This window comes from Catharus ustulatus, chromosome 13 (assembly GCF_009819885.2).
Source record: "Catharus ustulatus isolate bCatUst1 chromosome 13, bCatUst1.pri.v2, whole genome shotgun sequence".
NCBI lineage: Eukaryota > Metazoa > Chordata > Aves > Passeriformes > Turdidae > Catharus > Catharus ustulatus.
This window is the reverse complement of record NC_046233.1, coordinates 6,138,963-6,283,141: the sequence shown is the minus strand read 5'-3', so window position 1 is coordinate 6,283,141 and position 144,179 is coordinate 6,138,963. Positions and strand designations below refer to the sequence as shown.

The 144,179-nt window shown below is 43.9% G+C and overlaps 1 protein-coding gene across 1 annotated transcript; it reads left to right on the top strand.

The window, feature by feature from the left end:
* The first annotated feature begins 59,727 nt into the window (after positions 1-59,727).
* SLC25A26 (solute carrier family 25 member 26) lies at positions 59,728-140,248 on the top strand. Its single transcript, XM_033071211.2, has 10 exons — positions 59,728-59,869; positions 63,111-63,267; positions 64,815-64,924; positions 77,158-77,262; positions 78,448-78,495; positions 115,125-115,169; positions 125,764-125,833; positions 133,735-133,799; positions 135,171-135,244; positions 139,814-140,248. Exons 1-10 carry the CDS (start codon positions 59,837-59,839, stop codon positions 139,908-139,910), a joined length of 804 nt encoding a protein of 267 aa, XP_032927102.1. The 5' UTR covers positions 59,728-59,836; the 3' UTR covers positions 139,911-140,248.
* The last annotated feature ends 3,931 nt before the right edge of the window (positions 140,249-144,179 follow it).

The window sequence follows — 144,179 nt, the reverse complement described above, 5'->3', positions numbered from 1 at the left end:
CTCTGTTGCACTGCAGATCTGCAAATGGAGATGCCACATCCACTGAGGCCATGTGGGCAAGGGAAGGGAATAGAGGGGCTGAGCTGTGAGAGGCAGGAACTGGGCTGGAACACAAATGTAAAATGACCCAGAGATGAGAAGGCACCAAAAAGGACTTTTTACCTTTGGGGCCACATGAAACGTTGAACACTGTCATCCCTTTTCATCCAGGAACCTCAAGTGGAGACAGAGAGCTCTCACTGTGATGAGTTTCTGGGACTGACCTGCAGAGTGTCAGACAGCTCTGTGCTCTTGGATTTGCACCCTGGTGACCTGGGCATGGGATGAGGAGAGAGGTCAGTGCAAGGGACCATCTGAGCTCTCTCTCCTAAAGAATTAGCTCTCTGGTGTCCCAGGTGTTATTCCTCAGTGCCCCACTCCTCCTTTTGTCTGGGACATGCACTTACACAGCCAAAGAAAGGAATTGCTCACTCTGCCAACCTGTCTGAGCAATCTGCTCTTTAATTTTGATAACATTATCTTACCTTCAGTATCTAATGCAGGGTGATTTCATATTTTAAAAGATTTTATAAAAAAGTGTGTGTGCACTTACGACAATTGTAATAAAACAATAGCTCTAATGGGAAGAAGAGCCAACACATTTGCAATTCCCTTTCCCGTAATACGCAGTAATTCAGCAATCCTGTCATGAGATAAGAATTACTTTGACAAGAATTTTCTTTTAATAGCTCTGTCTGCAACAGAGTAAATTCCTCTCCTTGTCATTACAGCTTCTGACCTGCAGTAAATGCCTGCAGACTGAGTAAAACTGTAAAGGCAGCAGCCTGCCATCACCCACATAAACAATGCACACACCACCATCGCTTCAGAGGGTTTGAAAAGCATTTAAACAGCCAAGAATCCTTGACTGTTTAAATAAAGGCATTGAAAGACTTGGAAGCTTTAGAGCTCTCGAAGAATCCTTAATTAATTTGGCTGATTTATGCCTCACACTAAGCATGGGAGCATGGGGCTGAAGCAAAGGGTACACAGTGAGAGCGAGATCAAAACCATTCACTGTAGGAGGCAGTGGACAAAAAATAACATGGACAGGCAATAAAGCTAAGGAGCTATGGCTGTTGGGCCTGAAGGGTCAGGCTGGGAACCTGGTGGGATATCTGATGCATTTCTTACTGTGAATTAATGGATCATGAACAGTTCCACCAAAGCCAATCCCATGCCAGTACTGCAGGGTCTGCAGTAACAAACCTCTGCTGATGGGAGGAGTGGCTGAAGCACCCACCAGGGCTCTAACAGGCAGAGGTGTGAAATCTGGCTCCTGAACAAGATGTAGGATCTCACTGGCTTTGTTTGACCTTGGAGCTTCTTCAGCTTGTTGTTGATGCACCTGCCATAGTGGAAACTTCCTTTCTCCAAGTGCCTACAGCTCCTCAGCTCTTTGCAGCCCAGACATTGCTTTGGGAACCTCTACCAAGTTGCTGGGAGCAAGTTTGACTCTGCAGGTTTTTCAAAATCCAGTTGTTTAGTCCTTATCTCATTCTGTGGCTCCATGTCCTTGCTGTGGCCACCCAGCCTTCCTTCATGAATTTCTCATGGCATCCTTGGCACTGGGTACCCAACACCTCACACCCTTGTCCCTTACCCTTTTCTCAGGAATGGAACTCACATGCAAAGTATGACAACAATTGTAAATCTCTGAAGGTCACTGGCAGTGAAAGTACATTCAATCCAAAGTGCCTAGAAGTGTTTTAACTCCATCAAGTATGATGCATGACCAGAAATTCTGCAATAAGGCACAGAATATGCCCACTGTCAGCTTGGATTTTCTAGCCCTTGTTCTGAAAAGACAAGACTGAAAAATTGAGCAGAAAGCAAGAATTCCCTGTCATACCCCCGAGTCTGAGCAGCTCTGTGGTCATGTACAGGCCCTGGTGCACACCTGGGTATGGGGCTGGTTAAAATGGCATTTTTCACCAGCAAATAATTGTGCTTAATATTTAGCAGAAACAGCACAGCAGTCTCAGCAGATGTCTTATCCAATTGATTCTTAGCAAATTCCTCTCTTTTTTCTCTCCTGAGTGAAAATTGGTTTCATTGCAGCATCTAAATGTGATGGGTATTTTTAGATCTATAATTTATCATATGGAGCTAATGAGGCTGCTTTTATTCTATCAGTGCAACACACGAATAAGAGCACCAAACTTCCCCAGACCCTGCTGGGACGGCAAGCAAGACCACAGGACTCCTTTCCTATGGAACTGCCTGATTTTAGATCAGTTCTTTTTGCTTACTACAAAGATTTACAGCTTTTACTTTGGCATTCAACAGACATACACAATCCAGTTTTCAGCCCTGATCTCCAAATAAAGCAGATTAAAGCCTGAAACTGTTGCTCCCATTTGAAGACAGGAGAACCATCCTCCTGCAGCAAATACTCTTGATCATTATCTCTGAAACACTGAGCAAAAAATACAACTTTATATCCTAGCCAACACACAGTAAACATTTGTAACTGAAAAAATAATGCAATCAACATAGTTTTTTCTAAGTCCACCCAATTTCCTTAGTGTTTGTGATAAAAAGAGAAAAAAAATTGAGAGCACATGAAATTCTCTGAAATTTAGAAGTCTGGGATAGCTAAAGCTCTGCAGGACATTGGTCTGCAGAAGGCACTGGTGTAACCAGCCCTTTTTTAGGGCACTGGGTTTGGAAAAAAATGGAAACAGTGGTTTCTTTACTCCAGGTACTAAAGCAGAATGTCATGTCTTCTATTGTCTTATGAGGAAGAATAAAATGGGTATTTTGGAAGTAAAGCTGATGTCCAAGCTGTCATAAACCAGTTAATTGCCCAGCCTTTAGAAGCAAAAATCCTTACAGGAGACAAAACACCTGCAATGTCCTAAGGCTGGCTGAGACCCAGGAAATGAAGGGTGCTCTCAAGGAAGGTTTTTTGGAGGGACCATAATGCCTTTCCAGTGCCTAAGGCTTCACTCCAGACCAGTCCAAAACATAACTGAGACTACAGTGTGTCAAACCCATAAGCTGCATCTCATCCCAAATGGGCACGAGCTCTGCAGCACTGCTGGACTGGACCAAAGGTCTGCAAAGGGAATGAAGTGTCTCTGACCTGGAGGGAGGCTGGGAACAGCACCTGCAGGAGGAATGGTCACCTTGGGCTCCTGCAGCTGCCTGCAATGCCCACAGCTCATCCAGCCTCTCCTGGGGAGCTGTGACCATCACCCCACAGCCTGACTGCAGCCCCTGCAGCCCCCAGGACCCCCTTACCTCTGCCAGAGCTCAGACTAAGGCTGAGCCAGGAGAAGTGCTGAGAGAGGGTGGCCTAAAACAAGTCTAACCACTCTGCTCAGAGCTGGGCTGAGAGCAGCTGGGTTAGACCAGGGAACTTGACCTGTCATGTTCTACTGTGCAATCCGACATAGGACGAGAAAGCAGCTGCCTCTGCTCCTGCCCAACAGAGAGAGAAAAGACACGTCCTAACCTCTGCAAAACAGAACTCTTTATCTGTGAAAAGCCAGCCTGGCAAACACAGAGCTGCTTGAAATGGCAACAAGGACACACTATGGGAGAGGGAAATAAGAAAATCCCCAAGTTCAGGAGGAGCCAAGCTCAGCTGTGCCCACCAGGGTGACAGAATGGCAAATGCCAAGCTGCAAGGTGGTTGTACTTGTGGTGCAAGCAGCCAAGGGTATTTGTTTGTCTCCCCAATATCCCTAAAATTGTTTCATGCCCACTAGAAAGCATTCCTTGTTTACAGATGTTCATTAACAAACAAAAGCAGCCCAAACATTGTCCTGAATTTAATAGCCATAGAAGTTCCCAAACACTCCTGGGTATGTATTTCATTGATCCAAATGCTTAAGGTAAAAGGAGTTAATTTGCTAATGAGTCAATAAAATGAATCTACACGATATTTCCAAAACCAGAAGAATCTCTTCATTTAAATTAGTCCCATTCATTTTCCTGAAGACCATGGGAAGGATATTTTTTAAGGGCAGAACACCCACAACATCTGTTATCTCTAACCAGGACTGCAGTTACTCAGCAGTCCTACAGACCAGAACATATATTTTTCTGTCTTTAATTGCTGTTTCGTTTTCTACATTATTAATGATCAGAATAAAGTGTCCAAATATGCCTCCAAAGCAGTACTGCCTTTAGCTGAAGGACTGAGAAGTTTGTGTTCATGCAGGCAATGATTTATGCCCACCCAGCAATGTGTTAGATTAGCAACTTCAGTAGCACAGTGTTCAATCTGCTCGATCAGAAAAGTGTTTGTAGCACTTAAAGGCTACCATTGATTATTATCTTAGCTGAAATACACATTTTTATGGCTAAACTTGAGCTGGCATCCTGGTCTAACAAAATTTCCTGACAATCAATAGCAATTAGCAGAACTTGCAGCTGTCACAGCTGATGTAACACAATTGTCTCTTGATCTCTTAACCCTCCTGCATGTCCAAACACCTTTCTCTTTCTCTGCCTGGTGACAGGGTGTGACAGGAGCTGTTCAGCAGCTTTGCTAACACCAAACCTCTTCACCAAATGAGTGCCCCAGCCTGGATTCATGTGGTGCCAACAAAAGGCAGTGCCACTCTGGGTTTTTGCCAGCCCTGCATCCCTGAGCTCCTCCTGCTCCCATATTTCTGTCCTGTCCAGACTCCAGCCCCAGAATTATGGAATCACAGAAAAGCCTGGGTTGGAAGGCATCTTAAAAATCTCTGCCATGGGCAGAGAGGCCACTCTCTAGGTCAGGTTGCTCATGCAGTCTGACCTAGAGCAGTTCCAGGGGTGTGGAATTGTTCAGCCTCCAGAGGGGCTGCTGCACCTCTCCAAACTGCTCTGCAGTAAATCAGTTCCTGAGGCATAGTTCATGAGTATAAACGGGGCCATTGCTTTTCAGACCCCAATTCCTTTTGAAAACCTTCATCTCAGTTTCAGGGCAACACAGTAAACAGCTTTAAGTGCACTAAAGATCCAACCTGTGTTCTGCTTTGCATCTTTGAAGGGGGTCAATGAGCACAGGGCTTACTGGGATCAGTGGCCAAGAGCTGGAGGAGGACACGTGGGAGGCACTGCACAGTCACTCAGCTCTTTGCTGAAGGATTTTTCCTTCTCAGGGAGAACAGAGCCCCTGCAGAGGCAAGCTGCAAGCTCTCCTCTGGGCTCCAGAGGATATTTCATGTGATAGCTGAAGGATATCTAATAAAATGACCAAACTCTGAAACAATGCAAACAAACATCAGCTGCAAATTGATCCGAAAGCTCTGCTCACTCTCTGATCTGTTACTGACACAAACCTTCTTCCTCAGGCAGGGAAGAAGAAATGGAGGTCACTAATTTGCTCCTGACAGAAAGCAGAACCCAGCTTCTTAAAGATTATGGGGAAAAATAAATACAGCAAAATGTTTCTAGATGAAAGATTTGAATTATTTTATGCTCATTAATTGATTTCATATCTAGCACGCACTGTCATTTCCAGAGAAGTGCAGTCAGAGACATATAAAGGGAAGAAAACTTTGCAAGCTCTTTAAACTGCCCTACTTCAGGATAAATAGAAGAGCATTTAGCTCCTTATGGAGCTGGGACAGGAACCAGTGCCCAAAAATCACACATGAGACAGGAAGGCAACAGTGAGCAGAGATCTGCACACAGGTAATATCACAGCTGGGAAAAAATGGAAAGATGGAAGGTTTGGGCAGTGCCTGTGCTACAAAGAGGCTTACAACTACTAGCAGTCAGTGTTTTTTGGTGTTTGAAATGTGGCACTTAAGAGAGGAATAAGTCTGCATTAATTATATATATCTCTATCTATCTATACCTATATCTACATCTTTATCTATATATATCTATATCTATATCTATATCTATATATATATATATATCTCAGCAGGATATTTGGCATGCTTCCTTGTCCACACAGCCTGATGCCCACAGCCTCTGTACTGCCCATGATCAGAAGAGCAGCTCTGGATGAGACCTTCATCCCATTGCTCCCCCTGGAAATGGAGGAGGAGAGGAAAGATAGGATTTGGAGAGGGCTTTATACATGAAATTGTTACTCAGCCCTTGTTCCTGAGGGAGAGAAGTGCCGTACTTGGCATGTAAAGGTAATGGAAACAAGGACTAAAGTCTCTCTAATGAGAAGAAAACACCACACAGTTTATTAATTTAGGCTTCTGGAAATTAGTTTGCTGAACTTAAGGATTAAATACAGGTGTTGAGCCCAGCCATCCCCACACTAAATTACATGCTCTCCCTTACATACATAATCACTGTCTTTTAGGCTTTTCCCCTATTGCCTGCTGTTATGGTATCTAGGCAATGATTCTCATACTAGCAACTTGATACCTATTTTTACAGTCCTGCTAAAGTACTAACTAGTACTGCTGTAGTCTGTCCTGAAATCAATTCCTAATGTCACTGCAGGAGCAAACATAAAACTTGATGTATTTTCCTCCAAAGGTTAATATCATATGTTTCTGATTGAGCAAGGAAAAAAATAATTTCCTTACAGGGTGGATTTTGTTATGTCTCTTGTCTCTTGTACAGGCATGGAGGAGGGGAAAACTGAGGATAAGGATCAGGACCAAGACCCCATGTTACTGTGTAAAACCCAGCTAGGGGAGTTGTTTCAGAAAGCTGCTCTTAAAACTGAGACAATTTGGTGTTGCAGGTGACAGCAGCAGTGAAGAAGTCAGAGCTGGAGATGGTGACAGGTACCAGATCACCCAGAGGGACAGCCTCTCCCAAAGTGCACAACTAAAGCTTTCCTGACTTTTTTCCCCCTTCTGGTTGAACAGAAGATAGATTTGCAGTCTGCCTGCAGGTAGGCAGATATATCCATCAGGAACACTCTTCCAGCTGTGCAGCTGAAGTGCATCTGACTCTGCCCACCCTCACAGGCATTTCACAGGGAAATGTGCTGTGCTCTGATGCTGCTACATGAATCAGCCAGTGCTTCCTTTTGGTGTGCTCCAAATTGCATGATCAAGCATGGCTCTTAATAGCTAAGTGATGATTCATTTATGATGGCACCAGGACAATCCAAGTGAGTTTTTACCTTTTATCCTCAATGTAATTCTCTCTGTGCATTCCAGTTTCAGCAAGGTCTGAGCAAATTCAATAATCAGACCAGTATTCAGCACATTTTATCTAAAAACCCAATTGCTACTAAAATTTTAACGAGACCAGCCTTCTGCATTAACTGTGTAACAAGAAACACAAGGTTGCCTCGGGTTTGGGGTGTTTGTACACTGGATGTGAAGGGTTTTAGTTTCAGGTTATGGAATAACACATCATTCCATGAGCTTTAACAGTGCAGGAGGAGATGGAGGGTCTCCAGTTGGGGCTGGAGATGAGCAAGCTGCAGTGCCCTGCTTGTCCCCAGCTGCTCCATTAAAACAAAACTCAGATGCATTAAGTACATTCCCAATATTGCTTTTCTGTGTAAGGAAATGCAAGAGAGAGAGAGGTTGTGTGAAGGGGAGTAGGACACAAGATAATCTTTTAGCAAAGATGTTGTCTGTGATACAAAAGGAGGTAGGGAATGCTTGAGTTATACAAACATTCCTGAAATAGCAGGAAAACTTTAGCAGATGTTTCCTCCATCTAATTTTCCCCCTTTCTCCTCTTTTTGTGTGTGGCTTTGCAGATCTCTCTGCTTTCTAAAAAATCCTTTTGTATGAAGGGCCTGCATTAAAATGTCAGACTTTATTTTTCCAAAAGACAACTGCCAGAAATGAAACCCTAAATGCTCGTTTCAGAGCCAGGCAAGAATCTCTTGGGAACTGCTGGGAATCCCACCCCTATTTCTGATTAGGTTTTCATCAGCAGAGTAGGAGCCAAATTCTCAGTTGCCTGAAGGCTTTCATCTCAATGAGAATCAGACTCAGAGGAGCTCTAAGGTATCAAATCATATTTACTGTCTCTGTTAGTTATTGGCAAGGCGTCTGGAAATACCCTGGGATTAGTGTTTTGATTAGAATATGATCATAACTTTATAAAACACAGATAAAAATGATCTCATTTTCTGAGCCAAGAACTCAACAGACTTGAGGAAGGAATAACTTTTAGCAACACTTTCTGCAAGGGGCTTTGGAAAGGATCAAAATGCACTGCTGAGCAGAGTGAGGTGATCCCTGACAATTTAGGATTGGAACAAGGACTTTTGTCAGCTAATTACTCAGCACCCTCTAATGCTCTTGGTCACAGCAAGAGCTGGCATAGAATCCACAGAATCTCCTGAGCTGGAAGGGACCCACAAGGATTAGGAAGTCAAGCTCCAGGCCCTGCACAGAGCAACCTCAACAATCACACCATGTGCCTGTGCAAATGCTAATAATCCAGATGGATGGTAGGCAAATCTACACTTTCATGGTGAGCAGGACATGCTTTGCTCCTGTGGATCTCAGAGGCAGCAGTGGGTCAGCCTGACCCTAGAAAGTTCCAGACAGCAGTGACAGCCAGGCTCAGCCTCCCTGTGATGGGTTTGCTCTGCAGGATGCTGTAGAATTCTCCATTTCCCCCCTTTTGATTTTTGTAGTTGCCAGGAGATATCAATGCCTGAGGTTTGCATCCCCTCCATGGCATGTCCTGACACTGCACTGCTTTTAGGGGCACTCAGCCAGCAGCAGAAAGCTTCTGAATTCAATTTATGATTTATCTGATTTCTGTCTGGTTTTAAGAGGTTGGATACTTCAAGCAGGATTTTAAGTTGTATGATTTGCCAGTGGAGTTGGCAGGTATGGACATCTGGGTGGGCAGCAGATACAAATTGAAAAACAATCAAGACACTGGGCTGGGCTTTGGAAAATGTTTCTTTCTGAAATGAGCTGAGACTTTTCAGTGAGGTTTTATACAACAAAACAAGGGGTATTTTAGGGTGGCAGGGCTGAAACACACAGCTCCTCCTTGGCTGCACCCTTGGCTCTTCCCTGTGCTCCCGCCTCTACCTGCTCTACTCACAGCTCCTTCCAGCAAAAGCTGTCTCAGTTTGCTGTTTTATCACAGCAGAAAGAGTTCTTTATGAAAAGATTGATAAATGACTGATGATGGAAACACCCTGGTCACCCAGGGTACTTCCCTCCCCATGTGCAGGGACATTCCAAACGCATTTTTCATGTGCCATCCTTGTGCTCTGGGGGTGTTTCATTAACGTGGGACTCGATGATCTTACAGGTCTTTTCTAACCGGAATTATTCTCTGGTTTTGCTGGGGAAGGAGCAGTGGGAAGCGGGAAGGGTCCATGCCAGCCTGCGGGTGGCTTTGCCCTCTGCTGGATAAAGCCAGACCTGCTGATTTTATCCTGATTGCACGTTATTTTTGCCAGGGAGAACATCTCCTTTAGAAAACAGTTCAGCCCAACGAGTATTTCCAAACCTTCTGCCTTACTCTGTTGAGGCAGCTGCACGTTTGCATTCCAGGTCTGAAAAGGCTGGGAAGGAAGGAGCAGGTCTGTGAGCACTGATGGAGACACAGACACTGCAGGCACAGCACCTAAAAATAAAAAAAAAGGAAGAGAAAAGTGTGTGCTGTCCTGTATTGTGACCGTCCTTGTTTCTTTGCAACCTAATATTCTCACCGATTTCAAGTGAGCTTATCAAGGTGGCAAATCCAAAGTACAGTAATTTCACGAATACAAGCCGCACCAATTTGACCAAAATTTTGGTGGAAACCCGGAAGTGCGGCTAATATTCCGGGGCGGCTAATCTATTAACAAAATTCTAAAAGCTGCCAACACGGAAGTGAGAGCCCGCGGCAGCCCCAAGCCAAGCTGGAGCCCGGCCGGCCCCGGCAGAGGTGGGAAAGCCTGGCAGAGGCGGGGCCAGCAGTGTGGGGGGCGGGCGGCAGAGCCTGAGCCAGCAGGGCGGGGCAGGGAGGGCGGCAGAGCCTGAGCCAGCATGGCGGGGGAGCCGGGGAGAACTGGGGCTAGCAGTGCAGGGGAGCATGGCAGAAGCAGGAAGGCCGGCGGGTGGGGCTGCCTGGCAGCGGGGGAAGCCCAGCAGAATCGGGGCCAGCAGCGTGGGGGAGCCCGGCGGTGCGGGGGCCTGCAGTGCCGGCCAGGGCGAGGAAACACGGCGGTGGTGCAGACGGGAGGGGGCGGCCGGCGAGCCGGGCGGCGGGGCTAGGGAACGCGGCGCGCCGCGGCCGGCGAGCCGGGCGGCGGCAGGCCGCCGGCAGGGCTAGGGAACGCGGCGGCGGCCAGCGAGCCGGGCGGCGGCAGGCCGCCGGCAGGGCTAGGGAACGCGGCGGCGGCCAGCGAGCCGGGCGGCGGCAGGCCGCCGGCAGGGCTAGGGAACGCGGCGGCGGCCAGCGAGCCGGGCGGCGGCAGGCCGCCGGCAGGGCTAGGGAACGCGGCGGCGGGGCGGTGCTGACGGGAGAGGGGGGCCAGCGAGCCCGGCGGCGGCGGCAGCACCACCCGGCCAGCCCCGCCGAGCCGTGGCGCTGAGCTGGGCCACCCGGCCCCGTCGGCAACCATGAGCGGGCCGAGCCTTCCTGGCCCCGCCCCGAGCCAGTAAAGCCCCCTATGCCACGATCCTGTTACTAATTGGCCAATTTGTGAAAGCTGCGCACGAACGAAAGTGCGGCTAATATTCGGGGTGCGGCTTATCTATTGACAAAGACAGCAACATTGTCGAGACACCGGGGGTGCGGCTTATAATCCGTGCGGCTTGTATTCGTGAAACTACTGTATATTTGAGTTATTGATTCAAATAAAGTGACTCAAATACATCTTACTTTGAAACCTATTTGCAGTAACAGGGTGTGCCATCTGCTTCTTGAAATGGTGCAGACCAGAGGCTTCAGTTCCAGAGACATATTGAAAATGTGAAGGGCTTTATTCAATTTTAGATATGGGCCTTCAGGAGCAGAGGCCATCGCCTCCAAAATCTCGAGGGGGATGAGGAGTGGGAGCTCCAGTGACACTGTGACACTGCTCACTGGGTAGCCCTGGCTGGAATCCAGCTGGGGGTGGGCATGGGGGACAGAGTGCCAGGGCTGGGTGGGTTGGACACCACAGACAAGGACAGTGGCCATGCCAGGCTGTCTCAGTGGTTTGGGGATCATTGATGAGCCAGCGCCTGGGACCAGCACTGGGAGTTTGAGAAGTTTTGGGTGGGAAATAACTCGCAGAGGGAGAAGCATTCTCCTCCTTGAACACTTTGATCAAGCTGCCAGGTGCTTTTGGCTGGATTTGCAGGGGATGTTTTTTGTCGTTGCAAACACCTCTGTGTCCATCCCTGAACAGGACCTGGCTGGCTGACATCCTTCTCTACACCCAGGGGAAGGAGAAGGGCACTGACTCACCCCTGGCAGTCTACAGCCCATCATGAGACAGGCTCCTGCTTCAAATAACATCAAGGACTATTCACAACACAGCCATCAACAATTTCACCCATTTCGTTTATGGCTTAAAAGCCCTCCCTTAATTTTGGTTCCAATCCAACAAGTTCCTGAAGGGTAAACAGGGTCTGAGGAGGGTAAATGGTTTGTCAGAGGTCACCCAAAGTGTCACTCACATAGTGACAAATGAAACAAAGTGGTTCAGACCACCCGTGTACCCCCACCAAAAGAAAACTGCAGGGATTTTCTTTTCTTATCGTTCATCAGTTCAAAAAGATACAAGCACAAACACATCCACAGTGTCGTCTCCTTTGACTGATTCCAGCCCAGTGCCATTTCATTTAGCTGCACTGTGAAATCCAGTTATTTCATACTGGCTCTGCTGCACTTGAAAGACAATAACATTAATTTTTATTGTAACAAACAGCCTTAATTAAACTTGCCAAATAAATACATAGTCATGCAGCTTTTATCCATATTGGAGCTTGTCATTAATCTTTATTATTGTTATTAAGTGTTAAGAGATGGGAATATTTTGATGAAAAATAACAGTGCAAACCCAATCAATGCATATTTAAAATATATGTTTACAAAAGGCAGTGGCATGAACATTTGATTTGTGAGCTCTGAGGCTGTTATGGCCAGATAGATAAATGCCAGTAATTCATCCTGTGCTGTGGGGATTAGAGAATTCAGCAAGAATACTTTTCATAGTTGTGTGGCAAGCAGGCAGCAGTGATGTGCCTGGTCCATATCCCAATTTCTGCTCCCATACTTCATCCTCAGAGACATGAGGCCAAGCTCAAAGATAAAGCAAGCCTGAGACTTTGCTCTCTGTTCTTGAGCACTCACAGTAATTGTTTAACAGTAAGTAAAATTGGAAATAAATTTTACATTCTTTTGCCTGATTCTCAAAATAGATGGAATCTTGGAGAGTTTCAGCTTTCTTTATTATTTCAGTGATTTATAATTGGAAAAAATGGGAATTTATACCCATTTAAGTTTGATTTACTGTTAGCAACCAGCCCTGAACTAAAATCAAAGATCTCAAAAATGGAAGTTCAGCCTATACTCTGGACTCAGAACATTCTCCAGTTCATACATCTGGAGGCCCTGAGGTACCACCACTGCCACCCAGATCAGGCTCTCATGCCAAGACCTCTGAAATGTCCCCAGCACTCCACAGATTTAATTCAGGAATTTGTCATTGATGGAGAAAACGTCCAAGAGAAAGAAACCCACCTTAACTCAGAGACTACAGTGAGCACAGAATTTTCCACATCCCTTCATAAGCTATCCCAAGCTTAGTTAACTGTTAATTTACACATCCACTGAAAAGGATTTGAGTGATTGACTAAAAAATCAGACTTATCTTAGGCCAGGCTTAGGTGTAGTTGCTTTGCTCAACACCTTTGTTATCCCTAAGGTCTGATTTCAACCCCCAGCTCTGCCCCAGCCATCCTCTGTCACCTTGGGCAAATAACTCCCTCCCTCTGTTGCCATCTGCACCAACAGCACATCCTTTCTTTGCCTTGTCTGATCCATCACATCTTTCTTTCAGCTGAGGATTTTCCTGCAGATACATGGCACTCACATGCTAGAAATTATCAACCATGACTTCTAGTTGCTGTACAAATATTTAAGAACAATTTAAATGCTGGACTTGATGCTGGACTTAATCTCACCAACAGGCTGGATCAAATCCACCCAGCTGTGAAATAATTCAGATTTGATATGTTAGTTCAGAACTGCTTCTTCATCTTTTACAAACAGAAATAATATATCAATTACAATATGTTTGCATTCAAAATTATTCTCATTTCAGTTAACTAATTCAAGAGCCAGCCCTCTGAGTATTATTGCACATCCTCTGAAAGGGCTGGGAGGTGGCTGCAAGCCCTGTTAGCTCTACAGAAACACTCACTGGCACTTTCCCAGAGGGTGATGGTAAGAGCAGGAGCCATTTGGGCACTTTACATGTGCACACCAGCATGTCTAAACTCCCACACTGCCCGTGGTTTACACCAAAAGTACACAGCCCTGGCATGGGAAAGTAAATAACTCCTCTGCAGCCTCTCTGTGCATTTTCTGTGTGTTCTTGCCTGCACCCTGGACTCTGAGCAGGGCTTCACCCCATGCTGCAGCTGGGCTGTCACACAGCTCCAGGCTCAGAGCACTGTGCCCTGCGGTGAGGGGTGGCACAGAGAGCAGGTGACCTGCAGACCTCCAAACCAGACACCAGACACCACTGCCCAGCTGCTCCTGTGAGTGCAGAGAATTCCCCTTAACTACAAAGGGCTCACTCTGAGTTCAGTGCTTGCAGGACACAGCTGGAGATGAGGAGCAAGACCCCAGACTCGAGGGTCCAGGCTGCACAGATGGCTCTGCCCTCATGCACAACCAGAACCCACTGGCTGCTGAGAACATCCCTTTTTTACAGCTCTCCACCCTTCCTGCTCAGCACTGAACTTTCTCCATGCATGGAGCTGTAAATAGGATAACAAATAGGATAACAAATAGGATGTTATCCCTTCTCCTCTTCCTTCTATTACAGGCATGTTGTCACTCCAACACTTGTGCAGTTGAGTCAGGCTCAGTGTGCTCTCATCAACCCAGGGGAACTCCTCAGCTGCAGCATTGTGGCAGCTGTACCTGCCTGTGCCTTCAGGAGGGATTAAACCCCCTCATAGACAGGAATGTGTGACCTAGCCCTAGCTAAGCGTACTCCTAATGCAGAATGTGTGTCTTGGTGAGAAGCTCCACTGCCTGAAAGCAGAGGTTCACAGTGAAGTTAAAGTCTCTGTGCATTTTATCCTCCCCTGTACCAGTTAATGCCAAGCAGTTACACCAATGGATCTCACCAAGAATCTCCTGTAAATCAGTGCAGCTCTGCTGAAGTGATGGAACTCCCCATATTTATATCAGCTAGCCCTAGAGAAACAGCAGGACTTCAGAAAAGGAAATGTGTTCTAAATGACTGAAGTAGAACAAAACCCCAAAATGGAGAGGATACAGAAAGCAGGAACCAAAAAAACATCTCCCCTTATGGTTCTCATACCTTTTGACACTGTCAGCTCATTTCCATTAATTTATAACAACGACATTTTACGCTCAGAGGAATTTTACCACAGACATCACTGCAGTCAACTCAGCATGATCAAGTCTAAGCAGGAAATAACAAATCCAACTAAATCACACCTACAATTTTCTTATGGGATCTGTGTCTGTATTTTACCCACCACAGGCATCCTCCCTCAGAAATACACAGTTTACATGCCTTTGGTATTTTTCATGGTTCATTACTCAAGGTAATTTATTACAAGTTTATGCTGCTACAGTACATCATTTTGTAATTTTCTGCAATAAAACCATTGCACTGACTAGTCTTGGTTCTTTATTACATTTGAGGTCACTTGAAAGGGTAATTTCATCTACTGAACATTAAATCCTGCCATAATTCAATGCTTTGAAGATATTTGAAAGCAGTGCTCTCCTTCTCTTCTGCAAGAGCATGTGGCCAGGACTGATGGTAGCACGGAGCCATGGCCAGGTATGGCTCAACTTGACCTGGAATAAACTACAGACAGGGCTGTAAAACACCTTGGTGGTCACCTCTGAAATTCCTAATGTGGTTGGAGGACACTGGGTGGATATCTGTCATGTGAATATGCTGAATGCTTAATTCTTTATTGATAGGCATATGTGCACAAGGCCAGCACAGTGGACAGACTCAGATTTTAGAAAGAACTTCAGGATGGATGGAGAAGCCTGTGGATGTGTCTCAACAGGGTTTGCTTCAGTGGGACCTAACCAGGCTCCTGAGCATTTTCTCCACCACTGCTTGCACTGCCAAACCATTGGGACCCCTCGAGATCCTCTAAACTTGATGGATTTGCTGCTAAAATGCTCAAGGAAATGTAGCTGCACAGGAATGGCTAAGTAATAACAACAGAATAGCTTTAATATTGCTCCATATCCTACAGCTTTGCCTCAGGCCCCAGAGGACTCCAGGCTTTGCCCACAGCAGTGAAGAGCAATGCTTTGCATCCAGGGTGGTCGTTGTGGAGTAACAACTGCTGTGGTGAAAGAAGTCGTTCAGGGGATTAGCACACCAATATTTTTTCTCTGCAGAAGCCATAAGCAAGTTTTCCCATCCCTGCCAAGAGATCAGAGCCTTCAACGACATTCTTAAATTGTCTCACCATAAACTTTTAAAAACAATGTTTAAATCATCTGCCTTGGGAGAGCTTGAGAAAGAAGAGAACGGGGGAAAAAAATCAATAACCTCTGAGAGGCCTGAGCTGCAGACAAGTTAAGCAGGAAAAAGAGATGTCCTGAAGAGCTCAGCACCAAGGGCAGTGATTCTGACTGCCAGAACTGCTGTTGAGCTTTTGTGCAGTATTGCTAGACAGGGATTCCCCATCCTTGACTGTGCACATCCCAAATGAGAGCCAGGGAGAGATTCCTGCCCACCTCTGCCTGTTGGCACCCACCACTCTGTGATGAGAATCTGGGCTCCCCTATTTCAGAGTCCAGCCACATCCAGATCAGGAAGGAAAAGGATAATGAGCAGAATGCTGGAATACCTCCAGTGACTTGAAGAAGGTTCTGTAATGCACAGAAATGTGTTGATTGCAGGTGTTGATGCCTGGGACGTGCTGAGGCTGGGAACTGTTCACATCCACCTCCACTTTTTCTACCCTCTAGCATTTTCCACTACTTGCATTTCTCCATCACTTCTTTCTCTACAATCAACACTTTTGTTTTCTCACTAACACCTGTATTTCACTGCTGCTTCTCTCCTGTCTTTCTTCAGCACAGAAGTGGGGAGAGAGGATAGGGTTGTTTGCAGGGAATATTTTGTAGCTCACCTTTGCCATCTCACTCCCTGGCTGCTTAACCACAGAGCTGTTCAGGAGGAGCAGGGGTAATTGCAGGAGTGCTTGGACCAGCAAAGAGGTTGGAATAAACAGGTGACCCAGATGCTCTGGAGAAACAGCTAACATGACCTCTGCTCTTCAGTTGTACCAGCCCAGTGCTTTGCTATTCCACCCCTGCACCTGCCCTAGCTAAGCCTGTGGCTGAAGAAGCTCAGAGTCCCTGCACAGGAGAATGTAGATGCAAGATTTCCTGGGGGATCTTCACTTCTCACCTTCCTCCTCACTTAATGGGGAAAAAGTAGCCTTGGATACTGATTTTTGATTTATGAAAGAAGGAACACAAACACACTCTGCTTGTTTCAGCTGGGTTGTTAGTGATCAAACTAACCTGTGCTCAGTCTCCAGTGATTCCCAGCTTTTGCTGTAACAGCCTGCATTGCTGTTTCCCTCTGAATTTCAATCAGGTTTCATTACTGTGCACTGCCCACATTCTGCTCAGGATAGATGCCTCTCATAAGATACTGGAATTGCTCAATGCAGTGAACTTATTCTCTTTAAGAACCTGAATTACACTAAGTGCTTCACTTACCATCTGCTTTTCTGATTTGCTTACTCTTCTGCTTGCACTGTCTGCAAGAGCCATTTGTTTCCCTGCCTATAAATTGGTGGTCCAGAAGAAACTGCAGCACTGTCAGCAGAGTGTTGAAATATGGTTTGAGCATGGACCTACAAAAGAGGCTGGAAGCAAAACTCAGCACACAGTCAAACTATCTCCAATTGGATTTTGAGGCCAAAACATTCTAATGAACAGAGTGAAAGGAATAAACAGGATCATTTATTTTATTCGATCATTAGCAAAACTCCTTGGTTAGGTGTGATAATTGCTGGGAAAGATTTACATACAGAAATTGTGCCTGAAAATGTTTAAGCCCTTTTCTTTGTAACAGATCCACTACCAGCATACCAATTACATGACATAAAGTGTATTGAGCTTGGAGAAATCCCACAAGGCTTTCAGCAGCATAACCTGCCAGCCTTTCCCTGCTCTGAGCTTGGGATTGCTTCCTGGATGGACTGATTCAAGCAAGGAATACACATTCTCAGCAATCTGTCATGGATGTTTACATAATTATCTCTAGAGAAGCCTATAGGTCAGCCTGAGAATGAGAAGTGACAGAAGATCAAGATCTTCAGTGCTCACTCTGGTACCATACTAATGGATCATAATGGGTGATTTTGTGTAAGCAAGGCACACAGCTACGTCTCCATTAAGAGCCTTTCTTATCAGCCTGTGTGTTTTACAAAAGCAAAGTTTAGAAATTTGCTAGGGTTTACATCCATTAAAATAAAGAATGGATCTCCAGCTTGTTCCCCTGAGAATGTACAATCCTGGGGGCTGATCTGAAGGCTTCTGATAGGAAGAAATTTATTGACTTCAGAACTGCAGTCCAGTGGGTAAAGAGCCAAAATGCAAAAAAGCAGAGGCTTGGAGGGAAGGACACAGCCATACCCATGAGTATATAGAGATTTACCTCAGGAGGAAGAATCTGTAATTGAGAAAGGTGTCTGCTAGCTGGTTTTGTGAGCTGGGTTTTGATATTAAGGCAGCTAGAAATAAGAAAATACATGTACTTTCCATGGCCTTTACCTGTTTCTGGGCTGGCCTGCCTCTCTTTTGAAGAAAAAAAGTCAAAACTTTGGCTCTGCAGCTTTTGCCAAAAAGTCCCTTCCTTTTTGTGTACCCCTGGTCCTCCTGCAGTGCAGGGAAATGGAGCGGCAAGGGGAAGATGGACACGACAGATGTCCAAACTTGAGCCAGTCCTCTCAGGTTTTGCACAGAGTATCTGGGTTACAGAGCACATTGCCCGTGTGCAGCTCTGGATGTCGCTCCAGCTCCCGAGGCAGTTCCCAGTGATCCACAAATGGACTTGTGTTAAGGACACTGGGGCATCTCCTTCCCTCCAGACAGGCGTGGTGGGCATGGCCCCAGCAGCAGCGCTGCAAATGCCAGGGGGGCAGAGACAGGGTGGGCAATGGTGCAGTTTAAGGTGGTGTCCCCTTCCTGGAGCTGCAGATGGCAATACAAGCCATAAACTGCTAAAATTTACATTTCAACAGACAGCAAGGGAGATAGCCAGATGAGCAAATAAAAAGAAAGTCTCACTCAGCTTTCCTAGAGTTTTCTCAGTGAATTCAGTGGACTTGGTGAAAGGAGACAGCAAAATCCAGAAAGAGGAGAGAAGCAAGATCAACAGTCACTGTTGCCAGAGCTGGAGGTGTTTTCATCTCCAGGTCTAAAGGCCCTGAAGAACATGTAGGCTGAATTTGGATCTGATGCTGGAGCTTTTTTCTCAGCCAGGCTTATCTCTAGCTCAGACCTTGTACATTGCAGCAGCATTAATCATTGATACAAAGGCTGTTTTTTCCCTCCAAATACAGAGTAATGATTATTTGATTATCAGACAGCAGCATTATTCCTTCACTGCTGTTTATAAAAGCAGCAGGAGAGAGACAGGGTTACTGCAGTGTGGCTGACAGAATGGGCTGCAAGACCTGGAGAGGGAAGTGAGTCTTTCACTGTTTAGGGTTTTAGAGTCCATACCTTAACTCTTCCTGGACCTCAGCAACAAGACCTAAGATTTTGATATGAGCCTGAAGACTTAAAAACATCCTCTTTGAAAGTTTACAGCCCCCTCATGTATTAGAATCAATATTTAATGCATTTAGAGGAATGACTGGGGAGAAGTGACCTGTGAGAGAAGAGCAGGGTGTCATCAGAAGGTAAAGTGACAGGCTGGTAACAGCAGAATGACATTTGATAATTCAGAGACCCTTTGCTGCAGATTTCCCAGGGAGAGGGAGTGCTGACAGCAGCTGAGGTGTCCTGCTCAGCCTGAGCCCTATCCCAGCCCCTGCCAACAGCCAGCCCTGCTGAACATGCACCTGACCTTTCTGCAGGAGCACGAAAGCACAGCAATGGAACATTTGCTGAGCACAAATAATGTAAGGCAGCTTTTTCTCCTTCACACACATGCCTTTAACACACCAGGCTGGTGTAGCACCCCACTAGAGCTGCTGGCTGAAATTCTTCTTGTGCTCTGCTGCCCTTTCAGGCTGTTCTTTCTCATCTAATGATGCCCTGGAACACAGGGAAGTGAGGAAACCCAGATAACCTTGCTAAAATCAGCAGAGAAAGTCCCTGGTGGAATGAGGGAGGGAAGGACACAATCTGAACTCATACATTCTTCAAACCCTGCCATGAGGCATTTTACAGCCAGGCTAGGTCCTCCAGACCCATGGAGACACAGGCATATCTGCTCAGATGTATTACCCAGGATCTATTTTCAGCATATTTTCATATTTTGGCACAGCCTGGGTTGGTGCCCCACTGTGCTGGATGTGGTACAAGGACCAGAGAGCCAAGACTTGAAGAGATGGACCCAAATGGCAGAGCTACAGGTAACATAACATGGTAGGATGGCTTGGATTTTACCTTCCAGCCAAACTTTGCTTCCTTTCATGCTGCTATCTTTGCTCATTGGAAAGGCACATCTTGTGCCATTTCCCCCCTTCCATTTTAGTCCCAATGCTGACAGTGGAATGAATTAATGGCACACTCTTTTCTAGTCTAGCAGGCTTTGTCACAAAAGTGAGGGAAAGCATGCAGTGAAAATGAAGATCTATCAGCACTGCCATCTGACTGATGGCTCACTCTGAGCTGATGCTGAGATGAGAACAGAAGATGAAAAAAAAAAATGAATCTCTTTCTTATTTTAATATCAAGAACAGTACATAGAACCTGTATCCATCTTTTTGACAAAGGCTGTAATGAAAATGGCAGCATGCTGGAATGTCACTGTACCCCCATGATGGGTCATTCCTCCCCTTCCATGGACACTGCAAGCATTCAGCACTCTATCTGCAGGTATTTGGGGTAAAAATGCCTGTCACTCCCTCCCTGTGCTGCATGTTCCCATCACCTAGATGGTATTTCAAGCTCCTCACATTGCATGAATTTTATCACACATCCTCTTTTCTCAGAGTTAATTGGGCAGAGACACTAAGTGCAGTGTGATTTTTTTTCCTCAGTCAGTAACCAGTCACATTTGATGCATGTATTTTTTTCTATGCAAGAAACAGGTAAAAACCAATGTATTGAAATGAAATTCACTGCACACATCTTCAGCTGTCATGCTGCAGGCATGTTTTTCACTGACCTTTTCCTCTGTTCCAGCTTTTAGGATAACTCAGTCCTCCTTGAACTTTCACAGAAGCAAAAATTAGAGTTCTTGCTTTCTGTATCCCCTGGCAATCTTACTATTTCTGTTTTTCAAGACAAAGGCACAGCTGGATACTACACAGTTAAGATGCTGTTGTCCTAGGAACAACCAAGGAAAAGTTGGTTTAGACTTTAGCTCTGCTGGCACAACTTTTTGTGGTTTTTGAAGACATTGCTTGTGTGATTAATGCTATACAGGAACAAACCCAGTGTGATGCTGGGGTGAAGGACAAAGTGTTCATCTGCTCCCTTCCCTCCAACAAACCAACTTTGCTCATCAGTGGATTGTTGGATTCCCTTGCTGGATTTCAGGACAGTCCTCTGGAGATGAAAACTTTTCCTTTCCATCACTGTGTGGAGGCAAACCATATTCCCTTTCTTTCCAGGGGGATATCAAGGTAGCTTCTTGGACATGGGCCTTGAAAAGGAATTGGATAGAGGCAGCAGCAGCAGAGAAGATGGGGATTGCTCTCCTGACTTCTGAATTCAACAATTTGAGCAAGAGATGAGGCAGGCCCTGGACACCATCTCCTCCAGCTTTGGCAAAGGCAGAATGACCCTTCAAGAGTCTGGTGCTGATGGGCCATGACAGGTATGCAGGACACACTCTTTCCAGTAGGATGGAGCATTTGGCAGCAATTCAGCTCCCTTTGTATTGGATCTGTCCTGTTCCAAAGCCCTGGGTTTACTAATCCTCACTTGTTTCCTGCTTTGAGCAATTTGCATAGTTATTAGGCTCAGCTCTCATTTTCTTCTCTAAAACATGAGGAGGACAGGGCTGAATGAGAGGGGAAATTTGATTGCTTAGTATTTTGTCTGCCTGTTACTATCGGTAGGGAGCAGCTACACAGCCTGGCAACAGCCTGCAGAGAGCCTGAAATGCTCTAAAATTAAAAAGACCCAGATTCACACCTCCTGACTCTTCATTCTCACAGACCAAAAGGAAAAAGGAAAGGGAAAAAGAGAGACAGAAAGGAAAGAGAAGATCATTTGTTTGCAGAATGTTTCTGTATGTGTGTATTTGCAGAAGGTTAATTGGAAAGGGTGTTTCTATGCCAACAGGGGCTGAGAACAGACAGCAGAACCTGGAGGAGCATCCTCCCCAAGGATGTTGGATTCATGGATTGGGGGGCCCAGTGGCTGCACATGGGGCAGGCCAGCAGGAGATGTTTCTGGGCTACAAATCTCCCTTCCAATGAGGCTGGAAGAATTACTTCATCTGTGCCCTACCCTAACTCTGGTGGACTCCAGATCTTTAGACCTCTTTAGATCTCCTCAGGCAGAAGTTGGCAGCACTGGGCTGAACTGGGCACCTGCAGAGGGAAAGGCAGATCCTTCCCATTCCACACAGAGCTGGTATCTCCTTGGGAAGGGTGAGCAGGATGGGAAGAACATGGCACAGCTCAGTTCAGCAGTCTGGAGCTGCTGGAATGGCTGCTCCCCCTCCAGCAAGGGGAAGGCACAAGGGCATGGTCACTCAGCCCTGTGGCTCTCCAGGACTCTGTGATGTTTGCCTTGGACAAAGCTTTGTCTGCAGGATGTGGAAGCAAATGCCATCAAGATACACGGCACTGTGACGTGTTCAGATCAGTTATCTGCTCCAACTCTCCTCCTTTAAACATATTTCAAGTCTGGCAATGAGCACAAACAGTGTTTTACAGGGAAACATTTTTAATAAGTGCATGTCAAGCCTCCAGATAAAATAAAAAGACAATGCTATGAAAATTTGGCTTGAAACTACTCAAAGAAGGCAGATTATGTTGTGGTTCCCAATGACTCATTTTTCACGCAAGAGCCATAATTTAAGATGGCTTTCAGGAGGAAGAGGCTGCTCCTCACACTTCTCCATTCTGAGACATTTGAAGTGCAGATGGGGAAGGAGGCGGCTGAGGCCGCCTCTGGATGAGAAGCTACAAATAGGCTCTAAATGGAAGTGTAAATCATTTATCCTGGCTTCCTGAGGTGAGTTACATAATCAGAGTGCTAGATGGGTCTCCAGGACATTCAGATCCTTCTCCCCTGGCTGAGTTCAGCACCTTTACACCTTTTTCCTTCAGAGGAAAAGACAAAGGGCCCTGCAAGACCAGCTGAGGTCTTGCACCTGGGCTGATCAACACCCCTTGGGCCAACCACAGTTTTGGCCCTTGGTTAAAAAGTAATTTCCATCTTAGCTTGTGGCTGCAGTGATTGCATCAAATTTTGCTTTCCCCAAGATAATATCAAAAGAACCAACGCCACTTCAATAATTTATTTAAATCAGCCTTGGAAGTAATTACCAAGAGACAGCACAACTACAAGTCTGTACCCTGCTGAATGACTGAGCCACTTTCCATATGGGACAAGGCAGCACTCTGCTGCCTGCCACGGCCACTAATGAAACCAGTGAACAGCTCTGCTGCTCCCTTTGATCTGCAGCATCTGCTGAGGTACCTGCCTGCCTCAGGGTCAGTGCACTGCACTGCTTCAACACTTGCCAGAGGAGTTAGTCAGGTCCCAGCATTCATCACAAAAATACCTTTCTAGTGAGTGTTGTGTGCTCCTGTATCTGCTCTTAATCAACACATAGATCCTGTCTGCACTGGGAAGCTTTGCCAAGGTAACACTGAAATGATGGCTTAGTTTATTCAAAGAAATGACATAAGCTACAGCAAGAAATACACTGACTCTAGTTACACTCACAAATTATCTCCCAGACTGAGTTATAGATAAAAGTTCCACCAGCACAGCAATGCTCCTTAGGGATACCATTTTTTCATCAAAGCCAGCACAAGTCATGTGAAGGCAGCTATGCCAGCATAAAACTTCTTTTGCCAGCAAAGAAGTGTTGGCCAAAAAATTTAAATTCTTAACTCTTATTGCTTTCCCAGGAGAAGTTTCTAGCACAGACTCAGCTGTAATTTGAGCACTGGGGACAGAGTAAACTACTACATTCGAAATCACTTCTCTCAGCAAGGTAGGCAAGGCACCTCCCAGAGCTTTCATTCTGTGCTAGACTCTGCTATTTGCAGTGCCCTAACATCATGTAATTTTCTTCTTGGTTTATACAGCCAGAGCATCTCTGCATCAAAGAAAATGTTCCAAGCAAATAATTTAGGAGATGAACCACTTCATTTGTGCCTGAGGAGAAATCTTGTTGGAGAGCTGTGAGGCAGGCAGTGGCCTCAGCATCAGCAGGCACGTTCCTCACAGGGCAGTGCTTGGTGCAGGTCCATCCACAGCACCCCATGCCCAAACTCTGCAGCAGCTGCAGCTGGTTCTGCTACAGCAGAGAGGAATGAGAGACACCCTCCCCTACTGCCATAACCTGCACCCTCAGCAAGTGCCAAAGAACTTCCAAAAAGCACCTAAACCAGGGGATAACAGCACCTAATTCTGCTGGTTCTTCCTAACTGCTTGATGTGTGCTTTGAGCTCTGCCAGGCAGGTCCTGCTCACAAAATCCATCAGATCTAGAGCAGCCAACCAGAGAGGGAGGGAGGAGGCAGAGATCATGGTCTGCTTGAAATTCCTGGGGAACACACTCAGATGTGGTGTCTGTGCTTTTGGCCATGCTATCTGGATTGTAGTGTTTGTGTTTCTGCTATTCTCTAGGTGCAGGGTTATAAAATTAGCATTTACATCCAGATTTATAACCCAGTAAAGGCAAGTTCCCTCTAATAAAAACAAGCTCATTTATGAGAGCAGATTTCAGGCATGACTTGCAAGAGGGAAAACAACATCCTGTGTGATTCTAATGGCTCACACCTCAGTGGGCAGACACAGAAGACATTTCTCTGCAGCTCTGCTTCTGCTCTCAGCCTTCCTTCATCTGTGGGGTCATTTGTGAAGTCCTCTGATGCTGCTCTGAGCTGCAGACGTGGCACTGACCCTCTGCAGTCATCCCAGGTCTCTGTGCATACACCCTGGGGGAATGGGAACAGCTTCAAACCCTTCCTCGGCTTCCCATCCCACTCTGATCAACATCCTGGGCCAGGTTTCCTGCTGAGGTGCCAAACGGTGGCCACAGAGGCTGGGCAGGGACAAAAGCCCACATGCTGCTGCAGTGCTGTCAGTGCCCTCATGGCCATTTAACACAGGGAGGCTGCACTCCTGGCACACTTGCTGTGCTAATTTGTGCCTGGGTCCATCCCCACACAGACAGGTGTCCTTCTGCCACCCATCCCAAAGCAGGAGCTCTGGGATCGAGGGGGTGGGAGGCACCTAAGGATGGTTTTGGGCTGGCCAGGTTGGGGGAGCAAGGGGAGCACCTCAGAGCATACACCCAGATAGACACAAAGGGTTGTGAATCACAGGGCAGGAAAGCACAAGCAATCAAAGACTAAAAGCCACAATTTCTCTCTCTGTATTTACTATACCAATAAAATACCTTCATAGCAGCTGGCTGCAATGTAAATCTTCTTTAAGAACGAATGGCTGTGCAGGGGACCATTAAAAAAGCAGCTCCATCATTAAGGCTTTGGTTGGACACTCTTTGTGGGGTTGCTCTGCAGGGAGGGCAGCTCTGCAAGGCTGCATGGAGCTGCTCTGGGCTCCACTGCAAACTGGATGGATTCAAGCAGCAATGGCTGGATTTCAGGGGGGATTTTCTCTCTCCAAATCAACAATCCACTAGAAAACAGCAAATTCATCTCTGCCTTCCTGCAGGCAGCTGCCATGGGCTGTGGTCAGAAGCTGCCTGCTGGCCAGACAGCTGGTGGGCTGCCACTGAGTGTGACCCCATCACAGCCAGGAAAAGGCCAGGGCACACAGAGGGGTCTGAGCACTGCTCTGAGCTCAAGCCCTTCCTGTGACCCAGCACAGGACAGTGCACTGCCCTGCTGCACTTCTGTGCAGTGGTAGAGGTGCTCCATCCACCAGCAAACCCCACTTGTGCAGCCTTTCCTTCTGCCAGCTTGCATGTATTTTCAGGGCCTTTTGAATGCAACACTTTCATGAGTACATGGAAAAAAAATTAAAATCAGCCTTCACCTGAAAAACATTTAATTAGTTGCAGAATCAGCTCCTTTTGAAGTAGTAATATAATCACTCTCCTGTCTCTTTGTTCCTGGAGCATCTGCCTTTAATCTAACATCCTGCAGGCATTCCAAACAGTGCCTGGCTCTGTGGTGCTGAGCTGCCAGGATGCTGCACTCAGAGGATGCTCTGCCACACCAACAGAAACTACCCCTGTCCATCTGATCACATCTGGGGGTCAGACTTGACTTCTTGGTGCCATTTGTCTGGAATGCTGTGAAGGAGCCAGGGCAGGCTGAGGAGCAGGACAGAAATGATCAGAGCAGAGAGCCAAACCATGATGCTGCCCTGCTTGACAGCCCCAATCCAGTTTTGCCTGTGTAGGAGGGTATTGGGAGAAACAAGGATGAAATCAAAGCACTCTGCAGGGATGAGAGCCTGGGGCATCACACTGATCAAACAGCAACTGCTTCTCTCTTTCTACAAGCACAACATCTTTGCTGCTCCTCCGTGCAGAGTTTTGGGATCACCTTGTTCTACACTGGGCATATTGGCACAAGCCTCACCCCAGAGTACATCAGGACCACTACAGCCTCTGCCCAGCAGCCTGGAAACCTTCAGTTCCCTCATCTTCCAAATCTCCTGACCTCCCCTGGCCCAGGCTGGAGCAGCCACAGCAGCTGTGACTCCTGCCTGGCCAGCAGCCTGCACTTGCTCGTTGTGCCCAAGCCAAATGAAGCAGATAATTGCTGACCTCCTGCTGTGGTGGCTCCTGCAGGAATAATCTGGGTCTCTGTGCTCAGCCTGAGACCCACATTCTGCATCACCACTGAGGGCTCCTCACTGCTCCTCAGCTTGGCTGATGCTGTCCAGAGGAGGGACAGACAGTAAATAATCCCCTCAATCTTGATTTCTGCCTTGACCAGCTGGAGATGAGGCTCCCACACTAAGTTATGACTGCTGTGGAGCCTTTGCAATACCACAGGCTCCACTAGCAGCAGTCTCTTATTTCTCAGGTGATGGAGCAGATGCTGAGCCCAGCATGCCAAGTCCAGCACCCCACGACTGCAGCCTCTTCCAGCAGCTGCAGCCAAACCCCAAGAAATGGGCTGACTCTATCACAGATTCAGATTTATGCTTTGCAATGTGCTCTCAAGCAGAGAAGCTGGCACAAGGAGCACGCTCTTGCAGGGTTCTGGCTGGCAGCTGCCTGGCAGCATTTAATCAGTTATGTTCATGAAATCTGACCCAACCTGCACCTGCTGACCTTGGCCCCAAGACTTGCAACAAGTCAAATGAACTCAGGCTCACAGACCCATCACTATCTTTTTCTAACTGGTAATCCATCCATCATTGCATCTTGATGCTCTTCATGGAATCAGCAAATAAATTCCCACTTGCATGTATCAGATATTCACAGAAAAAGTGTTCTGTGTAAAATGAGGAGAAAACATCATCCATGCATGAGGCAAATGAAAAATATCTGCATCTTCTCACAAAAGATCTCCTCCTGGCCATGTATTTGGGTAATTACTGCAGAGTTTGGGTCTCTCTGACTCCTTTCTCTGAGGTCTGAGAGGCCTCACTCCTCCATGGCCAAATCGACTCCATGGTCACTTCAAAAGAAGAAACCATAATGATGAACTCACCCTCAGTGAGCAACAATTTCTGTTAAAAAAAAAGGCATTTTCCTCAAATTTGGCACAAAAGTGACAAGGAAAATACCCTGCAGGAGGAAAAATAAAGAAAGCATTGCCTTTGGAGATTTTTTAAATTGGTGCACCAAGGTAACCATCAAAAAGCTTTCGTTGAATTTTAATTAGATGAGGATTTTCATGGTTCATATTATTCTGTTATTGAGATATTTGAGATAAATAAAATGAGCAGGCAAGCAAAGGGTGGGTGATCACATAAAAGACAGTCTCCAAATGGAAGTTCATTTACTGATCACATAGCAGAGAGCACGTGGCACAATCCAGAGATCTGTGGGGTCACTTGGAGGAGGATGATTTTCCCACTGACCTCCACTACAGAGCCCTGCTTTGTGTATCCACCACTATCAGTGTGTCCTGGCTGAATGTCCCACCTTGGCCATCAGCTGCTCAGGTTTGTGCATGGTAGGACTGAAGCTGGTGATGATTCCAGAGCAGATTATATCCTGTTGACTGTGCTGGAAGCATTAACTGCAGGGAGAGTGGAAGTTGTAACTCTATTTTTACAGCCTGCTGAAGTTTTCACCTTGATCATTAGAAACCACAGTGCACAACAGATGGCTGATTGACGCCATGTAATTTGGCTTTATCACAACCTCTCTCTGACTTTCCTTTTTTTGGGGGTCTGTGTGTGAATCTTTTAGCATTTCAAATATAAACTTCGTTATAAATCATGTCGTAATTTCGCGTCTGAAAAGCTACAACCGTATCATCAGAAGCTGACCTTGGAATTAAATGTTTTTCTCTGAAGTTCTGACTTGATAAAATGTTCCTGCATTTCCATGCTTGGTGAAACTCATCATGTGAGTAGGCAGCCGTGAGATTTTCTGGGTCTGCTTTCCAAGCTTGGCTAATCACACAAATTTAATAGCAATAAACCACTATTTCAACAAAGGGCTGTCTCTTCAGCAGAGATGTGCAACTTTTACTCACAAAGGTATGAATTTATCATGTTTATTAATAGACATGCTCCACTGCTTCGTCTTGCTTTGTGTACTGCAAGCAGTGACTCAGCCCTGTGCCAGGGGCATGCAAATATTATTAATAAAACCTTATTCTGCCACATTTAGACAGATTATGGACAAATGATAAGGAGGGATTTGCATATAAGCAGCCCCATCAGAAGTATATGAGAGAAGATCATCATTTCTGGTAAATTAGATATGCAATTTCCTCTGGGGAAAAAAAATCTAAAATTCAGGTGGTCTATCAGAAAGTGTGTTAAAGCCACAAATGTGGTAAATACTCTGCTGTGATATATCATCTTGTCCATAGGTGAGACATGTCAGGATAGTTCCAGAGGAGGATTTGCAGAGCTGAGGGAGCTCTGCCTGTGCTGGGGATGGGGTGGGTCACAGCTGGGCCATCTGCCTGTCCCTGCAGGAGCTCCATCTCCTCCCAGCACATGCTGCAGAATCAAGAAAGCAGGGATGCAACTGCAGCTGTTAATTACAGACAGCAGATTACCCTTTGGGATTTAGCTGCAATCATTCATGGGTATCCCACAACCTCCTGAGGTCTTTCCTGGAGTCCCAGTTCTGCCCTGCTCTTCCCAGGGTGCTGCTGTATGGGTGGCAGTGGGGATGGTTCAGTGCACAGTGAAGTGTTTCACTTGGAGGCTTTCATCCTACATGGCACAGGGCATCCCTGACCAACCCCCAAATCTTTTCTTTGAGGCTTTCAGCTGTTCTTCATGGCATGAGGACACCCCTGATCACCCCCCAAATCTCGCTGCCAGCATGGGAACCCTGTGTGAAGACATCTGGCTCCACTGATATGTCACTGCTGCAAAAGGGAAACCAGCCAGCACTGCTGATGGTTGTCAGGGCCCCAAAAAATCTCCTTATTGAGGTGCTCTGAGTACCCACCTCTTATCATACCTGATAAGCACCACCAGCATAAGAAAACCTACAAAATATTAGTAAACAAGGCTTCCCAGGAGGGAGATAGACTCTCCTCCTTTTTCCCTCTCACTCTCTGTCTGTGTGTGCAGGCAAATTTAGCAGTGAGCCAAGATTTACAGCTTTAATTATGAACTTTAGCCCAAGCAGTCATTCTGGAAATATCCTCATGGGGGAAATGGGGAATGGGAGCTGGCGTGCACAGCGAGGTGTACAGCTGTGCCTCTGCTTAATTGTCCTGGTTCTGGTCCCTCACTAAAATGATTTCATGTGAAGGGATTTTATCTCCCCCCACTGCTTACCAGTGGTGACAAGGAAAAGAAAATGGGAAAAAAAGGAGCCTCAATCTGTCTTTTACTGTATTATCTAATAAACCAGCAAAAATTAGCCTCAGCAGCAAAGATTAGCCTCTTTCAAGCTCACACACCTTAATTAAACATGCTGAGCTCTGGCTGGCAGCAAGTACAAAATGTTTTACACTGCTAAAAGCTGTTCATTTGTTTTACTGTTCAGACATCATATTTTTTTACACCCAAAGCAAATCAGGACTCCTGGATGGTGAGCCACAGCACAGAAATCTCCTTGCTAGTTTGAGAGAGAAGGCTGCAGGTAAGAAGGCAGGGAGATTTCTGTAACCATGTCACTTGTGAGCCACTTTGCTGAGAAGGACCACAGACCCTGCCACCATGGCTGGGGCTCTTGGTGTTGAAATAGAACCTGGTTTGAGTCAGATCTCCAATAAACAGCCCAGCTAATGGAGTTCAGTCATAATCTGGGTCTGACCTCATATGGAAAGTGTGGCTACATCATGATGTGCTATAACCCAGTCCTAATCAGGCTGTGCTGAGACTGTGGCTCTGCTGAGGAACCAAAGAGGAACCAAAGCCATGCAGAAGGGTTTTGTGTCTTTGCTTACATCGTGTTTTTAGTGAAATAAGTTTCTGTGTAAGACTGGTGTGATTGTTCCCTGTGAGGGAGGTGAGACCCTGGCACAGGGTGCCCAGAGAAGCTGTGGACGTCCCTGGATCCCTGGGAGTGTTCAAGGACAGATTAAAAAGGGCTCTGAGCAATCTGGCCTAGTGGGAGCTATCCCTGCCCATGGCAGAAGGGCTGGAATTAGGTGGTCTTTAACACCCATTGCAACCCAAACATTCTATGATTCCATCATTCCCAAAAGGCTTCATGGTATCAGGAGCTCTGTATGAACTCACACAAGCTAACAGCAAGAATCTGTAATTTCCTTTTGCAAAAGGTTTGAGATATTTCAAAAAGCCCAAGTACAGGGGACAAGAAGCAGCTTAGAGGCACAGAATTCAGCACCTGTGTGAGGCAGGGAGCATCAGGGGACACGGGGCTGGCAGTGGGACCAGCAGGTGACACAGCTGAAGCTGGCCCTGGGCTGGCCACCCTGAGTGCACAGCATTGCTGCCATCGCATTTGGAAACAGCTTTTCACAACATTATTCATTAGACATAACAGGTGGGAGCCTGCAGCTCCCTGGGGAGTGGAGATTGGCCAACACCATCTCAGAACACAATTCCTGACCCCATCCCCTCTGGGCACAGCATTCCCTGGCACAGGCAGGGAGCAGCATTATGGCTGCTAAAAGATGACATGCTGGGAGCTTTCATTGTGCCACACTGACCTTCCCAGCTTCCCTAATAGGTTGTTCTTGTCATCAGGGCCTAACAAAATGCATTACCTTGCTGGCATTTGCTGCTCAGCAGCAAGTACAAATCTCAGCTCCACAAACTTCATTTGGAGGTACAGCACACTGATTTAGAAAGTAGCTTCAGAGGCTAAAAAGCTTAATTTTTTCTTCCTCTGCAAAGATTAAATTTTAAATCTCTTTGTAAGAAGACATTTGCAGCTGAGCAGTCCTTTTAAACTACATTTCTTCCTTGATAAGAAAGAAATTGAAGTACGTTAGAAAACGTTTCACCAAATCAGTATTCTTAAACACCAGTGTGCAGAATACAGAAAAAGTGCCTTTTCTTTCCCATGAGGTCCAAGAAAAGCCCTCCAAGCACTTTTGAAGACCTTGCTCTGCACTTATTGAGTGCTTCTGTATCCCAAATGCCCTCTTCATGATTATTTGAAAGCTCTCAGTTTTATGGTTTAATTTTCAATTCCATACCATAGCTAGCTCCTAGCTGGTGTTTGTGGCCTGTCTTGCCAAAGTTCAGTACCAACCAAAAAAGGTCATTTCTTCAACTATATACTTTAGGCATTATATCACTTCCTGATGCACCTCTGATCAAAGTTTATTACACTGAAGATAGCTGTGAATAAAGCTCCTAATCTTGAATTAATTCTGTTTTCTGAAGGTCACACAATCCTGTCCTTCTCTCATCCTCTCCTAAACTCTGTTAGAAATAAGATCCTCCTCCTGGTTTCACTCTCTGCTGGTTAAATTTCAGAAAAGAACCCATGAGCACCACTATCCCTGGCACGGATGGAGAATTATCTTCAGTCCAGTTCTTCAGCCATGGTCCTTAATCCGCTGATCCTTGACCACATGCAAACAGAGGTTGCAGAATTCCTCTAAAAGCTCTGAAAATATTAATCTTCACTTCCATTGTAGAGAAATATGTGCCTATACTTTCATTCTCAGCCCCCTTTTCTGGACCTGCCTGAAACTGCATAAAATGCTGTGTTCCTTTACTAGAAAAATTATCTGGAAGAAATATTGCATCAGCTGGAGTTCACTAATGCACAGCCAAAAGCTGTCATTAAGTGATTGATCATGCATTAAAGATAAAGTTATAAGCTTTAAAACAGATCTGGTAAAGGAAAATTTGACTTACTTTTAATTACCTATAGAAATAACTCACCTAAATACTGGCTTAATTCATTATGATTGGTGCCATTATAATAAATATCAAATATATTCATAATTGCAAGGCATTTATCTTCAGTTAATGACCTGTAGGAAGGTTATTAAATAGGTTTCATCCTTTGGTTACTGTAAATGGGGGCATTCACCGAGTTGGTTTGCAATCTCACTGCTCCTCCTGAAGAACAATTACTGCTGGGCCCTCCTGCAGCACAACAAAGGTGTTGGCCAGCCAGTGGCTCTGTGAACATTTGCTTTTACATAAAGCCATTTAATCTGGTGCTCCTCACTGCTGCTGCTTGTACTGGAAGCAGCTGCACTGCCAAGTCCTAGAAGGGAAAGGTGAATTTATCTCCTAGAAGGGAAAGGTGAATTTATCTCACAGGTTTGGGAATTGTGGTCCAAGAAGGTGCTTGGCCAAATGCTGTGTGAGAGAGCTGATCTTCCACGGCTCTGTTCCCTTAATTGTCAGTGTCCTTGGTTTCCCTAAGCCTCATCAAAGCAGTGGGTGGCCAGGCAGGCTGAAAGACCTTTTGTAACTATTAATTCACCTCCAGGTCTTTTGGCTCTCCTGGGATCTCAGGCCAAGGATGGTTCCTATCATCTCTGTTCCCCTTAATCCAACCCTTCCTGCCTCTAACCACAGTCAGTGCCTGCAGTGCAGAGAGAGGAGCTGCCTGTCCTGGCAATTAATGGCTTTTCCTTGGCTAGTGTTTTATCTATCAGTCTTTCCTCTCTGGACTAATTTTAGAAGCTGCATTCAGTGCCAGCTTCACAGATGATCTTTTCATTTTGTAAAGGTGTTTGGCTTTGCTCACTAATAACTTAATTAGAGGTACTCTCCAGATTCCCTGTCTGCTTATGCAGCCCTCGCCCTTTCTCTTTTCCCTGTGTTCTTTTTCTGTCAGACCGGTACCTCAGAGCTCAGAGGACCTGGGGTGATGAAAGTGGGAACACTGATGAGTCTGTAGGAGGATCAAGGGCTGCAGCACCTGAGAAATGGTTTGTCAAAAGCTCCTTTCAATTGCAGCCACATTAAAATGTCCCCCCCTTGATGAAAAATGGAAGCTGGCAAGCTTAAGGGATGAGAGGGGACAGACATTTCACAGTCCACACAAAACTGGGAGGACTGGTGGTGTGCCAGATGGTTGTGCTGTCCTTCAGAGGGACCTTGGCAGGCTGGAGAAATGGGCTAACAAATGCAAAGTCCTGTGCCTGGGGAGGAACAAGCTGTGAAGCAGGACAGGCTGGTGCTGGAGAGCAGCTCTGGGCGAAGATCTGAGCATCCTGATGGACACTGAGCTGTCCATGAGGCAGCAGTGTGACCAAAGACAGCAAGGCCACGGGGCTCCTGGACTGTCACCAGGTCACAGGAGGTGCTCCTGCCTCCCAGTGCACACTGGTGAGACACATCTGGAAGGCTGGGGCCAGCCCTGGGCTCCCCAGGGCAGGAGAGCCATGGAGACAATGAAGGGGCTGGAGCAGCTCAGGGATGGGGAGAGGCTCAGAGAGCTGGGACTGCTCAGCCTGGAGCAGAGGAGGTTGGAATCCTGTCAGTGTATGCAAATCACTGAAGGAGGAAGTAAAAAAGACACAACCAGACTCTTCTCTGTGGTGCCCAGTGGAGAACAATGAAATACACTGAAAGACAGGAAATTCTACTTAAGCATAACAAACTTCTTTCTTACTGTGAGCAAGGCTGAACACTCAAATTGGTTGTCCAGAGAGGCTGTGCTTTCTCCTTCCTTGCAGGTGTTCAAAGCCCCGTGGGACTCATTCCTGGGCAACCTGCTGTAGGTGACCCTGCTCTGAGCAGGGAGCAGGCAATCTCCAGAGCTGCCTCCAGCCTCAACCACTTGCTGATTCTGTGATTTTTGCTATCTCTAAGGCAAATCACTTCCATCCCTTTCAGCAGGGTAAATTTTGTCTGCAAATGTTTCTGACATTTTCTGAATTTCTACCAGAAACTCGTGTTCACTCTTTCCTTTCAGGAGCAATAACCATCTGTCCCAACTCCCTGAGTGAAAGCTTTTACCCCTTATCAGTAGGTATGGTGGGAAAGAAACAGCAAAGACTGAAAACAGCTCATTGTTTATTAATGTTTGACTGAGTTTATATCCTTTCTGAAAGTCTGCAGCCTTGTGTATGCTAACCATTCTCCTGGATATCCTTCCTATGGGTATAAATATCTCTTTTTTTAAGCTCTTTAATAAATTCTTGGCCTCAGTCAGAATTCCTGGGGGCAAGAAATCCCTAAAAATGTGTTATACTAATACAAAATATATTACTTACAAAAAAGCCTGAGTCCAGGTGTGATTGATTGTGCAAAGCCTTGCTTGGATTTTTCCAAAAATGTGACCTGAGGCGTAGGGCTGGAGGAGGGATGTGATTTGATGGTTACCTGACCCCTGGCAGAAGAGTGTGAGACTGACAGCAGCAGCCTCTTGTTCCAGCATTGCTGTTTTTCTGGTTTTATTTAAATTGGAAAGGGGAAAGGGCTTGGGAAGCTGCCAGTGTTAAAGCTTTAGTCCCTGACAAAGTAAAATGTACTCAAAAATACAGACAGCTCTCCTTTCACAGCCACATTCACTTTAAAGTTGGAGCTAAACCTCTGCTCTGAGCAGGTACAGGGAGTGTGGATTGCACTGAGTCCTGGCCCTGAGAGCTTGGGAAGGGATTTGGGGTCTAACACCAGCCCAGCCCTGCTGCAGGAGGGGATGGTGAAGGGATTGACTGCTTTGCATTGTTTAATTGCCCTCAGCACTGCGATCTGCAGCACTTTGCTAAATTATGGCTAATGTTCAGCTTTATTTCTTTGTGAGAAACAGCAGCCAGTAATGAAGTGCAGCATTTAGTCAATGGTGATAAATAATTTCTTTCTTAACCAGAAAAGCAGTGGGGAAAAGAAGAGCAATCAGGTTCTTCTTCTTTTCTCTCAGATAACATCACCAACAAGAAAACAGGAGCTTGAAGAAGTCCATGTCCACCCTGGAGTTTATTGCTGCACCAGAGCAGGTTTTTCTAGACTTGACTCTGCCATCTCATGTTTAAACCTCAAGCCCATTCTCTCTCAGGCATGCATTACAAAAGAGATTTCAGCTCTCTGCCCACATAACACTTTCTTCCCTCTTGCTTGAGCCTCCTGCTCTTGGCAGGAGCAGAGTCTCCTACAGGAACAGATGTTTCCCTCTTGCTGTCAAGGACACACTGCTCTTGGGTGAGGCTTTCTGCTTGCTGGTACTCCCAAGCCTGACAGGTGAGCCCTGCTCCCCTCTGGGGCTCCCTTCTTTCCCCCAGGAAAGCCCTGAGCAGCCCTGGGAGAAGGGACTGAAGTGAACACAGTTTCCCAGAGCTTTTGCTCAGGGGTGTCCTGGGATGTGTTAATCCCCCATCTCAGGGACTGATTTGGCTCCCTGTAAATGCTTTGGCTGTTTGCACTGTCATTAGGATTTCCACAAACAAAGGGACCTGCTGGCATCCCCTGGCAGGGCCAAGGAAAGAGTCTCAAGAAAATGATAGAGCCTGACTGCAGAAACTTGCTCATGGCCCCACCAGCAGCTTTCTTTGTGACTGGGGACCCTCAAGGTCCAGCCTTTGTTCAGAAAACCTTAAATTTTATGTACAAATTAAAGCAGGTGACTGAGATACCCTGTAAGCTCTTGCTGGCTGTACAGCAGCAATTTTTAGGTTCTGTTAAGAACAGACCAAATGTCTAGGGATGCTGCTGGCTCTGCCTGGATCCTGGGTGTTTACTCATTAGTTCTTTGTGTGCTCTTCCCTGCAAGGTACTGCTATCAGTGTTTGGAAAGAGGGTGCACAGCAGTTACTGCACTTGGCTGCCTCTGTTCTGTGCCTCATTAGTTGTAGCTCTTGGCATGTTGATAAAGTGTTATCTCCCAGATAAGCTGAACACACTGCCTGGTTGTCTTGACTTGTGCAGTAACACTTGGCCTCTGCCTCTGTGGGAAACAGTGGAGAGGGTACAAACATGATTAAATTACCTCCTTGGAGGTATTGCCCCTGCACCACCACCACAAGCTCTGGTGTCTGAGAGGGGATTTGAAGATGAGCACCTGAGAGGTGTCCAGGTGTCCCCTTCCCTGCTGGGGAGCAAATGTAGAGTGTGCTGGACTGGGAAAGCAAACAGCAACTGGGGAGGGTCATGCTGCAGTGGGCACAAAGCAAGGACTCCTCTGTACCTGATATTCTTGTGGCTTGGGGGAATTTGGTGCTCTGCCTTTCTTCAACCTTGCCGCTGCATTTGGGCTTGTCCAATATCCAAGGAATGGGAGCACCTGGGGTTTTGGGGTGCTCCAGAGCACATCATGAGGGCAGCTGAGGCTCACCAAGGTTTAAAAGCACATTCTTGGTACGTGTGTGCCAGTGAAGCAGCACAAATCATTGCCTATGAGCCCTCCATGTGCTCTCTCTGCTGTTCCTGCACTGGTTTCCAGTGCAAACACAAAACATGTGAGATCTTTTCTGCAAGCCTCTCAGAGATGCATGGCTGTCAGCATTAATACAGCAGAAGCTGCACAACCATCTGCAGCACTGACAGGAGCCAGGCTTGATCCATGAGAGCACTGCATGTTTTCAGCAAGGATCACAAAACCAGCTTACCAAGGAGTAAAACAGAAGAGCTCATCATTTAAGACCCTCATCTTTCCACTCCTTCCCAGGATATGTACCTGGATGCTGTAAGGTTCTAGCTTTTATTTTATTCAGCTGTCTAGAGGATGAAACGGCCGAGATGCCCACTGCAATGAGATAAATGTGGCTAATTCACAGGTAAAACCACTGCAAAGGCCCAACCCTTTGGCCTCCAAGAAATCTGTGTTTGGTGATCTCTGCAGATGGCTGAAGTGGCTCATCTCTCCCTGGCAGAATGTTTTATGTTCTCCATAGGGGAAAAAGGGGGAGAATAACTGCATAAATTACCACTGGAAGCAATCTCTTCCCTGACAGTCTTCCCTGTCTGCTCAGCTCCTAAAGGACCAGTATATACTGACTCTAATCAGGCTTGTCTGCTCGTGTCGGGAATTTCAACAAGAAGGAGAGGAGATACTCAGCCTTCCAAGCAGCAGAAAGCCTCCTGCAGCAGAGATAGCTCCCAGGAGGCTCAGGCCCTTTCCCTGCATTGATCAGAGGAAAATGTCACTGCCAGGCATTACCCACTCACTTTGTGTTCAGCAGTAACAAGAGCCCACCTCCCTCTCACTCAGTGTCCAGCTTTATTTTAACAAGGCTGATTCCCAGATGCCTGGTGCTGCCTGGGTGTTGTCCTTCTCCCCTTGCCCAGGCTGGGTGTGCCATCCTCATGGAACACCAGCCACTGTGACCACAGCCAAGTGGCACAGCTCCACTCTGTTCTCAGTGGAGGATGATGAAAATGCTCTTTGCAGGTTTCCTGTCCTAATCCAGAGAGAAATCGCTCCCATTGTTCGCCAAAGTTACGGAATTGCAGGGGTTTGTACTTTCCTTTAAAGAGCTTGCAAGCCCTGCAGAGGCAGTGCCTGTGTTCTGTGTTTTAGCACCTGCAAAAACCACTCAGATCAGCAACTTGCCAGAGCTACAGCATACATAAACCTGGTATTTTTGCATCTGTTTAGTATGGGCTGTTAGTGGGAACCAGCTGAGTAGGTTCATGTCGTTTTTGCAGGAGAAAGCAGATGACACAAAATCCCTCTCCTTGTATTTTTAAAAGGAGGCCAAGAGAAGGCACTCCTCTCTCCTGCATAAAACATTCAACAGTGCCCAACTCACTATTTAGCACATTTTTTGTATAAATCTCTAGAAGTAATGAGTGCATCTGGGAGAAACTGCAGCCTAGCACTGTCCTCTGCCACAGCTGCAACTGCAGTGGGACCAAGCAACCCCTTCAGCCTGGGTGTGCATTTAGACCTGCCTTCCTTGCTATCAGCTGGCCCTTCCCAAGCCTTGAAGATCTGGGAGGTGTCTGGGGAGATGGGATGAAGCAGAAAAGAAGAAAACACCAATATTGAGTTGTTAAATGTTGTCTGAACGGATGGATCATGGCTCCAAAGTGAAACACCACTCACAACCTCACTTGGAGTGAGAATATGATATTAAATTGTGAGAATACTGTATTAAATTGTCTCCTTTTTCTACTTTGGCACCACCTGCTGGCATGTAATTAAATTAGCACCATCAGCCAGATATTAAACTCTGCAGTCCCTGAGAGTATGCCAGGTTTTTTCCAGATTATTAAGCAAGGCAGAGAGGAGAATTTTTTAATCACCTTATGGACTCCCTGTACTGGCACTTAGTTACTGCAAATGTAACTCCTTGTACATCCCTCCTCTTTAAATTTGTGGTGGAGAGTTCCTATTGCTGTGGGCACTGCTTGCTGTTGGCAGCAGGGAAAGCCAGGCATGTGCATGGCACAGGCACAGTGCTCATCTCAGCTCTCAGTGCTTCTCATCCCACCTGCAGAGCACCCCTGGAGCTGCCAAAACACAGACAGGACCAGCGTGGGACTGGAAGGACAATCATAGAATGGGTTGGGCTGGAAATGACCTTAAAGTCCATCCTGTCCCACCCCCTGCATGGGCAGGGACACCTCCCACTGTCCCAGGCTGCTCCAAGCCCCATCCAGCCTGGCCTTGGACAATTCCAGGGATGCAGGGGCAGCCACAGCTGCTCTGGGCACCCTGTGCCAGGACCTGACATTCCTGGGAGCCAAGGCTGTGTAACTTACTCTAACCCCAAACATGAAATCATGGGACTAGGAAATGCCAGCACATCTTCCTCAGGTATCCCAGAGAGAGCCACAGGACGAGCAGATCCCAGCAGGGCAGATCTGCAAGAGGAATGCCAGCAGAGAGTGGTCATTCCTGGGAGCTGCAAATAGGTTTCTGGGAGTTCTGACTTCATGCCTGACACAGATTCCTCTTTCTTTGCAATGTTTCATGCAGGAACAGGAACAATCCTCATGCTCAGCAGTGTAAGCCCATTCAAACTATCCTGGCAGCACGAGTTTATCTGCAGCCTTTAGCCATGGTTTGCATGAGCTGTTCCTCTGCCCTTGTAAAACATTCCCTGCAACCAGGGCTGGTTTTGCACAGGTATGAGTGGCTTCCTACCAGCTGCACAATGGTGAGAGTGCAGGCAGGGCAAAGGAGAACACAGAGAGTGAAAACAGAGACATATTCTCAACATGGGGATCAGCAAATCTTCCTCTTCAGGAAGTCATGCATGCTGCTGTCCCTTGCAAGAAGGAACAGACACTGACTCTTCCCAGGAGTGCAAAAAAGGGAAAGGGAAGCCAACAGAGCCAACTTCTTCTCCCTAGGCACCCAAAGTCCTGTTGTGGTGCATTAATTGGTGGTGGGGAAGGGATGACACGTAGTACCCAGTGCTCATCTTGAGATGCTTCCTACTCAGCTTTTGGCTGAGAGCTTCACAGCTGGTTCCCAACATGCTGCTCTGTTTCTCCACACTGAGGGGAAAAAGGATAACCAGGACTTGGATCCGGAAGGCTGAGGGGAAATGAGAAGTGACATCCAAATTCCTCATTGCTTGCAAGATGTGTGTGCACCACAGGAGGAAACAAGCCAAGAAGAAATCAAATTAAAAACTGTGCTTGTGAGAAATTATGCTGAGAGTGAAAAAGCTCCAAACTATCATTTTTGCTGCAATCTGCTGTTGAAGGCTTGTGGTCTCCCAGGACCCCTGGAGCTGTGGGAGAGCAGTGTCAGGTGGCTCTGCAAAGGGGTAGGGAAAGCCCTGTGAGACATATGGGAGCATTTACACATTATCTGCCTTTAGCTGGCTGCAGCAAAGTGTGATTTTTATAAACAAGGGGCTTTTGGGAACCTCAGCCTTGCTGCAGGGCAGATGTTTGTCCATTTTTCTTGGCTATGAGCTCAGGGAGACAAGAACAGCTCAGTGAAGCCAAGGTGTGTGAAGCTCCCCTGGACCTAAGGGACAGGTTCCCACTGGGATAAGGAATCTCAAAACCTTATCCCAGTGTAAAATCCAGCTTGCCTGAGCAGCCAGCACCCATTTCCTCTGCATGGGATGCACACAGAGCACAAAACCAATAATGCTGAGTGATGTGTGCATGGCCAAGCACACCCCTGCCATGTGCCAGCCCCATCTGGGGGGCCCCTGGATGAAATGCAGCCCTTTCCCCAAGGAGGAGAAGCCCCTGGGAGAACAAGAGTGAGTGGAAAAGCAGCTTTTGGGACATGAGTTGCTGGTGTTGGATGTTCCTGGAGAAAAAGGCCATCCTGGACTTGACCTGAACTTTTCAATCCTGATACCCTGTCCTGCCTGCTAAGGACACAGGGCTCTCAGCAGGGCTCACAGTGCTTTCTCCATTAGCTCATTTACTCATTAACTCATTGACACAGAGCCTGAGCCAAAGCCCTGCTTTCAGACAGCAACATGGTGCTGCTGAGCCTCTGCAGAGGAGAGAGACCCATGGCAGTGAAGCCTCCCAAATACAGAGCTGTCACCTGGGGGCTGCCCAGGGATGTGACCTGCTCCCAGGGAAAGCTCCTCCTCCTACAAGGGACTGGGAGATCGAGTCTAGTGAGAAATGATGAGAAAGGAGAGTAACAGGACACAGCAGAGTCACTGTGTTTCCCTGGCCTGAAGTGTCTGCTGGCACAGGGATCATTACACAAATCTGGGTAAGGAAACGTGCAGCTGAATATCATTCCCAGTCTAAAAATGGCAAAAGGAGGCACACACCCTCATAAAAATTATTTCTCCAGCTTTCTTGTAGCCTCCTTTATGTACTGGAAGGTGAAAATCCTATAAGTGGAAGGAAAGGGAGACTGAAGCAATCTCTGATATATTTTAAGATGTGTTGGGTTGCTTCAGTGGAGCAAAAATCCATTCATACAATAATATGTTGGCCCCATAATATGTAACTTACACTAGAAGTTAAAATTTGGTATTCAGAATAAACTCACACTTCCAAACTGTCTTTCAGGAAAAACAACAATAAGATTTACAAAATTTTCTTGCTTAGCAGTTAAGCTCTGTTCTCATTTTCTGTACAAAAAGAAATGATGACATGGATGAGTGACCTAACTCACAGATAGCAAGACTAGCCATGAAAGACTGGATGACAAAAGGCTATTTTTGGAGGCAGAGTTATTGTATTCAGCAGTTGATGAGCTGTTCCAAGGAAGTCATCCTCATGTTCAGTTCAACAAGACATTAAGGGCAAGAAACAAGGCATCTTGCAAGGTGTGGATCATTCACTTTCTTTGTAATCTTGCACTTTCCTCCATTAGGAAAAGAATGGCTCTTGAAACCTGTGGATATAAATAGAGTGTTAAAAACCTTTCTTAAACTTGGCTGTGGATAAATTTCACTTTTGCATTTACTGTATTACCCACAAAGATGCATTTTTTTTTTCCTGTAAACCAAACACCTCTTTTTTACTTATTATTTTTAATTTATTTCATTTTTTAACAGTGTGTTACATCTACCACCCCTTCACAGCCCCTGTGTGTTACCTTTATCAGCAGCAACTTTCTTAGGAGCTTTTTGAGAAGGCAAAGAACATGGTCCAAAGCCTCTAGATAAGAAATAAGGATACCCTGTTTACATTTACCTTCTGAGTGAATTTTATTCTTTAATGACAGAAATTAACTTTGAAAAAAAAAAATAATTTCCTGGAGAATTTGTTGCAAGAAATAGAAGCTTAAGGCAATCAAAGTAGAAATGTTTCCTCCTTTATCAGGCAAGGGAACAGAAATCCAGGCATTTAAAGCAACTTCTGGGAAAGACCCTGCAACATGTGGGATGTGTGGAGCTGCAGGTGGGATTGATGCAGAAGGGCCAGAGGAATGAAGCTGATGACAGGATTTTCTGTCAGTCATGCATCTCTGCTTTTACTTGGCAGCCCTGTGCCTGCTCTGTGACGTTCAGAGCTGTTTCAGGTCCTCACATGGTTTGGAGAAAAGTTCTCAAAATGGCCAGAGAAGGGGATTTTTTCAATTTAAACCCTGTCAGATCTCCTAGATTCCTTCAGCATGAAGAAATGCATATCTCCATGTCCTCTCTGCAGTAACAACAGTCCTCCAGCTCTTAGAGAGACACAGCCAGCTTCCCAAAATTGTATTTAGGATGAAAGAACTTCCATCTGGAAGAACTTGGCCTTTCCCTGGTCACTGTTATTTCCTGTGATCTGAAGGAGATGGTTAAAGAAGTGCAGGTGGAAGCACTGAGATGCTGTGCTGGGTAGAGCTGCAATTTCTCTGCTTTGTTTGCCCAAGGGGGAGGGATGCAGCTCCTGGTGGCCCTTGGAGGGGAACAAACCCTCTGCCCCCTGCAAGCCTGCCTTGCTTTGCCCATAATGGTTAGCACAGGCAGGAGCTGGACATGGCTCCAAGGCAGCACATGAGAGAAAAAATAACCAGCCAACAGTGAAAAGGACTTTGAGTATGGTTTGTAAGCAATAAGACTTTCCATATAGGCTCAGTCAAAATTTCTTCCCATATAAATTTCAGTGAGGGTTTTACCCTAGTGAAAATACAGTGGAAGGCTCTCTTTTATATGTTTTTTTTAAAGTCTGCCCAACCAAAAAGCTCTTTGATGCTCCAGGAACTGGAGACATTGTCTAAAAACATCTGCTTCTCCTTTTCTGCTGAACTTTTCCTCAATGTAAAATGAAACCACTCAGGCTCTTGTTATGGAGAGAAGGCAGGATGGCCCTGTGCTGACAGCCAGGGTTATGGACTGGGGCTGGCTCTGCTGGGAGGGCTTGGTGGCACCTGCACAGACCCTAAAGGGTTTCCTAAAGCCAGGCTCAGCTTCCCCTGCTGTGATCTGTGGGATTTGATCCAGCGTGGCTGCAGTTCCTTCTCCAGTTACCTGCTGTGCCCAGGATGGAGCTCAGCTCCCCAGCCTCTCCTCCAGGCCTGGATGGGGAATTCTTTCTGGATGGCTGATGCTGGAGGACACATGTGCCTGCTGCTTCCCAAAGCTGTCTCAGGGAGGTTTTCATTTGGTTCAGCCCCATCTGTGATGGCAATGTGGCTTTAGAGAGCCCAAGGAGCTGCCCACACCATCCCCATGCCCCCAGCAAAGGAAGAACAGGCTGGCTAGCCCACAGCCATCACATAGATCACTTTGAGTTTATTGTGTTCAAGCAAGCTGGAGAGAACAGCTGTGGATTTGTCATTTAAAAGCATTTTAATGGGAGGAAGCTCATTTTTCAGTGCAAAAGCAGAAGCTCAAGGAAATATTACAAACTGTGAGCATTACTTTCTGCTTCCTTCACAGCAGGTCTGAGCCATCTCATCTGGTACATTATGAAAAAAAATATTTCAGACTTTCTAAAAAAAAAACAACCCAGGAATGATAGTGCAGCTACCTTGCTGCTTCTCCCAGGAGGTAATTGCTTAATAGGAATATCTCACTGCATTAAAGAGAAATAGAATAACCAGGCCCTTTAGGTCTTCTCCCCAGCTGTTACCTACAAGTACCCACAGCTGCTGCCAGTAATTTCTAGCACCCTGGCTCCTTATATACCACAATACAAGAATATCATCACCATAAGCAGCCTCATTGTGTAAGAAAACAGTATACACTAAGCTGGAGCAGACTCCACAGTGACAGCCAGAGTTGCATGTTCTGTGTTCCAGGAGAATCACTGATCCCATCTCAGTGGCAGCCAGGGCTGGCACCCACCTGGAGGTGATGGGTTCCTTTTGTGCAGGAGCCTTTGTGCTGAAAGCCCAGTAGGCACAGCCAGAAGGGATCAAACATGCAAGGGGAAAGAGCTCAGGGTTCCTCAGGGGTTGTTTTTCCACCTGAACCCCTGGGCTGAGCAGCAGGGGAAGCGGAAGGAATGAGCATCCAGACTAAAATCACATCTTCAAGAGGAAGCACATTTAAGCAGAAGATTAATTGGAACATTTTGTAATTCTGGAAAACCTGCTCAGAGGCAGTGCTAGGGCAGGTGAGGGGGTCTCTCACTGTGCCTCCATGCTCTCACAATCACCCAGGGCAAAGCTGGTTTTTCACATTCAGTTTTTCCCCAGCACCTCTACCCTGCCCCCTGTGTGGCTCCCAAGCTGAGAACTGTTGGAAGGGCAGGGACAGCCACAGTGTCACTCACTCCTTTGCTTCCCCTTTTATCTTTCTGATGTCCATCCCCAGCTTTCAGTGATTCTGATTTTTGCAATGGCATCCTCAAGACAACTTCAAACAGCTCTTAATCAGATCTCTAACTGCTGCAGCTGCTGGCTGCAGGCTCCCTGCTTCTGCCAGGGACTTGCTCTCATCCTGCTGTGTCAGCCAGGGTGGGCACTAAAAGCAGAACACAGCTCCCAGTCCATCCCCTGGTGTGCTCCTGCTCTGTGCTGAGCTTTCCCTCCCACTGGAGGTGGGAGCTGGAGACTCCTCACCCTGGGTGTCTGGTGACTGAGAGGCAGCATTGATGTGCAACATCTGCAGCGTAAAAATGACTTTTGAAAATGAGATGGCAGGAGGTGGGAGGCCCAGGGTAAAATTCTGTGCTCAGCTTGAGGCTGAAAATCAGTGTGTTCTCTATTAACTCACCTGATTTCTTCCCTCCCCATTATCCTGAGAGGGCCATCAAAGCAGTGCAGCTGAAGAGATTTCTGTGTGGAGATGTGAGGAGGGAGGATTTGGCATTCAAAATGGGTACAATAGATGCAGCAAGCAAGAAGTTTGGAGAAAAGAGACTTAGAAATAAAACAGGAAGATTTTAGGATAAAGATTCACCCTCCTCAAACCCCACACACCCAGAAATACAAGGGGAATAATTTTTAATGTCAAAAAACTAGAATGATGTAAAGCAAACTGCAATGCAGCGTGAGCTGCATCTAGCGGCCAAGGAGAGGAGTGCTTGGCTTTGGAGCAGCAGTCCAGCCTGGCAGAAAATCTAACAGCCAGATCCAGGAGGGGAACTAATGCTTCTCTCCTGGCTGCTCACAGTGGGACAGCAATCATCCTGCCCGAGGAAAAGCAGCAGCTCACGCTGAATGACATCTCAGCATTTTATACTACACCTGTTCTGGAGGTGCCTCAGGTGCCTCCTGACCCAGGTTTGAGCAGCCCTCAGAACCTGGAGGGGACCCTGTGGGATCAGCTGCAATGAAACCAGGCTGGTGCTGCTATCCCACTCCAAACAGGGCAGTGTGGGCTGCAGATTCGGGCAGAAAGGCAGGAAATTCAGAGCAGGTGTTACTGAGGACACCCAAGAGCTGCCAGCACAGGCTAAGCCAGTCCCTGCAGCTTCACATTCTGCTCAGGGCTGTGCAATCCCTGGCTGCACCTTATTAGGATCCTCTGCATTTCCTCCTCTAAATTTTGACAGAACACTGATAACTCAATTTGAAAGCCAAGGTGTTTCCTTGACACAGGACTTCCTCTAAAGGAGGCAGAGCACATCAACCCACGGCACGATTCATTACCCTCAACTCAGAATGTATAACATGTCAGGGATAAAGCCATGAAGTCTTGATTTGTACAGGCTAATCAAGCAGAAAGCTATTAACTGAGGGGCAATGGATTATTAAATAAAATGACAGGAGAAACGCTGTCAAAACACCTAGTTCTGACTCTTGGAACATATTATTGCTCTTCTTATCTGTCCAAAGTCTTAGCTATGGAAGTTAAAGCAATCTCTCCAGCTCAGATACAATTTTAAACACATTGAAGTCTGGATCCAGCGTCTATTTAAACATTTAGAGCATGGCAAGTAATTTGAAACTCTGAATAATATCACTGAAGGGCTTTCTCAGAGTACTCAGTGAGTTCAAAAACCAAGACCTGGACATTATCTGCTGCAAAACTTTCAGTAAATTGTCCTTGACTGACAGCAGGGTCAGTTTTGGGGGGCACAGCCTGGAGGGATGTGGCACAGCACATGACAGAGTACAAGAACAATATCTATGGTCTTAAATATCATAGTCCTACCTGAGCAGGCTGCTAACCAAGAAGAGATTGGTTTATATCCTATAGAATTTCTCAAATAAGTGAAATTTGACCATAAAGCAAAAAAACCTCCCGCAATTTAAGTTCTGGCTTCTGTTTTGTTGTTTTGTTTCCTAATTTTCATGGATGCCTAAACACAAAGACAAACACAAAGACTGATCCTAGTGACTTTGGAGGTACCCTGAACATTGGGTATGTTAGACTTTCTGCAAGGTGTTCAAGACTCTGAAAAAACCCACCCAGCACATTTTCCTATGTCCAGGGAAGTGTTTCCCCTTAATACAGTGAATGCATTCTTGCCCCCTTTGTTTCACAGAGGGTTCTGCTGTCACAGATGGTTAGTGCTCTATCTCTCCCCTTTGCATCAATTTTCTTGATCAATCAGCCTGAGAACTCCTGTTGGTTTTAAGCCCTGAAATAACCTCCTGGTATGCCTAACCTGAGTAGCTGTGTGGCTTCTGGGGACCTTGGGAACCACAGAAGGGGGGTTTGTTTGTGTCTGTGTAATTAATAAGAGCACAAACAGATGGCAGGAGAGAAAGGACATGGTGAAGTCTACTGATATCAGCCCCATGCTGGTGGAAACAGTCTGTGAATGGTCACTCATCTTCTGCTTGTTGGATGTCTGTGGCAAGGGAGAATGTTGGTGGCAAATCTCTCAAATAAGGTTTCCTCCTAAATCAATAAAACTACTTTCCTTTGAAAGTGATTCCTTGGCTGCTGCCACACAGCTGGCATGAGAGAGAAAAGAGCCATCAGGTTTAGATGTCAGCAGTGTCATTTTAATGTTAGGGGGAATGACTTGCCTTCATGTCAGTCCTGATGACGTTTCTGGCAAGCTCAGAGAGAGAGGCGCCATTGATTGTGTCCCTCTTTGCTGGGGAAAGTCTCCTCAGTGCTGGCTGATGGGAGAGTTTTGCTGCTCTCTTGTAAGAACTGGATGGAGAGATGGAGATTCAGACAGCTCTCAAGATGCTGTTTGTTGCACAGACAAGGTTCCAGTAGTTGTGGGTCGTGGGTGAGCCCATAGCTGATGGCTACAGGCAAGCCTTGTGTCCTGAAGCTCTGTTCTATTCGTTTACAAAGCATTGTATTTCTGTCTTTGCTGTGCATCTTTTTACATAACAACCAATCAACACCTTTACTATTACCTATAGCCTATCCTAACTGCTAACATTACCATATTCATTTACTATTTTCCAATCACCAAAAGTTAGTATGGCAAAGTTACAGTTTAGGCTAAAAGTCATTTTTCAGTTTTCTTGCCATGGAAAATTCTAAGATCTTTTTTCTACTTGCAACACTGGTTTTCTTCTTTGTGAAAATCTTTTTGCTTGGTAAAAACATCTTTTGTTTGAGGTGATTTATTCTTTGCTCAAAGTCATAAAAGCCCCTTCCAACTCACTTGCTCTTTGCCTTCTTAGCTACCCAGTGAAACTGGCTCAGCAATTATTTTCTTCTATATCAAAACTTGTTATTATTTCTATTCCTTCTTCAGATTCTACATTCAAAGACCTTTGTTATACATCCATATCTGTGAGACCTTCCTGTTAAATCCTTATCCTTCCCAACACTCTCTGACACTGTCTCAGGCTGGAATTGGCACCCTCAGCCTGTGGGGAGACAGAGCTCTGCCCCAGTTTCCTGCCTAAATGTCCCTCCCAGGCTCCAGTACAGGGGATTTCTACTGGGATGGAATTTCTCCATCCTGTCCTTGCTGCAGAGGGCTCTGCAATCCAGCAACCAGTCCCTTTGCTCTACCCCTACATCCCCAGAGCAGGAACAATGGAACTTTCATCCTGGAGCACCAAAATTCACTTTGGCCCAAATAACTGACTAGTTTTAATTCTCAAATGGCTTTATCAGAGAAGGATGATTAGATGTGCTGGGGATTACAGCTGGGATGTCTGCAGAAGTTTGAGATTTCTTCACAGAGCATGTTTTAAGTGTGCTGAAAATGAAAGGCTAGTGCTCTAAAAAGGATTCAAAAACATTGATACCTTCAGCCTGAAGATGTCCAGACAACATTGTGAAATGGTGTCAATAATTTGGAGAAATAAGGTGCCATTATGGCTCCAATATCAAAAGCAATGTAACAGCTCTTCTTTGCAATCAGCAGGTTAAAGGCTTTCTCTGAACTGCAGTGTTTCAGTGGAAAATGTGTATAATGAGCCTGGCATGGTGCAGTCTGTCACAGCTCATTCAGTGTCTGCAATAAAGCAGAGCTGCCTCAGCAGTCCCCAATGCAGTATTTTCCTGGTTGAAAATACTGTTACAGCACATTGAAACTGTAAGTGAGGGAATGAGAGGATTGTAAAGCATGGGAGTTTTCATAGGTCAAAGGGGGAACTCCTTGAAATTGTTTTGGAAAGTGTAATAAAAGTCAAAAGCTGGAAAAAGCTTTTCTTTAAGAAAAAAGCATGCAGGGTTTTGTGGCTTCTGCAGCATTTTCCAGTCTCCCTGGCCAGAACAGAGTCCTCTCCCCCTTCAGACAGTTTTGTAGGGTTTGTAATTCACTTGACTGCTCTTTGGACTTGCTTTTTTAGAGTGGCACAGCAGAAAAGACTGTAGCTTAATTCAGATATTGCTGAAGTCATCTGCCCCTTGCTGAAGGAGACAGGAGAGACAACCAGTGGGGCTGGGGCTCCAAAGAAGCTTTTGGTGTGGGAAACCTATTTTAGAAGAAAGATCCCTCTTCTGGCATCCTGGAGAGGTTCTAAATATGCTCATTAGCCCCACCAGGAAATGTGAAGTGTCCTCAAGTGTGGCTGGTCCAGCAGAGCTCACATGAGCCTCTCCCAGGAGAGATAAAGATGTCCCAAGGCAGTAAGAGATGTCCTGTGAGGCTCCACACTTCATCTGTGCCAGTTTTTCTGAATATCCCAGGTATGCTACAAAAGCATTAATGTGTTTTTCAATTTTTTTGGGTCTTTGGGAGAAAAGTATGGAAATCAAACACATCACTTAGGCTTCTTGTGAGAGCTGTTACTAAATCAGCTCACAGTTTTTTTCCCCAGGATTGTGTGCCTAGCTGGCTTTTCTATTACAATTCAAGAGGAAAAGGAAGCTGGCATTGTGTAGTCTTCAGTCTCTCTTCTATTTGTACATGTGTCTCAGGAGATGAATTATTTATGATAATGTAATTATAGAAGTGAACAAACCAGTGCATTGTGTGTTTCCCCCCCCAGAGAAGCTGCAGTCTGTGATCGTGACACTAGATGGTAGTGTCAGTCCAGAAACATTTCAGTGACACTAAATCACGGCAGTTTCAGTGGGGTTTGCTCCCTGTAACACGAAATTTGAGATGAATAAGCTGTGATGAGGTAACGTTATTCAAATCCAAACTTTTTGCAGCTTGGTTCAAAAGCTATTAACAATTTCTAACTGTTTTCCAGAAAAGATCTTTAGTGTGATAATTTTGCAGTTAACTATCACTGCTCTACCTGAAAACCAGTGACATTTCTATTTCTGGTGGTGTGAGCACAAATTCTGATTTTAAAAAAAAAAAAACATTCCCTTGATATCTCAATCAAGACACCAGTGATTTTGAGGAAGATTCACAGCCATGTTCCTGCTTGCTTTGCTCAGTTATGTTTTAGTGTGAGGTTAATAAAAAGTGCATGTGAGATGTGGAAATCACAATTTTTAATTATTAGATATTGTAGACTGACTGAGAAATTAATCCAATTCTGACTGGAAATAGAATGCAAGGATAAATCAGGCATATGTTACTCCTAATGTGACCATTTCAGTTTCAACAAATAGCACACCAGTATTGATTTCTATACATAAACTATGAACAAAAAAGAATTACAGAACTTCTCAGCAGCCTGAAAAGTCAATATCAACCAAACTAGAATGGCATTTCGGAGAGGGATGTTCTGCTGATGAAAATAAATAGCAATAAAATGGCTTCTCACTTGTAATTTTTATCTAATATCGTATCAGGTCTGTAATCCTTTGCAAGTGTCATCCAGTGCAGCACTGGTGACTGCAGAAATTGTGCAGAATTAATAAAGAAGGTGCCTGGATGTGGAATAGCTCCAGCCTTCCTGAAAGGTTTCAGTGTGATGGATGATATTCCACTGATGAAAGTATAAAACCTATTAATTCACAAAGTGAGTCTTATTCTGGAGTTCTAGCAAAAGAAGCCCTTTACTCGAGGCCCCAGTTTCATACCATGAATTTATCTTTATCCCAACATGCATCTTCAGCTGTGAAACTGTGTGGTTGTGTCACAGCACTTCTAACAGCAATGGCTGTGGAGCTGCAAACGTGTGGATTAGGAGAAAATCTGCTTTAATAGTTTGCTTTAAACAACCTTTAAACACCTGAAGGAGAGGAAGGGAGCAGTGGGTGTGAATTGGCTGGCTGCACATAAAGGCAACTCCAGTGGGAAGGGGACTATGGATAGGGATGACTGGTGTGCTGTGAAATAAATGGGCAAAAAGGCAAAATATAACAAATATTCCCCAGAAGATATGGGATTAGTTTTTCTGGAGATCCTTTGTGTTCTGTTGTCCTGCTCCTCAGATGTTACTGTCCCAGCTTATGATAAGAATTCATAATTTTTAAGGAAAGTGGAAGGAGAAAGGGTTTCTCAGTAACACAGCCCAGTCATCATTCTGCACTGAACAATTTCCCTTTCCTATGCTTTGGTTTCTCCTCTGGTTTGGAGCAGGGGATGGAATGGGTGGATGGGAGAGCCCATGGGGATGGACACCATGTGGGATCCATCCATAAAAACACAACTTTCACTCATCCCAGTGCCACCTGTGGAGCAGGTGTTTGGTCTCTGAACACATCTGCTCAACTCTTCTGATTGAAACTGGGAGCTCTGATCCCTCTGCCCTTGACAGGTCCTGTGTCACTCCCAGGTTCAGCAGGGTGTCCCTTGCCTTCCTGGAGAACTCCTCAAAGTGCTGGGCTCTCTTTTATCAAAGGAATTTTGAGCAATCTGTAGCTCCTTCAGTAACCTACTCTGCTGACCTGAGAAATTCCTGCCAGGCAAGTGCCACTGTAATTTTGGGGCTCAAACCCAGTTTGTTGTACTGGTTCTGCATGGATGTGGGCTCTTGCTCAGGATGGGAGGATGTTTCATTCAGAGGAGGGTATTTCAAGTTCAACACAGACTTTGTCAGCCTGAAGCTCAAATTTTTATCTGCTTGTGCCCAATTGTAAGCAAGAGCAACTCTGTCTCTTCTGTGAGAAATATTACTGTTTGACTGGTATCACAGTTTGAAAATAAACAAAATTGAGAAGCAGGTGCTGCATATGACCAGACAAAGAAAAAGTTCAGCAAAACTTTCTGTATCTTCAGATCAAGATGAACTTAGATAAACTTGGGTTATTAAAAACACAAGCAACGTTTATCTTCCTCTTTTGACTTGCAAATTGACCTAAACTCACATAACCAAGTCTGATGGGAGTTTATTTTCAACCGTAGAGTTCACCACAGATTTAAAATACTAAACCCAGAATCATAATTGTATATTGTGGACTGCTTCTGCTGCAAAAGCCTACTTTAGTGAAAGGGGGTTGTAAACTGAAAGAACAGTTAGAAATGCAGGATTGGATGTTGCTCATTCAAATGCAGTAAGGATTTTGATTTGGATCCTTTCTCCTTCCCTTTGAAATGCTATTTACCTACATCAGAGTTTAATAAGGTTAATGTGTTAGATGTTCCCCCAGTGTAAATTCTATCAGTAGGAAGAATACTGCCTGAATAAAGTCCTCCAGCTCTATTCATTTGCTTTCAATGTGTCAAATTAATTTTGCCACATGGGTAATAAAAGCTGTGCTTCTGTGTATTTCTGTAAACATTGTACGATTTAGAAAGTGTTTATGATTTCTTTCAACAATGAAACTTAAACTGTGCGCAGTCCAATACTGGTGAGTAATTTCAGAAGTGACTGAGGCATGTAATTGAGTTTGTCAGTGTAATTGTATTTTGGAATAGATAGTGGTGTGGTTTTTTCAGTTGTTAGCGAGTCTCGTATTTAGTGTGCTGATTAATTCTATTAGAGGAGTTAATTAGACTGAGAAGGTGGGGGTGAGGATGGATACAAATCACTTCCAAGCACTGCATTTAACTCAGAGTTGATTATTCCATGCACAGAGAAATGCCTCCTCTCCCTGTTTTGGGCTCACGTGTGTGATTAGAGCTCATCAGCGCAGCCCCACGCCTGTGACAAGGACAGACAATGAGTATGGATGCAATTCTCTCTCCTTTCAAGTGTGAACTTCCAAATTAAGGCACTGCAGGGTACAGGGGTGACCAGACTTAAAAATAATAAGTTCCTGTGCATACTCTGGAATAATAAAAATAATAATTACAGTAACTCTATTTCTGGCACAGCCTCCCCATATTGTTTCCTGTAAAGAATAAAAGGCAGTAAGGAATAAACAAGCAGCACTTAAGGGCACTCTCTGACTTTGCAGACTTCAGAAGAGCTTGGGCTCCAGTCTTGACATGGGAGATTCAGAAAGGGGGGATGGAGAATTGAAACAGCCTCCTCCAGAGCCAAAATATGCAAAATAAATAACACACAATAGATTTTTAAGCAGCAGTTGGTGTGTAATTTTTTAATTACCTGGAATATTTCCAATCAGACAAACACAAGACACTGTCAGAAGAGCATTAAAACAGGCTTTGAGGCATCAACTGAGCTGCAGAAAAAGTCAAGGCCCTTTATAAACAAAATGTACACGTTGGAAGACGGAGTAATTTTTTGGAAAAGAGTCTCAGTCTGAACAGGCATGAAGGAAGGATACTGTCAAATGAAACAGTGGTTTCAGGACCACACAAAATCCAACATTTGGCACATTTGCAAGGAATTGTGATGCTGTGTCAGGGAACTGCCCCTGGGCTGCCTGGCCAGGCCATTACAGGCTGTCAATAAAAACACCTCTTATCTCCCAACTCCCTCCACGCAGATAAAGCAGCTGTGCTCAGGGCATTTTAGTAAGATTCAGAGTGGTAACATCTGGCAAATTCACTTGTCATGTGCTGTTCCTTGCCCATGTCCAGAGCCCCTGTTCCCAGGGCTTTTTGTTTCCTTTAGATAAAGTTTTTCTGCAGCAGGATCCGAGCGAGAGGTTATCGGCAGGGAATGGCAACACCTCCCACAATGGAACCAGAGCAAGGGACCATCAGAAACCTTCAGGAGGGGAAACTTCACAGGGGGAGCCAGCTCTGATAATCCTGCTGAGAGGAGAACTGGCAAGTCTCTCTCTGCAAAACAAAAGGAAAAGGGCTCTGGAAAGTCACAGGGAAGTGAATAAAAAGTTCTTGTCACCAGCCTCCTTCCGCGGGTCCTGGGAAGGAGCTCTCAGCTGCCTCTCACCAAAGGGCCGTGCTCCACAAGGTCAGAGAGAGCAAGCAGGGGGGTCAGAGCTTTCCTTCTGAGATCTCAGCTTGCTGAGTCTTCTGCAAAGAGTCAGAGGAGCTGTGAAAGACACTCACCTGCACCAATGAAGCTGTTTAGTTTGGGTTTGGTGGTGGTGTATGGACAGCCTGACAGATGCAGCTGGGTGTGCACAAAGATCCATTCCCTGATGGTCTGGAGCTGCTGTTTCACATCTCTCCAGGGGCTTTGCTTTGGGTTTGACTTGCAGTTAATAGGAAATGGAAAAGGAAGACTGAAGTTTGACAACCTTCCTCCCCACTGCTGAGCTCCTCTTTAGGAGCAGTCATCCCCAGCCAGCCCTCTCCTGTCCCCAGCTCTTTAGAAGGGAACATGGAGCAGAGTTTAGTGTGGTCTTACAGGACACAGGCAGCAGAGTGGAGTGATGTAAAAAAGGGATGTGCAGTTCTGAGACAGTCTACATGTGCTCCCTCCAGCCCTCTGCTCCTTGTCCCCATCCTGTCACCCATGTCCTTTGGTTTCTTTGTCCTTCTCTGAGTACCCTCAGCAGATTAAGAAACTTTTTTCTTTGAATTAGACCACATTAAAAATTAATTATATCAGGTACAGAGTGTCAAACACCCAGCTCATTTTTCTTAAAGCAAACTGTATTATTTTTACAGTGTATGTTAAAAGGATAGCTGTGGTTTGCATGCCAAAGTTCAGCTGTTCAAATAAACCCCTTAGCTCCTTTTTTCAGTGACATATCCCAATAGGTGGATTTTTCATCCATGGCTGTTCTATTGTCACTCCAAGCATTTTCCATCCACTCCCTGGGAGCTGGGATTCAGCTGATAAAAACTCAGCTGAGCAAACAGCTGGCAATGAACTAATTTTTAAAAATACTGCTCCTTTTCTGTCCAGAAACAATTGCAGTTTATTTCTGCCAGGAGGCTGATGGAGCTGAGCAGTGGACGTGAGGGTCACCCTTGCCACAAACCCCTCCCAGGAGTCAGGGCCACCATCTCTGCAAAGCACTGCTGGGCCACATCACTGGGATGGAGGACTCATCCAAAACCATGGAACAGAGAGGAGTCCAGCTCTACAGAACCATGAAAGTCAAGAAAATCCTCTTCTATATGAGGTTTTTTTCTTGCAAAGGTCCATCAAAACAGCCCAAAGGGTCATGCTGAGCCTGTACCAGGATGGCCTTGACCTTGTGCTGGTCCATACTGGTTGGAAGGGGAGGGAAAGAGGGTCCAGCACTGATGTTGCATCCACTCCTTCTCCTGGGACCACCCACCTCCCATTTCACTAACTCAGGTAACAGCCTTTGGAAGAGACCAGGTCTTTTAATATTCTTTTTTAGTAAGAAGAAGGACCTGAATGACCAGAATGACTGAAGCTAATCAGGGGCTGAAGAAACCCTGTTTCTGGTTCCAGCCACTCCACAGAAATGTCAGGGATGCTTCCACGAGACAATTTGGAAATGCACAATTTGGGCAGCTAAGGGCCATTCTGCTGTAAACCTTTTCTTAGCTCTGTTTCCTGAGTCAACCAAGTCATTGCATTGGCCCATAAAATGAGTTGGGAACAGATGTGAGTAATTCCTGTGTCAGGGGGTTGGATTATAACCACAACTACAGGCATAATTAAGATTTTCCTTCATTTCTCTTATGAGCTAAAATGGAAATATTAGATTAACTCAGCTGTGCTGTAAGACTAACTGCAGAGAGTCTGAAAGACGTGTTCACATGTAAAGGTCACTGCATTGCCACTGGATCATTATTTTACTTACTTTACCCAGTAGTTAAAATGCATGTTTTCTGTCTTTCCCAGGCCTTTCATCTTCAATTGTCCAGGCAGCCAATAAGGCAGAATAAATGAGCAGCATTCAAAAGTTGTACAGTTTAAGGCTTTCTATCATTATGCAAAATCTATATCATCATTAATCACTTTTTTTTCTTAATGAATTTGGGGACTCGTGTTTCTGCTACTAAGTACTCAAAGGAGTTATTAAATTTATGGCTGTCTGGTTCCCCCATCTGTTTCCATAAAAATGTACTGCAATTATTGTTTCAGCAGAATTTCTAAACCCTGCCAGACTTAAGAACAGGGAACAGTTCTGTAAACGTGAGGGGGAGCTAATGGTGTATGAATGGCAAAAAAATCACCTAAAATCCAGATTAAACCAGCCTTGACTGTAGTTTGCGTGGGGGTTAAGACAGGAAAAGGAAGACTGACAAAATTAGGACAGCTGGAAAGATTTCTGCCCATCAAGGTCCAGCTGTCCACTGCTGGCTATGTATTAGGAAAATATTTAGTTAATTTTCATTTTTCTGAAGCAGGCAGCTCCAGAAGCATGTGGGCAGAGGTTTGCAGCAAAGCTGAGCACACAGAGGGGCCGTGAGACACCAGGGTGGCAGCTGGAGGCAGGTACCTGTCCTGGGGGGAATTCCTGGGAACAAGACTCTGCTTCCTCATGCCAGAGCCTTGGTGTCAGGGGGCTTTTGGGATTCTACTGGACCCAAGCTGTGGCCAGCAGCATTGCTGCCCTATCCCTGGCAGAAATAATCTGCAGAATATAACTCTGTGCTTCTGCAAGAGTCTGGAAGGAGCTCTCACCTTACAGTGTGCACACCAGGTGTTTGAGGAGGCTGGTGACAACGCTGTCCCCTGGAGAAGGACCAGGGTCACTCCTTTCTGGTGCATGGACCCACACTGCTCCTGCACAGGAAGAACCCTCTGCCTCTGCATGAATTTCACAGGTCTGTGGCTGTTTGTAATGAAGTGGGACAAACAACATTTTTATGGTCAAAGGGTTGTGTTTTGTTCCTCGTCTGCCACGATATGTTCCTGTGGTACATCTCGGCCTCTGGGGTGCTGTATGTGGAAATATCATTAAAGTTCCCCCTTCAGATGGCTTCTCTGGCCCCATTAGGCACCTGCTTATTATCAAATTAGTGGGATTCTTGAGTCTTTATTTTCACTGTACATATGCCAGGATAAATTTTCGCAGCTGATAAATTTCCATCTGCTTTTATGAACAGTGGGATGGGCTTTTCCTCCTCAGGAAGGAAAAGTTGTCGGGTGTTGCCCAAGCTAAAAATGATGATCCAAGAAGGATTGACTGACTGGAAGGGGTTGGCTCTGGTGTGCCTGAATTGCCCAGAAGGAAGATAATGAAGAGAATGAGGAGAGCAATTGCTTCAATAAATAAACTGGAACATGTGTGAGACCAATACCGCCGGGGGCCAATACATGCCAAGAAGTCTGTTTTTAACATCTGCTCTTCAGCAGCCTTAATATGTTATGACCAGATCAATAAATCTTCTGCTGCTGGTGTCAGACATCCAACAGCAGCCAGAGAATGGTGAGGAAATACACACAAAGAATATAACATGCTTACATATTCACAGATACAGACGTACAGGCATTTCTGTGCACGGGCATTGTTGTACTAGTGGAGGGATTAATGTGAAATCAATGCAAAATGGTGCTTAAGGAGTCCTGACAAAGAGGAGCCATGAGTGGCTGATACTCACTCACTCCCTGCAATCTCTTTTTCTGCAGAACATAAGCTAGAGGGTTGCTGTGCTGCTGGCAGCTCATATCCCACTCAGTGCACCCAGAGATGCAGTATGTTCCTTACCCTACCACAATTAAAAGGCTTTCCATCTCTTGCCAAGGCTTTTATGAGCTGCAAAGGCTCAGGGAGGCAGGTGAGGTGGTGTAGGCAAAATGGCCATTTTTAAAAGCATTCCTACCAACCTGCAGCCATGGGCAAGGAAGGGCAGAGAAAGAAGAGCAGGGAACAAAAAAGAAGATGAAAGGAGGGGCTGAGCAAAATAATGTTGGTGAGCAAGCTGCTGTGGTGCTGGCAGAGCCTACACTTGCAGCAGGATGAACACAAGCGCTCGTTCTCTGCTCCAGGGTATTGCCCCAGCAGTGCCTGGGACATGCCCCACGTGGTTGCTCCTCAGCCTCCCCAGCTTGCCCTCCAGCCCCTGAGCTCCAGCCACAGCCAGGCTGGAGGCTTGGGAGAAGCTGCAAACATGTTTGACCATGAACATGTGCTGTTCAGGGGCAGTCAGACATTACCTGTGCAAGGTTCTGCTGAGCCCATCTTCCTCCCTCACAGTAGAGAGATGCTGGAGAGCACCCACAGCACTTTCATACAGGGAAGAAAGGATGTGAGAAACCAGATCTTTCTTCACTCAATTTACATTTCAAGCCTGGGGGGAGTCCAGGGAAGGACTTGGCACAAAGATTGATGTTTGGCCTATGGCATTAAGCAGAACTTGTTCATTTAAGACAGGACAGTGGCTTGGAAGAATAGAAGGTTGTGACCTCTCTGATGCAGCAGCAGTTCTCCTGACAGAAGGTGATAAATAAAAGAGTCAGTGCCACAGAATGTATCTGAAATCTTTCCACTGAAGAATGCTTGCTATGACCCCAAGAATCTTTACATCAAGAAACCTCCTGGGCACATGGGGGTAAAAAGGTCTTGTTTTAACTGCTGCCATGGCTGAGTTCTGGGGGATAGCAGTGACTCCAAAAGCCTGCTTCATTTACTGCAGATGTCTGATTTTTTTCCCTCAATATGGCTCCAATGTGCTTAATTTAATGGCAGACACGAACCTGGAAAGTGAGGAACTTTCAGCTTTTGAGTTCATTTAGCCACTCATCAGAAAACCATCTGGAAATGGTAGATTTCAGATTCTTTTTAATTCTCTGTAAATAACAGGGTTCTTTCAGAGAGCCAGGTGCTCTGATGGGTGTTACTGTAATAACTGCTCACAGTCCTGTCACCGCTGTATTACAGCTGGAATATCTAACTGTGGCTCTTGCTTCTTCCAGGAACCAGGATCAAAGTTTCTATAGAATCACAGAATGGTTTGGGTTGGAAGAGACCTTAAATATCCAGTTCTAACCCCCTACAGGAATTTTCAGGAATTGATTCCTAGGGCAGCAAACTAGCCTGCCCTAGAGTTCAGGAGGTCAGACATCCATACCAGGGACAGGTGTGGTGGTAATGCCAAAGGAACCCACTTGTTTGATTATTCCTGATATAAAACCAACGAGTCTTTCTTAACAAGCACAATACAGCCCAAACTAAAACAAAGTATTAATAACCCACCAGATTACCATAACAATTGTAAGTTAGAGACAGAAAACCAAAGCACTGCCTTAAAAATCTAAGGAGACTGAGAAATACAACACACTCGGGTTCTTTCTATTTTTGCCTGTAGAGCTTGGAGCTTTTCACTCAAAATGAAAAATGAAAACTAAATGAAATGAAGACTGCTCTAACATCACCTGTCTCTGGGGACTGAAGCAGCTCAGAAAAATATGAGAGCATTGTAGGAGAGCTGTAATGAATTTTCTGGAGTTGGCAAAGGCACTTCCATGCCAGTCACGGTGCTTGCTGTGGGCAGATGTCACAGCCCAGGTCTGCACAGTGCTTCCCACCTGCAAACACCCCAAGCAGTGATGGAGGGGAGCTGAGCTGGATGCGAGGCAACAACACATTCCCTGCTGCTGCTACATCCAAAACTCATCCCAAGTGATGTGCCTGCAGCCAAGGAAATCTTGGAATTGGAGCCTGCCTGAATTTTCTGGTTCTGCACACACTGCAGTGCTCTCCAACACTCACCCTTTCTTCCTCCTCTAGAATCACATTTCCCGTAATTCCAAGTGTGGTTTCCTGCTGGGTGAGGATTGTGTGAGGACTCTGTGCCAAAATCCTTTCTGCAGCTTTTGGAACCACTGATTAATTGAATGCCCTTTGCAGAAAAGGGGGAGAGCCAGCAGGAGACACACACAAAATGTAAAAGTGCCTGGGATCTGGGTGAAAAATGGCATTTTCCATTGCAGGAGAGCCAGCAGAGCTCTTGGGAAGAGGCACAGGAGTGATGACCTTGGCTGGGAGGGTTTATTACTTTTGCTGGTTGGAACATCCCATGGGTGCTGTGAGAACCACTGCACCAGGCTCTGTGCTGCAGACTCTGCTCATTTTGGGAGCTCCCTAAATACAGAAACACTTCCCTTTTAAAAGGAGACTTTGTTTATTCCGCACAGCCTGCAAGGTGAAAGTTTCCACAAATCAAGCACCCCAAGGGGTAAAATGCAACACCTATTATATAGTAATATTTACATGAGTCCGCCTATCTAATACATATTCTCCACCTGTCTAATGCACATTGATTTGGAAAATATGATTTTACACAATGCTGAAAAGACAAAGTTATTTTCTAATGTAGAAGCTATCTGATGTCATCAGTTACATTCACAAAAGGTGACAACATTCATCCTGGAGACAGAAAATTCGGCTTGAAGACATCAATTAAAGAAAAAGGCAGCTCAGGAAGAGCAGCTGTGCCGATAGTGCACGGTAAAAATTCCCTAAGCACTAATTAACACTGGGCACTAATTACCGGAGCTGCTCGCAGTGCGCATGCGCAGAGCCCCGCGCGTGCGCAGTGAGAGCCGCGCTCACGTGATCGCGGCGGGGACGCCAAGATGGCTGCGCCCATGTGCGCACACGGGGCCTGCCCGGAGCGCCGGGTCCGGCCCCGCTGATCCCGGCCCGAGCCTCAGCCCGGACCGCCAGCCCTGCATGGAGCCGCGGGAGTCCTGGGCGGCCTTGGCGGTGAGTGAGCAGGCCAAAAATATATAAATATATTGTTTTACGCGGTGTGCAAGAGCCCGGTCCACAAGCAGAGTAGAGATATATTTACAGAATATAAATCATATATATATATTTACAAATAATTTATATGTATATATTTATATAAAAAGTATATATATAGTAAATATACATATATATATACTATATATACATATATATATATGTGTGTGTGTATGTTCTTTCTCTGCGCAGAAAGTGGCAAATCCCCAAAGCCAGCCCTGCTGCCGCCAAAACTTCTCACTATTTCTGCTCTGTACCGAATAAAAGCATTAATGTTCATTGGTTACAAGTTACAGAGGTTCTCTTATTAATTAGTATTGTATCTTCTATAGGTTGATGATTCTGTGGTTTCCCATAGTAATTAATCCACACACTCAGTCTCTTCCTTGGGTCAGTGGTTTCCTTGATGGGCAGCTGTGCTGTGTCCCTGCTGGAATTACCTCTGATTCAGCTCAGTGGTCCAGCTGTCTTTATTAGTTTCTTCCTTTTCTTTGGGGTTCTGTCAAATGTCCTTGTGGCCCATAAATTCTGCATCCTTTGTGTCCCTTGTCAGTGGTACATCCTTCTTCCCAGCATTTGTTAACCTCTCTCTAGGTCTGACTTTATTGAAACATATGTAGCCCGAACTTTAACAATTTTACTGACAAAGTATTTTGTCTTTCTAACACATGGATACCATGTAGAGCCTGTTGGTTACTCTGTTTCAACAAGTAAATCTCCTTTCTTGTTGCTTCACTACAAAGTTACAGGGCTCTAACATCAAAGAACGTCCTTTCTTAGGAAAAAAATTACATATTCCACATTTTGCAGATGGGCTGCCTGACCCTTGCCAAGGTGATGAGCTGAGCTAAGCTGAGGGGTGGCCACAGTTTGTGGCTTCGGCAGCCACTCCAGAACCACGGGAAGCCCCTGTCCCTGGCTGTGAAGCATTCCCCACCCCAAAGCTGCTTTTCCATGCGTGGTCTCAGCCAGGGGATGAAGCCCCAATAGCTGGGGACTCCCTTGGAAACACCCAGTGCTTGCTTGTGTGGAAGATCAGGGATGTGGAGCCTTGGGTTGGTGTGGGGGGAGCTGCAGGAGAGGAGAGCTCAGCTGCCTGCCCCCAGTGCTCTGGGTGTGAGCAGTGAGGTCGTGGCTCAGTGCACTGGAATTAGGTCCTGGTTTTGCCTAATCTTTGTGATAGAGTTTGTGGGGTCATTGAATATCCTGGGGTGGAAGGGACCCACAAGAATCATCCACTACAGCTCCTGACCCAGGACACCCCAGCAATCCCACCCTGTGCATCCCTGGTGTCCAAACTCTCCTGGAGCTCTGGCAGCCTCGGGGCTGTGCCCATTCCCTGGGGAGCCTGGGCAGTGCCCAGCACCTCTGGTGGCAGAACCTTTCCCAAAATCCAACCTAACCCTACCTGGCACAGCTCCAGCTGTTCCCTGGGTCCTGTCACTGATCACAGAGAGCACAGATTGGAGCTGCCCCTCTGCTTCCCTTGTGAGGAAGCTGCAGACCCCAGTGAGGTCTGATCCTGCTCCAGCTCCTGGTGAAGGTTCTTTTGATAACACTCTTGCTACTGACAGGAAGGGAAGTTGTGTTCTAGGTGTCTTATGAACCAAAAGTCATTTCTCTTTTCTGCAGTTGTTGCAAACACACAGCTATTGTCACCCACTGGCAGGTGCTCTGTTAGCTACCTCATGAATTTAAATGACATTTTAGATACAGAACTTGGAGAACTTAAAGAAGCAATTAGTAACTTTTGATTCATGTTTTAACAGATGGCTAGATTAAATCTGATTAAATCTGATCAATGCTATTTTGAGCAGATAAGGATTTTGATGAAAAAGAGTGAAGAAGAATCAATGCATTCAAAATAGCCAACTAGATTAAAAGAGTAATTAACTTATTGATTAAACCTTTAGTAGTAGATAGTGAACACCTCTCTGAATCCTCTGTTACCCTGAAAAAAATTATCAGAGTAACACACATGTGATTTGTTTTCAGGCAGAGTTAAAAGTATGTGCAGCTGTTTCTTGTGTATTTGAGGTAGCCTTCAAACTGTGTTTTCTGAATAGCACTGCATCTAAATAATGTCTCATAATGGATTAATGTTAACTATTGATGGTGTTTTATTTTAAAACAGTTTTTCTGTTTATTTCACCCTTTTCCTCGTGTTTTTGTGAAATAATTATTTTCTACAATCATGAAGTAATTAAAAACAAAATCCCATTCATCTAGAAATACAGACAATTGTCTGTAGAAGATTGAGCCCTAGTTGATTCAATTTGATGCTTTTATTTTATGAATTCTTTGAATAAAAACCTTCCCCTTTTCTTTATGACTTTGAAAACATTCTTATTTAACAGGATTTCCAGTACCTTGAGGGAGTCTGCAAGTGGAGAGAGCACATGGTGACAGGACAAGGGGGAATGACTTCAAACTGACAGAGAGTAGGTTTAGATTAGATATTAGAGAAAAATCATTTACTGTGAGGGTGGGGAGGCCCTGGCACAGGGTGCCCAGAGAAGCTGTGGCTGCCCCATCCCTGGAAGGATTCAAGGCCAGGCTGGATGGGGCTTGGTTCAACCTGGGATAGTGGAAGATATCCCTGCCCATGGCAGGGGCTGGAATAGATCTTTAAGGTCCCTTCCAATCTAAACCTTCAATGATTTGTCCATTTTTTTTTTATTCTACAGGGGGAAAAAAATAAAGCTTACTTTAGGCTATGTTCAACAAAGGGAGTTTGAGCACTTAAAATGAAGATGTTTGCTGGGAAAATGTGAATGTGCTTTCTAGAGATACCTAAGCAGGGGAGCAGAATTGCTTCAGTCTTTCCCTGATTTTATCACACAACTGTTGGAGCTGTTGGTCATCCTGTGCTGTCTCTTGATAAGTGACATCCACTGTCTGCCTTTTCTGTGGGATGGGGAAGAGTTGCATTGCTTTGCTTGCACTATTGAAAAAAACACTGAGATTATTTTGAAAATACCTTAAAATGGTTTAAAAGTTGTAATATCTGTTACTTTCTTTTGCTGCCCCCTCTTTGTTAAAGCTGTGGAAGCTGTTGAGCTGTGTGTAAGACAATCAGTTTATAAACTGACTTAGGAAGGATACAGTCAGCAGTGCTTTGGGCTGCACATGCCTCAGTTACTCACATAAGCACCACAGCTGAGAATATTAATGCACTTTTCTCCATGGTTTTGTCTTGAAGGCTGGTGGAGTTGCTGGTGTGTTTGTTGACTTGATCCTTTTCCCCCTGGATACTGTAAAAACAAGACTTCAGAGTCCTCAAGGATTTAGGAAAGCTGGTGGTTTTCGTGGCATCTACGCTGGTGTTCCTTCCACTGCAATAGGATCCTTTCCAAATGGTAAATTTTCTTTGGATTATGCTTTGTCTTCTTTAAGCAGTAATTTATGTCACATAGGACAGTCATGTCTGTGCCTTCCTCTCCTCTGGGTACCTGGATTCTCTGAGTCCATGTCCAGCAGTGAAGAGCAGTTTCTAGAATTCCAGCACTGAGCAAACTTGCAGCAACCTTCACTCCGGTCTTGCTCATGTTTGCTCTGAAAAGCAACCAAATTCCTTGGAAGCATTCCTGGATATAAGCCTGTCCTTGCTTACAGGAGCACACTGAAGCATTTCTGGGTGCCAAGGAGGGCTTGAGTCTTGCTTGTCCTGGCCACTTTTGTCATGACCCACTCCTTCTTGGTGTTGGAAATGAATGGAATTTCAGAGTGCTGGAGCACTGCAGGTGTTTGAGTTCATTGCCCTGGGGATGCTCTGCCCATCTCCCCGAAACAAGAATGCTTAAATTGTAAAAACATCAGGAATACTTCTGAAACTAAGGCTTTAAAAAAGTAGATACTTTTAGTCCCTGCAGAGAAAAGGCCTCTGAAATTCCTGATGCCTTTGTCCATTTTGTCTTTGTAGGGAGGGATGAAAAAACAGCAATCTGTGCTGTCGGAGGTAAATGTTAGGAGAACTTTGCTGACAAATCCACTGACACCTTCAGATGTTTGATGTCCTTCATAAGGTGATATAAAAAAATTCAGTTCTTTATCTTGGCTGCTCTGTTATCTCCTTTTGAGGTGATAAGCATCTTTTGATTAGTAGAAGGCAATTCACACAGCCCTTCTTTACAATTAAAATCTGTTCCCCCGCAAGACATGTCATTTTTTTCAGTATTTACATCTCCAAAATCTGCACTGTAGTTTTATCTTTCACATATATGACTGAGAACTGAAATTATCTTTAGGAAAAGGAATAACCCTTAAGGTGTAAGTGCCTTTGTAGTTGACTCTTGCAGTGAATAAACACAGCTCACGTTGCTGTGCTCAGTTTAGTTTTGTGCATTTCTTGTTCACTGCACAGAACTTACACAAATCCTTCAGAAGCTTGGAAAACAATTTATGGAGCTAAATTCAAAATATTTAACTGACAATAGCTAGGAAGAAGTTTATTAATAAACTGCTACTGAAACAGTTTTGGACATTGCAGGGCAGCACAATTGTATCAATTTATGCTTTTTGGGTTTGTTTTTCAATTATACACAGATTGGTTTATTTTTCCCTTCCTCCCCCTCTGAAAAAAAGGACCATCCACTCAATTTAACTAGGAGATGGTCCCTCTACCCTATCTATGAATATGGAAGATACCAGTTTTTCAAAATATGCTGGACATTCATGGCTAATGAACACATCTTCCTGTAGCTCACTACTAAATGTGGCCTGGAGTCCTGACACCCTTGATATTAATGGGGGGTTTGTCAGGCCTAGCCAGAACCTTAAAGTTCTGAAGGGATTGTCTCACACATTCTGTTGATACTGTTGTACTGTCTTGGTGTGAAAATGTACTTTAACTACAGCTCTGTGATGGAGGAACTGTACAATGATTGCATGTATTCTTGAATTCCAGCTGCTGCTTTTTTTATCACCTATGAGAATGTGAAATCTGTGCTGCCCCATGGATCTTCACCTTACCTGTCCCCTGCAACACACATGGTGGCTGCCTCCCTTGGGGAAGTGGTAAGAAGGAAGTTCATCTATTTTGTGTCCAGTTATGGAAATTTGGGTTTGGTGTCATATCTTGTGACAGTTCTTACAACAGCCTCATTTCTCACTGTTGGCACAGTGCCTTGGGGCTGGGTGCTGAGCTCTTAGCACCCCATGCTGCTCCTGCCAGCACTGGCCACCTCTGCTGTTTTTGACACTGTGTGTCCTGGCACTGCACTGATAAAATGTGGTGCAGATTGTCCCTGCAGGTTTGAGGTAAGGAATTGGATGTATGGAAACAAGCAGGCTTTTCTGGCTCTTTTGCGACTTAAAGTTAGCCAATGGCATGGGGTAGAAAAATTTGTTGTGTTTGTGGTTCCATATTCTGCTTTTATTAACTGACTTTTTTCTTTTCTTTCCCATGGGGGCTTAGCTTAGGTGTGTGTTGGTCCCAAGCTACCAGGAGAGTGGAGATTTATTTCAGCCTAACACCAGGTGCCTCCCTACTACAGCAGCACAGCCTGCCTGTTTCCCATGGGAAGCAGCTCAGCTCTCCCTGCTCTCTGTGAGATCAGCTTTTTTTTATTTAAGTAATAAATAAAGTAATTTTTTATTCTTCTGTGGAAATGTTACTGATTAGATTGAACGAGATTTAGCCAGGAAACTTAATTTAACATACCAAGTACATGAAGATAGATGAGTGCAGCACCTACAACTACTCTGGTAGGGGTAGATAGAAGGTGATAGATGTAAGGCTGGGTGGGATATGTTTGTGTTGCTGCCTCAGGTGGATTCTTTCTGAGCTTGGTTAGAGCCTGTGCAATCAGGTTGTAACTTCTAACTTAAGGCAATGCACAGAACTTATTTCCATGAAGATTCTCTAAAGGCTGTTAGGAATCAGCATGAGGTTATTTACCACCAATGCACAGCCCTAAAATTCCTTGTTTGCCTGATGTGTCCTGGAGCAGCAGATCCAGGAGGTGTTTTGAGCTTCTCATGTGCTATTGCAGAATCAAGCAAAATGGCAATGGGGCTCATGAAGAGGTGCCAGCACTTTGCAATACAATCCACCAGAAGAAAAAGTCTCTTCTTTGGGAATTGGTAACTTATGGTACACTCCCTGTGAGGATCCTGTGAGAAAACTACAACTGAGTAATTGTTTCAGCAGCAGCCAGATGACTCCTTTCAACAGAACCTGTTGCCATTTGTTCCCTGTGCTGGTCTGTGACCTTTACAACTCAGGCACTTGCTGCTCTTGTGTTGGGGCTGGCAGAGGTGGTGCAGCACAGTGAAATGAGTTGCTCAGGGCTGTCTCAGTGCTTGGTCTGGCTGCTCTAAGGCCAAAGAAATGTGTAATAAACTGAAATGGCAGAGTGGCTTTATGGGTGGGAACTGTGATGCTGTAACAGCCATTTTCTACCTCATTTTCCTGGTTTTGCTAGCTTCTCTTTTCCTCTTGGAGTGATGGGTGTGAGGAGAAAGCTAAGCTCTAAAGTAACTGTGATAGATTTTTAGAGATTTGCTACAACAAATCTGTAATAAAATAGCACAAAGCAAGACCTTCTCATGTATGGTTTTTATAAAGTCTTAGTTGATCAATAGAAATATATAAACCAGTCCAAATTGCATCAGGGTGAAAGTTATAATTACAGTTTTATTGATTAGTCATTAAGTTTTAATCAGGGCATAAGTACTGGGACTATTATTTTGTCAGTAGTTTTTTGACAATATGTACTTTTCTTCCATTTTATAGTTCATGATTTAAATTACTTTTAAATGTGAAGCATTAAGCCAGAGACCATCATGTTAGGATTCTTTGCATTTCCACACTGTTTTTTTTTACAAAACAGAGAAATTAGGACTTAGAGTAAGAAAGTGTTGATGGATTTCTAGGTTTGCTGTTCCTTCACTGGTGAGTAGAAATGAGTCAGATACCTTCTTGTACATCAATAAAATGTGAATCTGTGCAAACTTAAATGTGTATTTGTGCTGACTAATCTGTGTTTTGAATGTGACCTGCTAAAAAATAGTAAAATAAGTAAAGAGGAAGAGATACAAAGGTTGCTTCAAGATATGATAAAATATATGTGAGAAGTGGGTCAAATGGAAACTTCTAGCTTTTATAGCAGCCACTCTCCTGTATTGTTTACAGTCTGTGGAAATTCACAGGAGAAACAGTCCCCTGGAACTGGTTTGGTTCATTTTTCCAGTTCCAGGCTGGGAGAGACAAGCAATAAAAAAGCAGGGGTTGTAGCAGTGTTTTGGTTTGGATTTTTTTCCTTTTAGGCAGGAGGAATATAGAAAGCTAATCTCATCTCCCAGAGTGAGATAAAGAAATGTGCCTACAAAATCTAACCCTGTTAAGCATAATTATTTTTTCCTACAACTGAATCTCACTGTATAGGGACTCTCAATATCCCATAATATGTGAAAAACTGCTTACAAAGGCACATCCAAAACTCTAGAGGGCAGATACATGGTGTATCATCTCATCAAGGAAGGAGAAGGTTGAGGAATACATGAGTTGCCAATGGGGGAAAGGCCCTTATTATATCACTTGTGTAACTGAAATCTGGAGATAGAAAACACCCTTACTGCATCCAGGACTTTGGAATTTTTCATCTTGACTCTGCTTTGCCCTGTATGTTTAGTCTGCCTGTATCTTTACAGAGAGCTGCCAAATGTGCTTGGAAAACATGATATCATAGGGAGTGGAAAGGAAAACCAGATGTTCTGAAATGTTACTTTTAACATTCTAAGGGGATACAAGTAACTCCAAGAAGGAGCAGCATTTTAAGCTCCTAGTGCCATTTTCAGTATAACCAGGTGTGTCTTGCAGGCCCAGAGTAACTGTACAGCTCCAGATTGATTTGCAGTTTTTTAATGTCAGTTTAATATGAGTGTGTGTAGTAATAATAAGAAACTTTGCTAAATAGAAGTCGTCCTCTGAGCCTCTCCACCAAGCTCCTGCAAATGTGGTTTTATGGCACAAGTTCAAGATTGTCCCAGTTTGACCAATGAGGTTTCCCTCAGGAGTGCCAAAGTGGTTGGATTCAGCACAGCTAATTTGGATTCAGCACAGATAATTTTACATCCCACTGGCTTTTGCATGGAGGTGAGAATAAAGTCATTTGGCTCTGGCAACAGCCCTTTCCCATCTAATATTTAGATATTGTTATGGTTACGACCTGAGCTTTGCAGGACATTAATGAAAACTTTGGGTTCTTGCCTGTAAATTATGGGTTCACTCTTATCTGCCTGACCTTTTGTTCTTGATAGACAATGCCATCAAAAATAGCCATTCTTTTTTTTCCCCTGCTTTGCAAGACAGCAAACTACCTTGATTTTCAGAGGGGAAGTGCTGGAGAGGCTGAGGACCAGCATGACAGGGAAATGTCCTGTTCTTTTGGCAGCTGGTGGCAATGACCATGCTCTGGATCTTCACCAGCTGAAGCCATTGAGCTGCTTTTGTCCTTGTGCAACTTTCTAGAGTATTTTAGGATTAAAAAGTCTGTCAAAAGTAATTTAAGGATTAAAAGTCTGGAGATTTGAAAAGTTCGAAACTTTGTCACTTCGGTGGGGAGAGGAGATCAGGTGACTGCAAAGGGCAAGGTGAGGACAGGTATTTCAAGGTGAAATTCCAAGCTCACTTGGAATTCCAGTGCATTAGCACTGAGGTACTTCTGTGATAAGAGCAAAGTGTGTGGTTCATCTATGATTAGTATCTGACCCTTCATATTAATAACTTTGTAATTTTTTTATCTACTGTTGGGATGTGTCAAATAAGAAAACTTCTTAATGCAAGAATTATCTTTCTGGGGAATTAATTTACCTTTCTCTACTAGTATGAACTTGTTTCTTAGAAGAAGCAAGCTCAAATGCAAGCAAGTTTACAGTTTTACAAATCATGATTCTGTAGAATGATATTTTAAGCGTGCTTTTAATTCAAATAAAAGAGTAAAGCGTATATTTTACTAAATTTTATGCTTGTGGGGTTTTTCTTTCCTGCATAAAAAGAGGCATTCTAGACATGATGGACAACACTGTTGTCTGTCTCTATCCACAAATCAGCCACCTCTTCCCTCTGCCCTGGCAGCATTGTTTGAAACAGCTAACTAGTTTAATAGAAGAGCAGGAATCTTCAAAAGTGTATTGGTGTGAATTCTGTGAGAGTAACTGGCTAGGTCAGGGAAGAAAATTGTTATTAAAGCCTGTTCTGAGGAAAAGGCAGGAGCATGAGTCAGACAAATCTGCAGAGTAATGGAATGAAAATCTCCAGCAGGATAATTGGCCAGGGCTTTGCAGCATGGTAAGCTCTGGAAGATCAGCTTGCAGGAGCCCAATCTAACAGAGATGAGACCGACACTCACATCAGACATGAAGTTTAAATTTTAGGTATTTCAAACTCTAAACCTTGCAATGTTGGAAGATGTGACTTTTCAGTTCAACAGGAAAATTGAACGCTCTAGGGAGAGCTGATTTTAATTCAGCAAAGAAATGATAAATTACTTGTGTCTGGACTTTGGCTGATGTGTGAGTGTGCATGAGTGTGTTTTAGTGTGTCCCAGTGTGTCTGAGTGTGCATGAGCTCCCTGTGTGCACAAGCCCACAATTCTTTAAGTGAAAAGGCTGAAGGGAGGAATAAGGTATCAAAGGAAAATACTTATTAAAATACAATGTAGTTGGAGTTTCCACATTCTGAGCCAATGTATCCCCAAGAGAGTGAGCAAATTGCAAAGTACTAGTCCTCTTTCAACAGGAGACTTAATGTGTTTTGAGAAAATACTGCCTGTGTTCTCTTGCCTGGAATCTCATTACTGTCTGTCCTCCTGTAGCACAGCCTGACCCCACTTGGCTCCTTGGAAACAGTTTTCTGCTGGATGGGATGCACCATCCAGCTTGTGCTGAAAGAACGGTTTGGCTGGTGGATTTAATGAGTTTCTTAAGCCTTTTAAAATAAGTTTAACAGACTTTCACAGTGAAAGTGTTGCTGGAATAGATTGGATCATGTGGATGGTTCTGTACATTGACTTAAGGGTCTATTTTTATTAAGTTTTAAGGATTTCTGTCTTTAAAAGTGGCAGTAATTGATTCAAGCATCCACCAGGTTAAGGAAGATTTTTTTCAAGTTATTCAGCTGCCTGATTTTGCTACTTGAGTTTAAACCAACTGCTTGTGATTGTACTGAGGAACTTCAGAATCTCTGGGACACAGTTTGTGCTGGAGTACAAGAGGTGTGTGACATCAGACTACTTTTGATAAGTTTTAGGTCTAGTTTTAAAATGGAAACAAAACTCCACATTGCTTAAATGTTCAAAGACCAATTGATTTAGGCAAAGCACACAAACTTTCAAAACATCTGCAGTGAGAAGTACTTCTGCAAAGAAGTGTTTAGTGTCAGCCTTGTCAGCTTCACAAACTTTCCCTTGATGTAACTGGAGTAAGAGTTTCTCCTTGCTGTGAACTGAGCTTGGCACAAATTCCCACTGCTGGAGGACAGAAATTTTCTGAGGTGTATCTGACACAACTAAAGGAAAGGTAGGCAGGGAACCCACAGCAGGATTTGTTGGGAATGTATCTGGGCAATTGAAGAGATGTGTGGGGAAGGAAATTGAGAGGGGCAGAAGCCCAGTAGCCCTGAGAGGGCTCCTGAAATGATGGATGAGGAGGCAGCTGGGGTGGAAAGGCTCAGCCAAGATGGCCAAAGCGAAGGGACAAGGGTGTGCTGGTGCAGATGATGCTCTGAAACAGCAAGGAGGGAGCTCTGGAAAATAATAAAACAGAGCTGCCATAGATTTGAAAATGACAGGATGAAATAAATCTCTGCAGATTCCAGGTAAAGTCATTTAAGGTGGGAAGGTGGAGGAAGTTGAAAATGTTTGTGCAGGAACTCCAGTTTTCCAAATGCTTGTGACATTTGGTCCCTGTGAATGGTCTCATCTCTGAAATAATGTGTTTTTAAGCTCTGGGAGGTGCTGAGATCTGAGGGATCTTGCTGAGTGAGATTGTTCTTTGAAGAAATGTTTCCTACCAGTATGCAGGGGAACTGCAGTTAAATTAATGAAGGCCTTGTTGTGTCAGTCAGAGGAAAAGATGGGACAAAGAGCTTGGCATTGTCTAAACTTTCCCATCCAGAGCCCATTAGTCAAAACTTGTTCTCTCCACGGGGTTTAAATTAGGAGTGGAGTCACCTGTTCATGACCCCAGCAGCTTTACACAGGACTGAATTTCAGTGTGCTGGAAGGACTCTTCTGTGCTGTGCATGGCAGTGGGGAGGAGGAAAACAACATTTAGCATCTTTTGAGGCTTTGTGCTGAAGGTGAGCACTTTCCTTGGGGCTGGCATTTAAAGCCAGTGGACAGTACATGTACAGGGCAGTTTCTGTCATCCCTGGAGACAATTCCCTCATTAAACCAGGAATTAACTCTTCCATTCTGTACTCTGTGCTCTAGCAGGTAGCACAGCCTGCTGACAAGCACATGTGAAAGGACTTGTCCACAACTGCAGCTGTGACCCACAGTGAATTACAGACCAGAGAAACTTGTGGTTTTGTTCTGTCTTGGTCAAAAGGGCAGCAGTTATTTAGATAAAGGTTTATTGGTGTTTGAAATGGTTTGGGTCTGTGATTGCAGCAGTTCAGGTGCTCTGTCCAAGGAATATATGAAAGCATATATATATGAATAGGAGGATATTTCACATTCCTCCTCTTTTCTGCTCATTTGCCTGGTGGTGGGAAGGCTGAGGCAGTTCATCCTCTATCTGCAGCTCATAGCTCACATTCCCTGCTAGCTGATATTTCCAACCCAAGAGCTGTGACCACTGTTAGAAGCAGTTATTTGGAGGATGAAATACTTTGCTAATCTCATAATATTGCATTCATTTTTCCATTCTGTTGAAGAGGGGCATCCCAGGGAGATCTGAAGAGCCAAGCATAAATTTACAGGGTTTGAAAGGTTTGAAGAGGCATGGAAAGCTGCAGTGCTGAATTCAAGTTTTGTTGAGAGCTTTTGACATGAACCAAGAGGGAAATTTCCCCTTTATTCTCCAGATCCAAAGGAAATCAGTGCAATTTAAGATCTTTCAATTTTAAACTTACCTATTATTTTAATAATTCAGTTATCTGAGAAAGGGAAAAGGACAGTTTTCGTGTTTCAGATTAAATATACTAACTTCCTACTTAGAAGAAATTAAGATGTTCAAATTATGAGATATTAACCTATTTTGGGAAGCAGCATTTTTTTAATATTAAAAATCCCCAGAAACAGAACACACAGAAAACCAGCAACAAAACAAACTTGAGCTCCAAGGTAGCTTTTGTCTGCAGCAGTATTGTCAGGGCTAATTCAGGTTACACTTAAAACCCCCAATTTATTGCTGCTTCTCTTTGAACAGGGTTTTAGAGTTGTTCTATTTTTCTTGCTTATTTTACATTCTGCTCAGCAGGCAATCCTTCTGACCTTCAGAAACGGGGTGAGAGATTAGGATTTTGTTAGCAGATTGACTGCAGCCTAAACATATGTCCTTTGATAAATCATAGCATCTTTGTTGTTGTCATTTTTGTGCAGCAGCTTTTCCTCCCTAATGGGTTAGTGATTATCTTGCACAGGTATTATGAGGCTTAGCCTAAAGTTTTTGCTCTCTGGATAAAAAGTTTTATTGTGTCTTAAATTATATTCCTATTTGATTAAGAATAAACCTATGCAAATGACATTTAAGAGAAGCTGTCCCCAGGCACATTTCTTTAGTTTTGTATGAAGTATTGAATTATATTTATATGGTGAACATCAGTTAAAGCTTCCCAGCATACTCAAACAGATAAAGTCCTTAAAACTAACTTCCTGCTTGAGAGATTGAAATACTAAAATCCTTTAGAAAGGGTTCTAAACAGTTTAAAGATGCAACAAAAGAAAAGGTTTCTGGAGGTTACTCCATATTTCTATACTAAATTTTCAAATAGGCTGAGCTATGAAAGCCAGAAATTTGCTCAAAATTACTGAGTGCAGGTTCCTCACACTCAATAGCCACTCACAAATTCCAGAACAGTCCTTTGTCCTCAGACTACCCTTCCCCTGCTATGGGGCAGAATGGCTGGCTAATTAGTAAGTGGAAAAATATTTGGTCTTGATGCTCACCTAAGCCCAGGTTAGTGCAGAGAATAGTTCAGCTCATTAGCCAGGAGCTCATCAGGTGCCAGAAATTGGGCTCTCACTTCGATAGGCTGCCTTACAGCAGGGGTGATATCTGCCTCTTATTAAAGATAACAAGTGCTCAGCCCTTATGGCTGTGGGAGCTTTTGGGAGTGTGTGAGTCAGAGCATCAGCTGTGCAGGGTGCTGCAGGAGGAGATAAATGCTTTCTCAAGCTGCTCTCCTTAGAGCTGCAAAGCTGAAAGTGTTGTGGCAGCTGTGTCCCTGGTTCTGAGGAAATCTGTGCACCAGCCCAGCTTCAATGCCCAGCCTAAGCCCTTGATAGCAATTAGGACACCTGCTCTGTCCTCTCCAAATGTCCCTGGATACACCTCGTGTACAGTTCACAAGGTTAGTGGTCAAACTCTAGTGGAGGTGCCTAAAGACAAATATTGTGCTATCTTTGATTTGCTACCAAACCCTACAAATTCAGCCCAGGAGAAAATGCTTTTCCTGGAGCACAAAGGGTGGAAGGAAAAGGCTGTTAATCCAAATAAGATATGTTGGTATTTGGATCATAATATAGCACTGAAGACCAGGAGTTGTTGTGTTCTTTTCTAAAGATGTTGGCATTGTCTCTGTTTACACTGAGCTTCTATGTAAGCAGGATTATGCCCCCTTTGTCCTTTTTTTATTATGTATCTTGTGTTATCATATAAAGAAAAGTGCTGGGTACCTCTGTGCTGAATTAGATGAATCTGCCTGATTCTGAACAGCTACTCCAGCTTTAGGTGGGATTGGCCCCTGTGCAGAAGTTACAGTTTTGAGATCAGGTGTTTCCAGTAAACTTAGGTGAGCCCATAGAAAAGGCTTTGGGTGGGTTTCTGCTGCTATTTACAGCAGATCTTATTTTCTGTTTGCTGCAGCCACATTTATACCAAAACAAACTGTTTAAATTGGTGTATATATGAAAAGTTTTATAGCACTTTTGAGACTTGATTTGCACTTTATTTATTTTCATTCTTCACAACAGCCAGGACAGTCTGGTTCCAACATAAATCAGACCAGGAGATGGCAGTGCTGATTCGTGCAAGGAGCACCCAAAAGTCAGAACGCTTTTCCCTCAGCTGACAGAGGAAAGAAATTGCCTTAATTTAATTAGAACGTACACTGTCTTAGCAATACATAGATAAATGTTAATGAAATAGGCCTGCTTTTAGCTTTTGTTCCTGACTGGCTAATGCAAGTCAGCAAATTAAAAATGCACTCAGGTTTTTGTCTGAATACTGGAGTCACCCTTTGACCCAGTAATGATTAGAGACAAGGATTTTGAAATTCAGTACCTTCTTGTTCAGAAGTGGTGATAGCATTAAAAAGCTGGAAAGATAATAAGTGCTACCATTTTCATTTCTGCATACCTGCTCTGTGAAGTGTTAATGGCTTTGCTTGTAGCTGTAAAATCAGCTTTTCCTATAGCTTAACTTTGAAAATTCTTGAGCCTTTTGTTTCAGTGTTATTGTCTCCCTGCCCTTATGGTGTGTGTATATGTGCATTGACGTTGTGTTACCTGGCCTGGTAAATAAGGAAGGAGCTTATAGGGCAGTACCTGAACTTTCCCAGGATCTTGGTTCTGCCTTTTTACTCCCATCAAAAGATGGGAATAGCCCCTGGCTCCAGAGCTTGCTTGGGAAAATGAGCATGGCCCCTGTCAATGGGTGCTGTTGTCTGGTGCCCTGATGTCACTGAGGTGGCTGAGGACCCTCTCCATGGCTGGCTCTGCAGATGTCCAGCACAGAGATAATTTGTCATGAGGTCATCCCCAAATGCAGCAGGATGCACCAGGCATGGCCTGAGCTTGGTGGCTCTACTGTGCTGCTCTGTGTCAAGCAACAGGCAACGTCTGTGTGAGCAGCAAGAGATGAAAAAGCAATTTCTTCCTGGGACATTGGTGATTAGGGAGCTGAATGGGCCCCCCTTGTGTTGTTGTGTGTGTTCCATGACTGTTCATCCCATGGTGGATGCAGGTAAAAGTGGCCAGGTATCATGGGACAGATGCACTCCTGCACCCTTCACCCTTCCTATGCCATTTAGTTAGAGCTTTCACATCTGAAAATTGAACTGGGGTCTCTCTTGGACAGCTTGAACATCCTTGTCCAAGAAGGCAAAGCCTGGAGATGTGCACTGTGTTCTTTTACCTTTGGCAGGCTCACCTGGAAGGCGCTGCAGTGGTTGGGATCAGAGCTGAGATTCTTCTGTACCTGCCCATCCAGGCTGGTACTTTTTAAATAAGATACATGTGAACTTAATCTTGCATACTTCCCTTTAGAGACCTGCTCTCCACATCAAAAAGCTGCTGGGGTTGTTATTGATGGAAGGTGCATGTGTAGGAACAAACAAGGCAGCAGGCTGTCAGTTCAGGTGCATAGTGAAAATGTCACCGTGCAGTCTGATGTTGGCAGCTGCAACTCGTGGCTTTTTGAATACCAGAAATGCCCCATGGAGCCAATCTGACAGCACTGCCCGGGTGACATGAGCCTTTATTTCCTTTCAGAACAGCACAATGTAATCATTGTTTTTGTTCTTGTGCAGCCACAGACTCCCTTGTAAGCGCAAATTCAAATGGAAGAAACATCAAAGTTAATTTGAAATGAAATGCACCCCAAGTAGTCCAGGGGAAATGGAGACATGACTTTGTAGCCACCCTTCTCCTGCCAGAACTGCAGCACCCAGATGTCAGGAAGCCACGCTGCTCTCTTTGTCTGGTCTTGATTGACTGGATTGTTTTCATCCCAGCCTTTTTAAAGCTTTCCTCCTGCCTCCATATTTTTAAGGAATAAAAAGCTAATATAAGGACATGGAGTGTTATGAAGCATGAAGTTCTATAAATATTTATGCTGAACTATCAAAAAAACTTGACAGGTCTTATTTTCTTGACAGATTGGGGTCACTTGTTATTTTTGACCCTGAGAATTGAAGAGCACATGGAGTTAGATCTGTTTGTAATGACTTTTGGATATTGTTGTCCAGTAAACTTGCAGGAATGTAACAGGATAACAGATTTTTTCTTGGTGTCTTTGTGAAAATGGAACTTAAACCTTGTACTGTGTTACCCACAAATGACCACTCAAGTTACTGTGTCTGTGCAATCTCCTGTACTTTCTCTGGCACACATGGATTTCCCAGTTAGCTGCTTGGTTTGCCACTTCAGATGGACAGCTGGCACCTGGGCTGCTCTGCACTCTGATCACCTTTATGTCTCCATAAAGAACTCCAGTGTGCTCCTGAGCCCAGCACAGGATGGTCTCAAGGCAGGCTAAAAGTCTGGCAAAGTCCTGTGGGGTCTGCAGTGTTTTGCCACCAGTCCCATTACTGCTTTAAGTATCCCTGGACCCAACTGTAAACAAACTGCTTAAAATTTTAAGTGCTGATGAATCAGCATTTTGTAGAGAGGTGAGAGGCTTATAACTCCCACACTTCAGGATCCTCATTCTATGAAATGATGTGCACACAAGCTTAACACCTACCTGAAGCCAAAGTGGCAGGTGAATATTTAAAATCTAAGCCTGGCTTTTTCAGCAAAGCTTCAGCTTTGTGGCAGCAGCCACATTTTTACATCCAGCTGCACGTGTAAATTCATTCTGCAGGAAAGGATCAATCCAATGATTTACCTTGAATGAGGTGTGGTGTGTATTTTAAGGTGAGCCTTGGAATATGCTGTTTAAAGCTGACCAGAATGGCTCCTGCTATTGGTCGCTAGAGGGCACAAAGGAATTACCCAAGGAAGAAGTTTCTTGGTCTTACAGTTCTGACTCTCCACTTTAAATCTGTGAAAGTGGGGGGAAAATTCTTGTGACTGCCCAAAGACAGGATGGATTCAAATTTTGGTTTTATCAGTGATTTTCTCTGCTCAAATCTACTTTTGTTTTTGAAGTTAAAAATTCCAAGGGTGCTTCCATGCTCCTGTTAGTATAATTTTGTGATCAGAAAGTCCATGGCACTCAGAACAAATACATAAGCTGCTTTTAAGTCCTACAATTACAAACCTGATCTCCTCATTTGTCAGGTTCCTGTTCTTGGAAGAAGTGTTTGCTGCATGAAGAGGAAGCCAGCAGTGTCTGCCTGACCCTGTGTTCTTTTGCAGGTTGCCTGTCTCATTCGGGTCCCGTCCGAGGTTGTCAAGCAAAGGGCCCAGGTTTCTCCTTCCTCCAGCACGCTCAGGATTCTCTCCCACACCTTGTACCATGAGGTGAGCTCAGAGCAAAATTCCTGGAAGTTTTCATCCTTCCCATTCAGTCCATACACATCCAGAAGCACTGCTACAACTTTATTCCAGTTGTGTGTTTTCCCAGCACTTTTCCATCTCTTCTGTTCTTTAAAGTGATTGGCATGTTGTGATTGAGGAAACCAAGCCTCCACCTCCCCCTGGGGCATGCACTTAATGCATGCTCCAAGCAACTCTTATTTCTACTCTTTTTATATGGGATACCTACATTTAAAGATGAGGGGGGGAAAAATGGATTTAGGTTCCAGATTCCAAAGCTCTGCTCATATTTGTACAAACAGTCCCTGTCTGGGGCAGCAGGACCTTGAGTGCCTGTGTGTAGTTTGCTGAATGTTCCCAGTTTTTGAAGCAGGCTTTGGAGGGGATGTCCAAAAAGCACCATTTCAGAGGGGCTCTGGAAATGAGTGCTCATCCAGTATTGGTTACTTTGGAAAAATAGGGACCTTTGTGTTCTTTTCAGGAGTTGTGGTGTTCCCTCCTGTGAAAACCTGTTCACGTCTGTTTTAGCAGAGATTCACAAGGGGGATTTTCATGCTGTGCTCCATGAGGGAAAACTGCTCCTAAAAACAGTGTGGAGAAAAATATTGTAACACATTTTCTGTGTGTAAAACCTAGGGAAAGAAAGACATAAATATGACCTTTAAATGATCCACTTGATTTTTATTTGCTTTCAAATGGAAACTATTGTGATAACCCTGCACAAGAGGGTCACTAGAACTTCTTTCTGTGACTTGATTCTGCTTTAAAAGCTGGTTCTGTCAAAACCATATGTTTTTTCCTTTCCATATAACTGGCCAGAGAACCATAAGCCTTCCCAAACACTTGAATTAAGTGCCCTATAATAATAAACAACATAATTTTATATGCACTTATAAAATAAGTTTTAATTGTTTTGAGTATTTTCAGCTGGTTAAAATATAAAACATTTGTCTTGATGGAGGCTCTGAATCAAAGCTAAGGAGGTGAAAGTGAAACCCTCTGGCACTGTAAATAATGGAATACAGTACACAGTGTTAGAATCAATACAGTCAATTTGAAGCTGAGGTGTGACACTTTAGGGCTGTAATGCTTGCCTTGTAATCACCAATAAATTGTGGTCTTTGACAAATTCATTCCCCCTGGATGATGCTTTCTTTTGTTGCTTTACAGGGTATTCAAGGACTTTATCGGGGTTATAAAAGCACAGTATTAAGAGAGGTAAAACACTTGTCTTTTTCTCTTTTATTTTTTTTCCAATTGCTTCCTTTGCCTCAGTTTTCTAACAAGAGATAACAGTACAATTGTGATCAGTTGCTCTAACCTTAAGCTCTAAATCCCAGCATATTTCATTCCAGGTAAGTTACCAGCCTTTAATTTAAACAGAATACTGATAATGAGCACTAAGAAAACCTTTGATACATGCAAACATTCATTGGCCATCCTGTCTTCCAGTTCTGTTGCTGCTAAATTGAAAAAGGATGGAAAGGTATACATTAATATGAGAAAACCATAAACTAAAGTACTGGAAACTTTCTCAAGTCTTGTGATTGCATCATGTGAACTATATATGCCAACAATGGTGAACTGGTGGCATCAGGCCAAGTTTAGCACAGACAGATTTAGGCTTTCTTTAAATATATTCGTCAGCAGATGCCAAGGGATTATTTGTCATCTGTATATAGAGAGGATTGTGCTCTCTCTTCTTTTTCTTTTTTTTTTTTTTTAATGTGTGAAAGAAATGCATTTAGTCACCCAGTCTGTAGATTTGATATGGCATTACTTAACTTCAAATCAGAAGTATTTCACTGTTAGGGGGAAAAAAAATAGGGCTAAAAATATTTAGAAGAAGAGAGTTCCTAAACAAAAATCTTTTCATAAATGTACTGTGAATTCCAGGATTAGTGTCATGGAAGTGCTTGATATGCTGTGTGAACTGAGGGCAGATTATAAAAGTAGAAAAACCTACTGATAAACTCCTAGTCTAAAATTGTTTCAGTATCAGATCCCAGGAGACCACCTTTTAACAAAGCAGGATTGCATGATGTATGTGTACCTCAGCTAGAGAGATCAGGCTTGGTCCCTAGGAAAACACAAAATCACAGAAAGGTTTGGTTGGAAGGAACGTTCAAACCCATCTTGTTCCATCCCCCACTTTCCTCTGTCCCAGGTTGCTCCAAGCCCTGTCCAGCCTGGCCTTGGGCACTGCCAGGGATGGGGCAGCCTCAGCTGTGACCTCAGCTGTGCCAGGTCTCAGCACTCCCAGGGAGGAATTCTCTCCTGGCATGTCTGGACACAACCCCTGCCGTCCAGGAGGGCTCTCTCTGTGACATTTTTGATGTGTTGTGTGGGTTTGTCTTCTTATGTAACTCAAGTGAATAAAGCAGGTTTGGAGCTTCCCTCTTTGGTTTAAACACAGTCTCAGATGTGTTGCCACTGATAATAAAGCCAGTTGCAGAGGCTTTTTATTCTTCATTCAATAGCTCTGCTTTTTAAAGCTTTTCTTCATGCTGAGAACTCTTTTCAGGACAGTTGTGTTGGCCATAAGCTCTTGTTACAAGTACACAATAAAGATGGGTATTACCTAAAATAAGAAACCCCAAACTTACTGTTCCTTAAAGTGCTGACAAATGCTAATGCACTGAGGTTTATTTTAGCAGTTTTGAATGTTTAAAAAATTACTTATTTGTGCAAAGATGACACCTGCTTCTCTGAAATGTGACCCCCACCATAGCTTTGTCCTGTACTTATTTTCTGGCTCACTAAACGTGTTATAAACTCAGATTTCATTTGCAGACAGGCAAAAAAGGCGAATGAATACGAATCATTTTGATTTCTCAGAGGGGTTCTGAATAAATGAATAAATTTAGATCCCATTGAGTACAGATTTTGCATACTAACAGGTAGATAAAGCACATGGCTGCTACTGTGTGCAATTCTCCTTAAAATTTGTTTTGACATATGTCAGGGTGGTAATTAATTTGCAGACCATATTCATGGCACAGTGTGTGACCCTGCTGAGATAACTTTGTTTACTCAAAATGGCAACACTTTGTTGGAAATTTAATGGGAGTCCTCTCCATTATGTATATTCATAAAAGATCCTTCAGAACTGATTTCAGTTGAAGTATTGCTTTTTGGGAGAATCTGTCCAATAGAATGAGAAATAAATGATTACTAAATGAAATGTGCTTTCTCTTCAAAATAAAACAAATCATAGGTGATGTTTAAAAAGAAAAAAAAAAAATCTTTGAATTTAACACTGTTAAGACTGATGCATTTTTCTGGCACTAAATTTAGTAAAGCAATGTCCACTCAAGTATCAGCTTTTTGCACCTTCAGCTGGAGCTGTTGTAAGCCTGACATTTAATCTTGGTATTTTTCCTTCTCTTTGAGTACACTTCTTCCTTTAGGGTCTTTATTTTCAGATAAAAATCTGTATTAATTCAGTATTAGACACATCCTGGTAGCTCCATAGCGTATATCAGCTGGTACTTAATTCCAGCTGGCTTTTATACTTACATGATTTGGTTCTCTACCTACACAAACCCCTTTGTTTAGTTATAATGGAGTGGGAATTTTTGGATAGAGGGTCTTCAATACATGATTTTTCATGAAAAAGAATTGGAAGAGACTGGGAATATTGATGCTTTTAGATGATTATATTCTTGTGTTGGCAAAATTCTTGAGCTGGAGTTTAAGGAAGGTTAATTTTAGCTGTTGCATTGGGATAAAATTTTGTGTATTATGTCAAGCAGATTTCTGGACAGAGAAACAGATTTCTGCTTGCCAGTTGATTGAATTTCAGTGAAAATAAGTCTGTTTGTAGATGGAGTGTGGTATGGAAGCCTCATCTTCTTGCTTTAGCATAGCAGATCTGTTCAGGACAGCCTTACTCTGCTCCATGCTGAGTGGTGCAAGGTAGTTATTTCATTCTTCAATTTGGTTCTCACTCTGACTTATCCCCTTTATCTCCTCAGAATGCTTTCTGAGCACATGGATATTAGAAGAGAAAGAAGATGGCTAAGTACATAATGCTTTTGGAAATAACTTTGAGTGAATCTCCAGGCTTGAAAGTTTTGGCTGTGACTCTTTTCACCTTTTTGGTGCCTCTTCTCTCACATCTCCATTACATTTTGGTCTTTGCATCTTCCTTTGATGTAGTTACACTGAACTAATCCTGAAATGGAAAGGGAGGTGAGGTACAGTGCATCATTCTGTTGGCAGTAGAAGCTTGAAAGAGACATCTGTGCTCCAAGAGGAAGGCTTTTGTAATAAAGCACAAAGTGGGAATATGGTTATTAGGTTGCTCAATGAGACTTTGAATAAATGGCAGAAATCAGAGGCTGTGAAATGATGTGGAATTCCCATGATGTCATTTCCAAAGCAAATCCAAGTGAGAATTGCCCCTTCCTGTGGCTGTAGTGTACCTGTGTGCACTGCTGTGGAAACTGGATCATGCTGCTAAGATCAGTCAATGAACAGGTAAATTTATTCATGTTTTGCTCAAAAGAGAAAAGTTAACTGGTAAAATTTCCAGACATCTCATAATAAGGCAGGAGCAGACTATAAATCCACTGCAAATCCTTCAGAATTCCTAAATGGGGATGGAGTTCTGCTGCTGAGATCTTATATAAGCAAATGGAGCCAGATTTTTAATTCCTGCATAATTCATTTTATTAACTATGACCAAGTAGAACATCTGTTAAAATTCCATAATGTTCAGTTCATGGGAAAAAGAAAGAAACCCCTGAGTTCCCATTGGAGCTCTTCCATTTCCGTTGGTGTTACAGGACTCCAGCAGATGTCTTATGGGTTATTATAAATGAGGGGACAGCACAAAGAAAAGGAAGTGCTTTGTCCAGCTTCCCTGTGCACTGTGAGTTACTTCACTGTGTGCAGGTTGCAGCTTCACAGTAAATCTGTCCTTCTGTCCTGAATTACCATGGTTTGGAAGGAAGTAGAGAGTCCAAAGTGGGTGTTCTTGTGCTTTTAATCCAGTTTGTCACTTGTAAAAATATTGCAGATGGACTAGCCTCTAGCTTGGAAGTAGATTGAAAAGGAGCTAAATTAATATTAAACTTTCTTAAAGACAAAGGAGATGGAGAATGACTGGCTGTCTAACTCACAGATGTCTTGGGAAGAGACTGAGGGTCACTTTGAAATGTCTTTGCTGTGCAGGTGGCCCTGGCTGAACTTGTCCTCTTGGACTTTTCTGAGACAATTCAAACTTTTGTTGGCCTCCATGCAGGTGGAGGTGGCAGTGGTGCTTTACTTGATGTTGTTGCAGAACTCAGAGCTCTGAGTTTGGAAGGAAACCCCTGACAAACCTGACCCCACCTGGGTACCACAGGCTACTGGTCCTGCTTTAGGTGAGACAGCAGAGTTGTCACTGATGGCAGAGTTGTCACTGATGGCAGAATTGTCACTCTGGGCAGCCCCAGTTCAAGTTAGTGCAGTTATGGCTTGGTTTGGGGTTTGTGGGTTTGTCTTTTTTCCTTTAGTTATGCAAGGCAGAGCCCTGAGTGGACACAGGCAGCTGGGAGGGAGTGATGGAATAACTTTGGGAGGAGAGGGACAGCAGTTCAAAGTGTGCTGTGGCATTAGAGAGTGGCAGCAGTGTGACAAACAGCAGCAAATTCCAGAGAGCCAAGGAGAAGTAGCCAAGGAGAAGTGACCTCTGGGGAGGAGATACTGCTTGGTGAGTGTGTTCCACAGAGCTGCTGCCCCTTCACAAGGAGTGTCTCCAAAGGGCTGGGAGGACCTGCAGCTCAGCCTTTGCAGAAGAGGAAGGAGCTAGAAGTAAAATAAAACAACCAACAAAAAAAAACCAAAAAAAAAAACCCCAAAAAAATAAAATACAAAACAAAAAAAACCCACAACAAAAAGCCCTCTTAAATGACTTACTGCTGGGAGAGGGAGAGTAAAGCAACTAACAGCAAAATGGGCCTTAAAGGCACACCTGCTTTCATTTTCCTCATTTTAAAGGGTTGGTGGACAAAGGATGCTGAGAGGGGTTTGTATAAAAATGTAAAACCCAGCTGAGATATGTTGACCCTGTTGACTGAGGGTTGGAGGGGATTTCTGAGGGCTGAGCTCCAGAGGGCACACTGCAAACAGGGAGTTTGTTTATCCATTTAAGGTAGTTTTGCATGCTTTTCTTTTGTTAGGACATCTTTATATAAATATCCTGTTCTCTGAGCTGTTAGAGAGGGGTTTTTTTTAAGTTTATCTCTGTTGCTGTAGGACAGAAAGAATGTTATTAATACATTCTTTCACTTGCACAATTAAAACTTTGATCTTTTGTCATTCTCTGTGTATTACAGAGCAGATGTCGATTGAAATAGGCAAACAAGACACTATCTTAATACAATATTTGGAAAAATAAACATCCTCCTTAGTGAAATATGTGCAGTATCTGTCTTTTGTTACCTTCTGGAAAACCAAGCTGGCTTTTATGTTATTTTGTGACTCTAGATAGGTTCAGTTTAACCAGGAATTTGCCAGGCAGGAGCTGTAACAATGGTTTTTGACTTTTACTGAGCAGCCAGCATTTCTTTGGCTTAGGTGTTTCCATGTAGAGCATCAGCAATCTCATGAAAGGGATGGAGGCTGTAAAATGGATTAATGAGCTTTGTGGAAAATTGTGCAGAGCTTATGTGACTTCAGGATTAATGAGAGGAAGTTGAAAAATAAGTGCTGCTTCTCACTCTGACATCACTTTGTCTTGGAAAGCCCAGCACTGGAGTTGTATCAGCTCTTGTATCACTTGTATTATCCTAGGCATCAATATTCAAGGGATTTCCACTTTTATGGGACTGTGAGGGTTAAAGGCAATTCTTGAGGGGTGGGAGCAGGAGACAAGTCTGGGATGAGGCCTCGGGCACACCCTGGTTTGTGAGCTGGAACAACAGCAAATGGATAAAATGAATAACTCTGCTGCTGTGGGTTCTGCTCATTGCCTTCTCCCTACACATGCTGGAATAGTACTTGGAGATGAAAATGGAGATCTCATAAAGCACTTGTAAATGACTTTTACAGACTACACAATATCCCTGGTTTTCCTAATTTACCATTGTGGGAAATAGGTTTTGTGACACGCCTGAATGGTGGACAGAATCCTCGAGCAAATTCCTTGAAGTTTGGGAGGAAGGAATGAGGGGTTTCTGGATTTTTTTTGGTCAAGCATGTTTACAGCCAAGATGTTGTGGTTGAACACTCTTGCTCAGGCCAGGTGCAGTGTCCACATGGACTGGCCAGAAGCAGAACTCAGCCATCCTTGGTGCCATGGGTGTGCTGTTTACCAATGGGACACACACTTGCTGCATCTCTCTGACATCAGTGGGGATATTCAGATGAAAAGAATTCCATATATGCAGAGTATTTCTGTATTTTGAAAGCCACAGCCTTGCAGCTGGGGTCTTTGAACAGAAAAACCCATGTGCACTCAAAGCACAGTGTGTGATTTGATAATGCAGATTCTTTCCAGCTGAATGTGGGTGCAAGCAGAGTCTTGCAGGAAGCGTGTCCTGCTCCAGGCTTCCAACAAAGATACCATTTCCATACATTCTCAAAGCAGCTTACTCAAGTGTTTCTGCAAATGCAGCATTCATGGTGTAGGAATGTGTTTTGTGGGTGGGTAGCAGCACTGTGGGCAAGAACTAGTTGGGAAGAAAATAATACTATGAAGAAAAAGTTCTGGTTTTCTTTGTGCTGTGATATTTTTGTTTCTTTTGTTGATTTTTTGTTGATTTGTTTTTGTCTTTCAAATAACCTAGACACTCTATTTGCTACACTGATTGCTTTGATTTCTGCATGTTTCACAATGGTTTGAATTTTTGGCTGAATGGTGGCTTTTAGTTTTAATTCCTCAGCTGCATTCCAACATGGGCAACTGCATTTTGTTTGTGTAAATACTTTCTGTAGGTCTCAGTTCCTGTTTTGCTAAGTTGGAGAATAATCCTGCTGATAGCTGGAGGTTGCTGAACTGTTTTTGGTGAAGGCCACATTTTGTTGGTGGGTGAAGCAACTTGTGTATGTGTGTGCTGAAGTGGGTCATTCTCTAACCCCAGAAAGATATATATGTGTAGGGAATATGTTTATATAAAATATGTACAAATATACACGTGGATACTTCTATGTGTAAAATATGGTATTGCTTTTAATAATTTCTTATCAGGGACTTGGAATAATTTCTTGTCTTGGACTCTCTGAAGCAACTAGTTCTGTGAACGTGTGTGATTGGTCTGGAACAGCAAGCAATTTAGCAATTTCCTGAAAGAACAGGACTGTATTTCAAGGATGAAATTCTTGCCTGAAGTACACCAAAACATGATTTTACAGTGGAAGACTTCCACTTGCTGTCAATATTAATAGCACTTACCTGTTTTTTCATACTTAGGTTACTATTTTTCTGGTTTCTCTGCACCACAAGAACAGTTCTTCCAAGTGTTTATGACACATCATACTTCAATTATTTTGAAAGACTACCTGCTTACTGTCTAGCAGAAAATAGGAATTGATCCCACTGTTTTGAGAGCTGAAGTGCCCCTCAAAAGAGAAAATGGAAAGCCATACCTCACTTCAGGGTATTTTACTGGTCAGAATTGGCTGGTTTAGCAGATGGAATAAATGAAACAGATTTCTTAGCTTGCTCAAAGGGGAGCTCGGGAGTGCAGGGGGGTTCATGCTTGCAGTGAATACTTTGGGCAGGAAAAGGGAAAAGGGTGAATCCTGCACTTGCCGTGGATGGACAGCAGAGAGCAGCAGCGCCCGGGCAGCGTTTGGGGGGAAATCCCAAATTCTGGAACTGATCCTTTTATCAACTGCAATGAATCCCACCCCGCCTCCAAACCCACCTGCAGAATACAGCCAGCATCTGAAATGTTGTCCTTTTGGCTCTGGGAACTAGCCCTGCTGAATTTCTGGGGACTAACTTGTGCGAGGTTTAGCTTGAGAATGATTTTATGGGTTCCTATTTTTTAGCTTTGATGAAGTTTTCATTTGGTCTGTATAAATTATATATGGTCTGTAGCATTCCCCAGGTGTTCTTGCCCCATGGAATAATGCCCATGTGCCATGAAGAAGAGAAAGGTCTGATCCCAACATTTGGCAGTATCTCTGCTGAGACTTCACAGGCTGTGTAATCATCTATTTCAAATTTAACTTCAGCATCACTTTCTGATAGTATTCTGCATTTCTTTAGCTTATTTATTTCTAAGAAAAATACAGCTAAAATTAATAATCTTTGGGATAATGTGGTGTGCACATTAACTAATATCTCATGCCACTTCTTAGTGACAGTGTAGTTGGAAACACGTGTGGGAAGTGGAGCAGGGTGGCAACATGATTTTCATAATTTTTATAGAAACTTAGGTAAAGCAGGCCTGGTGTGTGTAGTGCAGATGGAAATAGTGCTATTAAACCAGGCTCTTATCTCACTTTTATTATTCTGCTAATTTTATGGAAGCCAATAAAGCATAAGCTCTGAACATTTTCTTTTTATGTTGGTTGAATATGTGAAAATTGTGTTCTTGCTTTTCAAAGCCAACAGGTTTAGAGTTTGGCCTGAATGTTTTGGCATGACTCTGCAATGCTGTGGTCCCTCTGCCAGGTGTGGCTACCCCAGGCTTGAATCCTTCCCAGTTAAAGGCTGCACAATATGTGACATGGGCAAATTTCTGTCCTGAGGAGACTGAGGCATCTCAATGCTTTCAGACAGAACAAAGCCTCAAAAAGAGAGAGAATCTTAAACCAGGATACAGCCCCTGCTTTCCCATGGGAGAACAGCCAGAACATTGTATTCTGTGTGTGCAATTGGCATTGCACAGTCCCTTAATGTAAAAGAGAGGGGCAAATAAAGAAGCTTGCATGAGTATCAGAATAAATAATATACTCATACCTCAGTGGGAGGTTATCTGCTCCCCTCTTGCTTTTGCTGATATGAAATCCTGAAGTGCAGTAAAACATTTTAGGAGGCTCATGAAATACAAGACCATAAGGCACTTAACTGAATCTTGTCTTGCTGACTTTAGTGTACTGAATGCCAATTAAAGCAAAATTTAGCCCATTATTAATTTTGCCCCTGGCTACATACTTTGAAAGTTTTGGGTGGATGTTTCTTATGCCTTTTTCTCCAACCTTCCCAGCATTTTGCCTCCTGGCCTGTGCAGCTGTGCTGCTGATATCCTTTCTATTTCTGGAAATGACCCATGCAGTTAGGTCAGTTTGTTTTAGCCTCACTCCTTGTTGCTGAAGTAGAATAGCACATTTCCCCTAACTGCATGAAAGCCAGGGTAGACAATCTTGATAAATATGATTAATGGGCTCTCTGTGTTGCTCTGCAGCTGAAGGCTTCCTGAGATTCTGTGTCAGCTGGGCAGCAGCTCCCCAAAGCAGCCTTTACATAGAAAGTCTGTCTCAACTTCAGTTATGTTAAAAGTATTCCCTGATTTTGCTGTAGGAAAGTCTTTGCTGTTGAAATACATTAATAAGAGGCTGAAGATGCATTATTGGCAGGAAAAGCAGTTCATAAATATGAGTGAGTTTGGATTTCTTAACTCAGTCCTGTTACCTAGAGGTCTGTTTGTTGTGGCTCCCAAGACAGAAGTTAAATCTGGGGTTAGTGAGGTGTTGGGTGCCTTGTCCTGATCAGTAGGACAGAACTGTTACAGGAGATAGTGACAAGGGGTGGCAGCTTTGAGTCAATTATAACCTGTCAATACTTGGCACATATTTCTAAGTAACTGTTACATTTATCTCCCATAATGTGACTTAAATATGGTATTGATAGAATTTGACAGAAGATGCTTTCTGATGTACTGTCAGAAGGAAAACCAAATTAGTATAATATTGTCTTGGGGAAAAATGCTCTTTGAGACTCCAGCAGTTATGCAACTGCTCCTTCAAAAATGCAATTAATGTGGGGGGAAAATTCCCTATAAAATAAAATATGTGATTGGTATTTAAGAACACTGAGCTTGCACCTCTCTGTTAATCCCCAAGCACTCAAATTTGTGAGGATATTCTGCAAGTTGTCCTTAAAATTCAGAGCCCCCTGCATGTGGGAATTGCTGGCTGCAGCACAGGCTGGATCCATCCAGCTTTCCTGATGACTGCTCTCCCATTGTAATTGCAGCACAGCAGCACTCTCAATAATTGAGTACAAGTCTTAATAGCAAATAATCCTCTTGAAGTTGTTCCCCCTCCATTGCAATCAGAGGAGAGCTTTGTTAAGGCATTAACGAACAAATTAGCTACTAAATACTGGTAATAACCTATTTCCCAAAGATTGCTTTTTAATTATAGCCTAAGCTGTGTGATTCCTGCAGTCACTTCTTTGGCAAACCAGTGTTTGTGATCATTTCCAACAACAGTAAGTAATTGGCAAAAAAGTAGTTTTTAAGTCTTTACTGATATCTGAACAGATTTTGTTTCTGTATTCCTGCCTGCAGAAATACTTTGTCAGTGTTTCTTTTCACTGCTGCTGGTATTTCCATTTAAATGTATTAGGCTGTGCTGTGAAATTATTGTTTCACTTCCACGTACAATATGTGGCTTCATTAGATTTTTAGATAGTGTAGATATTTTTTCACTTAACCATTACAAGAAACTTTTCTTTGAGGGAGGAGGAACGAACCACTTTATTTTTTTTAATGTATTGGTTAATGCGAACTATTTATTTTGCTAATCTATGTGGCAATAACCAATTAGAAAAGTAAATTATGTTTGGGCCTTGGCAAGAAGGGATGTTTTTGCTATACTGATTGTTTTTCCTCCCCAGATTTCAATAAAGGCTGCACATCTTCCAATATATCATTCCACTTCCCTTCAAACCTGACTTTTTTATAAGGGAGCACTGCCGTCAAAATTGGCAAGCGTTAAGCTTGATAATTAGTTCAATATAGTGACCAATTCTGTGAATTACGAGTTCAAAGCAACACATGGACATGGATGAAATCAGATTTTGGCATTTCTCACTTAGATTGTTTCAGGACACTGCTGGAGCTTCTTTGATCTGTAAATAACAACTGCGGTTCAGTGTCTTACTTAAAATACATCAAACGCATTCATGACTTTTGCTTTTACATGTAGATCTGACTTCTAGTTACAGTTTTGGATCAGACTAATAAAACTGTTCATGTTTTGAGATTTCCTAGAGAAAGCTACCAAAGATAGCTCTTCTCATTCTTTATATTTAAAGAAAAGCAGCAAAGGCTTCTCTGGTGTGATGTGCGCCCCAGACTACATCAGCAGATGCTTTGTGAAGTCAGGAGTGACCATTTCCTGCAGTGCAGATCCTGTTGGCAATGCCTGTTTCACTCTCCTCTTTCAGCTAAAACAAGTGAACCGAGGGTTTATTTTTGCTGTGCCATGTGGTAATTTCATTTCCCTCCTGTATCTTGTACAGACCTGTGTTTTTGCTAGTTCTGACTTTTTTGGGGGTTTCAGCTGTGCTGTGCCAGCCAGAGTAGCTGTGATGACCAGTCAGGCTCTATTTGCTACTCCTTAAAGATACACCCAGGTGCTGCCCTAGTTCAGAAAGAGTCACTGCCTTTTGGTAGTTGGTAACTGCACTAAACCTGGGTTTTTATTTGGTTATAAAAGAGCTGTGTGATTTCTTGGTAGCAAAGGAATGGGGGAATTATGGCTTCTTGGTGTTTTACCATCAGCTTTCCAGCTGAGGAACTCCATTGACTCCCAGTGTTTGGCTTAGAAAATTCAGCATTCAGGGGTGGTGCAATGGGGTTTTTCTGCTCCAGAGTTCTCTAATTGCTCCAGCTCCACACAGAGCAGTGTGGGGCTTGGAGTGTACTGAGATAGAAAGTTCTGTTCCTGTACAACCCTCAATATACAACTCAGTGAAAATTCAGTGCAACCCTCCAGCCCCCCAAAAAATCATAAGCCTGAAACTTAGCTGAAAGTCAAGCTTCTTGTCTAAGCACCCTGTCCTTTTCTGGTTGCAATTCCTTGATATCTCACACATGGAGCTTTTATTTCTGTGGGTGGTAGGAGACAAAGCCCAAGCAGGCAGGTTAGATTTTGCCCCATTTTCTGTCCAGTGTTTTGTCTCTCCTTGGGACCAGATGTGGAATCCTCAGGGAAGGCAGGAAAGGTGCCCTGCTGTGTTTGAGGCTCACAGCTGGCAGCTGTTACAAGACAAGCATTCAGCCTCCCTTCAGCGAGTCCTTGTTCTTACCAGCACCCCTGGCAAAAATGACTGTAGAAATAGGTATTACAAATCCTAGACTTCCACATTAACCCTTCTGAATGGATGCAGCTGGCTTAGTCTCCTTTCACCAATGATTGATATTTTGAGGGGAGGCAGCTTATATTTATTATATGGGAAAACAAATTAACCTTCCTAGTTATTCCCCATCTCTCTTTGCCTTCAACACTCTGCTCCAAGACACAGTTATTTATTTCTGTATCCTGCTTTGCAGAACATCATCTTGCACAGATAAACTTTGAATCTCTGAGAGCCAGATCATGTTCTCCTGGTGACTTCCCTCTCAGCAGAGCTGTGGGCTGTCAGGTTGGGTCAAATACAAGCCCTGTGTGGCAGAGGCTTCTGCAGGGTGGCTGCATGATGGTCTCTTACCTTTGTTGCAGTATCTTTTGAAAATCACAGCTCATTATCCAGAAATAATAACCAGAAGAACATCTAACAGAGCTGTGGGCAGAGAAGATGTTTCAGAAAGAAATTCTCACCGTGAAAATTCTTGTCAGTTTTGGCAGGCACAGCTCCATCCCACACCTGTCATGCTTGGCAGAGGTTTTCACTTGGTATCAGGACAGGTAAAAAAGCTATACACCCCCCCCCCCCCCCGAATTATGTAGGTATAGTGTAATATTCCCCAGAATATTTACCTTTTTAGTGCTCTAAAAATGTGCTTGTTTTCTGAGTGCTTACACTCCATCCTAAAGTAATGAGTAGGAATTCCTTTTTTGGATGCACAGCTCTGTCACCAATGTTCTATTAGTGCACCTAGGTGTAGATGTGTGTTTAATTTGTTAATTATGTATTTTAGATGGTTGGGAGATGCTTATTCTGAGTATTTAATGATACTAACTGTTGTTTTGAGAGCATATAGTGTCTGAAGGAATGCAATTAGAAACTAAGCCCAGGAATTTCTGTGGCAGGTCAGGAACTTCTGGCCTCAGCTGTCATTGACTGGAAGAAGAATAAAGCTCACAGTGCCTCTGCAGATCACTGAAGCATCCCCTTCCCTGATGTTATGATACAGGTCATACACTCTGTTGAGAGACAATATCAGTGTGCCTGCTGGATGAATGTTCTCTGGGTAGACTTGGATGTTGCTGTTTCTTCTCCCCTTTTATCATCCACATCTCAGTCTGATGTGAATATGTGAAGTATGAGCTGCTTTGAAAAAATAGAAGTGTGTATACATCTAACAGCCATGGAAAAAATGTCTGAGGCATGAACAGGATGCTGTGGTGAAGTTTCAAACACCAGCCAACAAAAGAGCCCTGATGTGTTTGTTTTCATTCCTGTACTTTTGAGAGCCTATTTTGTGATTGTTGATGCTTGATTCAGAATTTTGGGAGGGTGTTTGAAGAGGGCAGTGTAGCTGTGAACAACCATGGCCTCTGTGACTGAGGGCAAACCCACCTTCCCTAGGTAGTCCAGATACCAGTGAGAGAAAATAAATGAGGAAAAACAACAGAGTTTGAGAACAATTTTGAAGACATATAGTTAAATCTAAATCCTTCAGGTTGGCAAAGCATGGGGAGAGAATTCTGCCCAAGTTCCCACTGGGCTGTGCCTCATTGAGAGCAGTGAAAGGTAAGATGCAAAAGATCTTTAGTTCTTTATTTTGCTCTAAAATTTGAGTCAATGTGTGGCTCAGATCCACGGGTCAGGTGAACATAAATGGTGCATTTGGAATTTATCTGGGCATTAAGTTAACCTCTGACTCACCCCAGCAGTGGTACAGCATTACAAATGTAGCCTTCAAGGAAGGATGAACAAATTTCCTAAGCCATTGGGCACGAACAAAACCTTCAAAATCAGCCAAGAATACCTCCTTGTTCCACTGTTCTGTCACCCCTCATACCCTGGGATGTATTTATTGTGGCTAATGCTAGGAAAATTCAATCTGTCCATTTGTGCTCAGAGTGACTCAAGGTGCCTCTCCTTGTTTTGTCCAGCTCATGTTTAGTTCTGTGTCCTATAAAACATTTCCAGACCACCAAGTGTGATGAATCTCAGCTCAGGCTATGAATATCAGTGGTTTGACAAATTAACCTCTTTTGTTAATATACTTCAGCAGAAGGGAGCATAAAGAAGGGAATGCAAAAGCATGGTTTTCTTGACAGTCCCAGCTGTTTAAGAACTAACTAATTCAGGCCACAGGAATCTTATGCATTTCTAAGTGACCTGAAAAGAATGTGTCCCCTCATCTGTGATTTTATTTTACCTTCATGCTTTTCCCAAACCCCATCTGACACACAGAGCTCCCACTAACAGTGAGGAAGGAGCTTAGAACTTCCAGAAACAAATAAAGCTCAAGAATATGAGTTGGAAATGGATCTTGTATGTGTAAGGGAATTATTCTTCTTTCTTTTGCTGACAAAAGCATTTCCTTTCTCTGGATTTCCCCTATTTTGTATTTAGAAGGGGAGCAGAGCTGAATAGTTGTAGGAAGAAGCCAAACAAGGATCCAATATAACTTTTGTCCTAGGAAGCTAGCTGGAAGATCCTTCATGGGTAATGGGGCAGAGCTGAACCATGGGATTTGTTGATGATTTTGAAAGAAGATGGCCTAGAATGACTTAATGTATTTATTTTCCAAATGCCCATGAATTGCCAGCATAGAGAGTACTTTGACTGTAACAAAATGCTGTGTATTTAAAGAGAATTCCTTCTTTTTGAGGAGAAATGTGACCTTGATTAAATTACTTCTATTTTTAATCAACTTTAAGGTCCCTGGAACCTCTGAAGTTCTCAGCAGCTGTTCCTCAGATGTCTCATGGCCTCTTGGCCTCACAGATTTCTCCATCTCCTTGGGAGGACTGAGGACTCTGAACACACTCAACAGCCAGATAACAATTTGTGGCCAAGAAAGACTCAGTGGTGCCCTGAGCTCAGGAAAGCTCTCTGTAAATGGTCTCCAGAGCTTCCCCAGAGAGGCTGTGTGTTAGAGAACCCTGCTAAAGAGCACTTCAGCCTTAATACACTGATCCCCAAACACTGCATCTTCTTTCTGCTGCCAATCTTTCTTTTGTGCATTATGTTTCCTTTGAGAGCAGAATGCAGGCAGAATCTCTTCAGCTCTTGCTTTGCTCTTTAATCCAGCACCACAAACCAGAAATCCTCAGGGTTTAAGCAGCTTCACCATTTATTTACACAGATCTGCAGCAGCAGCTTTTTGTTTTCTTTGTTGTTTCTTCTGTGGTTCCCCATCACCCCTGCTGTGTTTTGGATGGTTCTGTATTCCATAGGAAATTCTGGAATTTTGTTTAGCTGCCTGCACACAGCCTCCCTGTGCATCCACCTCATCCCCTCTGCCCAGGGTGCAGTACAGGACCAGCACCCTGCTCCCAAAGCTCCAAAATCCTGGTGACCTTTTCTTTACTGATGCAGCTCTAGAAACAGCACAGCCACACCTCCCCATGCATCTGCACCCACAGCACCTCTGCCTCCCTGTTGTGCTGACTCAAGCTCTGCTTTTGGGACCCCCAAGCTCCCTCCTCCAGCCCTGAGCTGTTGGTTGCAGATGGTTCCAGATGCTGGGCACTTGCCCAGGTGCTGGTTGCTGCCAACACCAACAGCTGTTGACTCCTCCTGCAGTCTTTCCTGCAAAGTGGGGTTGCCAGATTGAGTCTCTTGGCTCAACCAAGATGCCTGCAGATGGGTTTGAGATGCTTCTTTGATGTTCACATAAGTGTTAGGAGCTCTGTGTTTGCTGCTGTCCTATTTATGATGAGTTCAAAAGCTGAGGAGGAGGGGAAAAGAGGGGAATTCATGCACCACTTCAACAACTAAGCAGTGTAAAAATGGAGCTCTATACAGAGACAAGCTGTCAGTAAATATCCCATTGAATGGCTCATGTTCCATAACTTACTGGTACAGCAGTGAAATAATGAATTTTTAGAGCGAGATTATAAGTATATTGTAGACATGGAAACCTTAGTACTGTTTAAGTATTGTTATCCAAGTGATTAACTAAAAGTTTACCATCCAGACATTGTGTAGTTGCAGCTGATGGAAAGCAAAACTCAACAAGGCCAGTGAAATTTGGATCAGGACCATGTAATAGTATTACTAGTTGGCAAAGGCACTGGGTTTTCCTGTATGAACCAAATATTGCCATTTATTGTGTGTCAAGTATCCATTGAAAATACATGGGCTGCAGTCCAAATACCTGTGGAGATTAACAAGTTGAAGTGTAGTTCAGGGCACTCCTGGAAACACTAAGGTATGAAAAATGAGAAATGCTTCTTGGTACAAAATGTCCTCAGCCTTCATCAGTGCAGATTTCCTTTCAGTCTGAGAGTAACCAAACCATGATGCACATCTGAGACACCACTTTCCTTTTCCTGCTAAATATGAGACTTTAATTGAAGATTTAGTTATGGAATTTTGTCTGTATGAGCAGAATTCCATAGTTTATTATAGTGAAATGCCTGAAATAGCAACAAAAAAATCCTATAAAGAGGATCAGTGAGTTTAAAACCAAGATATTAGAATTTTACATGGTGCTGTGTGTGCATTGGGTTGTTGCCTTTGCCCAGTGAGAATCAGACTTGCAAATGCTGTGTGCTTGCAGAGGTGGAGTTTTTCCATTGTTGGTTTATTTGCAATTAATTGTACCCATGCTAGATAATGGTCACAGGTACTTGAATGGGATTAGAAATAATTTTTAAGAGATACCTGGTGCTTTGCTGCTTTTAAGCTTTAGCACAGTCAGTGAGGGTTTATGTAAATCTGTCAATGTCATTTCCACCACTGGTGATCCTATTTCTGACTGCAAGCACTACTTTTTAATTCTGTCAAAGGTGTTTCCGTAATTAAATTTGTAGTGCAGCTTAATAACAGTTCAGAGCACATAAAGCCCCCAATGTGTTTTAGTTCTATTTGAAAATGGATACCCAGGCTAGAGTTTGGATCAGAGACAGTAAAACTGGATAGTGTTTTGTGACCCTGAAGTTTTTCTGTTCAATCACACCTTGGCATTCCATGTCACTGGGTTGGAAATTATTTTTGTACGAGCAGGTTTTGAAGTGTTTTAATTGAGGAAAAAAAAACCCACAATGAAACAGAACTGTTGGCATTTCTGTATATCAAGAGCTGTTCTGCTCTCCAAGCTCCTGTTAACTTAAGTGTGAACTGCTTGACTGAGATGTTTGCAGGGTCAGGCTGCTTCCAGGCACGGAGATGGAAGATATCCTGGTTTCCTTACTTGATGCAGCATGTTGAAATAGCAGGAAGTTGCTAGTACATTGTCTCTCTCCTTCTTGTATTTTTCCATGAGAATAATCAGGAGATAAAAGAAGTTTGTTGCTCAGGAAAGAAATTATTAAATAGTCCTTTGACAGTAAAGAAATTGCAGCATTAGAAAATCCTGCTGACCAAAAGTATTTTTCAGGTTTTAGAAACTAAAGTATCATGAATATGGACATAGTGCAAATGCCCAGATGCTACAGCCTGAATAAACTTTTTGATCAAGGATACAGGTGTATTTTTGGATGAAAGAATTCAGCATTGAGCGTTGCTTCCTTTTTAGCCAGAGCTTTACCCAATATATCCTTTAATGCCTGTGCTCAGACTAACAGAAAACCTTTGATTACCAGTGCCTATAAAGAGCAGATGGTATCTTCTGACTGTGTTTTAATATGAGTATGGATTGAGACTGTGCATATTTAAAATCAACTGTGTCTGTTAACTCCATTCAGTGTTACCTGTGCTTTGAAGAACTTCAGATATTTAATATGTCTACAGACATCCCATAAATTCTTATTCACCCCACCTGCTTCCACGTGCAAAGTTCCTGCTGTTACAAGTAGAGCTTTGATGAATATTTTGATTGCACTATAAAATTCTTTCCTTCAAAGATATGGATTTTCCTCATGGAAAAGGCTTTGTTTCTGTTCAGAAACACAAGGAGAAAAGGACTGTCTCATGTCTGCAGCTCTCTGGCCTTGCAAGTGGGGTGGGAATGAATTCCTAGAGCTGTAAAGAGCAACCAATAAAGGCTCCTATTACCCCAAAAGATCAGTCAAAACCAAATTTAGTCTGTGCTTTAGATATTTTGTACTAAAGCCATCTCTTTCCATAGCTCTGACATGACTGCAGTGTTGCTCTGTTTGTGACATGCTTGTTAATCTTGTGACCTTCCCTCCCTGCTCTCCTCCACCATCAGAAGTATCACAAGTTCCAACCATCCATCAGAAGTGCCAGCTCTAGGAACCTGGCTGGGCTTGCTTTGTTTTCCCTCTCCAGGAACCAGCTATTTAGAACGAGATAGAGTTTTACATATGCAGCTGTGTGAAATTACAGCACCTTTTTCTGAAAGGGGATGTTTTACTGCCTCATTAACACCAGCTAGAAGTTCTGCTTTACAACATCACATCAACAACAAGGTGGGAACACGAGTGGCAGCACTGGGCTGAGGTTTCAGTGAGTGTTGTTCCTGTCTCTGTAGGGCTGCAGGGTTCTTGGGAGAGCTGTGTGCCCCATGTCTGGCCAGGAGGGTTACAGGGCTTTAGGTTCATCAGTTATCATCTTCCTTGTCTTTCTTCACAAATGACCTCTTTGTGGAGCTCTCCAGTAGAGAGCTGTTTGATCAGAGTTGACTTTGTGAGGTCTCCTCTAGGACTTCCTGGAAGATGTCATAATTTAATGGTTTAGTTTTATCCTGGAGCATTTGGGTTCCATGGAAAATCTCTGGTATGTGTGTACATACACCCCTGTAAGAGGAAAGCTGAGATCTTGCAGCTATTAAAGATGTTTGTGCTGCAGTGTCAGGATCTGACCTTTTGCCATCCTGACAGAGGGCTCAACAACAAACCTGGATCACGTACTTGCTGTTTTAGGCTTCAAAACCAAACTGGGAATTTGCAGACATAATATGAATATTCCATGTGTTGCTGGTGAATAAGATCCACAGGTGAGATGTATTATTAAAGAAAATGCTTATCCAGAAGATTTTTTTTCCTCCAGGGAATTTATGCTGCTGAATGCAGCAGTAATTGTGAACAGAAGGGAGCTGTGTTCTCAGGTGGACTTCATGTGTGTTCTCACTGCACATCTGAGCTGGCACATTGTGTTTGGGTCCTTCAGCCACTGCTGTAATATGAATAATCCACAGAAACCTGATCAAAAGCAAAGCCTTACTGTTAACTGACTGTCCTCTCAGCAAAAGGTCATCTTTGAGCTGATGACCTTCTAGTCCAATGGACAAGATGAAGGGCTACCATTTTTCCCAGATGTCAGATCCAGAGAGATTGAGTGCTTTGCCTGAGGTTATGCTGTGAACTTCCTATGCAGTTGGGGAATTCTCCTCCTTGCCAGAGCAGTTTCAGAAATGAAAGACCATCCTGCTGCCTCACTTAAGGGTTTTTGTTGTGGACTGGCAGTTGAGCACACACGTGGCATTTGGCAGGGCGCTGAGGGTGAAGCTGTCACACTGGCTGACTCTGCTAATGATCTCCTCTGAAATTCAGCCTAATGTGTGGGGACTTCTCTCCTGTCCACTTTTGAGCCCCAGAATAACAAAGCCCTGTAGCTCAGGCTCCTGCCCCACAGCATGCCTCACACTACACAGGCTTGCACAGACTCTTAGGGCTGTTCTTGTTTCCCACAATTTTCTGCGTGTTTGTCTCTAAACGAACCATGAAATGATTCAGTGCCCGCATGTGGTTTTAATAACACGCCTATGTGGGCAAATGAGAAAATACAGAATGTTTCACTGGAAGTTTCCAGCACACACCATGGGTTAAAATTGAAGCAGGTTTGTAGTACAGTGTTGTCAGAGTTGGTTAATTACTTTGGGTTAGATGATATTTTAGATGATATTTTCTCTCTAACCTTGTAACAACTGTTGAGTGCTGGAATACTACGCTTAATTAAGGGCAGATTTGGAGCAATAATCTCCAGCTTGATCTTAACTGGGATCTGATTGTTTTTCTGGGAAGTTTGTGTCATGTTGTTGGTTTTTCGGCTTTTCTGTTTGGCTGCTGTTGTTGATGGTTGTTGGGGGTTTTGGCTTTTTCAGAGAGAGAAAGAAAGAAAGGAAGTGCAGCAAGTAGTTTTCTATTTGTGTTTAGCTGAGAGTTATGTCAAGGGCTTGTGCTTGCACTACAACTGTTGTACATCCATCATGGATACAGGTGGTCTTTATCAGATTTTCAAACTCTGCTTTTCTGTTCTCTTTTCCCACCTCAGACATATTCATCTCTGATGTTCCCTCTTCCAGGCTTTACTGAAGGGAGATTTCCATCCCACTGCCCTGAGATCAGAAGAAATTTGTTGCCATCAGATGACAGAATCTCTCAGACTATTCTGAATCTATGTTTTCTTTAGCTCCCAGACTTGAAGGGTTAATGTTGGTTTAGACTTAAACAGCTTTTTCTAACAATCTGACTTAGGCTTGCTGATGAAAAGCACAGTGAGAATTGCCTTTGGCAGTCTTTGATGTCCTTGTGCTGGAAAGTGGGGGGAAGAGCAATGGAAAAGCCACAGGAAGGTAAAATGATAAATAAAGACAAGTGCTTGAAAATTTTCTGCAAGCAGAAGAAGAAAAATCTGTTCCTATGCCCATGATGAGGAGGTGAAGAAGTAATGACTTAAATTGCTCTGGGGAACTATCCAACAAAGCAGCACCTGAGCTGATCATGTGTGCAGCCCATCCATCAGGAGAGGCTGGTAGTGCAGGTTAGACTGGCTGGGAGCTGGCCCTGCCCTTGCTCAGTGGCCTTCAGATCTTATTTTCTCTATCAGACTGTAATTCCTGTGAAAAGCAGGTGCAGTTGTAAGAGAAAAAGAAATGCCAGGAGCAGAGCAATTCCTCTGACAGCTGTACTTTAGGTGTTGTGTAGAATAAGAGACTTAGGTAAAACAGATGGATAAAGCTTTAGAGTTTGTTAAATTCCATTTCTCCAATTGTATTATTGGGAGAGTTGTTTTTTCTCTGGGAGGTTTTTTCACTGTCTTCAGTGTCAAAGTCTCTGAGTGCAGAGCCCCCTGAGCTTGGTGCACAGGTGTGTAGATAAGGTGTGCTGGGCTGCCTTGGTTTCTTCTCAGTCATCTTGGAGCACCAAACTTGCTTGCAAAGAGGAGCTACAAGAGTGTAGGTCTGCTGGAAGCTCTGCTCAGTGTAGAGGTTAGAAATGACAGCACAAAAACTGTGGCAAAATTTGCTGCAAATCCTGCAACCTGTATGTAGCTGACTTTTTAAAACTTACAAAAAGTACTCTTGGCCCAGAATTTCAAACCATACAGGCATATAAGCTGGGAAGGCTATGTGGGACGTGTTTTGGGGTACAGAAGGTTTCAGGAACCTGAAGAAGAGCAGTTCCCACAGCTGTCCCTGCTTTCTGCTTCTGTGCAAGTGGATCCAACCCCAGGCACTTTGTGGGACTTCTCACAAAGCAAGGGCTCTAGCATCCAGGCAAATACTTGCATGTTCCAGAAGGGAAATGCACTTCTGTGAGGCACAAACATCCCAGGGTGCTGCAGATGATAACACCTGTGTGCAGTTATTTTATCTCTGGGCTCATCGGGCTTTAGGAGCAGAGCCATATCTTAAAGGAGCTGTCACAGCAATCCTTGTTTGCCCCCAAGGTGTCTCCTGGAGTGCTCCTGCAGGTAATTAATCACCTAATAAAACACACTCTTTGACAGCAGGTGGAATTTGGAAATTAATTTGCACCCTTTAAATGAGGCTTCTAAAACTATAATTATCAGGAAAGAGAGAAATGAGCTGTGTCAGGTGTACAAATGATTTATTTAGCAAGAATAAACTGTCACCAAAAGTGGCACTTAGCAGAGTCTGTGCTGCATTTCTTTAGGGTGAATTAAGCTATGACATTTGCCTGTCTTCCCATTTTTGCAGGTTTTGGGGCCAATCTTCAGTTGTTTGGTACCTGTAACAATATTATAGCTGCCTTTCCAACATTGTCTTTCTTTAATATGTGATCTCTTCTTGCTGCCCCATCAATCCCTGCTGGATGTCTTATCCACTGAAGAGCCTCTGGCCTCACCAGAACTTGTGCAGCCCAGCTGGCCATTTGGATTTCTCATTATCTCTCCAAATGGTGGATTTTGTGAGCTGGATGTTGGTAGCAACAGGAAATCGAAAGGAGAGGAAGTTTTAACTTGTTGGCTGGGCTGCATATGGAATAAGTTACCTGGAATAAGAGGAAATCCAAGATATCTGATTCTCTCTCTCTCTTTTTTTTTTTTTAATGATAGATGTTTAAAGATGTAGGTTGTGAGAGAGCAATTTAAAAAAATATCCAGATAAATGTGAGAACGGTAACATTTTAAAATAAAATAGTTTGCAAAAATATTTACCTTCAAAAACACCCTTTAAAAATGTGTTGCCAAAGTGTCTGACTGTGCACCAAAGCATCTGAAAATTTATTTTAGCTGCATGTGCAAAGGCAACATGGGCTTCACTGCAGCCTTCCCTGCAGAATTGCCACTAACAACTGTTCCAGCTCCAGCTGAAATGTATTTGTTGCTGACAGTGTAATTGGCTGGCTTCAAAGGCCATACAGTGCATGTAGTCTGTGGGACATGGAGGAAAATTGTCTCATTATTACATATTAATCTTACATTATTGGTGCATTTATTTCTGAAAAAGCCCAAGAGGATTTCTATTCATGTGTGTCAGTCTGGTTCTCTAATGCACAGCTCCAGGGAAGGGCCCTGCCTCATTATTTCCCCCTTACTTGTTTGCTTGGAGTTGAGTTGACTTGAAAAAAGGGGTGAAGGTGCTCAGCATCACTGGCTTCATTTAGAAGTTCTGCAGGGAAATTTCTTGAGTTGAAACCCCTTGAGAAAAAAATGGAGCAAGGGTGAGATGAGCTCCAGTGCCCTTTGGGTTTCCAGTGAAATCAGTTACAGTGCCCTTCGGATTTACATTTTAGTCGTGTCATTTCCTGCACCAGGAGTGACATCTGCTGTGAAGCACCACAAACAAAACAGGGTGCCATTCAAAAAAAGCCCCTGTGAAGTGATTAGATTGGCAATGCCACGTTGTAGCTGTGAGAGCTGACAGATTGCAAACAACTGAGCGAAAAATACTTGTGATGCTGACTCTTCACTTGGGGGTGTGAGCTGGGATGATGCTCTGTAAAATCCTTTCCATATAAACTAACGTGTTTCTTCTTTTAAGTTTTACCACAAGGTCTTTTTGCTGTATTGCAGAGGTTTTTGGAAGTGCAATTTCCAAAAAAAAAAAAAAAAAAAAAGAAATATTTTTGATGCAAACCAAGTGGCAAAAATTAAGCACTCAGGAATGCAGCTGAAGGGGCAGTCCAACCACCCTGAGCATGTCCTGGTTTGCTTGAAATATGGTTGCCCTTTCCAGGCACTCAATTCATCTTGAGGCCAATTTTAGCAGTGCTCAGTGCAGAAATGGCTGTTATGACATGCCCTGAACCAGCTCTGGTTCAGCTTGTGTAAATTCTACATGTGGGGTGCTTTTGGAGCTGACAGGTGGAATTTTATTGTGATCCTGTTTAACTGTTCTACCACAGTAAAGGCTTTTTGGAATTTATCTTGCTGAGTTGCTCTGTGTTGCAAAGCAAAATGGGAGTTTTTTACTTTTTTGTTGTTTTTAATCAACACATCTTGTAAAGGCTCTTGTTCAGGGTAGGATCTCCCCAGCTGGGCACTCTTCAGCTCGTCTGTGGGCACAAACCATCATGTCAGGGTCTTTTCTGTCTACAGGAAATTTCCAACATAACAGACTGTTTTCACCGTGTCCATCAGCATTTCAGAATAGATTTGGGAACCTCTTTTCCACCCCAGATTAGTTCTGGGTCTGTGACAATAATAATGGAAATTCCATGCCCATGGCAGGGGGATTAGAATGAGATGATCTTTAAGATCACTTCCAACCCAAACTATTCTATGAGTCTGTGATTTCCAGACAAACTCAGGTCATTTACTGGCATCAGGTCAGCTGAGTTTTTAAAACTGCATGTGAGAACACAGAATCTGCACAGTTCTGCAAGTTTCTTAATTCTCTTCATGAGCCCACTACCAGCACATGCTGATACTATTTAAAGAAAGGTGTTAATGGAATTATATCCTTTGATTGAAAGCCACTGTTGATTTTTGCTCTTGTATGAGTTCTGCAGGTTTTGGTTGTTTTGTCTGAAGTGGTCTATTAGCACTTGCCCTGAGATAAAATTTGCTTTTTAAGCGAAGAAAGGATTCTGGCATGAGTCTGAAAATCCCAGGGAAGATAAATGAAAAATGTAATTAAAATGCCTTGAGGTTGAAACATTATGGGAATTGTAATGTATAGCTTGCTAATCTCATTAGAAAGAATCCTGGTTTAAGTCACCTGGTTATATTATATGCTGCTAACACCAGCCTGCTCCTTTTCAGCCCAAAAAGTTACATCATTATACTGTAAAAGGCACTTGCTTTGACATCAGCAATTTGTTGTTAATTTGTTATTAATTTGTTGGTAATTTTTCTTTACTTCACTGCCTGGTGCCCAGTTCCCTGAGTCCAAGTTGCACTGCAGCCTGTGGGACACCATGTCTTTGATCAGGATCAATGTTTTTTTTATTTCAGATGCTGCTTCACAGTTCTGTTGAACTATTTTAGGCAGATACATCTCAGCCAGGCTCAGGGTGAAAGGAGCATTATCAGTGCATTATGGGGACTGTGAGTAGTACCCAGAATAAGGCATCCAGTCCACTCCTGAGGCTGCAGAAACAGTTCTAGAGACCTAAGGGCAGGTTTCCCAAGTAGTTTATACCCTGCTGTCCAGTGGAAAGATAAAATTTCAGGAGATTTCTCATGGCCAGGGAATGCCTGACTATTTCTCCAAGCAACATTTTTGTGTTCAATTTTCTTTCCTCTCCAGTAATGCCTGTTAGCATGAAAATTATTTCACTGCTGACTGCTTCCCAGCTGGAAAAGAATTGGGAAGACTGTGGTTCAAATCATATATATGTAAATCCCATTGATTTTGTCTGTGTACTGCAGTCAAAATCCTGTACCTCCCCACAGACCTTGAGCCATTGCACTGTGAGTTTTGTGGATGTACCTGTGACTGCAGGGAGCTGGCAAATCTGCTGTGATGGGCATTTGACATGGCTGCAAAACCAGTGAGGAAAAGAAATCATCTCAGCCAAACCTTCTGGGTGCAGAATGGCTTTGAATGAGTTGAAGCTGTGAGAGCAGCATTTCCCACCCTGTTCCCTCTGAGGCCATGCTGCAGTGGGCGTGCAGCTCAGCTTTCTCCTTCTGCTGTCAATGTTTTCCACAGGAGGAGGCTTTTTAAAGGCACCAGCAGTGCAGCAGATGCTGTGCTCAGACCTGCTGGCACTGCTGGGGTCTGATCCCACCGTGGGGCCCTGGCAAGGCACTGCTTGGCTGTGATGCTGGAGCTTCCTGGTGGAGTTTTTCCCTTGGCTTGTCCTCTCTTGGGTGTTTGAGATCACTTTGAGCTCCTCACTGTATATCTAAAGTAAGTCACAGCAAAGATTAGACTGTGTTAGCTGGTTTTTCTCATCAGTCACCATGTTGGTTGCAGCCCCAGATTAGCAGAACACTTTGTTCAGGCATCAGTTCTACAAAATACTTTGGCCCAGCTCCAGCTCTGGAAGAGAGAGCTTTTAGATTATTGGGAAGTTGGGAGTGTGTGGAAGAGCATGGAGTTTTGAGAAGTTGTATTTGGTCTTTAACATATTTAAAGCTTAATCCTGTTCCCATTCAGCAATAGTGAAAGCTGTTGTCATGGTTTAACCCCAGCTCATCCCCACATGGTCACCAGTGGGATGAGGGAAGGATTGGAAGAGAGCAATTGAGAAAACTTGTGAGTTGAGATGCAGGCAGTTGAACAGGTAAAGCAAAAGCCAAGCAAAGCAACACAAGGAATTGCTGCACTGCAAGGACAGCAGGTGATCAGCCATCCCCAGGGCAGCAGGGCTCCTTCACTCCTCATGGGGCTTGGCAGACAAGTTCCATTGCTGTGAACATCCCCCCTTCCTCCTTGTTCCCCAGTGTGACACCACATGGTCTGGGATGTCCCTTGGACTGGCTGGGGTCAGCTGTCCCTGCTGTGTGTCCCCTGACTCCCTGTGCACCCCCAGCCCTCTCTGGTGGGGTGGGTTAGGAACAGCAGAGGATTTGTCCCTGTGTGAGCCCTGCCCAGAAATATCAAAAACACCCCTGAGTTATCAACACTGTTTCCAGCACAAACCCAAAACACAGCCCCATCCTGGCTACTGTGAAGAAAATTAGCTCTAGCACAGCTAAGCATGTGCTTAAGTGCTTTGCCAAACGTGGAGGGGATGATTTATACTGGTGAAGTGGAAACTTGGTAGTGTCTACTTTGGTGATCACAGCTCTGAGCAGGATTTCATAGAAGAAGCATGAGCTGCTGTCATGCTCTGCAGTTCAGTTCCCTCAGGCCCTGCTGAGAGCCCAAAGCTACTCCTGGGCTGTGTGAACAGGACTGCAGGATGAGCAAATGGAGAAAATAAGGGTTTGTGTGTGTTGGGATGTTCCAGTTGTTTAGTTGTGTTGCCCACCAAAGCACCCTTGTTCCCCTCAATCTTATTCCCAGGCTTTTGTAGCCTGCCACACTTCCCTCCTGTCCAAGCTGGGTAACCAAGTGTGAGAAATTGTTCTGGTTTAACTTTGTGGTTAAACATTGTGGTTGTGAGAGATTCTCAAGGCAGACAGAAATGAGGTGTCTGTATAAAGTCATGCAAAGGAGCTCAAAGGCTTATGATGAAAGCATCTTCTCCATAACTGGATTAAAACAAATCACTGAGAGCTGCAGCTTTTATTTCCAGTTCTTACAGCAGTGGTACCACTGTACAAGGAGGGTTTAGGCTCCTTTGAGGCAGCCTGCAGAGGTTCCTGAGAGCAAACCCCCTTTCTGTGCAGAGATTTGTGTGTGCAGCTCACTGAAGGTTTTCCCAGCTTGCTGCCAGGCAGGAAGCTGGGGGATGCAGCAGTGAGACAGCTTTCCCAGGGGCTGCATTGCCATGGACCAGGCTGCACCTCCACACCTGGGAGGGCAGAGAGTCCCAGGTGGCCCAGCAGTGTCCAGCCCAACATCCTCCAGCTGCTACCTTGGGCTGGGGGTGGAAGAAATGCTCCATTAGGAGCAGAGTAACTCTCCAGCTGCATCAGCAGGGAGGTCTGCTGGGTCCAGGGGGCTTCCTGTTTAAGTAGTTACAGAGTCTGCAGAATTGGTTAAACTGTCAGAAAAGAATAATAGAGGGTAAAAAAATAAAAATAATAAAGGAACCATCCTTCCTGTATCTGTACGTGCATTGTCTGACTGCTCCTTTGGGATCAGCCAAACGCTGGCTGGGATTTTTCAGTTCACTCTAATGAGTTTTAGATTAGGTCTCTTGCAATGCAGAATCAGATTAAAGTTTGTGGAATTGTAGCTGCAGTTCAGGAAAGTTTTAATATGTAAAAGCTAAGGGAAATCTTTGCCATAATGTAGTAGGTCATTTCTCTTCTGCAAGATCGTGTCCTGTGCTGGGGCAAAAGCAGTGCAGCTGTTTATTAAAACAACTGGGAATGGCACCCACAGGAGGAAACTCAGCAAAACCCCATTTTGTGAGATACAGAATTCTGACTCTGAAGTAAAATACCTTTACATGAACGGTATTTCCTAAATTTGATGTTAGTCTGCATTCTTTCTCTCTGCCACATGATGGAGATAATGATGTAAGATACATGAACAGTACTGCACTGGCTTTACACTTCAGGGAAAGAAGTTTCAGCTTGGTTTATAGTAGTTATTCCATTAATGTTGGTTTTGCATTAGCATTGATGGAATAGTTTTCTTTATAGTATCCATGAAATGTTTTGTTTAAAACAATGTTTACTTACTTGTTCTTTTTGGTACAGTTTGGGGTTTTTTTTCCTCCACAAAGGCAAAGAAGCAGGAATATCCTTACCAAATAAACAGGGGGAGCAATGCAGCAAAATTCCAAAATCTTTATTTGGTAAAACATTCCAAAGAACTTGGTTAGCTTACATTAACTGTATTGGGACTTAAATTGTACTTACAAGTTAATGGTTTGGGCTCAGATATGAGCGAGGCTGTTGTGTATGTCCTGTAAAAACAAGGAATTTGCAGTAGTTCCTGTTAAGTTTTTAAAAAGGACATCCTAGAACCTGCTCTAGTGGGGTCTGTGCATCCTGGGAAGGACATGGTAGAATTCAGATTAGTTGATCTTTATGTTGTACTGTGTAACCTTTGCATCCACCCTCTCCTCTTTTCTCATCTGCAGCATCAGTCCTGACCCAGAAGCTGTCAGAACCTCATGTGCAAAATTCCCAGAAAATTCAGTGGCCTTTGGATCAGGCCAATATGCAGAGATGGATTTCCTCTTGGAAATTTTTTTACTGATACTCAGACAACTCCTGGCAAGATATGTATGTGATTTTTATGGTGTGAGCTGCTGTGTTATATTTGTAATCTTAATGTAGTAACAAGACATTTGTAACAAAACTGGTATAGGTTGAGATATATCCAGGATGGGAGAAACACATGTGTCTTCCCTGTCTGGTTGGATTTTTTTTTTTTTCTTTTTTCTTGTGGCTGTTACTCTGAGGACAAGAGTTCTTTTGCTGATGTCAGTGCAATTACAGCTGCACTGTTTTCCAGTTTTTTGGACTGAATATTTGCTGGATGAAGCAATACTCTCACTCCTCTCCACAGATCCACCTGCCTTGTGAATCAAGCATGCTGTCTTTGATTCCTGGGCTCAGTTTTGGGGCCCTCACTACAAAAAAAGACATTGAGGGGCTGTAGCATGTCCAGAGAAGGGAATGGAGCTGGGGAAGGGTCTGGAGCACCAGGAGGGGCTGAGGGAGCTGGAGAGGCTCAGGTGGGACCTTCTCACCCTCCACAGCTCCCTGAAAGGAGCAGCCAGGCTGGGATCAGTCTCTTCTCCCAGGTTACAAGTGCCAGGGTGGGGATAAAAGGCCTCAAGCTGCACCAGGGGAGGTCCAGGTTGGACAACAGGAAAAATTTCTTCACTAGAAAAGTTGTCCAGCATTGGAAGAGGCTGCCCAGGGAAGTGGCTGAGTTGCCATCTCTGGGGGGATTTAAAAGCCACATAGATGTGGCACATGGGGATGTGCTTTAGTGCTTGGCAGTGCTGGGTTAACAGTTGGACTCACTGAGCATAAAGGTCTTTTCCAACCTAAATGATTCTGTGGTTCTGTAAATCTATTCTGCTTGTTTAATTCCTTGTGCTCAGGTCCTTATATAACCTGCAAAAATTCTTACTTGAGGAATTGTTCAACTCTGATAGTACAAATCCATCAGCCCAGTGTCCACTAGTGAATGGTTTTCTCTTTGATTAGAGTTCCAAGTTTGTATTTAGAGACTATTCCTTGAAAGGTACCTTTCACAAGGCATTTTAAAAATTATATTTGCATTTAAAATGCCCCATGTACTTGAAATGCTCTCAGAGCCAGAGAGCTGAGGTGCTGCCCAGCAGTGTGTGTGTGCACCCACGGGCTGATGTCACAGCTCCTCCAAATGTTGGGAGGCTTCTTCCAGAAATGCTGCCCTCCATGCTGCTGTTTCTTTCATGAGAACAAAGATTAGTCCTTCATGGTCCTAAACTCAATGCATGTGCATGACTTAGAGGCATTACCTACCAATAAATAGGAGATTAGCTGCGGCTTGTGCATTTCCTGATCAGTTCAGGTTTTTTCAGATGGCTCGTTGTTATCCCGTTTCCTTTAACGATGGGACACTTTAATGAGTTTGCCATCTGACATACATCTGCTTCCTGTTAAACAATACCTTCATTCTTCTGGAGCTGCTAAACTCATCTTTTATCCTGTAAGATTTTTATCTGCACCCTGAAAACAGCATGTACGAATCAGTGTCAGCATATTCATTTACTTGCTGAGAGGTTTTTTATTAATATGTTGTTAAAAATGAATAGCAAATGGACATCTCCTTTAATGCTGGTTTGTTGGAAAATGGGAGAACATGGATATTATTTGTGTAATTAGGGGCTGGTCAGTCCAGCTCATGTTTGAAATCCAATAAAATCGACTTTTGTGGCTGACATTATACAATCTCTAATAGTTATTCTGTTCTCCCAGCAGAGTAAGAAGGGGTTGGGGGTGGGATTTGAGGCTGTTAATGTTGTTCCTTTGAGGAAAGAGCCTTCAATAGCTCTATGATGGTCTGTCTCACGCGTGTGCAAAGTTAGGGCTCTGTGATCATCAGCATCCCTTAAATCAATCCAGCCCGCATTGAGTTTGTGCATCTGCCTCAGTGCCTCTCTTCTTGCCATGTTTTGGAAACATGCAGTCGTGCTGGATCTCTGACTATGCCTTTCCCCTTCACTGGTCAATACTGCCTCCACAGAAAACACATTTTTTCCTTCATTTTTCTTTGCTTTTTTAATCACAAACCTTTTTCTCACGGAGGGAAAACTGAATTTTCCTTTTACTTATCTTTACTACATAATATGCCATCTAAGTTGCTTTTATAATGAGTGTGTGGTGCTATTTAAGAGGAGATGTGGATGTGAAGTTCTGCCACACAGGTCCAAAGGACATCTGTGAGAATGGCTTGTAACCAAATTAAGCAACCCTGTGGGGCACATAATGTTTTGTCTAGGAAAGGAATTTAGTTCCAACCATTCACATATGCCAGGTGACAAGTGGAAATACTTTGGGGTTAGAGCTGGGGAAATGGAGGAAGCAAGGTGCAAATATTTATTTGAGAGTTAGCAGATGCCTGAACCAGAAAAATGACTGTAATTCAGGAATTTTGTATTTATTCCCACTTTTAACTTGCAGTTTTCTCCCAGCTCACACAGGGTTAATGCTATTTGCTTCAAAATGAGGGAATTGCTGATTACTTCAGGTGGCTGCTGGTGCATGATCTGAAACCTTTGTTTTAATTATACTCTTGGCATTGTTGAGATTGATGTTTCTACCACCCTAAATGCCATTCCTTTGCCTCTGGCAGTGCTGCAGAGCCTGCTCAACACTGAAGGGCTGTGAAAAGTTGTTTGTTGCAAATGCAGCTTGACAGTTTTCCCTGGGATGGCTGAGCTTCCCATGGGGTTCCAGCTCCCTGGCTTGGTGCAGTCCTACAGGAAGGTGCTGTGTGAGCCTGGTCCTTCCCTGTTTTCCTTAAGGAGTGAAGCCAAGAGCTCTTCCCTGGTCATTGCTATGCCAGCGGTGTTAAACTTGTCTGAAAAGCTTTGTTTGTTTTTGCATCAGTGTTTATTAACAAAGCCCTCCATAATTTGTTTAACATATAAACTTGTCTGTATTTTCACCACTCTCCCAACCTTCCATCTCACAGAGCTGCAGGAACATGGCTGTTGGCTTTGACAGGCTTTCATTCATGTTAAGATTACAAATTACCTTCATGTAATTCAGTTCCTTGTGCAGTTTACAGTCTTTCAAGTAAGGCCTGGGAGACAATATTAACTGAAGCTTTGCAAGAAAATAAGTCTATTTTGTCAGCTTTAGGATATCCCATCGATGATGGGTCTTAAATACCTTCAGCTTCAGTCAGTGGAAAAGCTGTGAAACCTCCAAATCTTCTTGATGGTGGCTATTGCTATGACCTCTGAGGTGACCAGGGGCCAGGCTTGCCTCATTTCATGCTGTCTCTTCAAAGCCCATCCTGGGCAAAGTATATTTATAGCTGGAACATCAGTTTGTCGTAATCCAGATGGATTGGGCAAGTGTGTGAAGAATTTCAGGAGGGCAAGACACCAAACCAAATTTGCTGGGATTATTAGCAGGGATGTTTAACTCCAGTGGGCTGATGGGGTTGTTTTATTCTGCTTTAACTGAAGCTATTCAAAACCCTTTCTATCCTTTTTAAAGAAGCTAGAAAAAAAGGGATTGTGAAAGGGACTTAGGTCAAAGGAAGATTGTTCTCCTGAAATTTGTTGTGTATGTATCCTTAGAAAACAGTACATTTTTGCTATTTAGAAGTGGGTGATTAGACTTTTCTTTGCAATTACAAAGGAGAAGGCACAGTTTGGCACAGCAGCTCAGTACTCCTCATAAACACACACCTGGACAGTGATGGCCCCTCTGTCCTTGTCACAGTGAGTGCAGCTGACAGGTTGGGTGCAAGTTTGAGATCTGCCCTGTGAGGATGAAAGAGGTTCTCCCTGAAGTGAGCAGCTGTTCTTGCTGCTGGCCTTTGTGACATTTATACTCTCAAAATCCTCTTCTGAAGTGTTTGCTTTTCTCCCATTGCTGTCAATGCAGGGAGCAGTGGGGGTGTGGGCTGAGAGCAGTTTCTGGGTTGGAGATGCATTTTCAGGGACACTGAGAAAGTTCTTACAAGGTGAGCCTGTTCCTCCTCTGGCTGTTTATTCCAATCGCTCCTCCAGTATTTACTCTAACATTTGTAAAAACAGATAAGTCTTCTGGAGAGCAAAGCCTGCTGAACTGGGGACAGGGAAAACCTGAATAAACAAACATGTGCCACAGATTAGTAAGAACATCTGTAGGTTTTATATTGTTTTGAGAACACATACCACAGTTTTTCATTTCTTAAGCTTTTTTAGTTTCTCCCTTTCTTTCTGTCTTTCTCTTTTCTTCTTTTTAAATATATTGGTAATAAAGGTTGGAGGTAGAAAGCACAGCTGGACTCTGCATGACATGCCACTGTTTAATTTCTAGCTCAGAGGATGAGAAGAAGAGTAGTTTTATTGTATCCTAGAAGAGAATAAAGCCACATGCAAATTCCAGCCATGGACATCTGTTTCCTCTTTGTGTGAAAGAATTCTCATATTTGGAAGGGAATCCCAGTTCTGAAGGGGCTGATGAGGTTTTGGCTTTTTTCTTTTGGTTCTTTCCCCCATTCTTTGCCACTCCTTCAGCTTGCTGCCCCAGCTCTGGCTGCTGTTTTCCCCAGGACAATCATCAGATATCAAATGGGTCAATTCTGAGATCAAGTGTTGTGTTGTAGTTACAAAGAGCATTATTAAGTTCCTCCTTAAATTTCTTTTATTTAATTAATCAGTATTTGGTGGGAGGACTTTTGCTCTGTCATCAATCTTCAGTACTTACAGGTCGGTATTTTTCTTTAGAAGCAAGATGTGTCTATCTGCTGCTCTGGTGGGGAAGTGCAGCTATTTCTAAAAGCAACTTATTAAACATAATAATTTTAAATACTTTGTATCAGGGGAATTAAGTAGATGTGTAGAAATATGCATCTGCAAAGTTCATTACCTTAAGTTAGGCATCAGGTGCTAAGGACTACAGGGACCAGAGTAAATGATAATTTCACTAACCTATAAAACATTTTAGAATAATTATTTGCAGCTGTCTGGGGGCTTTAAATTTGCCTTTTGTGTGTGTTTAAGGGTTGACTCTGATGAACAAACAGCATAGTTATATAACATTAGGCCAGACATGAGAACTGGTACTCTCTGTCTATTTTATATTCATGTCGAATGAGAGGTTGGTGGAGCTTGCCAGGGTTTCATATTTGCTGGCAGCAAGTTACCCACATGTGTGCACCACATTTTTATTGTTGCCTTAGCCTATTTCAGGCAGAAATATCTCTGCCTAACAGGGTGTGATTCTGTTCATTGCTGAAGAGCTTTTCTTTCAAGAAGCAAAATACGAAGAGGAATTAAATGCTGTAAGTGTTCAAATTAAGAAGCATCCCTGGACTGCAAGATTCTGTCCTGTCTGCTGTGGAGGAAGAATGAAGGGCAGTAAGCCATCTAAAGGCTTTTTCATGGTCAGATGAGCTACCCTCACAGAGCTATTTCTTTTTGCATATATTAATGCTCCTTTTGGGTGTGGGCTGTTTAGTCTGGTCTCTTAGGGAGACAAGGCTTATGCAAGCAGGGTGTTTGCACACATGGACACACAGCAGCCTGCACAGCCCTTCCACATCTTGACCACAGAAATGTGCAAAGATTAACAGCAACTCTGATAACTTTCTTGAAAATATGTGTGTGAGGGGAAAATAAAGGTGATTAAGGGGTTTGAGGGAAGGCTTTCAATAGGAGCTGAATTTTCAACAGGGACTGTGGAATAGATCTCAAAAAGAAATGTGATGGAGGTCCCTGTCGTGGGGAGGTTGCTGAAGGCAGCTTGGAAATGATTTGGCTTCAGGGAATCTGATGACAAAACCCAAATCCGCAGGAAGACAGATTCCCTTTCATTCCAATACCCATGAAATTGGAGTGTGGGTTTTGTTTATAAGTCAGGATGTCAGACAGGATCCAGTGGGTGACTGCAGTAAATGTAGGACGTCTTCTTAGGATCTTAGTGCAGCAAAGATGCTGCTGCTCTGCTGGGTAATGGTGGTGCTTCCTATGTGGATTGGATTTTGCAAATTTTTAAACTCCAGTAAAGTGTGACTTATCAATGTTTAGACCTTGTCCTAGGGAGGAGGGAGCTCAGTGGCTGTGCACATCCAAAATCTTCCTGGGCTGCATCCCATGGGGCACGTGGGGAAAAGGGAAACCCAAAATCCCCAAACAGCCTGGGCTGCCCCTGAGCAGGACACAGAAAGCAAACACCACTAACACAGAAAATCAAGCAGCACTTGTGAACAAGTTTCCCCTTTGATTGAAATGCTTCTAGCCAGGCGATATAAAGGGGATTATGTCACAAGCTTCCCTTGTTGTCTTATTAACAGCTGCTTAATTTTACCACTCATTCACGAGCATAAAAAGGCAAAACTTGGAGCTGTATTTGAAAGCTTGTTTTGTTTGGTGTACAGCTGGATACAGAGCTTTTCCTTCTCTCTTTTTAAATAAATTTGAAGCAAATGTATTGGTTATTGTTACTTATTCTTCCCTATTTTTTTGGCCTAGATAATAGAAGATTATGTTGCTTTGTGTTTTACATTGCAAAGAAATAATTCCATATAATTTCAGTTCAACAGTGCTGCAGTAGCATGTGGGTGTGTATATATATATTCTCATAAATATATCACCACACATTACTGTCAAAGAGCTGGGCTTTTTCACCCAGCATTAAAAATGAAATTTAATTGCTACAGTAGAGTTTCAAGACCCTGATAAATAAGAGCCATGTCTGACCTTTATTGTGGAGCTCTGAGATGCCACCAGGGATACTGCTCGTTGTCCAAGATGACAAACTTCCTCTGAGATTTCAGTTTGTCAGCTCAATGTACAGCAGTGACATTGATTTCTTCTCACTGCCATTTCCTGCCTGAGTAGATAACAAATTTTCTGTGACAGGTGTCTGTCAAGTTTAGTTTTGCCTGGCAGATTAACTTAATAGACTCATTTATTAATCATTACTTGCAGCACAGGGAAGCAGACAATACTCTGACTCCTGTGATGTTGAATGGATGTTCCAGTTCAGATTCCTTTGTGTAGCTTGAATTTGGGTTTAATAAGCCGTTCATATCTCTAGTGAACATTTAGTGAACGTTTTTAGTCACTCAGAGCAAAGATACCTGCATTAAAAAGGCATGATCCATTTTGAGTATCTGTTCCTGTTCATGGTGAAAGATGCATAAGTACTTTCTGAGACTAAATAATTTGATACGTGAACTGCCAAATCAGCCTAAACAAGGGGGGGAATTAAGAAAGATAAAAGTAGAAAAAATAGGTAGTTGGAGGAAGATTTGAGCCTGGGGTTGACTGGCTAACAACGTGGAGGAGATAATCAGCTTTAGGAGGGGGCAAAGCAGACCTGCAGATACAGATCCTAGGACAGGCAGTGCTGTGCTGGAAACCCTTTTCTCTGAGGTACCTGGAGACAGATATTCAGCCTGGACATAGCAAAGGCAGAGTGGGTACCAGAGGCTGGTGTTAAAGCTTCTGTGAGTGGTGAAGAACAAGGAAGAATTTAGTGGAGGGCTTTGAGGAGGAAGAAATACAACAGAATGCATAACCTTGGACAGTGATGTGTCCTGTTGCAAAGCATTTCAGTGTGCTCACAATGCAAACTGACTGGTGAGCTGAGGTGTTTATCAGGCAGGGTCTGTGAAGGACATGGAGATGCACAGCAGTGCTGGGACAGTGCAGCAGGAATGAACCCAGACAGAGGTACAGGCTGTGGCTGGACAGAAGAACCCTGTGTTCCAGGCAGCAAGGACAGAGCCACCAAGCTTCTCCCTCTTAGTGGGGTTGTGGTAGCTCTCACAACCTGCTTTTAATTCTCAAGGGAGCTGGCTCATTCCCATGAGACATGTTCAGGGACATTTTTTCAGCTGATGCCCAACTGCAGAGCCCAGGTTGCAGCACAACAGCTCAGCATCTGTGAGTCTGCAGTGCTGAAGATGTGTTCGCCAAGCTGTGTTCCTGGCCTTGGGAACGTGTTTCTTGAACCATCCTTATGGCTTTCTTGGCTGACTGTCAAACCAAGAATGTCCCTGCACTAGATCACACTGCTTATTGCTCTTCTAGGCCACCCTGGTAACAATACATTAACCTCTCAGCAGGGAATGTGATAAACAAAGTAAAACTGCTTTAGTGAAACCAGTCATTTAATGGCAGCATACATAAAGTGTCCGTAAAGATTTGTAAGTGTAATAAGCTGCAGTTCACTGAGAGAACAATAACTGTTCCTAATTTAGCCAACTGAGGAACATGCTTACCCAATTTACTTTTGTAACATTATGTTGTTCTTTTTTTTTTTTTTTCTTTTCCCACCTCTCCAGATTCCTTTCTCTCTGGTACAGTTTCCCCTCTGGGAGTCCTTAAAGGTAAGTTCTCTTTAGTGATGGAAATGTAAGTTATACATTTTGCAAAGGCTTTCCATGGTAACTTATCTAACTCCATCATTGCAATTATGGGTATGTTCAAGAATCAGTAATTATGTGCTAATCTACCTGTGCATGTGAAGATCATATTCCTGAATATCTGAAAAATAACAGAGAATATCTAACCCCTGATCTGTGGCATTCAGGCTAGATTTTACTCCCAGCATGCCAGAAATTTTATCTTTGTCTCTAACTTTTTTATTGCTTAAGAAGAGTGGGAACCACCTTATGTGGTGTGATTTCTTTTTTTTTTTTTTTTTAATCTCATTTTGATTTTTTAGTGTTTTGTTCTTCATGGTAAAAGGAAATTGCAAATGAGAAAACTGTTTCAGCCTGGGTTTTATAAACATCACTGAAAAGATATTTTGATTTGCTACATGTATGTTATTTTGAGGTCATGTAAAGAAGGTGTCAATGGATGATGTTTTAGCAGTGCAGTTGTTTGGAATGATATGTTGTTCTCCCACCAGCAGCTGGTTACTCTGTTTGCCATGGTCAGAGCCAGGATCTAGATTTTTGAGTAGAGGGTTGGATTTGAAGGTGTAGTTTCTCTATCCCTCTGTATTTTCTTGAACTCACTACAAAAGATGAAAGGAAGGGTTTTTCAAGTCCGTGGAGGTCATGGGGTGGAAGTACAGAGAATTATTGCAGATAATTAAAAGCATTGCAGCAAAACATCTTTATAAGAGAGGAGCTGGAGAGTAGGAGAAGGAGTGCTGGACTTCTGAGCAAGCTCAGCACAGAGACCCAACCTGGGTCCTTGTGGGTTGGACTGGGACAAGTTTGTCCTTTTACTGTGTGTCTGTAGCTGGGGCTGTTTGGCAGGGACAAGCCACAGTGGGAATATTTGCATGCAGAGGCTTCAGGGAGTTTGATTTAAAGGTGAATCCAGAGGCAGGAGGAGCATGGAAATCACCAAGAGCTTTTGCAGAGCTGAGCTGTGTCCGTGGAGGATTCTGTGGGTACTTCATGAGCTCAACCTGCTGTGGGGTCTGGGTGTCATCCCCCTGCCCAGGGGAGCTTGGGCTGCCTTATTAGGACTCTGTTTCCCTGCCAGTGTCCAGGAATGGCTTTCTGTAAACTCTGCAGCACTGGTACTGGCCCAACCTGCTAATGGTTAGTGTTAGGGAGCAAGAGGTAGCAATGCTTAAAGGGAACAAGTGTGGTGTTCATGCCAAAACCACATAAACCAGCAGCATTGTGTAGCTGTTTGCAGAATGTAAAGTTGTTTTAACTAATGTCCACGTAGCTGTGACAGTAAAATGTATTGTTTATATTACAGGCTTTAAAGAAGACAGTTTGAATTTAGCTAACTGCAGGAGTGAGTCACTCAGGATGAGGCATCATGTTTAATCTAAAGAGGTCAGTGTAGATCTGAAGAGAAACAAAACTCCTGTCAGTTTGTTCCACAAACCTGTTGCATTATGTTCTTCTGATGTGGAGTCAGGAGTAGAAAGCTGCAGAAATCAGTCTGGCATTCTCAGTCCCTTTGGCTCAGCACAGGGAGAGAGCTCAGGGCTTGTCATATCAAAGCCAGGCAGTGAAAGCAGAATACATTTTGTTTATCTAAGGGAAGCTCTTAAAAAATTGTCCTGACAGTATAACAAAGGACAAAAATCATTATGGTCCCATCAAGAGGATGGATGTGGCCAGTAGCATCACTGGGAGTGTGGCTGAGGGTGTAGGGCATGAAGGGAGCATGAACAGACAGTAATTACTAAGAAATAGAAATGCAAAGGACAAGAGAAAAATGGCACAAAGCCTGAACAGAAAAGAGTTATTGAGATGATGCCTGAGGGACTATTCTGCACTGTATTAATAGGATTACTTGAGAAAGTAACTGTGAGAGCAGTTGTGTATGATGTGTGTGGGCCATCCCACTGAGGAGAACAGAACAAGTGCTGTGGCTGTGTCATTTTTAAAACCATTAGTACAAAGTTACATAAGCTGATGGGAGATAGACTCAGTCTTATGATTCCCTGAACAAGCTAATCACCATAAAAATGAGGAAAACCATTCCACTGTGAAAGGACAGTTAGAGAGGCACATGGAAGAAGAAGAGTTTCTTTTTCCTTCACATATGTGCTGCAGCTAGCAGCAGGGTGTTAAGCTTAAAGAAGCCTAATAAAGGCTTGTCATTGGTGGTAGATGGTGTGTTTCTATATCCCATTTTATCTGTCTGCTTTACTCCAAGCTGCTCTGGTTATTCCTTATGCTTTAGTCACAGAGTTCTCATGCAGTTTTCTCCTGTCTGTGAATGCACCAGCTGTCCCCTGTGAGAGCAAACCTGCATGCCATGCACTGAACTATGTTCAAAGAAGGGAGAACATTGTACAGATTACTGAACTATAGGGTTACAGTGGCTGTGGGTGCTGCCAAAGGGAGGATTGCAGTGATTAGCAAGAAACAAATGCTGCTTCAAATACAAATCTTACTGATAGTGACTCAGGTGAACACACAGTTTAGGAACAGGTAATAGCCTCCTTTCTTATTTATTTACTATTGTTTTTTGAGTCATGGTGAACTTATGGTGCTTTTAATTTAAAAAAAAAAGGTCTTTTTTAAGTTTAGGTAGCTTCCACTGCTGTAAGGTGTGCTTAATGTCCTTTTACTTCCCAGTTCTCCATTTTTCCATATTTTGTTTGAGGCACAGATTATTGCTGTAAACCAAAAGAGAGAAGGAAACTGCTGTGGTGTATCAGATTTCAGGACCTTGTAATTCCCAACTAGTAGTGTAGCTCTTTCCTGTCTCTTTAGTCCAAACCTTACAGGTAAAACAGTTTTGAATTCTTCTCAGAGTTCAGGGAAAGGAAGGATATTACAAATTGTATTCACTTTCTGCTATACCAACCCTCAGAAGAGCACCACGGTTGAATATTACTGGGACAGTTTGATCAGGTTTAGGTTCTTTCATGTGGGGTTAATGCCTCTGATCCCATCTCAAAGCCAGGTGGCCCTGAAGAAAGGCAGCAGAGCATGGATGTGGTGTGCTTCCCAAATACCAGCCAAGCACAGAGCCTTCCATATTAGTTCAGGTTTTAGAATTAATGTTGTAAGAGACAGTCCCCTTGTATGCTGCCCTGGAATTTCCAGGGTGCCTCAGTAAGTTGCTTTGGAAACACTATATGTGTGTTCCTTGCTGTGGGAATTTCACATTGTGGGCTGTGTATTTGGCATGAAATTGCTGTGGGTTAACAGAGCCTGGTGCAGCTCCTGTGCTCACACTGCTGCCAGTCTCTGTTCAGATGGCTGTGGCCCTGTGGAGCCCATCCTTCTGTCTTATCTTTTATTCTTTTCTGTTCAGAGCTTATAATCATCATATCTGAGTTCCTACCAGCAGCACATAAGTAATTTATCATTTGTTTCATGTTTTAATCCTTTTCTTTTAGAACTAACTGAGAAAAAAGACAACTTTCATTTCTGGTGGGGAGCTATTACAGAAATGCAGGGCATCAGGTGTTTATTTTTTTCCCAATAAAATAGCATTTTTAAAATCAAGAGCCTCTGGTTAGGTTTGAGTCCAGAAATCTTGTCAAAAATGCCTCTTTTCTCAGTGGAAATGGTCAGATCCCTCAGAGAACAGTGCTGTAAGATAAATCCTTCTCAGGTGAAACAAGACTCAGTCCTCTTGGGTTTTATATTTCTGCATGTTGGCTGCGCTTCAGAGCCTCTGGGAGTTACTCAAATGCAGCTGTACAAGGAGAATGGTCTCTTTATAGACCAGATGGATTGTATGTCTGGAGAAAAGGCTTTGGTAGCCAGTGAGGAGGGAAGGAGCAGGCAGGACAGGAGCACACAGGTCTCAGATGAGTTGACTTGAAAAACAAGGGGTTTTTTGTTTGTTTAGTTAGTGGATTTTTTTTTTTTAAGGAAAACAATCCTATCCTGGGAACCTTTTGTCTTTTTCATTAGACAGGTCAGACTCTTAAGATGAGACACTTGGACATTGCTAAGACTGTGGGACATCAGGGTCAGCCAGTCCTGCCCCTACAAACCCAACCTCTCTGGGAGGGTGGCACACACTGTGCTGCTCTGCTGGCCCAGGAGCTTCCAAGGAAGATAAAAATCTGCAGCTGGCCATGCTCAAGGTGATGTCTGACTCTTCTGGAACTCAGTAGGGCCAGGATTTCCCTCTTTGTCTCAGTGCTGAGCAAAATTTAGAGCTCTTACACTTTCTGCAGGTCTAGTGAGCCCACAAGTTTTTTTTTGTCACTGGTTTTAGCAATAAAATAATTTTCTCAAATCTGTAGGTCTCACAAATTTTACCAGGTGTTGTACAAAAAGAGAATGGGGAGAATCCAGCCCTGTGAGGCTGAGAGAGCTCAGCTTCTGGGGACTGGGATAGGGTATAGGATGTGAACTGATTTTGGGGTCAGCTCAGCCTTGTTCTTGGTCACCAGTGGAGATCAATTTTGACATACATCTTGCAGCTTGCTTTGGAAAGACTTCTTGGTGGCTTTCTGTGGAGAGTGAAGACTCTAACCTTGGTTGAAGCTCATTGCACCTGATTTTTAAAGTTAATAAGAATGCAAAGTTTGCAAAATACCTCTTCCCAGGCAGCTGGGGTTCTCAGCAGTAATATGTGTTTATAACTCCACCATTGAATCAATAAACCATATGCTATTTCCCTCCTAAAATTTACAGCCAGATCTGTTGCTGCTTAACAGGGCAAGTAGAAAATAGAGGCATGTAGCCAAACTGGGCCTTAAATGGCTCTTTCCCTGCTCTCCAGGTAGGTGACTGTTTTCCCTTTTTCCTGGAGAAGCAGTCTAGTATTTCTTTCCTCTGCTCAGCTGCATGTAAGTCAGGAGTAAATGAAACCCAGGCCCAGCTTTAAAGCCATTTCCTCGCAGGCTAAGTGTTCTACCATGCCTCTCCTCCTCTTGGAGCAAGACTGGGCTGATTTTGGGATTAAGTCCTAATGGTTAAATAACAGTGTGTGCCATTTGCTTAGGTGCTGAATCAGGAGAGCAGCTTTGCCCAGGGAGCTGGGGGTGGGCTGTGGCGTGTCCATGCCACGAGCAGAGCGGCTGCATTTTTCTCACAAAGGAACAATGCACCCAACAGCTGCTGAGCAAACAGCCCTGGCTTTATTGCTGCCACAATAAGTGTCATTCACGCCGTGCTGGGGCACAGCCCGAGGAATGCTGCACACCATCTGCACCAAAGGGACAGAAACAAATGCAACCCTCGCTCACAGCACTGCAGGCACGTTTGGGAAAAGTCAGATGGGCTCGGATCATCAATACAGCGTTTGAACAGAGCAGAGGAAAACAGGCTCACACAGTCTGTGGATACAGAGCCAGATTGTGATGCTCTTGGTCATGGCCAGGCCACAAGAGGTTCTCTAGAAGTTGCTAAGCTTGCCAATGACATCTGGGGATGTTTGAATATCGAAGATTTGATTGGACACTGGTTATTTGCTGAAGAATCTTAGCAGATTTATGTGATTTATTCACACACACCTACGAAGCACAGCTCTATTAGGTAAGAGCAGTGCAGGTGCTCAAGAAAAACCCTGCTGGCTTTAAAGTGATTTTTCAGAAGTGCATTTTCCCTCCCTATATGTCCCTTTGTGCCATGGAAACTGAGTGTAGCTGTTCTGCCTTGCCATGGGAACACAGTTTCGAAGAACATTTCCTTTAACCAGGCTTTTAGCACATCCATTTTGATTTACATCCAAATGGGTCACAGACATCAATGCAGTATTATATGGGCAGAAAAAGGGAATGAAATGCTTTTAACATGAAAAATATGCTCTTGCATATAGGCCAACTTTTGTTCTCTTTCAATTTATCTAGGATTTGGGTGGGTTTAATTCTAAGACTGAATTCAGTACTGGCATAAGTGAGCACAACTCCATTAGTGCAAATGGAGTCTCAGCATTTATGTCAACAGTGAACTTAGATCATTGAATTTTTCCCATGTTTGGGCTTGCATGTTTCCTGCAAGATAATATACACATGTACTTGCCCATATGCTGCACATATGCACATAAAAATCCACTGAGGAGGACGTTTGGCTCCTTGCTCCATGTTGATTTTATGTATAGAAACTGCAACCAACTTGTGAAGTTTTTGCTTCTCCTGTAGCTAATGTGCCATGCATCTGTAAGGGTCAGCCATGCAGAATGCCACGTTGTGAGTGAAACCCCTAGCAGGAAAGGCAAACATGAGAATTGCTTTTCTTTCCTCAGTGCAGGACCTCACATGCACACAGATCCATGGGATTCATTTGGAATGATGTTTTCTCCCGTTGTCATGAAGTTGAACACTGTTGTGAACAGAGGGGTACACAGAGATACTGTAGATGCTTATCATTGGAGTGAATTGTAATATTTATTCAGCTGCAGGCCTCAAGTGTGGTGTATACCATTAGTTCTGCTGCCTTGAAGAGTAGCAAGGGCAAGGCAGAGATGTTTTATTCTGTGCAGCATTGCTGGCGTTGGGCTGGTCATCAGGCTTGAGGGGTGTGTGAGTATTGCATTTTCCTGCATTAGTAAAGCTTAGATGTCCTGAATATAGACTCCATGAGCTGTCTGCACTGAGGATACAAAGCTGACAGCTGATTTTGCCACAAACTTTTACTGTAAATGCATGGCAATTGTGACAGGCATGCACAGGTAAGAGTTGTGTGCACTGGTCAAAGGTTATTTGCCATCTGGAAGCCAGGTGTCCTCAGTAATGAGGAGTCCATATTTGTGGGCACCAAATGCTTCCCCCCAGTATTTAAAAGTAGAGGTATTATTTTCCTTTTTTGTTTGTTTTAGATTGAGGGGCCTTTGGTATATCTCGAGAGTGACTTTTCCAATGCTCCCTCTGCCCAACAAAATGGGATGTCCTTGTTTTCTCACTATCAAAAGAGCTAAATAACATTTATGGTGAGAATTAGGAGACAGTGGCCTGTGGAGCAGGATGAAATGGGATCACTATGAAGAAAAGTAGGGCTCTGCCCACGTATAAAACTTGACCCTTCTCTGTGAACATTATCCCTGAGAATAATTGGAAATATGCAGCCAGGCTTCCTGCTGTGTCCCATCCCCTGAGGCCACACCCGCTGTATTGCTTTACATGGTGCAGCAATGCACAGCCAGATTTACATATATATCACAGAAAAGTGTTTACAAAAAAAAATTACCATGTGATTGAGCTGGGAAGCTGCAGAGGGCCTCAACTGTATGAGTTTCCATGCACTTCAGCCAGAAGATTTATTTCCAATTTGTTATTCATAAGGGAAGAGAGAGAGAGATTGGGATGGGGTCCTTTGAAGTGGAAAACAAAGTCTTCTATTCAGCCTTCAGCTTAATAGAATACACATGACACAGGCTTGGCATGGCGGCTGCTTTCATGTAATGTGCTCCTTGTCATTTTGCTTTCCTAGGCTGTGAATGCTAGTGGGAATGGGCATTGCCCTGGAAAAGTCAGGTTATCCCCTGCAGCCTCCTGCTGCAGGAGCACAGTGTGAGCAGGTAGGAGCCTTTTTGGAGATGGTGGTGGGACACCCAGGCTGAGCCAGCTGCTGCAGTCGTGCTGCTCGGCATTCCCGGGTTGTGTTTCGTGTAGCAGGAGCATGTGGAGAGAGAGCAGTGTCACTGGGGCTTCTGCAGGCATTCCATGGGCACTTCTGCCCTTGTTTGGAGCCTCTGAGCTGTGCCCCTTGGGCTCTGAGCTCTGCCTGATCTGAGCTCTCACTATTATCCCCCCGAGTGGAAGGATCTCCTGAGCAGCATCTAGGATGGTAGAGCGTGCTGTAAGCACTGCATCACTGCAATAACCAGCAATTTTGTTCAAAGTCAGTGTTTTGGGGGGATTTATACATGGATCCTATGTTTCTTTCCAGGAGCAAGGCCCTGGTTTTATAGTAATCTACAAACCCCAACAGCTTCTGTGCTTTGCCCTGTCTCAGTGGTGTTAAACCTGCTGAAAGGGTGAGTGTTTTTGAGGAACTTACAGGCCTGACTTAGCACAAAGCCCTGTCAATTAGTTGGTCGATGGACTATGAGAGAAAACATGTGTGACCTCCAGCACGTCATCCTGGCCCACACCATTGTGTGGTTAGAAGGAATTTGGGCCAGAGTCCTGCTGGTCCTCTTGGCCCTGTGACACTTGTTCCTCTTGGCTTCCTCCAGGATCATGTCCTCGTGCCCTGCTTCCCTCTTGCTCTTCTGCATGTTCAGGTTTGGAGCTCTGGGTGAATCACCCAAATTGGAGATGGAAAGAAACACATGAAGTCATCTCATGCTGCCCCTGCCAGCGCAGGATTATTCCCCACAGTACAGTCCTGAGTGCCTTCTCCAATCTATTTTTAAATGACTCAAAGGAGAGGGCTTTCCTCTCCTCCCTGGGGAGGCTGGCTCTGCAGTTCAGTAGACCTCACTGTTGGGGAATTTGCTTCCTGTTCTCCAGCCTCAATTCTCCTTTTCCCTAATTTAATTGAAGCGTTCCTGGCTCCACCCTTTTAAACCATTTTCCGTATTGCATGACTGCTGCAAATACCTGTTGTCAATTTGCGGTAATGGATGGGAATTCATCACTGTTTGCCTTGCTTGGCAGAGGCTCTTTGTTCAGAGCTGCACTGGGCAGCCAGGCTTTATCAGAAACTAGATTTCAGAGCTGCATGCCAAGAAATCAGAATGGCCTTTTCCTTCTTCTTTGGACAATGACATTAACATAAAAGTCCATCATGACTGAGAAGAGGCTGGGTTCTGGCAAAGCCATGAACAAACATCTGTATTAATGGGCTGGTTTTCCTCTTAGTCCTCCAGCAGCTCTTCCACAGCTCATTTTCACATGGCAGCAGTAACTGGTGTGAGTTCTCAGGTTTAGCTGTAGATGTATGGATGTTTGGAGAACGTTTAATTAAAAAAAAAAACCCCAATAATTCTGTTTTTATCAAAAGAAAGATGCAGCTTCAGCAGCTCAGTTTTTAAACCCTGACTTTGAATTCAAGGTTTTTTGAGCACCTGAAGTGTTTTGCAGGTGGGTGCTGAAGGTGGGATTTATATTTTGACATCACCCAGATACTTTGGAAGATAATTTGTCTAAGGGAGCGTGTCCTTCTTCCATCAGGACTGTGTGCAAGAGAACTGTGTGTCCAAAGACTGTAAGTTATTCCAGAAAAGCACATTATGGTTTTGAAGAATTATGAATCTCTATTTATTTATTTATGAGATGAAAATCAGTTTCTGCTGTGGGTGATGGCAGAATAGCAGCCCATACCAAAACCACCAGGAAAAGAATGGCTAGCATTAGAGAGGCTGGAACCCCTCTAGTGCTTTCGTACAGCAGAGCTGCAGTTATTTAGCTGTGGCAGGGTACCAAACAACATTGTGGCTGGCCATTGTTGCTTGAACAGTTTGATTTTTAAAACATTCAACTGAAATACAACCGCCAGCCAAGCTGGAAGAAGCGAGTCACGAGGACAGCATGTTAAATGAAGAGTCAGCAAACGAGAGCAGAGTTCTCCTGCTCCAGTGGGAAGTGGCTGTACTGCAGACCAGGAGCCCAAGAGCAGCAATCTCAGCCTAGCACTGCTATCCAGTCACTTCTAAGGAAATTTTATAGCACAGACGTAATATGAGTTTAAAAAGAAGCAGAATGCCACAGCTATAAAATGAAATTGCAGTGGGTCTCAGAAGGGCTGTGGATCCCATCCCTTTTTGCTCACTACTGATCCTTTCTGGTTACTGATAAATCAGAAACCTCTCCTCCAGAGAGCTTTCCATGTGAGGTGTTTCAGGAGATGAGGAGGGGGTGATGGAGCAGGGTGAAGGAGGGGAGAGCACAGTGGCTGTAGCTGCCATGGTAAACCCCTCCCTGCTGGCACTGACTGGGCTCATCAAACTGTGTGATGTGACTTGAGAGGTGCTTTTGGCAGGCACTGTTCTTGTTGGGGCTTTAAATGTGTGTTCAAATGCTGCTGTGAGTAAATGGATGGGAGCAGGGTGTGTGGGAGCCATGGAGAGGAGGGTGTGTGGTCCCTAATGATGCCAAGTGAAAAACAGAGACACACCTGCTTTGGGATGCAATGGGAGTGATAAGAGTAATTTCTTAATGATGGGGGTTTTTGGAGAAGGGTTGGTTTAAGAAATGTAGAGGAGCAAACAGGACTTTGTATCTCGTGGAAGTGGGAGCTGCTCATTTGAAATGGGAGCCTTTTGTACATCTGGGCTGAGCTGATATTGGTTCTTGCATGCCGCCCTCTCGCTCAGTGTTTTGCTTTGTGCTGTTTTATCTGCCAAAAAGAAAATAAATTCACAAAATATTTGCAAAGTTGCATGGCCACAGGCTTAAATACATACATATGAATTCCCTGAAAGCAATGTGCTTCAAGCCCTCCTCAGTTCCAGACGTCTTTCTCACTCCATCTGCTTGTTCAAGTACACAAGTTCCTTGGGAAAAATCACTTATTACATCACTCAAAAATGCCACAAAAATAGCTTTTCACTTAAGTTCCCATCCTCAGAGTTAACTCACATGGGGATCAGATAGATTCAAACATTTAATAACTTTTTATTTTCCTTTCTCTTTAAACACAGGATCTCTGGTCATGGAAGCAGGGTCACGTGGTGGATTCTTGGCAGTCAGCAGTCTGTGGAGCTTTTGCAGGTGCAAAGGATTATATGTTATACTGGGAAAGACTAAAGAAGAAAGGGAAAAATGTGCAAATCTATTAAGTATAGCAGAACAACATTCCTTTGTAATTCAAGTTTGTTTAGAAGAAAACGGATCTAGTTGTTTGGAAATAGGAAAGTCAGCAAAGGAAAGAGAAGAAGAGAAAAAAAAGACACTCAACCAGGGTGTCTGTTTGAAAGACAACCAATTTGTTTTTGACAAATTTCTGTTATTTAAAAACTGTGGGCCTGTCAGTCAGGCTTTGTGATTATTTCAAAGTTGATTTGTAAAATCCTCATCCAGGAGAAACTTAGTTTGGGTGGGGGTTTGTGCAGCTGTTTGCTCCGAGCACTTCCCCAGGGGCTGAAGTGATTGCAGAGCCGTGATTCACCATTCCTGTGACAGCTCTGACAGCCACGTAGATTAACTGGAGGCAGGAGAGCAGAGGGCCAGCACTGCTCAGCCTGGAGGCAAAAGCCTTCCACAGCAAAAAAACCCCAGAGGATGAAACATCTGGGCAATCTCCAGACACTACAACAAGAATAAAGAGTGGCAGAATACAATACTGCACTATTTATTACCAAACAAGCCAGAAGTTAATTGAATTCTTCAGTAGGCTTCTTACTTGATTTTAGCCTACTGTATTTGTTTCCAAAAAAAAAATCAGTTAATGACTCATCAGTATAGCTGACAAGTTTGACGGAGGAGAGATTCAACTGTCTTAATAGAAAAAACAGATTAATAGTAAAGGGATGGACAGCCAGAGCTTTTCCCCCAAGGAGCTAAAACACATTTTGAGATTCCAAACCAGTAACAGAATATGTGGAAAAAAATAAATCCTGTTTAAAGAGAAATTATAGCATTTCTTGAAATAGAGATTATCAAAAGCAAAGCTTGTTCTTTGAGAATTTACAAAATCAGAGCCATTACATTGTATGTAATTTTTTAAAAATAAGTTCTGTTAGGGGAAATGAGGTATTAAATAGCAGCAGAATTCCAGCAGAGACTGAGGCTTGGTTTTGAAGGGCACAGAAACTGCACAGCAGAGGGAAGGCAGCAGGGCTGTAGCTGCCCAGAGTTAAGACTGGGTGTGTGAGCAATGAAGGAATGGTTTAGGTAGAACTGATTCCATTTTGGGACTGAGGGAATATTTTAGGTGACCTCTTGTAGTCTTGTGCAGCTGTATTTTTTCTGTTTATGTTGATGGGAAGAGAGTTTTATTCTGCTTCAAGATCCTGCTGTTGGATTTTACTCTGACTTCATCAATCAGTGCAAACAAAATAAGAGGGAATGAATCGCTCATTTTCAATTTGAAACAAATCAAACTAACAGACTAAAACTGCTTTAAAATGCAATCTGTATGTCTGCAGGTGTGATGGGGATCATTAATTTATCACTGTTGATTGAGAGATTACAGTTAGATTGATACAAAAACTGTGTTCAGGCATGTTCAGAGAGCTGGAAGGTTATCTGATTTACCCAAAGCCTTGCAGAGTAATTTCCTGAGGTCAGATTTGGTGCCTCAGTTGGAAATTTAGCCCAGTGCCTCCAATTCTCTGTATGTCCTGATTCTGGCCAGTTGTGCTTGGACTTGCTACTGTTTAATGGATGTTCAGCAGTGTGTGCTCCTTTTCCAGCAGAACTCTTGCAGAAGGAGCTCCCAGAGGCACAGCAGTGCACAGACAGGTGCTCACTGTCCCCTGGCAAACTGGGGACACCAGCTTGGTGTTGGAGGAGACACCAGGTCCTGGAGCAGCTCAGAGACTTCCAGGTCCATGGGGTGGTGGATGAGGCACTTCAGCCTGGTTGTCTTCCTAGGATCTATTCCACGAGCACAAATCTTGGCAGAGCTGGAGTTGTATTTTGTAAATCATGTTGCAGTTGGTGAGGTTAAATATTCTCTGGGTTATCCTTCTTCCAACCTGGCTTTCCTTCTCTGTGCTTTGTCTCCTGATTCTTTCCTGCTCACCAGCAGTATTGTAATCTTCATTTCTCATGTGTCCTTTTAGGACCTGATTCAAAGCTCAGGGGGTTGAGCTCCTTTTTGGATCAGAACTTTCCCCTCTGTCACCATTGCCTCCTTCTGAGATTTGTAACAAGCTGGCTCTGATATTGATCTATGCTGGTACTGCATCCATTCTATTGCACTGAAAATATTTTGCCTTCTTGCTGAGGGGAGGCAGTGGAAAAATAATTTCCTGCATTCTGAACAATGGATTCCAGAATTAAAAATTATTAACTACCTACATGTAGCATCAGATGAGGGAAGAAAAGGGTGACCAAACTTTTATCCCCTTCTTTCCATGCCAAAACAAAAAAAAATTAAAACCTTGCCAGTACCCTAGGAATAAAACAAGGTGGATGTGTGTATAGAAGTGATTTAAAATCATTGTGTTATAAAAGGAGAATGTTATCCAAAAAACAACCTTTGCACACAGATATGCCTTCAAATGCCACCGTGGTAGTCGTGGGATGGTGAAATCACACAGGCAGGCTTTTCTCCTGTGTTCTTTGCTTGAATTCAATACTTTCTAAAAATATGTTAGAGGTCCTGAGGGGCAGGGTAATAAGCTGAAAGAAACTGAAAGAAAAGTCCTGTTTAGCTTCCCTTTATGGCACACACACATGTGTCTGTATGAGTGGGTTATAATATTTGGTGAAGACAGAACCAAGAGCAACAATCTGTTGAATTCCATCCCCAGTGCCTGTGAAATGGCAGCAGTTTCAGCCCTCATATGTGAGATGGATGTATGTGATCCTTGGGCTTTTTAGGAAATGTAAAAGGCATTAATATAAATATTAGAGATTTGGAATCCTCCCTGACTCATCTGTTAATAATTTAATCCCTAAAGGCCTTGTCCAGCTTTATCATCATTTTATGTGTCTTAACAGAGATGTTTGGAGTATTTGGGGAGTGGGAAAAGGTGATGCCTGAGCAACCAGTGGGGAAGAACCCAAGAGTAGATCTAAATGAGATTTTAAGCCTGAGGTTGTGTTTGAACCAAACCTTGCCTTGTGTCTGAACTGTTTGGACCACCCCAGATCTGGGCAGGGCATGGAGGCAGAGGAAGGAAGCATGTCCCCAGACATGATTCTGCTTCCACCCCATGCTCAACTCTTCTCTGGACTTAGAGTGCCTGGCTGCACCTCCCCAGCCCTGCAGTGCACCAAGGCAGGCTGCCCCAGGAGAGCTTCTGGGGTTCCTGAGTTCTCCATGCAAGGGGGACAGTGGCAAGGAAATCCTGTGAAAATCCAGGGAAAAGTACTGCCCTGGAGCAGCAAGGTGATCCCCAGCTTGTCAAAGAACCTGAATGTCCATTTGATGTGACTGCCATAAGAAAAAGTGTGGCTTAACATTAATAATTAATGCTCTGTGGTGACAGAATCACCAAAGAATGGAGGTGCAAGTCCAGTGAATCATAATGCACTAACGAGAGCTTTTTGCACATTAACAGGGAGGATTTCCCATCACTTTTGTTTTGGTCTAATTGGCTCTGACAAGATTACACACTGTGTCTAAAAGCCTCTTTAACTCTATAGCTCTGAATAAATTTTTGAGTAGTTCTCAAGATTTCCCTGCAGGGTCTGCTTGAAACATGCTCCTAACCCTGAATTGGTTAAATCTCTGGAGGGAGCAGTGCTTTGTTTTGGTATTTCTGCTGAAATCCAAGGAGGTTCCCAGATCACTTTGCTGTGCTATAGGCAGGTGTCGTTCCCACACTGATAAAGGACCAGAATAAACTTCCTCTTAAAAAAAATTTAATGTGATACCAATAAAATAGAAGTTCAAATAAGAACTTATTGATTGAAGAGTTCTAAAAAACACCATTTGTGACCTTGGAAATCAGTCAGTGTAAGAGGATGCTCTGAGGTTTAGTGTTGGACCTGAGCTGCTCAGTTTTTCAACCTGTGTCTTGGTTTTGAGACAAATTTCAGGTGAAAACATCCTGGAATGAACATTTCCTCTAAAGAGAAGGGCTCCAATAATCCCTTTTTGCCAATGAGAGAAATGAATACCTGGGTGAAAGTAAAAAAATCCCTGTTTATTTACAAAAAATAAGGTCCTGGGTCCAGGTGTCATTATAGAAATAATAATGAAAAAAGCCAACAGTACAGTTTGACGTGAATTTTTTTTTTTTTTCCTAAGATGGGCTAATTCCAACAAGGAATAAATTCCTTTCTCTTAAAATGAGCTTGACCTACAGAACAGGGCTGGTATTGCAGAAGAGAGAGCAGGGTGTGGCCATATGACAGGAACTCAGAACCAGGGACAGCCCCTGTAATGGCCAGAAGGATTCCCTGGACCCTTTAGAAAAGGTGAGGAGAAGTTAAAATGGTACAGAAAAATAAGATGCCAAAACTGAAGGAGAACTTGTCTTCCCTTCACAGGATTTTACTTGAGGATTGTGTCTAAGTACCTGAGAAACATTTTTTTCTGTAGCAGCAAATTCTACAGGCTTCAAGAACCTAGGGTTATATATTGTTCCCAGGTGAAATATTTCATTCAGTTCTGATGCTTTTATTTGTGTATGACAGCTAAAATGGTAGAAAATGCCAGCAGCAACCATGGGGAATATTTCAAGTCTTCAAGTCTTTTTATTCTTATTGCCAAATAGAGGTAAATCATTCTCTGCAGATGTCTGTCACCAGCACTTCCATCAAGGACTGGTCACTGGGAAAGTGTGAGTAGCAGGGGGATTTTCTGTTTAACACCCTGACTTGGTAAAGTTTGGCTGTTCAGCTGCTGTGTGAACATACAGTGACCACTGTAACTTCTTGGGAGATGGGTGATGAATTTTCCACTACTGTGTGAAGGTTTATTTTCCCAATAGAGGAATTTGTCACTCTGCTAGAAATATTAACAGGCCAAGAGCCTTCTCCCATGTGAAAATCCATCTTTTAGCCTACTTGATGAGCCCAGGTCATCCCCACCTCTAGGGCAAGGGAGAAAAGAGCCTTCTGCAAGAGTGAGCTGGTGAGTGAGGCTGGACACAGACTGCCTGCAAAGGTGCCTTTTTCTCCATCAGCTCTGCAGAGAAACCAGGGTGATTTAGGAGTGGGAGCTTGATGTGTCTGGGCCTTTCTTGCCCACCTCTGATGCTTTTCCTGGTTAGTGGAGCAGACTCCAGCCTCATGGGGCAGCTCTTGGTGAGTTCAGTGACAGCAGGGACTGAGTGATTATTAAATAAGTAAGTGATTTAAAGACCTGTTGGGCTCTATTGTGTATTAGTGCAGTGCACAGCTCTCCTATTTTCAGTGAATAGACTTTAACAGTTTCTGTTGTATCAATCTCACGATTGGAAGCAGTCAAGTTTTAAGTTCCTTTATCATTTTCCTGAAAACCTGTGTACTAAGCTTTTAGAGGTCACTCTAAAATTATCTTGGACATTTAGAGTTAAGGCTGGAGAACATTCATTTTTTCAGACTCTCTGCCTTCAATAAAAAGCAGTCCCCAACAAATGCTAGCTTTAATCTCATGTTTTTGTCAAGCATATACAAACTTGCTTTTAATTTAGCCGCTATCCTGCTGCTTGTTGTGCTTATGAAGCATTTTATTGTTGCTGTTGCCATTCTGAATTGATTGGTAAATCTGTACCAAATACTTCCCAGTGATGGAAAAAGAAACATTGAAATGTTAATAATGAAAAAGTAGGGAAGATCCAGATGTCAGCTGGGGAAAAAATGAAAACCAATCAGCCTTGATTAAACTTTTCAGATAAGACTTTGGGAACATCATGTCAGGATAAATTGTGTTTGTTCTAATCATCTTATCAGCCAAGACTGAAGCTGCTGCCAATAAGAAACTCTCAGGAATAAATGCATAAAAAAAGTTACAGGGATCTGATAAGGGACATAAGTTAGTCTGACTAAAGTGTTGCCATCAGAGCTGGGTGATGCCTTGAGATTTTTTTGCTTGATAGAGCCTGACAGCCATGTGGTTCACTGTTTAATTTTAGCTTGGTCTGTGGGCAAAGGAAGGGCTTCTACATCCAGACTTGTAAAGCCACTATTTTCCATGGAGATTATTTTTACCATTCTAAAAATACATTGCTGACATGAGTACCCAAGTTTCTCTCCAGACCATTCTCTCAAAGCCTTTTGGTCACTTACGCAAAATCTGGCTCACAATAAAAAGATTTTCTGACCTTAAAGAAGGTCCAAGAATGGATTGGAATTTAGTTTAACTTGCTCATAGTTTCTGCTTTGACTTCTTGAATGCAGCCCATTTTTCTGCTTTTTAGTGAGGTATCACTGCTAGAAAGCTTCCGGCAGAGTGAGCCACGTGGGCCAACCTCAGGGAGGGGAAGCTGCTCCTAAAACCAGGGATTCTGGGCTGTTCACTAACTCAGCTTCCCTGCTATTCTTGTTTGAGATCCAGGGGACTGCACATGTGCCTTACTGCATCTCCTGAAGTGTCATGGGACATTCCTTAATTAACTGTAAGAAGGCAAGTAGGGTGCCAGCTGGCCCAGCCTCCTCTGTCGTAAAACAGGGGTTTAATACATTCAGGTTAAGGTGGTTGAGAGAGAGAGATGCAGGTAAAAACAAGCCAGCAGGGAAGATGTTTTTTTTCATTACTTTACAGATTTTAGAAGAAATGTTTTTTCCCTTCTCTCATTCCAAGAAAAGAGAGATCAATTTTTCTACATTCCATAAAACTTGGAACAGAAAATAGATTATTTTTAGCTTATTCCCTGGGTACTGTGTAGGCTTCAGTCTTTGGAGTCACTTTGTTCCCGGCTGCAGCAGATACAGGATTTATACAGGCTCAAGAGAAAAGAAAAAAATAGGAGAAAGAAGGAAGATTTCAGAACAAGTATCTTGCTTTCCTTTCTTCCCCTTTCTTCCCCTTTCATTCTTCACTTACTGCTACTCCTGCATTTTAGAAGTTTCCTTCACTTTGGCTCTTCCTCAGCATGAATTACTGTCTTGAAATATTTTGAGCAGATGAGGGAAAGATTGGAATTGATTTTAGGATGGGGAAATAAGGCAAAAGGAATTAAATCCTGTGAGGAAAAGCAGCAGAGCTGGTCTCTAGATAGCACAAGAGGCCAGGCTGTAGTCACAGGGTTAAAATACGGAGCCAGACACACACACATGTTTGGGGTGAGACATGCAGATGGATAAGCTGAAGATTTCTGGCTTTCAGGAGGAAAGTCACAGCTGAGTTTTCTGTGCCAAGTGAGAGTAATGAGCTCCGACGGTGAAGTTTGGGAGAGAGTAGAGAATAAAAATACCCCTGAGGGTAAGATGGCACTGGTGACAATTTCCTAAGAGCCTTGGGCAGCTCCAGATTGCTGTTATCCAAAGTGGGGCTGATTTCATCTCTTGGAGATGAGCTCCATCCCAGACACTGACTTGTCTTTTTTCCTTGAAACAGTCCCAGATCCACTCTGTGTGTGTCTAGTGAGTAGCCCAAGCACATGTGTTTCAGATACTGAGCATGTTTCTATCTTTCTAGCATTTAAATGGTCAGACTTTAATTCTCTAGGCAGAACACATTGTGACTGGTTTATTTTTCCATCTCTGCAAATGACTAAGTAGTTTTTTTCCTTCCAAACTTGCTGTAGATGGAAGTGGAATCTCTTATCCTTACAACCTTCCTATATTCATATATGTACAGAGTCCAGAACAAAAAGACAGTGATGTCCCTGGAGATGTTTGGATTTACAGTTAAGCAGCAGAGAGCTGTTTTCTAAAGTCAATAAATACACAGAAACAAAACATCTGTGTACAGACCTTGGACAGACATACCTGGGCTCTGACGTGAGGGAACGTGCTGTAGGCATTAATAACAGAGCAGTGTTGACCACAGCCCTGGGAATTATAGGCAGTGTGGCATTCATATTCACACAACAATGTCTCACTTGTGCTTGCTATTTTAATTTTCTCAGGTGGATTTGCAGCTGCAGTCACCACACCGCTCGACGTAGCAAAGACAAGAATTATGTTGGCAAAGGTGAGGGGGAAGGAGGCACCAGACAGGCCAGTGAATGGCCTGGGCATTCCAGGGTTTCTGGAGGGTTGTTACAGAATGAAACCCAGCACCTATTAATAATCATTTGTGCTCTTGTCCTAGAAGGCAGGAGTAGATGTGAACAGGCACTGCATGCAGAACTAATGAAATTATTGTGTTCCTTTCCTTGAATGCTTCTCTGGTCCTTTCCCAAAGGAGCTGTCTGAAACAGGCTTGGGCTTGTGCTCAGCTTCCAGAGTGTCTTTAGGAGAAAAGCCTTGCAGATTCAGACACCCAAAGTTAAAAAATCAGGGATTTATTCTGCTGTTTTGATAATTCAGAGTGTGTGTATGTCTTTTTCTGAGGAGGGCTTGGTGCTGGATTTTCTGTAAAATTTTAAACTATAGAGATTGTGATGGCAAACATCTGCCAACCAGGGCAGAAGGAAGATTGCTTATAGGATCATCAAGTTTAATAAGTTTAGAAATTGCTAGTGAGTCTGGTGTTCCCATCATCATCTCACTGACCAGGGCAGAGCTGACAGCCACTGAGCTGAGCCCTCAGCAGGTGGATATTCCTAAAGCCTTTCCCAACCCTGAAAAGAGCTGTTGTGTTGTGAAGGATGGGCATTCTGGAGTTTCTGTGGGTGTTTTTTACCCTGTTGCTCACATCTCTGAATTTGGGATGTTTCTTGTTTCTGGGTGCACCTCCCCAGCTGAGTCACTCTGTGCTCACCATGTTGCTGTGTTACCTGTCCTTGCTGGGTTGTGTCTCCTGCAGCTTCTTTGTCTTTGGATAGTGTTGGTGATAAACCTGTAAAAACTGCTTTGATTTCCCTCTGCCTCTCTCCTGAGCGACCAGGCAAAGAAATGAGGGTGCTTTGAGACCATTCAGCTTATATTGGTCATTTCACATTAACTAGGTCACACGTGGAATTTGAATGTCTCTGCTGTTTGTCCTCTGTTTTGCACTCAAGACAATTTTCACATGCAATACGCTACTCAGAGCTTTTTTTTTGTTTGTTTTGTTTTGTTCTTTTAAATCTAAAGGAACAGCAAAGTCACTTGGTGCTTTCAGAGTGTTTTATTAAGGTCTTACTGCAGTGTCAGCTGCTGGATGTAGAGCTGAGTGTAGAGCAGTGCCCAGTTCTGAACTAACCAGCTCTGTGACCTTGATAGTTTTGTTCTTCTGTACTTCTCTTTCACTTTCTGCCTTTTTTCCATTCCTGGAGACAAGGAAATTTTGCCTGTACCTGGGGTGAGGAGGTCATTAGGATGTCTGTAATTCCTGTCATGTAGAACTAAGCAGGGACAGGAGCTCATAAAGAGCCAAACCTCTGCCAACAGTTTCCAATCTCTCTCTCTGTGTTTGCAGGCTGGTTCCAGCAATGCCAGTGGGAATGTTCTGGCTGCCCTTGGTGGCATCTGGAGGACACAAGGCCTGTCAGGGTGAGGACATATTGCACCTCAAGGTTGTGCTGTCTGTGTGTTTTGGGGAGTGAGAGGATGGGATCTGTTCATATTTGAATACTGGCATACAGAAAAGCCTTTTCATTGCTGTGCACCTGGGCAAGGAGCAACAGTCAGGCAGCCAAGAACAAATCCCTCAGGGAGGTTGAGTGTCCTCACCTTAGCCCTGGCTGGGGCAGTGTCCAGGGAAGGGCACAGAAAAGGGGCATTGTTGGGAATATATCCAACCTCTAAGCCCAGCTCCAGCTGTCAGAGGTGAGGGTGGCTCTGTGTTAATAACCCACGATGGATTCTCCCTGTGAACATGTGCATTTGTGATTTGTATCCATTTAAATTCAGACCCATCTCGTGGCAGAGAAATCAGCAGTTTCATTTGAGGGGTGTGAATCCCCTCTGCTGAGGTGCCAGGGAAAGTCACCACAGGACTCACCAGCCCCTTGTGGACAGTTTTTCCTCCTCCTGGCAATTTCTTGCAGATTTGAAAGCACCAGCAAGGTCTCCTCTGTTCCTTTCAATTCCCCACTCTTGTGCAGTGTGGGAGGCAATGCCAGTGTGGTGCCAGCAGTGGGGACAAGCTGAAGCAGAGGGAGGGAGCTCTGTGCTTTGAATCTCCTCCTAGGTCTGGCCTTGAGCACGTGCCCCCAGAATTTTGCAGTGTGGAACCCAGAAGTGCAAGTTTTCTGAGCCAGGCTTGAGTACAAAGAGTAGGTCTGAGCAGCCACAGAGCAGCTGTGCAGGGCTTTCCTGCTGTAGCCAGAGTGTAGAAATGTTCTGGGCTTCCCTGGGACCAGCTGTGGAATTCTGAGGTGATGTCCATCCAGTCTCTTCAGTGCCTCACTTTTTCCACTCTGGAGGCAGAGAATTGATTTCCTTACCTTGGAGCAGTGTGGGAACACAGAGTCTTCTGCTAGTGTTTCTAGAACATTTTGAGGTGTCAATTTTTTTTTCTGGGGTCAAAATTGATTTTTACTGATACTACTTCACTCACACCTCTTTGAGTGCATGTCTTATGCCAGTAGTTATCTCTGAAATTGAATATATGTCTTAATTTCTCCAGTCATGAAGTCCAACCTGTGCTTCCTTCAGTAGTGCTTGTGTCTCACTGCCTTTGGCCTGGAAGTGAAATGGAGGGATTTTTGGAAGCCTGGGGCTTTTCCCTGTAGTTTTCCCAGATTTTTACCCTCTCACTCTTTCAGGGCACTGTTCTAACCTTTGTTGCCAGAAGCACTGTGCACAGCCCAGCTTTGCAGGGGACAGCTTTCTCTGAACATCTGATCTCTGCTTGCCCAGCTAATAAAAGTTCAGCCCTCTTTCTACACATGTGGGAAATAATTCAAAACAAATTGCAGGAAGTTCCTGAACACTGATTCCAGGAAGGCATCCAGCTGTGCCCCCCAGCAGCACTCAGGGATGGGCTGTCCCAGGTTTGCCTCTCAGAGGGGACAAGGTGATGTGGCAGTGGATGAGTTTTGGGTCCTGCATGGCTTGGTGGACTCTTAAGGCATGGGAGAAGTGAGGCCATGTCTGCTCTAGTGGAAGTTGAGCTCTGAAGGGTGTGAAGAGGCATGGATTTGGCTGAGGTAACTTCCCCCACCCCCCAGCTAACAGCAGAAAGTAAAAATCTATGTTTGTGTGTTCTTTTCAGAGTGCTTCAGCAGTGCCCTTTTCTAAACAACCCAGAATTAAACTCTGCCCAAAGATAGCACCAGTGGACTAGGACCAAAGGGAACACAATTCAGTTGAAATCAAAACAATAAGAGATCTGGAGAAAAAGTAACAAGTAAAGGAGGCCAAGCTGCGTCAGCTGTGAGGAAAAGGAAGAAAGTCTTGGGAAAAATAAACGCAGAGGCTGCCATGCCTGCTGCCAATTATAAATCTATTAATCAAAACCAATAAAAATGTCGGGCTTTTTTGGCCAGTTACAACATGACATGATTTATGGCTCCTCTAATAAATCTCATACTTGAAGAGGAGGAATTCTGAGGGCAGAAAGACGCATTGCTTATTGCCACCTTATTAAAACCAGAGCACAGGGCTCAGCTTCCTGGTCTGCACCTAGTAAATCCCTCTGCTTCATGCCAAGAAATTCCACATCCCTTTCTGTCCAGGGAGAGCCAGGACTGTGGCAGGGCTTGGGATGGGGATGGGGTGAGTGGATCTGTGAACCTCTTTGATCTTGCCAGCGGGGTAGAGGAATCTTTCACAGGAAAGGGAGTTTGCATCTTGTGTGATGGCTTTTCACACAAGGAGATAGTGGTGTTTGAAAGCTGTGGGTGAAACTTGGTGAGAAACACGAGGGTTATTGGAGTGGTAATGCTGGTGGCATTGCACCAGGTGTCCTGTTCCTCCCGGAGCTTCCTGGTCAGAGTGGGATTGGCATGTGTGAGGTACCCATTTAATTTTGAAATAATAATCCCTCAACATCGTTTAGTTTTATTTGTTGAAGTGTGGGTTATGACTCTCGATTTCAGTGGAAAAATACCAGAAGGGCACATGCCTCAACAGTAACAGCACATGCACAGAGAAAGCCTCTGCTGCTGGGGCAGCCCCCTCGAGGGGAGGAGAGCAGAGAGAATTATTTTTGGGGAGCAGAAAAGGGTCCCATCTCTGGGGGAATTTTGCCTGGCAGCCAAGCAGGGAGGAGAAAGCCTCCATCACTGGGCTGCCAGTTACACTGCTGAGACTCTTGAGCCTGTCCACTAATGTCCCATGAAAGAGCAAAACCATGGCAGGAGCTGTGGGGTAGAAAAGAGATCATAAACTGCCTTGCTGGAGCTCACTGTGTGTGATTTATCAGCTGGCCCTAGGCCCTGCCCTCCCTCTCCTGCCCTGCTCAGCATCCTCTCCCTGCATCCCTGCCTGTGCTTTGTCTCAGGATGGCACCTCCTTGGTGCAGAGGGTGCTTCTTAGGCTTTGTGGCTAAGCACACAGTGCTTTTTTTCAGCACTGGCCCCTCAGTGCTGTGTCCAGGCCCTGCAATGCCTTACCCTCTTTCCCAGGGAAGTGGTAGAATGAGTATCCCTGTCCCAGAGAAGTGTTGAAAATGTGTGTAACTGGTGCTTGGGGGCATGGGGCAGTGGTGGGCTTGGTAGTGCTGGGTTATTTTGGGATGTCCTTTTCCAACCTAAATGATTCAATGATCCAAAGGGTAACTGCAGGGGTGCTGTTAGTCTCCTGTTAGGAGCTAAGGAGTGGCAGAGTGCCAGGTGGAATCTGCAGACAGACACCAAATCCAACTAGACAGCAGACCTCTGCCCACCAGAGCAGTTTCTGATGGGGCCAGCAGAAATAAACCCAATTTATGTCTGGTGATGGAGGCAGGCATGGCCCAGCAGAGACCAGTTTGGATCAGACCTGCCACAGAGCTCTGCTCTTTGGATTTGGGCCCTCCTGCAGCTGTTCAGCTCTGCCCTTGGGCAGAAGGGGAGCCCATGGGGGAAGCCTGGGTTGCAGAGGCCACAGGTGGGAACAGGAAACTGGGAGAAGCAGGGCCAGGATTCTTGGAAGTGATGGTTGGTAATAGGGGTTGCCAGGGCTGCAGCTTCTGGGTAACTCAGTTATGGGCCCCTGTTTGTGTAATAGCTGTGTCTCGAGTGGGTTGTTCTGGAAATGAATGTCTGCCCCTGCTCCTGTAATGAGGCTTCCTAATTCCTAATAGGGGTGCTGTGTGCTGCTCCCGAGGATTTGCCCTATCACTGCTCCGTCCATACATGCCTTGTACAAATTACTCTGTTTTAAAGCTGTCATTATGGTAATAGGCCCAATTGCTGTCTAGTAAAGCCATAAAATGTTTCCATCTGCCTGTGTGCTCCAGGCTCCTTAGCAGAGCTCATTACTGCCAGAGGTTTCCCTGTGCAGCAGGAGCAGGGAGCTCCTGAGCAGCCAGGTCTCACCAGGAATTACAGAGAATCCCACTGTGGGCATCTCTCAGCAGGGACCTGCAGGCTTTGGGAAAGCCAGGGACAGGATCCCTGTGGAGCTCAGATCTGGAAGGGGGTGAGATGCCAAACTGATTCAAGATTAACATTTAATCCTTGGTTGCCACAAAAGAATCCTCTGTCCTGAAGTTGTTAAACCAGCTGTGAGTTGTGTCGAGCAATTGGCTTTGCAAGAGTTTCCTGTTAATTTTGAAGGACTATGAAGATCAGGCACGTGAAAAGGGTGGCAGCAGAAGGTGGCACAAATTGAGTATTTCTGTTCCCTTAGAGCCAGTGCAGAGAGCAGGGCTGTGTCTGCAAGGGGAGCCCCTGGCCCAGAGAGGCTAGTGAGGGCACTGGAGGACAGGATGTGGCTGCAGATCTTTGTGGCCATGCTTGAGCATCCCAGTCCAGTGGTCCATAATGGCCCCCTGTCCTTTCCTTCTGCACCTAAGGAGTGTGGAGAGGGGTTAAAAACCACAAGTTAAAAACCACAACTCTTGGGAGTGCTGTGCTGGGGGAGTCCAGACAGATTCCTTCACTGAGCAGTGGGCTGCGATTTGAGAAACCAAGAGAGAGTTTTTCTTGGCTTTGTTTTCCATCCTCTCAAAGTGCCTTTCCTTGCCTTCAGCTTGTTTGCAGGTGTTGTCCCACGGATGGCAGCCATCAGCCTGGGAGGCTTCATCTTCCTGGGGACATACGAGAAGACTCGGCAGCTGCTGCTCTGAGCCAGCCCGGCCACTCCTGCCAGCGCACACGAGGAGGAGTCTGCAGCCTTCCTCCTGCACCCCTCACAGCAGCTGTCCCACAGCCTGAGAGCCACTCTCCCTGCTACAGAAAAGTAAATCCTCCAATAATCCAGTTTCCCAAACATGAAATTTTTTCCTGCATGGAAAGTGGGTGAGGTCACTGTGAAGAGTTGTGCCAAAAAAGTAATGTTTGGGGGGTAAACAGCTAACGGTGGTGGCTGCGAAAGGCATTATTAGAACTCCTGCAGGGGAAGTGTTTTGGAAAGCTCTGGCTTGGGGGCTGAGTGGGGAGGCTGAAATAAAGCAAGTTTTCATCATTCAGTGGCACCTGCCTCGTGACAGGGGAGGGGAAGGGGCTGATAGAGTTACAGCCTGCTGCCCTCCAACAGCAGAAAGGATTCCAGCTTGGGAGAGCTCTTTGTAAGAGACAATAATCCATTTGTTTCTGATTCGAGCTGTATTTGTGGAAGTTTATATTCCTGTTTATACCTACAGGTGCTCAGCAAGCATTCCTGTGTGGGAGCCAATGCAGCTTTATTAATCACACTCATATTTCTCCAGTAAAAGCACAGGCTTGTATTATTTTACAGCTGTGCTTGTGCAAAGACATGGAGCTCTGCCTTCTTTTGGTCTTCATCCCTCAGCTGCTGAAGCAGCAGGAGGATGGAAGTGCTGAAACCTGGGACATCAGGTGATGCAGGGATGGATCCTGAGGGCTCTTGGGGGGCTGCTTGCAGGCAGAGCAAAATCTTGGTGCTGTTCTCATGTGGGAAACAGAAGCCAAAATGGTGCAGGGATGAACATGATGGAAAGACCTTATTGGAATTACTCAAAATTATCACCAGAGTCAGTGCTGGGGGTTTTGTTGCACTGCTATCCATGACAGAGTAGTAAGAATTTTTAGAGGCCAAAACTTAGAAAATAATTGGCAGACAAGTAAAACATACAGAACAAAGGACATAATTCTTAAAAATAATCTTCAATTAAAATGGGGAATTCATCCAAGTCCCATATTGGCTGGTTGGTAACTCTGCTCTTTATCATGGCTTGGTGTAGCTGTGCTTCCTGCCACTTTGAGGCTGTCTCTTTAATGACATTCTATATGTGTATATATCTGTATCACATCCAGTTTTAGGGGCTGGAGGGGCAGATTTATTACCCTGTCTCAAAAATCTATCACATTTTCTATTGAAGCTTTTAAACACGGTGAGGGGGTTAGCATTGCAGTTGGTACATTTAATTGAGCTGTAAATAATCATCTTTATGTCACAGGGTGCATTTTTTGTTGTTTTTAATTAATATTGCAGAATCAGTTTTTTGTCATCACCTTTTTTTTTAATTACAATTAAAAAACCCCAAACAAAACCCAACCAAGCAGCCAAATTGTTTTAGCCAACCTAATGGTGGGAGGGGACAGATGTCACCCATCCTCTGTGCCAGTGGAGCAGCTCTGCACCACAAGAAGGACAAAGGTACCTGAGAATGGCAGCAGGCAAGTGCACCAGTTTGCCTAATATGGATGAAAAGGACATTTTTAGTTTTGGGACTGTGGAGAGAAAAAACAGACCTAAAAATGTGTGGGTTCCTCCATGGCTGTTTATATCATTTTAGCATGTTTTATTAATGTTAATGTTTTATTTCAAGTTTACTAAAATTTAAAAAAAACGAATTGTAGTCCGTTACTGGGATAAACTGGGATAACAAATTTCAGACCAGGCAGCAGCCTCTTAAAAGCTCAGTTTTAAAAAATTTGAACTCCCAGATGTGTTAAGGAACTTTGAGTATTCTCAGACCTGCTTTATACCAAAGTGATAATTTCAAGGGGGAATTAGATTTAATTTTTAAAAAATAGTCAGAAATTGAATTTAAATTTTTAGTTAAAGCAGGAATTCAGGCTTATCTCCAACACTACCTCTGGAATCTCCATCCAGGCTGGGGTTGGGGTTTGGGAACACCAGAGGTGTTCACAAGTGCAGCTGGGTCTGGTGCTGTCCTGGCCCTGTTTTCACTTGCACACATGCACACACCCCTCATCTGTTCTGTTCTCACTGCCAAGATAGGAGGACTTGCCAGATAGTAAAGCAAGCTGAGCTATTGGAAATGCACTTCTTACAAGTTCTGTATTGTATTTTTCAATGCAGCCCCAAATTCCACCCCACCCACAAGCCAGGCTGCCAGAGCCTTGTGCTGCTCCCCAGGATCTCATGGCCAAATTCAAGAGCAGGTACTTTGCCAGTTAATCTCCATTTTCATGAGAGAAAGACAGAAAAAGAGATCTAGCAATGGATTAGAATTTTATTTAATTTTCAACTGAAACTCCCAAAAGCTCACTCTCAACAAATCAGCCGTAATATTATAAATGAACCTTTATTAAAGACACTTCAATGCCGTTTGTTAGACACTTCAATATCTTACATGTTTTTCAATGTACAACATTGTACCAAATTTTCTAATAAATAAATAAATTTGTACACAAAAGTAATACTTCCTCTTTCACATTGCCTCTTAGAAGCAGCAAATTCACATATTTAGTGGAAGTCATAACATTAGGCAGTTAACTTTATTCAGGAACATTATTTTCAATGTTAACATGGCAAACATGCTTTGTATCTGCACTGGTGATGACATTTCTGCCAGCAAAACGAGCCCATTGAATCATTCCCATCCTCCCCATGTCCCTGCTTCCATGAGTTGGTGTTGGAGCACTCTTCCCTTCAGTGAAGGGAAAACTGCTCAGTTTATAATTTTCTAACATCCATGTCCTTTTGCTTTGAATAAACTTGGCACTCAACATAATTCGCCACCTGTCTCAAAGTGCAAACGTGTCAATAGTCAGGGACTGGGACAGACAGGTACTGGCTGAATTATGCCTGGCTTCATCCAGGGGCAGCTGCTGCTCTCCCTGACCCTGAGGGCCTTCCCTTACAGGAGGTGGAGCCTCCTTAAGCTAGGGCTGGATAGGACCAGCTTGTAATAAAACCAAAGGGCAGCTTGCAGCCACTCCCTGAAACCCCACAGGTGCAGCAGCACTGGGGCAGGTCCCTCAGTGATGGAGCCAAAGTGAACCTGAAGGGTCTCTGCCCTTATCCCTGCTGCTTGTTCTGAACCACAGTCCTGGCAAAGGTGGATTCCCAGACTCTGCCTCAGTGGAACTGGTATTTCAGTGTTCCTAAGGAAAAAATTAACAACTCCCCTCTCCCCGCCATGCTAAACCTGCCCCAAAGTAGTCATCACCAGAGTTAGCAACCTCATGTTAGCAGAACTCAAATCACAAAGAACTGGGTGTCCTCCATCCACAGGTACCAACAAACACCAACAGAAAGCAACCTTTCTAGAAATAAAACACGCCACTGTGAAGTCAGAAGTGACAAAGATCTGTTTGACTGAGGTGGGCATTTCTTTATACCCCCCATTAATGGAGGAACTTAAAAGACCACATAAAAACTTCCATTTAAAAGTCTGTTCAGCCATGAATCCACAGTTTTCCTTATAAAACAACTGTATTTCTAACTAGCCCAGATTTACTACACAAGGCAGCATAACTCACTTGGAGGTGATATTTTCATATAGTCTGGCTGTTCAACTACAGAGTGTAATATTGTGTGGCAGGGAAAAAAAAAGTGTTGGATGAATTAGTGATACAGCTGTCCCCTTAGGAGTGCAGTTTAGTTTTGTTGTCAAAACAGCTCTATGGTTTCAAACCCCCCACAGAACAGATGTGTTTTTTGGGTGTGAAAATGCATTACACTGGCAGGGGTTATTTATTCTAAGCAGGGCAAGGCTGGAGTGCTGCACACACCTCAGACAGGTAGAGCTGGGTCCCTTTGGGAGGGGAAGGGCTGTGGTGCTCAGTGCTGTGCCAGCACACATGGCAGGTAACACCTCCTGTGATGACCTGTTTGAGAGGTGCACTGCTATGAGACCACCCCTGGTTTACTGCACAAGTTATTTATTTTGGTAACAACTTCTTCCCAGTCAAAACAGCCTTTTCCTCTGGTTGTTTTGGGGCTATGCACTGTTGAAGAGTTATTTAGTGCCTCCTGTGTGGTCCACTCTAGTCTCACACAGTCACGGTTCAAATACTAATTTTTATAAAGTTTTGAAAAACAATGGAATTTAAGTTCTTCCACCAACAGGAAAATATCAGGTTGCTAAGTAATTGCTCACTGCTTTTTTTCTTTATAAATTTCATTTGACACAGTTGAAGATTTCTGTTATTAAATGTGTTAAGTACAATAAATTTCCAAG

What these genes read in the sequence shown, in the direction of transcription:
- SLC25A26 (XM_033071211.2), top strand. Translation starts at nt 59,837, where the DNA reads ATGGAGCCGCGGGAGTCCTGGGCGGCCTTGGCG. An exon ending in CCCACACCTTGTACCATGAG is followed by an intron (nt 77,263 to 78,447) that starts GTGAGCTCAGAG and finishes GTTGCTTTACAG; the next exon opens with GGTATTCAAGGACTTTATCG. An exon ending in AGTCTGTGGAGCTTTTGCAG is followed by an intron (nt 125,834 to 133,734) that starts GTGCAAAGGATT and finishes TAATTTTCTCAG; the next exon opens with GTGGATTTGCAGCTGCAGTC.